Source organism: Schistocerca serialis, chromosome 3, assembly GCF_023864345.2.
Source record: "Schistocerca serialis cubense isolate TAMUIC-IGC-003099 chromosome 3, iqSchSeri2.2, whole genome shotgun sequence".
Taxonomy (NCBI): domain Eukaryota; kingdom Metazoa; phylum Arthropoda; class Insecta; order Orthoptera; family Acrididae; genus Schistocerca; species Schistocerca serialis.
In genome coordinates, this window is record NC_064640.1 from 611,773,088 (window position 1) to 611,911,904 (window position 138,817).

The 138,817-nt window shown below is 37.7% G+C and overlaps 2 protein-coding genes and 1 pseudogene across 2 annotated transcripts in view; 2 read left to right on the forward strand and 1 right to left on the reverse strand.

Moving 5' to 3' along the window:
* LOC126471041 (uncharacterized) overlaps positions 1 to 200 on the reverse strand; it is a 1,074-nt gene extending 874 nt beyond the window's left edge. Inside the window, exon 1 of the mRNA XM_050099108.1 lies at positions 1 to 200. This exon is cut by the window's left edge and continues 465 nt beyond it. Coding sequence (XP_049955065.1) covers positions 1 to 200 — 200 coding nt within the window.
* A 2,577-nt stretch (positions 201 to 2,777) lies between these two features.
* Positions 2,778 to 2,895, forward strand: LOC126471940 (5S ribosomal RNA; annotated as a pseudogene).
* Positions 2,896 to 45,926: 43,031 nt separating this feature from the next.
* LOC126470492 (voltage-dependent P/Q-type calcium channel subunit alpha-1A-like) lies at positions 45,927 to 118,176 on the forward strand. Its single transcript, XM_050098365.1, has 3 exons — positions 45,927 to 46,008; positions 94,119 to 94,202; positions 117,940 to 118,176. The coding sequence occupies exons 1-3, from the start codon at positions 45,940 to 45,942 to the stop codon at positions 118,081 to 118,083; spliced, it is 297 nt and encodes a 98-aa protein (XP_049954322.1). The 5' UTR covers positions 45,927 to 45,939; the 3' UTR covers positions 118,084 to 118,176.
* Positions 118,177 to 138,817: the final 20,641 nt, after the last annotated feature.

Here is a 138,817-nt window from a genome sequence, read left to right on the forward strand (position 1 = left end):
AGTTGCTGTGGAACATGATCATCTGCCAGAATCTGTAACAATTTGTTTCTGTCAACTTTATCAAAAACTTGTTTGAAGTTACCAAAGACAATATTTGTTTTTAGATTGAATTCTCTATATTTTTCTATTAGCAATTTCATTGAAAAATATCCATCACAACATGATCTTCCTTTCTGAAGGCCATTTTTCTCTTTGTCCATGGTGAATTCATAGTGTCTGTAGAATTTATTTTTGATGATCTTGGCAAAAATTTTATATGCAAGTTCAATAAGCTTATTCCTCAGTAATTATCACAATTTTTCAGGTATGTTTTTTTCGAAGACATGAATGACAATTAATTTAGTACATATTTCAGAGATAACTTTTTCTTACAATGAAATGAACACCCATAGCTGCTTACAGGCGTTGACATACGTCAACGGGGACAGATGAAAATGTGTGCCCCGACCCGGACTCGAACCCAGGATCTCCTGCTTAGATAGCAGACGCTCTATCCATCTGAGCCACCGAGGACACAGAGGATAGCGCAACTGCAGGGATTTATCTATGTCAACGCCTGTAAGCAGCTATGGGTGTTCATTTCATTGTAATTTCATTCTAACGAGCTGCATGGTCACCGATGGTATCTGTTCTTTCAGACATGTCCGAAAGGACAGATACCATCTTAGTATATATATATTTATGGCTCACCAGCCACTTGACCATCTTCTTCTTCTGTGTGAATGCACTAACAGTGCCCGAACTCTTACGGGAATTGGCAACGCACTGCAAGTAATGAGTATAATGCGCAGGGGCACTACGAATGTAGAGCGGGACAATACGTTGAGAATGTGGGTTTTGCGGAAGGCGTGCTAGAGCTCTAGATTGACTGAATCTTCTCCTGGGCCCTTATTATTTTTTATCTTATTTAATACTTCTTTAAGGTCACACTTAGAAATGGTTTCCCTTGAATAGTTCCTTGAGTGTTGAATTTTAAGAGGCTCTGATGTTCATTGCAGTGTTTAGTTTACATTGGTGACATGCTTTGATAACAGATGTTAATATCACTAAGTTATCACAGAAGCTGTGATTATTTTGAAAACTGTTTTGTTGAAGAGAAGTTACATTGTCAGTTAATGGTTTGATTTGCTTTAGTAACATTCTTTCTTGCAGTTTATAGACTAGACTAAATAGTAATATAGATCTGTAATGAGAGGTTTCTTTGCCATCTTTGCTGGGGGTTTTGGCAGTTACCTTTGCAGCCCTAGATTTTGTTGGTAGTTTTCCAGTAATAAGAATCACATGTACGTCTGTAACAATAAGCACATAATTGTTGGGCCTACATTTTTCAGGAACTATGGATGCATTTCATCAAAATAAGTCACTTTTTTTAAACACACATTCTGCATCTGAACAGGCACGACAACACTTCCTAACTGCATGGTCAGCATGGGTACTTCACGGGCCTACAGTGGCTTGATAATAGCCGGGGAACAGAATCCCACGAGAGGGAAATGAACTGCCATTCATCACACCACCTAGAAATTTTGTCTAAGTCATCATGTATCATCCAACAGTCACTCATCTTTGACACTTTCTCATACACCACAGCATCATCAACAAACAAATGCAGATTGCTGCCCACCCCGTCTGCCAGATGATTTATGTATTCAGAAAATATAGTGGTCCAATCAAACTTTCCAGGGGCACTCTTGATGATACCCACAAGCAGGTCTGTCCATACCATATGTCGCATGTACCCTCCAGGGCTGGTTTCCATACTATCCCACTTTGCTAACCATGCCAGATACTCTGCCTCTATCATGATGTTTGCTGGTAGAGGGACTAAAACACACTTGCCAAAGCTTCCTCCAGCTCATCAACTGTGACCTCACATGAGAGTGCTGGACAGAGAACTATCTGAGAGTGTTTGAGTCATAACTGTGTCCTTACAAGTCTAGTGCGGTTATTGTTCATATCTGCTTTAGATTTCTGCACACAACTTTGTTTGAAGTGATATTTTGTTGGAATTTCTCAGTCTTAGAATCTGCTGGCATTTCTCAGGCATATAATTTGCACCCAGTTCCTTCATTAGTTGCCAAGCTTTGCGACTGAAGTGGATGAAATTGAGGCTCTCTGTATCTGCTTGACATTTCTTTCTTCTGTGGCCATTCAGAGCTTGAAGAAGTCCACCTAGTGTTTTATTTGAATGTGATATTCTTCATGTAGCTCATTACATTGATAATATCATCCTGGGATATATCATTTTGTGTGTTCTCTGGGTATCACCCTTTTTGATACCCCTTTGACAGCATTGGTAAATGTATCATCATTCTTAATTCGAACAGGAATGAATTCAACAACCTCATCAAGTTTATCAGTGTGTTGTTACCAGTTTTTAAAATTTTTTTTTAAATTTTTAATTCCAGTGAGCTTTACAAGTTGATCTTAGGATTGTGGTAGTGCGAGGAAAGTGCATACCACTATTTTTCCATATCACTCACATTCTCCATTCCTGTTGAATATAAGCATCAGGAAGGAAGAACCAGTGACTAATAACTGGCTGTAACAATTTTTACGGATTTGTAATAGAATGATAATGTAGGGTTAGTCCTATGTAAAGCAGGTGGCAGGCATGAGTTCATTTTTAGGATACTGGGAACATACATTCAGTCTAAGAAGGGCATTTCTTACAAAACACTGTACACCTCATCATAGAATACTGTGCAGTTGTATGGACCATATTGTATATCTAGATTACTTTAATTTTTAATATGAGCTGTTTTAGTATCACATAAGGCAACGGCCTTGTCGCAGTGGATACACCAGTTCCCATGAGATCACCGAAGTTAAGCGCTGTCGGGCATGGTCGGCACTTGGATGGGTGACCATCCAGGCCGCCATGTGCTGTTGCCATTTTTCGGGGTTCATTCAGCCTTGTGATGCCAGTTGAGGAGCTACTCAACTGAATAGTAGCGGCTTCAGTCAAGAATACCATCATAACGATCGGGAGAGCGGTGTGCTGACCCCACGCCCCTCGTATCTGCATCCTCCACTGAGGATGACACGGCGGTCAGATGGTCCTGGTAGGCCACTCGGGGCCTGAAGACGGAGTGCTTTGGTATCGCATAAATCAAGTAGAAAAAAATAAAATGACCTACCAACTTATAATTTACACTGTACAATGTTCTTCTTATAATATAACTGAAATTAAATGCACCAGAGTATTGTGTAATGTTCTAGTTATAAGAGGAACCTGTCCAGCTTATCGGCAAAATTTTACTTACTGCATCACAGGATAGTAAAGTACTTTGGTAGTATCCACATTATTCATATAGCCCATAGGGCAATTAACAGCAGGTATCATGGTGTGGATTTGTCATGTATAGATGGAAAATTACATTTGACAACTAAATTAATAATTGCTTTGAGAATACTATTCATGGAAATCCTTGATTAAAACTTGAAGTTTATAAGGTGTAACAACATTTAAAAACCTCACAAAAAATGTGGTTTCAGTGTCACACAGTGTCTGCATCCAGGGTGTTGCTACAAGCCTGCCTCCATGATGGCACACTCCGTCTCAGTGGCTGCTTGTTCAGTGTCGTGTTGTGAGCCAACCGGTCATATGATAATTGCCACAAGGGGCAGAAAGCGATGCCCAAGGGTTCCCACATTGATTTTAGATGCAGCACACATGTTCCCACTGTCCCACCACACATGCTCTCTCCTCTTATTGTCTTAGACACCCATAAACAACAACATCTTAGATTTACTACTAATAAAGAAGGAAAACATGAATTTAGCATTCATAGGAGAACTTCATGGACTGATATAGTTATTGATGAATGCACCTTCGATGATACAAGTGAACGTACTCCAATGCAATGCTGTATAGGTTATTAAGATTACCACTATACCAGCATGAAGCTGAAAGAGAACTGAACATTTTACAGCAAGTGGCAGTGCTTGAATGTATATAAAGATAGGAATGTAATGACAGTTTAAAATAAGATAAAAAACTAGAACCAAACCAAATAAGTGACAATCATGTGACTGTCAGAAATAACAACAAATAATATATAGCTATGACCTACAATGGAAAGATTTCTAACAAAGTCAAGCGAAATTTTCAAAGAAACAACACGCTAAAATTCAGGCTGCATCACAAAGTCTGCAATATCAGGCATAAGTTTTGGGACTGAGCCATGCTTAAGGTGAAGTGCAATGAATGTAGTAAACAGGACACAGGACAGAAGGGGAGGGGCTTGAAAAATTAACTCATGATGTACACATACCTGCCAAAGAAAACCATATTTTGGGCACACACGAAAACTTATCACTCTGTCATAATCATTGATCATAATTTGGACACCTTACAGGGATTCTGTAAAATCTTCAAACTTGAAATTCAGAGTCACAAAAATCAAGATTGAGTGAATTCAATGCCCATTTTTACCTTTCTGAAGAGTTACTAAGTTGGCGATTGTTGCTTATGGATGACCAAGGTGATAGAGGAGATTGTGTGTGGTGGGACAGTGGGAACATGAGTGCTACACCAAAATTCAGTGTGGGAGCCATTGGGCAGGCCTATCTGCCCATGGTAGCACTTAGCAGACAATTGTTTGGTTCATGGCACAACGGTGAAGGAGTGGCTAGGAGATGGAGTATGCCATGATGGAGACAGGTAAACAACAATACTGTTCATACAGACACCTCACATTCACATTACATGTTTTGTGATGTTTTTATAATGCTGTTATGCCTTATAAACTGCATGTTTTTTGAGTGAGAATTTCTAGGAATAATATTCTAAAAAGTTATTAATTTAGTTTTCAAATATAATTTTCATTTATATGTCACAAATATACCACACACCACCTGCCGTGCTTGCCCTGTGGGCTATTTGAACAATGTGGGTGCTAACAAAGCTCTTTATTGTCCTGTGATGTACCAAGTACATTTTGCTAATAAGTTGGACTGGTTCCACTTGCAACCAATACACTTAGGTATGTTCTTGTGCATTTGATTTCAGATATGGTATAACAGCAATACTGTAAATCACAGATTAGATGTTGGTTGGTGATTTTATTTTTATCTACAGACCTCAGGATGGTTCACGTAAAACCAAAATGGTTCATTTTAAAAATAAAAGCAATCTTGAGGGACAATGAAATCTGTTGTACAGGAAGTGATTGCAGATTTTTCTGAAGACAAAATGTAGATATTTGCTGAGCCCCTCCTACATGTCACTGCTTAGGTACTAAAAAATCACCACTATACTAATCATAGCAAGCATTGAAGCATTTACACAATTACTCTTCCTATATTCTATACAAGAAGGGAATAGGAAGGAACCCTAATATATAACACCTAAAATGAATTACTTCATTAAGCCCTTGTTATTCAAAATAAACAGACTGAAAAGATCCAATATCATTTGACTACACAATCGGTGATGAGTCACAACTGTAACTAAGAGTACCAAGCACTATCCCTTCCATTACTGCAAAATGTTAAGGGTCATAGACTGTCAAAAATATTTGAAAACTAGTGAGGTCTGAAATATAATTCATATAAGGACATCACCTAAAAAACCTTATTTGACTAATTTTCAAATATTGTTGACAGTCTATGGCACACAACATTTTGCAGTAATGGAAGGAATACAGAAAATTCAAAGAAAAGCTGGGTTATTTGTGATGAATTTGTTTAGTCAGCATGGGTGCCATAGAAATGTCAAAAAATCACTACAACAAAGGTGTTGTGCACCACAAAGACTCAAACTCTTGAAATCTTGAATGTTCACATTCCAGTATGAGTTAAGAAGCATACAACTGCCTTCAGCATATATTTCACATTATAAGTACAATGGTAAAATCAGTCAAGTCAAGAGGGGTACCAGCTATTATTCTTCCAGAATTTCATCTGTGAATAAAATAATGAGGCAAAAGAATTGATCCTCACACACAACGGGCCATTTTTCATAGTCATTATGATGATTGGTACAGTACCAATGTGAATGTACATACATGTTTCTATTGTTAGGAAGTTTAGCAAGTGACCTTTGCACCTGGAACATATGTTTCAAGGGTTTCCAAAATATACATTCCTCAACATTTTTAATATTGTTTATAGTTAAGTAGACATGATACAGGCTTAAATTTTCCAAGTTATAGACATTTGAAAAACCTAACCAAACAATCCTGGTAACATGAATTCTCTAAAAACAAGGAACTACTAATACATTCTTCTCTCATTATATAGCAAAATCAGTACAAAAACAGTGGCAACAGCTCAGAACACTTTTAGTATTGTTTTTGTTTACGTACAGCAAGTATTGTGTCCTTGACAAACTTGATACAGTCTTTAAAGTTAAACTTAATTCTTCTTTCAGAACTGATCATGAGTGGGAAATGTGGGAGCAGTTATAGAGTAGTGAGGAGGGAGGTTTGTTGCCAGTGATGTACAAAATATTTTTTTCATTGGTGGGAGGGGGGATGTAGTGGGGAGAACATTGCAAAAGCAAAAGAGGCTGCCTCCTGGACCTACAGAGTATGCAGTAGTTCATTATCATTGGGAAGCAGGAAAGGAAAATCTATGCCCTTTAGACACGATTTAAAAAAGCAAGGAAGGAAATGATCAGGATCAGTGGAGATAGAAGGGAGGAGGCTGGTTGGGATTAGGCTGTTTATAGGAAAATAGGAAGAAAGAGAACATGATCTTATAGTTTTATTATCATCACTAAAACCAATGCCAGAGATAAGTGGAGAAGAGCCTCAGGCAGTAGTAGGAGCAGGAAATGTGCAGCATACTTCAACACTTCAACTGATTTCATGAAGCCTAGGAATGTGCAAAGTGTTAGGAAGAAGAAAGTGCTTCTGCTAGGTAGTAACCATGGGGAAGGTGTAAGCCCTCACTTACAGTGTACTAGGCCATCAGAGGGCTAAGTCAGATTATAGAGGACTTAGGATTTTTTCAGAAGGGGACCCTGTAATGATAGTGGGTGGGGTGGGAAACAATTTGGATGGATATGAGGCATATGACATAGGTGGTATCCAGGACAAGATAGCTCCCCTGTGTCACGGCACCAAAGTACTCTTCGTCTTGCTGTTCCACCAACATGACTGGCCATGCCTTATTGGAGCTGTCATGCAGATTAATGTTGGATTAGAGATGGCACTGACAACAACCAACTGTGTGTATGTTTCTCTGGTGTCTGTCAGGACTATCAATAGAAGGGGTTTCACTAGGCATGGACTACACCTAAACAGGACTAGGAAGGGAAGATTGGTACAGTTGATTCATACAAGTATAGGGGCTGGATCTCAGGTCACAAATGGTCAAATACCTGTTGTCACAGATAGGAGATGTAGGTCCTTTTTTAGGTTCAGACAATAGGTCCTACATAAAGAGTATATCCAGAAGTTTAAAAAACTCTGAAACAATTGCTCACAAGATAAATTTTAACACAGCAAATTACACACATACTATATGTCATACAGAAAACAAGACCATTGGAAAAAGCAACATCCTTCATCAAAACATGCAACAATAAAAAATAAAATACAGTAATTTGAAGCTGATCTCCAATCTTAAACTGCACTGTAATCTGTGTCACTGAGCACTGGTATAGACACACAAAAGTCCTGTTTGTAGCATCATCACTGTATGACAGGACACACTCTTACTGTAGGACTACTTCAAAGGGTGGGAGATAATGCTTTTATATCAGAAAAGGAACAGAGTTCAAATAAAGACATCACCATAGTACAGTGAATAAAGACAAACACTTTGAAATATTAGCTATAGAATTAAGAGGGATTGATAACACCAATGAATTAATCAGCTTGTGTGTGTATTGATCTCATAGTGGTAGTGCAGACACTTTTTCAATAAATTAATCAAAGTTCTAGATAAAATCTTAAGTACAGAAGTCAAAATCGTTTTGTTTGGAGACACATACATCAACAAAAATATCATAAATGAAACTAGTTGCAGGCTCATAAAGATCATTCAGAGGTTTAGCATGTCAGTTTATTGCAACAATGGTTCCTACAATGACTGCATCAATAATTGATCCATGGCCACAAATATGCAAAGGGAAAAGTGTGATGTAGCTATAAGAGATATTGGACTATCAGACCATTTCTTCCAAATAATAATATTAAAATTGAGTATGAAAAAAACTCTCTAAACTGCAAGCTTACAAAAGACATCTATCAGAAATCAAAATAAAAGATTTTTCAAAAGAACTAACAATCCAAATCTGAGATTATGTGTATAGAGAAATTAGTGCAAATGTAGAAATTCTTTACATTATCAACATTATGATCAATGTCTCACAAAAACAAATTCATAACAGCAGGTACTGAGAAGTCCTCCTGAATGCTTAAGAATCCCACTTTCGTGAAAAAGAGTTGTAATGAGCCAGAGTTCTTGAATTTATATCATAGGTAAAAAATATTGATAGGAAGGTGCTGATAGCTGTAAAAAGCTCATTTAATGACAAAATAATACAATGTACAAAGAATAAAAGCAAAGCAGTCTGAGACGTCATGGAAAAAGAACCAAGAAGAGACAAACAGAGGCATAATAACATGCTGATAAGGGAGAGGGGTATAGTCATGAATGATATACACCATCTAGCGAACTATTTGAATGGGTATTTTTCAGATATTGCAGAGAAGTTACAGCAAAAATTCCCAAAAACAAGTGTTGTTGTTGTTGTTGTTGTTGTTGTTGTGGTCTTCAGTCCTGAGACTGGTTTGATGCAGCTCTCCATGCTACTCTGTCCTGTGCAAGCTTCTGCATAATTATTTAAAACAAGTGTAACAACTTTAAATAATTATGCACTAAGTACAATGATGTTGCTACCAACCACACAGAATGAAGTCAGTAATACTGTAAAAAAAGTAAAAAATAAAAAGTCAGGATGTTTAGATGAAGTACCAGTGTGTGTACTGAAACAATGCATAGAGAGTATGCAAGCTCCCTTTATAAACATAATAAACAAATCCTTCACATCAGGGAAATTTCTAGAGTACTTAAAACAGACAAGAGTTGTACATTTGCTAAATATAGGTAATAAAGAAGATGTAGAAAATTACTGGCCCATATCCCTGCTGTCCCCATTCACAAAAATAATAGAATCTATTATGAAAGAAAGATTAATGAGTTACTTGAATAAATACAACCTTTTAAGTGAATCACAGTTTGGTTTCTGAAGTGGTAGAAGTTCGGAATCAGCCATAACAGAATTCACAAAAGTGATAATTGATGCTCTTGACAAAGATGAGTGTGTCACAGACATATTTTTAGATCTTTCTAATGCTTCTGATACTGCTGACTATAAGATTCTACTAAACAAAACAGAGGCTTTGGTTAATAGGAGGAGTGGCTAAAGACTGGTTCTGATCATACCTAGCAGATAGGGTACAAAGAGCAGAGATAACACATACCTCTAATGAGTATGAAGTTTTAGTAAAACACTTATCAGAGCCAAAAATGCGTTAATATAGGAGTTCCTCAGGGTAGCATTTTAGGACCAATACTGTCCCTGATATACATCAATAACCTTCCCAATACAGAAAATATTCTCTTTGTTGATGACAGTAATATTATTGTCACTGAGAAAACAAGATAACTCTTTGCAGAGAAAGCAAATGAAACCTTCAAGGAAATTGACAATTGATCAATATGAAATAAAGTAACATGGAACATAAAGAAAGCAAATGCAATGAATTACAGTTTGAAGAGGGAAAATGACACTATTAAATTAAATGTAGATGGCATCTCTGTAAACAGAGGAAATAATGCAAAATTTCTGGCAGTGAATATTTATTCTCAGTTGAAGTGGTGTGAATGCAGAAAGGTACTTGCAAACAGAATGTCATCAGCATGTTATGCCATTAGAGTCTGGTCATCGGTGTGTAATGGCCAGTGTTTCTTAGTTACAGACTATCCATATGTACACTCAATTCCTAGCTATGGCATTCTTTTCTGGGGATCATATGAACAAAATATGAATACAAACTACAGGAAAGGTTCATAAGAATAATAACAAAAAATAGTAGTCGAGCTCATTATAAAGATCTGTTCGAAACAATGCGGATAGTAACTACACTGTCTGAACACAGTTACCACACAGTTGTATACATCAAAAATAACATTAGTAATTACTGCAGAAACAGCTCTGTCTATGGTTTTGGAACAATATGTAGACTGAACTTACAGTTACCAAGAAAGAATAAACATAAAACTCAAAGCAACATTTTCTACCAAGGAATGAAACTGTACAATAAATTACCAAAGGAGATTAAAAATTGCTAAAACAATCTTATTTAAAATGGCACTTAAAAATACATGTAACACAAACATTCTGTACATTGAAGGATCATTTATATAACACATTGTGGGGTTTGGTAAAAAATGTAACACAAATAAAAACAATAATAATAAAACATTTAACAATCCACATAATACTTTCATACTAAATTTTTTCCTTCTTTTTTTCCTTTTCTGGTAAAACGTACACCCAAATCTATGCAATGTATAATAATAACACCTTATCCTCTTAGCTCAGCATCTCACTCATAATGGAGAGATGTTGACTCTGTTTTCCAGGCTACCAGCTGGGAAGTTGAGGTGCACAAAATGGTCCTGAATCAGTTGATAGTATGTGTAATGTTATGAAACAATGAGTGTGGAGTGACTATGAGTGAGAAATGAACGAACAGTGTAGTATTAGTCTTTTACATTATTAAATAACTCATTTGTAAAACAGTGTTCTACACTAGGGGTAAACTGAATGATGTAGCACTGTTTTTAAACAGTGGGGGCTCCAGTCTTCATTCAACCATCCTGATTTAGATTTTCTGTGGTTTATCTAAATTATTTCAGGCAAATGCTGGGCTGGTTCCTACTATAAGGCCACAGCAGACTACCTGTCCCATCCTTGTCATTCTAAACCCATAAGACTGTAACTGTGAATTACTTTATTTTTGTTGTTTTTAAATTGTATTACCAAGACATATCCAGTGTCCTTGTAAAAGAGATCTATGTATAAGTAAAAGTACTACTACTACACTACTATTGCTTCAGTAATAAAGCATTTGCTTAATTTGGCACTACACAGTTTTCTGGACTTAGTGGTTACTACTGAGGACAGTTGAAATTCAAAGTTACTGAGATTGACACTGATAATCAGTGATTCCCAACAGGACAACACCTCCAATTTGTTGCTGCAAAATATGTTGCACAGTGGCATTCCACACAAATCATTTAACAAATACACAGCCTTTGCTCTAGTGCATGTGCAAGTGAAAGTATGTATCAGAAAGAACTTGTTGCCAATCTTCATGAGATTAAGTGTGTTCTTGTGCTTATTATTATCTAAGACACTTCTAGTTCGATGGAATGGGAATATTCCCAAAAGGAATGCGTTCAGGAAGCTTTCTGTACAGCAAACATAGTCATGAAAGCATTCCAGTGGTATCACTCCTCAGTTTTGTCACATAAGACAATTCACTGTTGAATTATACTCAGTCACATCATTCCCCTCCTCCTTCCACATGTACATACAACCATGACATACTGACCTGCAGCATCATCAATGAAAAAGAATGAAAGTCATCTGGCACATAGGATAACTGATTATTCATACTCAAGCTCTTTAACCTGCTTATGTGGCAAAGTAGGATATAGTGTAGTGGATATAGGGTGTAGTGACTTCAGAGAGTTTACACTGCATTTATTACTATTTAGTGCTTTAAGAACACCCTAGATGTAAGCCAAATATGACTAGTCAGAAGACAGCATGGAACTGAGGCATGTGCACTGATTTTATATTTCCATTAATTTGCATGTCCCATCCTATTAAGCATGTCCTGTAAATATCATTTTATCTGTATGATTTGTGTGTGGTACTTAAGTTGTCAGAAAACATATAATTAAGCCACTACCTTGTCAGAGAATTAAACATTTTGTGTGACTTATGCCAACTATTTGGACAACCAACAGATACTAAAATATGGGTTGCAATATGGGTTGTTTTCTTTAACAAAAACCTGTGTAATTCTTTAAGTAATTTTGGTGTCTTGTAAAAACAATGAATGCTTTCCAGCTGACTTATAAACTTCCAAAGTTCTTTGTGGAAACCTGTATTAGCTACTATTATACAGCCATTGTTACACCACCTTAGCGAAAACAAGCATTTTTATAGAGGTCAGTAAAGGCAACGACTAAAAGTGCTGTATTATGAAAAGACAAAAAGAAGGATCCAATAAACATTACATTTTACTTACTGAAAGAGTGGTTTGAAATTCGAGCTCTGTACCACATTGCGGAAATGAAATTTTAGGTTGTGATGTTATAAGGTAATTTTTTTGGTTTACTTGCAGTGTTAAATGTAAATGATAGGTCAAGATTTCACTGTCTTTCTCCATTGTCATTATCAAGAGCTGAATGTTTGTAATTCATACTATTGTGATATATTCTATGTAACATGTAGACAAATTACATCATGATGATATCATGCGAAGGGTAATGAACTTAGGTATTACGACCAGAGATTATGGTAATACTGGCAGTGGAGGGGTACTTGAATATAAATCATGTGATCAGCTTGGCTGCTCAGTATATCCCAAGTTGATACACATTAACTTATATAAATGTGTTACATGAAAAAATAGGTTGCAAATAGAGAATGAGACATTAAGTTAGCTCTCTGAGAAATGACAGCATGTAACAAAGGGGAATTCCAGGATGAAATAACACAACGAATATTAGGATAGCTTGTTGCTCACCACTTAAAGGAGATGGTAAACAGTAGACAGACACATCACACACACACACACACACACACACACACACACACACACAGTGTTCCTACATGCAAAATGCACATACAGATGACCACTGTCCTCTCTGGACACACTGGTGGGTAGCAGTCTCAGTTGATATGGATATTGGGAGTACAGAAGAAATGTGTGGGCAGAGGGGAAGAGTTGGTAGGATTAGGGTGAGAGGGAAGATGCTGTGCATGGACACAGCAGGGACAGGCTGGTGGGATTCTAGGTGCAGCATGAGGAGATCTGTGCTGGGGGCTAAAGGGAGAGGAGAGAAACAGAGAAGGGAATGTACTGATTTACTGATTAGCTGGGGGAGGGGAGGGGGGGGGGATAGAAGGCATGCATGAGACTAGAGTTGGAGCAGGGAAGAGGTTAGAGGGGATAGAGGTCAAATAGTTATTCAACCTATCTTATGACCAACATGAAAGATATGCTACACCTAGTAAAAGACAGTTTTGGTCTCAGGATTGCTAGAATTTATAATATTTCTTGTGAGTGTGGAAGCTATTGTATCAGTTGATCCACACATTGATTTTCAGGATCTTGTGCAGTACTCTGATACTAAACTCAATATCAAAATCATGATAAATTATTGGTTAATAGCACAGCCTCACAAACATATATAGAATTTTTTTAATGAAACAAGTATCTTCTCCCACATATCAGCTCATTGGGATTCTCCTATGAAGGAAGCTGTTGTGATGATCATATTGTGCAACAACTGTAACCATGGCAGTGACTACATCCTTCTTGGTGCATGGATGTGGGTGCCTGATGATGAGAAGCTACACAGGAATACACTGAATTTCTTACTATCCTATGATATTAATAGTAATATTAGCATTCCCTCATTGAAAAACATAAACTCTGTTTGCAGGCCCCAGTGGGCCCATAAGTACTGACCAACTGCTGTGTCATCCTCTGCCAATGGCATCACTGGATGTGGTACAGAAGGGCACGGGGTCAGCACACGGCTCTCCAGGCCGTTGTCAGTTTTCATGATCTGGAGACAATACTACCCATTCAAGTAGCTCCTCAGTTGTCATCACAAGACTGAGTGCACCTTCTTTCAGCCTTATCACCAAGGAAAAATCCCTGGGAGTACTGGGAATCGACCCAGGTCCTATGCATTGCAGTCAGCCGTGCTGACCACTTGGCAGTGGAGGTGGACATTCTCTCACTGTAGACATTGGTAAGGCCGCTGGTAACATTTGTAAATTTATTGATGCTTAATGTTATCTCAAGGTGATAATTTGTCCAACTGCTCCATATAAAATACCATGTCATCAGTTATGACAGTTAAAATAAAGATTCATGTGTGGATTGCTGCATAGTATGAGAAGTCATTTCAGATTGCACAATACCAACAACAAATATTAGAACCAGTGCACACTCATTGTCTGAGATAGGACCATCAAGAACTATTTGCTGGAAGCTGGTCCCTGAACAAAAGTGTTTCCCACCAGGTCTTCTCTTACTCCTCATCACATTGCTGCAATCCTCCAGTATTGTAGTGAAAGATATAACTGCTGAGATGGCTGGAGCAGTTTGTGCTTCATCATCAGTAGCCAGTGTAACCATAGAAGCAGCCAGGCATCAATAAGTATCAGTGTGCATAACACATAGATGTACATGACCTTGGGCATCATAGGAACCATAGCCTGCAATAACTATACATATCTTGCATTTGTTGAAAGAGTATAGAACAATTCATCTAGCAACCCATTACATTCATACAATCAAGGCTTTCACAACTGCATGTCTTAGCTGCTGGTGAATAGTCCAGGTTGTATGGTCGCAGTCCACAAAACTTTTTCGATCCTGACTTTTCACCCAAAGCTGCCTTGGAAATCCTCAGAGATGCTCTCAGTTCTACTGAACTGAATGATTCAAAGATAAAATTTATGTACTGAAGTGACATTTGTCAAATATGAGACTTATCTAATGATTCTAGAGAGCTACTGTCCATATGCCATGGATTCTACTTTTGTGTTAAAATTATCCCTATGTTTATGTGTTTTATGGGTTCTTTATCTATCCATGGATAATAATTCTTCATTGAGGATAAAATTTTGATTTCAGAAAACTTCATTTCTTGATTTCCTGACTAAAGAGCATGCTCTGTTACAGCTGATTTTTCTACTCTACACAGTTGGCAATGAATTTTGTGTTCCTTCAGATGTGTATTTACATTTCTCATTGTATTTCCAGTGTAGACCTTACCACATGTACATGGAATGTGTTATACCTCACATGGTTGGTTGGTTGGTTTGGGGAAGGAGACCAGACAGCGTGGTCATCGGTCTCATCGGATTAGGGAAGGATGGGGAAGGAAGTCGGTCGTGCCCTTTCAGAGGAACCATCCCAGCATTGGCCTGGAGTGATTTAGGGAAATTACGGAAAACCTAAATGAGGATGGCCGGACACAGGATTGAACCGTCGTCCTCCCGAATGCGAGTCCAGTGTCTAACCACTGCGCCACCTCGCTCGGTATACCTCACATGCTGACAGAAGGGTGTTTATCTTTTGCAGATCTGAGGGCTTGATATATTTTCCTTGTTGGTTTGTCCATCTTTCATAACTGTGCTGTAGGTGGGATGTTAAACCTTAATCTTCCTTCTTTCCTTTGTTGGTCTAAATAACTGTCTGATTTTCCATTTTTATGTTCTCTCCATCAGTGCTCTCAAGTGGAGTCTGATGTTATGTTTGCCTAAAATCTTCATGATCATATGAGTTAATTTTTTAACATAATTTAGAGAAACTGTGTTTTTCTATCATGTGTTTTATCCTTACCCTTTGTCCTAGTTTTATATGGTATTAGGACTATATTTACTTATTTTCCTGAATAGCCATTTTTGTTGGAAACCTGCTTCATATGTTAGAATTCATCATGCATGTGTTCTGATGTGGAAATTCTTTTGGCTTTCTTGACAAGACTGTTGATGATATTCATCTTTTATTGTGGATGATGATTGGAGTCATTAAAATGTCTATCAGTACACATGACTTCCTGAAAAACTGTATTTTCTAACCTTCCATTGATTTGCCTCATGACCAAAATATCCAAAAAGGATATTCAGTTGTCATTTTCCATTTCCGTGCCACAATGGATTTTTGGATTTATGTATCAAAAGAAATCTACAAAATGTTTTTTAACATATGAACAAATCACACATGTAGCATCCACCAATAAAAATAAACTATTTCAGAACCCTGTCGGTTACCCATTGTGACACCATCAATGAATGTGATATATAAGGCAGGCTGTTGAGGAAATTGACAGTTCAGGAAATCGAAGTAAAGAGAATCCTACAACCAAATGACAATAGATCAAAGAACAAGGATATGACACAATGATGGGACAACACAGTTTCTCTTTCTTTTATTAAAAAAATTAACTCATCTGAAAAGGAAGATTTTACAAAACCATAACATGTGATGGATTTTGTGAGGAGGGATGAACAAAGGAACAACACATCATCTGATAAGCAGCCTCAGCAATGTTGGATGCTAGGATAATATGGAGACTGTCAAAGTGCTGGGCTTCATAATTGACAGAAAATTATCAGTGAATGAAAATAGTGTATTTTGCACTATTTTGACCACATTAATTATAACCTGTTGTTATGGGACACACTACAGGTTGCAAGGATGTGTTAATGCTATAAAAGTAAAATCTGTCAGGATCATCACATCAAGCAAAACACTGGAGCATTGCAGGCCTGTAGTAACCAGGTTAAGAGTAGTTACCGTGCCAAGGGGTATTCAGCCTGAGGCAAGAATTACGACACCTGCAACAAGAGAAATAAAATGGTCACTCTAGAAATGTTCAGGACACTGCCCTGAGAAATTCAATGTCTTCTGCCAGCATTATTCAGAAGCAAAATTGCACAGGACTTGAAACAGCACCCCTTATACACTGTTGGAGGCTTTTTCAATAGTGAATCAAGTGATTGGACAAAATGATATTATTTTTCATCTGTTTTATGTATCCTTGTTATAGACAATTTTTTATATTGTATATGATAAATTGTTGTAAATAACTTTCTTAATATGTAATATGTATAAATAAGTAAGAGCAATTTTGGTACAGTTTGTCCAATCATAACTAGTAAAAAAAAAACAGATCTAGTAATAAAACTATAGTAAGTGCTCTGTAGTCAGGAATTCATGAAGTGAACTTTTCCAAAATCAAAATTTTATTGAAAATGATAAATAATTATCCACAGATACCTACAGAGGCCATCAAAATATACATACATAGGGATAGTTTTAACTGAGAAGGAGAAACCATAAAAGTTGGTGATATATGGCTCCACAGAATTAATAGATAACTTTTATCTTTGCCAAACAACAGTTCAGTAGTCAAGTTTTATCACTGACAAGGATTATCTCCATTAATCATGTGTAAACTTCTACGATGCTGCTTTCTTAAACTATTTACATGTCTCTGTCTGACACCTGACCCATCAGTCAGCAAGACTGCAACCAGAAGTACCTGTCAAGATGTCCAGCGTGGTTCAGGCTAGAACATCACAAACGAAAAAGCTTCACGGACCATGACCCTTCAACCTGGAAAATTCCATCAGCTGCTAACCCATTATGTTGCTATTACTATGTCAATTGGTTATGCTGTTCTGCAGCACAGTGCCCAGACACATACTTCTAACACTGTCAAACATATTCATGAAAATGTTTACCTACTTCCATGAGAGGTGCATACAGAGGACTTGTGTAGATATGTAGGTACACTGTTCAATTATCCATGCATTGTGATAATATATGAAAGAATGAGGGAAAAGCTGACATCTGACACCTGTATGACTGTCTCAGTGTGTATTTTTGGAACTAAATTGTATCTAGAGGAGGTTTTACAAGACATTTAAATTGTTTGTACAATCCGTATAATATGGGAATAAAACTAAGTTTGTGTGGGACAACTGCTTCAGGGTGTTCATTATTCATTTTCCTCTACTGTTCACTGTAGTATGTATAACATATTATTAAAAATAGTCCTACAGAACACCTATTTGACAGACAAATCTCAGCTACTGATGAATCTATTGACAGTAGTAGTTTAATGTAAAACATATGTGAAAATATTATTGTTAGTTTTGTACAATTCTTAATAAATGTGTGATAACTAATTTGCAACTTTTGACAAATCTGATTCATTCACTTCATCATGCTTGCATGTAAATTTCTGAAAAGTTATTATAGTAATTGTTTCTAATAACTAAAAAAGAACACACACACACACACACACACACACACACACGCACACATGGAGGTCAATTCTTGTGTGTATAGTTTAATGTGCAGCACCCTGTATAATGAGTGAGGGAACTCAACGAGTCTCAGATCAAATATCTGTGCTAGATTTACAGCCACTGGTCTTCTATGCTGGTCAATTTGAGTATAGTTTTTAAAGAATTTTCTGACTTTAAGCAAAATATGGGCTATCCCTTCCAAGCTGCTCCTCTGTTTTAATTAAAAAATACTTGCAGTAATTTAGCTGTCTGAAATTCTCAGACTTTGGACTTGCTGGTCCTGTCAGCCAATGATGACAAACTTTCACCAGAGGTACGCAAACCAGATCATTAAAGTTCCTGAATTGTGAGCCTACTGATGCAAGTCCTATCTATCTCTTCTACAATGGTGGCTGGTTATCATGTGCTAATGTGCTGCAGCACACTGTAAATATTGCACTAGAATTATGTCATTTCTCTTTGAACACAAGGTGGAATTTCTCTAATTTATGCCATTTCTCTTCGAATGCATGCTGCTATGCAAATAAAATGGACAAAAACATGTTTTGTGGCACTCTCTCCACAATAACTAGAAACCCATGTAGAGTGCTGAATTGCTGGTTAGCTGTGCTACAATCAACTCAGGGAAGGGACATAGTTGTCTGTTTATGATTGTGGATGCTCTGTTGTGACTACATCCCTTTTGGCACTGTAAGTGCTCTGTTGCTTACAGCACCATGTCAGTATTTTTCTTTGAGAGTGTTTGTAACATATTGTGTAAGTGCAGAGCATGAGAGATTCTTGAGGAACAATTGATGTAATTGCACCATGGCAGAGTGGTCATGCACAGTGATTGTAGTTCAATTCTTGCTGCTACCATAGGTTTCTTTTTTAAACAATCATGGTATTAAATGATCAGTTATAAAATTTAAATATATTTAAACAGTTCCATTTATATACATAAAATTAATATATTCAATTTAGTTACAATTATTGTCCTTGTTAGTCAAAATGCTATTGACTGTGGCATAAAATCAAGTATCTGAGAAAATTTAGTGTAGATGAATTGCTAAAGAGGCCGTTTCCCAGCAGATCATTGAAGGGGAAAATGAGATTTAAAGAGTTAGATAGATCTACTCCAAATGTAAATCTAATAACAGTAGGGTGTGGGAATTTGGCTCAAGCTATGTGAGAAGAAGCAGGTAGATGCCACTTTCAAGTTCTTAGAATATTTCACCTGGTGTGCCATAGTAAAAGCTAGGAAAGGGTCAAATGCTCTGTACAGATTGGTGCATAGGGTGTGAGGGATTTTCGAGCAGAAGTTTATGCATTCACTGAGTAGCGCAGTGTTCAAGTGCACCAAAGGCAGTTTGTTGGCTCTGTTTTGACTCCTGTTGCTATCATAACTTTTTTTTCATTTTCTTTTGTTCCTCACACTGTTAAAAGATTAATTATAAAATTTAAATATATTTAAACTAGTCAGTTTGTTTATTTGAAATTAATATATTCAGTTTACTTATGAATACTATGCTTGTAAGTCAAAAGGCTATAGCACACCACATTGTAGTGCATTGTTAAAATTTTGCACATGCTGCCACCTCTCTTCTCTCTCCTATAATTCTGTTTGTAGTCCCCACCAAAATACTAGCAGTAAAATGATGAGGTTAGATGAAGTTAACACTGATTTAATGACCACTCAATTTAATATATTTTAATCATAAGTAATATGTCCCTACATATCTGTTACTGCTTGTTCCAAGACAGCCATCGACTAAACACTGCTTGGTTTTAGTTTACCTTGCTGTTCAGTATTTTATGGTCATTCTTGAATTAAATGCCATTTCCTGACTAATGAAGAACAAACAGTTCTGCAAATTATGGAGTTTTTCTGAGCTATTAAAAATCCTTTGCATGTGCAATTCACACTGCATGGCTACTCAGACTGACTCACTCTGCCATCTAAGATCTGCAGTCACCAAAACCATCCCTGTCCATGTAATGGGACTTCCCAGTCAGTGATGCTACCTCACTGGGCCGAAAATGCATAAGGGTAGATTCAGTCCATCAGGGACAGCATTGATATCTGTACCTTTACACTCACACACAAACAGTTACACTACATATACACTAGGAAAGACTTACATCATTCACAGTCAGATGACACACGCTATTTTTCTCCCTTAAGAAAATTGATGTTCACAGCAACAAGAAATGCATCCAGCTACAGAACTACAATTAAAAAAATAATTTACAAATCAGGGATGAGTGATTGCCCATCATTAGCTGACCATACCAGAGATGAGACAAACACTGCAGGAAGTGAAGAACATGAATGATGGAGCATTGCTCTCAATTAAACTCAGTAATCTGACTATATAACATCTACACATTTCCTAGTTCATTAGTGAAAGAAGGAAGTTTATGGTTTACAATCATTGATGACTTAGTTCATTGGTGGTTATTTGATTTTGTTTCAACTTGAGATTAATCTGTTTTTCAGATGATAAATTTTTCTTTATTTTGACAATTAAAATAGGTATTTCCTATCATAACAAAAATAGTTGTTGTGTAAAATTCTGATTTTTTTTTATAAAAATAAGTGTTTCAAATACTCAGAAAATATACCAAATCTAAATCTCTAAATGATGAATGTGTTAAGTAGTAAACAAAGTGCCTGGTAGTAATGTCCTGTGATGGATCAGAACAATTTAGAGACCCATCACTATAATGAATTAGTTTGCCTCAAGTGTAATACCCACTTTATTCACACATGATTCCAGAAAACTTTCAGACTGAGTAGCCCCTCCAGAGTTTTGCTAAAAGATGAGCCAGGCCATACTCAATGAGTACATAGAAGTTTGTGCATTTAAAACAAGTTTTCTCAGCTAGTGCCTGTTATACGAAAAACACAGTTACAATTAAATAAGCTGAAGATAATGATTTCAGCTGAACAGTCAAAGCTAGGCAAACTTTAAATTCCTATCTATAGCTGGTTACATTCAGTGCAAATTTTCTGAAATGTTTACTGGGTAGACTTTGACTATTAAATTTAATATGCTGAAAGTAATGTAATGTCATTAATTTGTTAAGGTAATAAACTGTAAAGTAGAAAAAGCATAGCAATAAGACTTTCAGCATATGGCACTGAAAAGTGCAGTGCTATTAATAATGAAATCTAAGTTTTTACTACTGTACATATAATATGAATGAACTTTATTCTAACAAGCACTGTAGATCAGTAAGTGTGAACTAAGACAGTGGGGTAAAAGGAAAACAGAAATCAAATGTTGAACTCTTTTTTTCATCAAATCACATTTTTACAGCCAGTGCTCAATATTCCTACCTCCATCAGTGCTACAAAGCATAGCGACCATAGCATAACACAGTAGCAGCATAGCCAGACAAAACTGCAATGATGGACACATCCAAACATGTTCACTTACCAGACAAACTTCCACATGCGAGTCACTGTTTGCTTGTCATTTCAGGGCTTTAACTCCATGATGGTGCATTTCCAACCTACAGTTTTCTAGAAAGTTTTGCTTATTTCCACATTCCCTATCCTGCTCTGCTCTGATTGTCAGGTTGTTTTCCCCATTTTTGTATTTGTCTGTGGGTCGTTTTCAGTAATATGATTATTGTGTATATTAACATCTTGTTTTCATTTGTGACTCATCCATGTGTCAGTATCTGGATGTAAATACTAGCATGCTTTATGTAAGTGGATGTTCCATCATTAAACCGGAACCTAAATTATTAGAATGAGTTGCCTCTATAAATAATGTGTCCTAGGCACGCATTGAGCATTAAAATTCTGAATTCTGTGATGTATAGAAGGTGTCATTGCTATTGATAGTAGGACAACTAAGTAAATATGTTTCCATACATACTATCATAGTAAGCCTCAGATTTACTGCATTAGTGCAGTTTCGAACTTCTTGTATTTTGTTGTGTAGCTAATGTTCATGATCAGAGATGAGAAAGGGAAGTATCTGATAATTCGGTTTGGATCAGTTGCATAAAGGCTAAATTTTTGGATGGACACTCTTGATTGCATAGTCATTTTCTTCTGATTGTGCATCAGTATTCACACATCAGATAAATATCCATTGTTTAATGTGCAATTCTACTTACAGTGAGATGCCAAGCTGTGCAACCTACCAATTTCAGTGTGCTTTGGTGTACTACCTCGTACCACTTGTGAATAACTCTGGTGAAAGAGTTTGGGTCACTATGCGTTTTAATGCAATAAAGGTCAAAAGAGATCACATTGGGTCCATTATGGACTACATGGGAGTTTTAGAACTCTAAAAATTAAGGAAATTTTGTTTATACATATATGGCTCACAACGTAGTACAGTGGTCAAAATAAATGTTGCATGTAACTGAAACTTTAATACTGAACATTGTGATCCAGAAATACATTGTGTCAGTACATTGGTTTGTTTGTAATGTAATTCTAGTGGATGCAGTCCATATCTCTACTGTGATGAGGCAGAATGTGCAGTCTGTGGCAGCCATGTCTCTTGTAAACATTGCAGTACTTGTGTTGTGTGTCATTATGAGAATTTTGTTGCTTCAGGGTGGTTTGGACAATGATCATGTGTGATCAGAGGCTCTGTATAGTCACTCTAATGGTCTAATGGAGCAGGAATGTGGACATCACAGCATATGTCTCTGTGAGCGAAAACGGCTTCTCTAGAATCTGGAGCAAATTACCTGCAACAGGATCAGTTGAGGATTGTCATACAAGTGGCTACAGAAGAAAATAAACAGGCATACGGGACCAATATCTGCATATAATACCAAGCAGAACCTCGCAACACAATGCTACACATCTATGGTGGCAGTTACAGACAGCCAGAAGACCTCTCAAAGCCTCTCCTCTTAATGGAATTTGGAGAGGGGCTTTTGTCATATGGGCTCAAAACCACTCTTTGTGTACTAGGCACAACACTCTTTTGTGATTGTGATAAGACCCTTATGATTCTCCACCCTGACAGTACTGATATTCATGTGTGGAGGCAACCCTTGCAGTGTAACTGGATCATAGACTGCCACCCTTATCAAGATGGTTCAGTCATGTTTTGGGGTGGAATAATGTATAGCTGCAGGACCCCATTTGTGCTAATATATGTGAGGATGACTGGTGTGAAGTGTCATGATGACATCCTTGCATGCATTGTGGCTCCATTTGGTGAACATATTGGAGCGGGATTCACACTGATGGTCAATAATGCACACGCCATAATCACAATCTTGTGAACACCTTCCAAGTGGAGCACAAAATCAGCCAGATGGAATGGCTTCCATTTTTTCAAGATCTCAGCTGCATTGAGGACACATGAGCCATGCAAAAAATGTTTGGTTTGCGCAGTCGTCCTCCCCAACCAGAGACCTTACAGGGCATCATAGAGGCTGCTGTGAAGGAATGGGATAATATCACACAGGCTTTTTTGAACAATTTTGTAAGGAGTATGGCTAACTGAATTCAGAAGTGTTTCCAATTATGAAAGGGGCAATTGGCTCATAAACAATGTATTAGGCAAGATGACAGCGAGAAGAAACTGTTGTGATTGCAGTAGACTCTTTTGTAATTCTTTTTCCCCCAAGTGAAAATGCATTAATCTTCATTTTCTTATGATTGTGCCTGACAGAGCAATATCAGAATTGTTTCCTATGTCCAGTATTGACAATAAACCATTAGGCAACATTTACTTTGACCACTGTATTTTCTGAGAAACTAAAAATTTGCAGTTTCAGTTGACTGCAAATATGCTGGAGGAGGAAAGCCTTTGCTAACTCAGACAGTGACAAAAGGTATGGGGCTTGGAGGCAGCTTTGTGCATGTGAGACAGGACTGTGAAAGCTGTCACAAAAGTTGTACATTTTTATTTTACATAATATAAACTTTACTGTGAACAATGAAAAAAGTAACCAACACATGTGACTATGAAAACTAGTGATTTTTGATTGTTGGTGCAGACAGTATAGTTTTTCTCATAAAAGATATCATCGTTACATTGGGGATGACAAGATAAAAATAATCCAGGGGTATTTTGCAATTATTGTTGGAATATCCTTCTCTCTCTTTTTCAAAGATTCATTTATTTGCTTCCAGTCATGGTAACCCTCCACACTGCATTACATGACCGTATGCTATTCATTGTAGGCACTGTAAAAGCAGTGAAATTCTCAGCACGTAGCGTCTCGGATGAAAATCATTTTCCTGCATGCATACGTTTCCCACTGAATATGTTTAGGGAAGCTAACTTGTTTTACATTTATGACACACTGTACCTTGGATGCTACAACTGTGAGGTGTTCTTATTCAGGCACTTGACTTGGGTGTGGCAATTTTTCCTGAACTTAGGTACTCAAGGTACTCCCATGCCTGAGGTCTGAACTACATTTAAGATGGATTATTCCATATATTGGATAACTATGATTTGACCATGATCATGTGAGCTGTTATCACACTACTTACTTGACTGTTGTGCTGGTGAGACTTCAATCACATGACATGCCCAACTATTCCATCTGGAATTAAGACTGTATTGTTGATTCTCAAACAAGTGAGCTTAATGCTGTAACAATATATAGCCAAGAAATATGTTGTCATAAATTTAGATCAATTTTGCTTCCAACCATATACCAGGTATAAAATATTTGCATGCAGGAAAATAGCTTTCATCCATTGCAGCTGAAGCAGAGGGTTTTTCTGTTTTTGCTGCTTTTACGATGAATATTACATAATGCACCACCGGAGCCTATCTTGACAGGAAGAAAACAAATGACTCTGTTATAAACAGAAATATAGAACAAAACTACAACCTTACAGAGGATCAAAACTTCATCATAATAGTTGTAGTCACATATGTTGATTACTTTCTTTGCTTCATTACAGTAAAGTTAATTTTATCTAAAATATCAGAATATCCATTTTGTGACAGCTTCCATTATTTTGCCAAAGAGTAAGAAAATACTGTAATGAGGATGTGAGTTTAATCCACGCTCACAGAAGTTGACCTTGATCTGAATGAAGGTCTCACACTGCTTGAGCATAACCTCAGTTACAAGTCTACAGTCATTTGAAATCACAAATTCTTCAATTTCTCTGGAACTATTAGGTTGAGAGGCTAAGTATAAATAAATTTTCTTTAACTTTGTGCATTCTTATGATTTCATATAGTCTGTGTTGAATCCTGTGCTGTGTCCTTTGGCCTTGATTTTTTCTTTTATCAAAAACAGAAGCTAGGTAGGTGTTTCTAATTTAGTTGAAGAAGATCAACAAAACCTAAATTTTTTGATGGGAGGGGACACTCCATCTTCAATGTTGTGCAGGCTTTGAGCATTTCACACTATATGAGGGTGTAAATTCAGAAAAAAACAGCCACCACCAGAGTTGTTTGCTGTGGACAACAATATGTCAGTGACAGGGGTTTCCAATAACTATGCTGGATTGTAGTAACAGATACTTGTACCAAATTGTAGCTAATCACTTGTCCATTCAGTGCTGGACAAGAGGACTAGTGAGCAGCCAAACCACCCAGAACCACCAATTCAGTATGTGGTACAGAAGATAATCCTTCTGATCTCTATGAGTTGTTGGTGAAATCTGTACATTAGGTGTCTTAATTAAGTCTATGCCAGAACATGTCATTACCATTATCAGGTCAAAAATGGGTGCTAATCACTGCTGATGATCAATGCTGATGATCATATTTGGAGCATGAATAAGGAGAATGACAGAACTGTGATGCAGAGATTATGTAACAAGGAAATCATATTACTCATCTGTATCACAAAGTAGTTTTATGGTTTGTTAATATGGAAAAGATTGCAGCATATGTGCTTCCCTCTGAAACTGTGTCACATCCTGAAACATGAAGTTTGTGTTTTTCTATAGAGTGCTGTGCATTATTGTTGTATCTCCTCAATGGTAGCAGTAGACATTTTGGTAGCTCCATCGGATTGTATTTCTATTTCAATCTGGGACTGTGAAACAACCTTCTGTTAAGTGACATGAGATCACTGTGTATGTCAGGGCTTCACAACATACGTGCTCGCGGAGCAAGCTGTGAGCAGCAAGGCGCGAGCATGGAGCAGCGCGAGCACGCTACCCCCACTACCAGACCAGAGTGGAGAGTGGGGAGAGTCACGTGGGGCACACAACAGCTGCTGCCAGTCAATGTAAATCCACGGCCACCTGTAGGGATATCACTCACAAATTATTACTGTGACAAATGAAACAAATAAAGGAGAATGTACACGTGCCACATAATTTTATTAGCTTAGTGTATGCCTCTACATTCGTATTAATTTGTGAACAGTTACACAATAAAAGGTGTCACTGAAGTGTGGGATTCTTGGTTATCTTGTACTTTTTGCCCTTTACAATTGCGTCTATGTTCGGAGTAATTGTTCTTGTGCATTGTAGGCGCAGCGTGGAGTTTAAATTTCGATCAGACAATGCGTTTCTCAGGCGCGTCTTGTTACATTTCATTGCAGAGAACAGTTGTTCACAAACATACGTGGAACTGAACATTGATATTATTGTAGCTGCCAGTTTGTGCAAACGAGGAAATCTATCCTGAGGGAAGTGTCTGTAGAATTCCAAAATGTTTTTCTTGTTCTGAAATTTGTCTCTGTATTCTCTGTCACACTGCAGGTCAATAATTTCTAGTTGCAGCTCAGGACGAATCTCTTCAATATTCGCTGAATATGGAGAGGAGAACAGATCAAAATCACTGTCTAGAGCTGTCAGATCTTGAAAGCGTTGATCAAATTTTTCCTTAAGGGGAACTAAACTATGTGAATAACGTTCACAGTCTTTGTGAACATCTTGCATGGATGATAATTTAGGAAAATGAGCTAGATTTCCTGTTTCCAGCTGATTCACCCAAAGTGTCAATTTCATTTTAAAAGCTCTTATTCGATCTATGAAATGAGTAATTAGCAGATCTTTACCTTGTAGTGAAATGTTCAAAGCATTCAGATGGCTAGTTAAATCTGCTAAGAATGCGAGATCACATTCCATGAAGGCTCTTTCAATTCAGGAACACACATGTTGATTATTTCCATGAACATATTTATCTCATCTAATAGGCAAAAAAATCAATTTAATAATTCGCTACAACTAAGCCAGCGGACCTCGCTGTAATAAGACAGGCTACCATACTGGCTTTCTACATCCTCAAGAAAGCTTTTAAATTGCCTGTGTTGTAACCCATGCTTCCTTATATAATTGGTTGTACGAACAACACTCATCACATTTTTGAGAGTGATACTCTTTGCACATAAGTTTTTCTGGTAGATCACACAGTGAACGGTCAGTTTTTGCATCTTCTCCTTCAACAGCACAACGAAACCTGATTTTTTCCCTGTCATCGCTGGTGCACCGTCTATAGACACTGAAACTAAAGAATTCCATGACAATCCTATATTTTCAACACTTTCTTCAACACTACTTAAAATATCACCTCCGGTTGTAGTGTTCTTCATGGCTACTACATCGAGGAGCTCCTCCCTCACCTGAAGATCTCTGTTAACACCTCTAATAAATATGGCAAGCTGTGCTGTTCCAGTGATATCAACACTTTCGTCCAGAGCTAGAGAATACGACATAAAATCTTTACAGATATTTGCAAGCTGGCTCTGGACATCGTCTGCCATGTCCTGCATGCGACGCATAATGGTCATGTTAGATAATGGCACAATCCGAAACTGTTCAACTTGAGAGGGACACAAATGTTCCGCTGCAACTACCAAACATTCTTTTATTAAACTGCCATCAGTGAAGGGGCACAGGGATTTTGCTAAAAGCAAAGGAATTTTGTAACTCACTCTGAGAGCTGCCTCAGTTGATTTTTCTTCGTCATCCAGATCTTCTTCGGATAGCTTCCTTTTAAGTTTAATAACTTCCTGTGCACGATCTGGTCCATCACATTTTCCACTTCTGTAGTCTTTCACGTGGTACGACATATAATGTCGCTGCAAAATAAATTTCCTAAAAGAATTTAGTGTTTTGTGACATACTAAACATTTTGCAACAACATCTTTTTCTGTAAACGATACAATTCCTCCCAATGGGGGTTGAACTGCGAAAGAATGGTTGGGGTTACACAATGGTGACTTGACATGATTCTTAACCAGCGAAGTGACTGTTAGATCTGATCGTAGTACTTGAAACGTTACACAGTTGGCGCGAATTCAATAGGCACGCTGCGGCCCTATTCAAACGTGCGCACGCATTTCCCCTCCCTCCCTATTCCGTGGCCTTGCACCTGCTCGCGAGCATGTGCCTGAGCAGATGCGGGTACTCGCACTCAAAACCGGCCATTTGTTAAACCCTGGTGTATGTGTATTTGAATCTTTTAGCCTGGTTGTCATATCAGTATCTCCATCAGGTTACCTTCCATTCAGAGGCTGTTGCATGCAGCGAACATTATTTTGATTTGTAAATAATAGATTTCAGCTATCAGTCATCCTTTGGAATTTTTATTGGCAGATCTAGATTTCAGCTAGAAACTAGCCATTCTCAATGCACTATCCTTTTTTTGGTCAATGCATGTAATGCCTGTTGGTCTGGCTTTGTACACAGTTCACTGAGTACTATTCAATGAACTGTGTACAAAGCCAGACCAACAGGCATTACATGCATTGACCAAAAAAAAGGACAGTGCATTGAGAATGGCTAGTTTCTAGCTGAAATCTAGATCTGCCAATAAAAATTCCAAAGGACGACTGATAGCTGAAATCTATTATTTAAAAATATCAGTATCTGTTTGGTTAGGCAAATTGTCAGCTTTGTTCACAAAACCATATCAGTAATGTTTTTTACTAGAAATTTGTCTAAGTTATGCTCCATATGATGCTTTGATTTTTATTCTTATGAAGTAAGGAAAGCTGAGTCACAATTTATCATGCAAATTTTATTTGTGTCACATAGTTTACTCTACAGATAACTTATACCTCATTTCTCCATCATCAGTAATGGATAAAAATGATGTATGTCACATGTCATTTGAAGCATATTTAAGAAATAAAATGAATTGCTCACCCTTTCAATAATGTCATTGGCTAAATATTAACTGGGAACTATGTTGTGAAATTAGGTATTTATTCTGTTAGTAATTTCACATATGAGACAACAGATCATTAACTTAATTACAGACAATGACACAAAATCATTAGAATATCATAGATCTTGTGTACGTGATTTCAGTAATTAGAACTAGGTGTATCTCTTTCAGTCATGACAACACTCAAAGCTATGGTAAAATGTTGTCAACAAAAAATAGCTGGTTCTGTAATATATTGGCAACAGTTATGTGTAGCATGTTTCCTTCTTAGTAACTGGTAGAGCATTGGGTGACAAACATGAATGTTGATATTCCTCCTCAGCAGAGAAAAACTTTCTTTCATAGTCTCACTGAAGCTGGTACAACATTAAAAGTTGTATTAACTAATTCAGTTCATTAACATATAAATGAGTGTAGCAGGAAGGTACATTTATTGCACAGAAATGTCTTTACTTTCATGATAATTATGGTTGTTATGGGTTTTCAAAGAGTGCAAACCTAAAATTATAACAGTTTCATAAATTTTGCCACATGTACAGTTACTTATGAAAGAGGTGAAAGGAGTGCAAGAATGTGCTTAAAGTAGGCAGAGGAAGGCAACAGTTTTTTATCAGTTTTGAGTAAACCCTTCATTTGAAACATTTATGCTACAAATGTTGCTACTAAAAACATTCCTCTGTTATATTATCAAGAAATCAAATATGCTTTGAACATAAATACAACTTCTATATTCTTAATTTGAAAGACTTGCCTGCACTCCAATTAAGACTACTCATTATTTGATGTTGTCATGTCATGCCAACGGTGTTACCCTGTGGTTGTAAGCCTTGCCTTGGCTAAGACTTGGACAACAGTGAATGGGCTATCCGTTATGGCAGGATGTGTTTTTGCACATTGTGACCACCAACAGTTGATTGGGTTGCTGGTAGTTACTGCAAGCAAAGTGATGCTTTGTTGTGGCACATTTCTGGTGGTGGAAAGTTCATGTGTGATATTGCGAGCTATGATGGGAGGGATGAAGTTCCAAGGTGTCACGTGTCAACTAGCGTGCTGAACTAATCACACTATACTTGGATTGAGGAAACAGCCAAATGCCAGTCGCCTTAGCCCATGGAATATGCCAAACACTTCTACACCTGAGGTTTTCTAAAGAATGATACAGGGTTGCTAGATACTCAACTTCTTCTCCTCCTTTTTATTTAGAGACAACAAACTGGAAACCTTTTGGGTCTCAAAGACCATAGTCAAAACAAGGACACTGGAGTAGATGATATTTTGTCAGATTTATGAAGATCCTTGAGAGAGCCAGCCTTCACCAAACTGTTCCACATACTATGAAAAATACATTAAACAGGCAAAGTACCCTCAGGCTTCAAGAAGAATGTAATAATCCCAGTTACAAAGAAGCAGGTGCTGAAAGGTGTGAATATTACAGAATCATCAGTTTAATTTCTCATGGCTGTAAAATACTGATGTAAATTATTTATAGAAAAATGGAAAAACGTGTAGAAGGTGACCTTCAAGAAACATCGGTTTGAGTTCAAGACAAATGTAGGAACACGTGAGACAATACTAATCCTACCACTATTCTTAGAATTTAGGTTGAAGAAAGGCAAACCTATGTTTATAGTATTTATAGATTTACCTTTTTTATAAGCCATGGATAAATATATTCTGGGTAAATGGGTTTAGGATGGAGAGACCCACTGTGGTTCAATAATATAATTTTGAAAATGCTGAGAGAGCTTGTCACTGTCTCGGTTCAAAAACAAATGCACTCATGTCAACAGGCAAAATTTTAGTAGAAATTCGTACGTCAGTAAGAAGATCAATGCGCAAAGCATACATCAACTTTCAACGTCATACCTTAGCGAAAGATCTTACCGAGAACATCAGAAAATTCTGGTCCTATATAAAATCGCTAAGCAGATTGAGTGCTTCTATCCAATCACTCGCCATCCAGTCTGGTGCAGCAACAGAAGACAGGCAACTCAAAGAACTGAAAACAAATAAGTCACTACATCCAGATGGAATCCAAATTTGATTTTGCAGAGAGTATGGCATTGGTCCCTTCCTTGGCTTGCGTTTATCACAAAACTCTTGCCCATTACAAAGTGTAAAGTCCCAAGTGACTGGAAAAGTGCAGGTGACTCCCATATAATAAGAAGGGTAAAAGAATGGACTCACATGTCACAGACCAATATTTTTAACATCAGTTTGCTACAGATTTCCTGAACATATTCTGAGTTTGAATATACTAAATTGCCTCGAGACAGAAAAGCTTCTGTCCACAAATCAGCAAGGATATTGAAAGCATCACTCGTGAGGAACTCAGCTTGCCCTTTTCTCACATGATATTCTGAGAACCAATGATGGAGGGCAACAGGTAAATTCCATATTCCTAGACTTCCCAAAATTGTTTGACATGGTGCCTCACTGCAGACTGTTAACAAATGTCCAAGCATATGGATTAGGTTCCCATATAAGTGAGTAGCTCGAAGAATTCTGAAATAATATAACTCGATACAGTGTCCATGGTAGAGAGACATGGGTATAATCAGGGGTGCCCCAAGGAAGTGTGATAGTACTACCCTTATTATCTGTATATATAAACACTCTGATGGACAGGATGAGCAGAAATTTGTGGCTGTTTGCTGATGACACAGTGGTGTGCCACAAGGTGTCTTCATTAAGTGACTGTAGAAGATGCAAGATGACTTGAACAAATGGCTGATTTATCTATATGTAGAAAAATGTAAGTTAAAGCAGATGATTAGAAAAAACAGTCATGTAAAATTTGAATACAGCTTTAGTAGTGTGCTGGTAGACACAGTCATGTTGATTAAATACCTAGGCATAATGTTACAAAGTGATATGATATGGAACAAAAATGTAAGGGCAGTAGTATGGAAGGCAAATGGTCAGCTTCGGTTTATTAGGAGAATTTTAGGACAGTGTAACTTATCTGTAATGTAGATCATGTATGGAAAACTAATGTGAAACATTGTTGAGTACTGCTTCAGTGTGTGGGATCCCCACCAGGTGAGATTAAAGGAAGACTTTTGAAGCAGTTCAGAGGAATGTTGCTAGATATCTTACCAGTAGGTTTGATCAGTAGGCAAGTATTACAGAGATGCTTCATGAAATCAAATGGGAAACCCTGAAGGAAAAAAGAGGTTCTTTTTGCAAGGCACTATTGAGAAAATTTAGAAAATTGGCATTTGAGGCTGACTGCAGAACAATTCTGCTGACACTGACCTTTTTTTGTGTGTGTGTAAAGACCATGAAGACAAGTATGGAGGCTTATAGACAGTTGTTTTACCCTTGCTTCATTTGCAAGTGGAATGGGAAAGGAAGTTACTAGTAGTAGTACAAGGTACCCTCTGCTCTATGGCATGTGGTTGTTTATGGAGTTTGTTTGTTGAGGTAGATTACGGAAAATATCTGACAATGTTGACTGGAATACAATCTTAAATGCTTTGAAGTTATCAGGAATAAAATACAAGGTTCCACAGCTTGTACAAAAGCCATACCATACTTTTAAGTGTCAAAGGACATGAAATTGTTGCCATTTTTTCTCAAATGCAAATCCAAATTAAGAGAATTGAGTTTATCTCTCTCTCTCTCTCTCTCTGTCTGTATGTTTGTATTTTGGTATGTATCTCCAGAATCAAAAACTTCATTTCTTCATTGAGCATTATTTGCACATTCATATCCAAGCAGATATATTAAATCTGAGACAACATCAAATTCATCTTCACAAATATTCTGATTGTTTTTCATACCATAAATACATTTCTTGTAAGTTATGTAGAAATTATCCACACATTTAGCGAAGCATAGTACATAATTTACCAGTTATGTGGCAATTTCTGTATGACAGTTTCATCCTGGCAGTGAAGTTTCATGCACAATTTTTGAATAATTGTGGTCTGCCAACCTTATTGTAGTCCATATTTGGATTCCAAGAGATTTCAGTTGTTCAAAAGTTAGTGTGCCATGGAAGAAATGCAAATCCACCCTGAGAATGCAGTTAAAGATATTAAAATGAAGATAATGGTGATTATTATGAAGAGTTATTATCTGTATCACATTCAAAAGGAAAAGAGATGGTAGGTTTAAGTATGGGGGATGTTCAATGCTGTGAAGTGAGAATACACAAGATGTTTTCTTTGCACCAAGTGGCTAGGTAGTTTCCAGAGAATAGTAAATTGATCTCTGTGTTTGGCCTAGAGCACAATATTCACATGTTTATAGAGGTATTATATGTAATTCTGTTTTGTTCTTCTTCTGAGAACTGGAAAATGTATGGCTGATTTTTCAAATCATATGCAGTTTACTGGTGAAAAACTGAAATCCTGTTAACTGCCTTTTGTCTCATTTTCAAATGTCTTGTTAACTTCAGTTAATTTCTGTACAAGGTTTTTAGTAAGTCAATGGTTAAATGTAGTCATATTATAAAACATTTGTGTTCATGTGTCTTTAAGATGCAGTAAGTATCATAACTTGAATTTGTGCATAGATTATCATCCTGCCCTTTTTGGAACAAATGTACTATCAGCAGGTGCATATGATGGGTTTTGCTTAATGTTGCCTGTCGCATCAATAAAAGCTAAGGCGTATGCAGCCACGTTGTTTATTAGGCTTCTCACAATAGTCCAAGAAAAATCTCTCTTTCCATCTCTGTCAGTGTTCATGAAATGAATATATGTACAGGACTGGCAGAGTTATAATTCCATGATACTTGAACAACAAGCTGTGCAAATTTCACAGAGCAACACTGAAACTCATTCTGAACATGCTTTTCTGGAGCAGATAAGCACATAAGTGCTCAAAACCACAATACCATTATAGATACTGCAACTAAAGTAAGCAAGCTAAATATTATTTTGTGTTAAAAGTGTCATAAATGTATGGATAACTTTAATAGTGAAGAAAGCAACATTTATTTTCTGCACTTGTTCCTGAATATTATACTTACAAGAAACTCAACAGTATTATGAACAGGATATGTTGATTCTCATTGTAAAGATGACATAGTGAGTTGCTGACAGGCACAACAAAACAACTGTTAGACATTGAGCTTTTGGGCAAAGCCTTCTTCAGAAAAGAAAACACAGACACATTCACACAGCAGCTAGAGATAGCAGTCATGTGTGCATGAAGTGTGTGCCTGCTTATGTGAATATATGTGTGTTTTTCTTTTTCTGAAGAAGGCTTTGGCTGAAAGCTAAATGTGTAACAGTCTTTTCACTTGGGTGAGTAGCAATCTGTCCCTTTCATAATGTTGTTAATATTTCAATCTGGACTTTCCATCATTTGATACACACAAGAAAAGTTTTCATTTCTGAGAAATTAAAATATTCCATTTCAGTGATTATTTTATCAGTCCATTACAATACAGTTTTGTTTTAACAAGAGTTTTGTGTCAATGGAAATATGTTCTCTATGAGCCATAAACATGTCACCCACTAATGTAAGCCTACTTGAGATGATGTTTGGCAGAAATGACAACCCACTCTCCCCTCCTCTCTTTCATCTGTAAGGAATTCATCATACAGAAATCATATAGGGTAAATGTGTCTATAGGAAATTTTTCCCCTATGTTAATGTTTCTCTGAGATACAAATCATTTCAGTGTCAAGGTATGTTATCAGCACATCTACTTTGCTTCTAACTCACCTCATATTTTCATGAAATGTGGCTCACTAATCCTTCTGACCTACAGTTCTCATTTACAGGACTAATTTATGTCATTAATGGAATTCAAGCAAGGAAACCTTCCAACTGGCTTCACAAAAAAAGATTTATCTCTTTTACATGTTATCATGGTAATCTGGCCACGAGTCAATGCAGGCCCATCCATCATGCTATCATTTACACACTTAACCAATCAGCCCATCTCAGTTGTTTTCATGTATATGCCATCTGTAAGTCAGTCTACAAATTCCTTCATTTAGCACAACTAAAATGTTTACCTTGTTACCAGTTACCAATGCCCTATAAAGTCTCATGTAAGCTCAACTTACAGCACTGTCAGGATGTAGTTGTTTATGACGGTTCTTAGATCATCCGACTGTTGTTGCCTGACTCTCTTTAGTACAGGATTTGCACAATGCTCTTTCATCTTCTGTTGCCTCAGTGAACTTTGTTTCTACAAATGCTGAAGGCTCTTTTCTAATATTGTCTAGTTAAACCAGTGGTTAAAATTTAAACTAAAACAATCGTAGCAGCCAGTCAGCCATCTGTCAGTTCTCACACTTCCACTCTCTCCCATTGTAGTCTTTTTACTTCCTGTCTAGCTTTCTTTAACTCTGGCTCAGATTTTTCTGTCGTGTATCACATTGCTTGTGCTACATATCCTAAAGCTGTAGGAAAGTGCCACACTAGATTCTTTCCTAGCCTCCTTACTATGCTCTCTATAGTGATATCACTTAATGCAAACAGCACATTGTACCCTGCTTCTCAAAACCACTGACCATGTTAAAATTACAGCAACAACAAAGGGTAGCTATTGGTTGCTCAACAGGCAATGCTTCAGCGGCAACATGGATATTTGGATGACAACAGCAGGATAGGCATATTCCAGTGTGGACACATGTGTTGGCATGCGGCTCCTGACAGAGGTTGCTGGATTGACTGATGGGAGTGCACATAATGACTGACAGTCTGTGTGTGTGTGCCAATGCTCTTGGTTCATGGTCCGACAGGTTGCATAGCTGTTTCTCCCACTACTGATAAGTAAATCTTCGCTAATTGTCATTGAATTTGGTACATTTATGTCTGCATGTTTTCTTCTTTGACTGGCTCACGTAGGAGGCTTCAGTCACTGTTCAGCAGTGTGTTCACCACACCTGAAGATCTCAGTTAATTGCACAGATGAAATATTGTGGAAAATTTCACACCACCACCTGATGTCTTGCTCACTAACCATTTCTGCAACTAGTCCATCAGGAAAGTCTTAAGCAAAATAGCAACAAATATCTCCTCACGGCAGTACTACCTTGCAGATGTCCAGTTATCTGCAAATGCTAATATTTACCACATTTAACTACCAATATAAATAGCAAAGTTATCTTTATACATTCTTCAAAACACCTTCATATGTTCACTTTTTTTTGTTTTTTGTTTTTCTGTTGTTCATATACTTATTTGTGTTTTTGAACTTATTTTTGATTTGATCTCTGTATTTTTTATATCTTCAGTTTCTTGCAGATTTTTATCAGTTACATCCAGGTCTTTTTCTATTGCAAGAGGCAGGTGTAATTGCTTTTTAATTTTTCAAAATATTTTATCTTTTTCCTTGTGAGGCTGCTGGGACTAATACTGAGACATTCCAGTACTGTTTAATGTTTTCCCTGTAATATCACCTGTACCTTTTTCTATGTATTTTTGTACTTATGTGTTGTTCCATAATTTATTATTATTGTCTAATTTCTTCCTCATAATCTTCTTTTCTTTCTTCCTGATTTATTTATTTCCTAACATAGATTCCAGGAGTTGAAGTATTACTTCTCATGTATGCATGCAATCTTCATGAATTTCTGTCTTTAAATATTGATTTTCTTTTCTTTTGAAGAGTGAAGCTTTTGGTTGCATACACTTTTTGTTAAGCAGAATATCAACTCTTATTTATGCAGGTGTCTGTTTGATAAGGTAAGGAAGTGTGGAGATGAAGGAAGGGGAAAGGGGCAGACGGGTGGGGGGGGACAAGTCTTGACTACAGTAAATGGTACAAATGGGTGTAGGCATTTCAGTAGTTTTGCATAGATGAAGGGACCCGCACATGATTGACTAGCATGGACAGCTGCATCAAATCAGTATTGGAACTGAAGACCATAACAATACATCCATACTCTGTCTGCTATGTCTTCTTTTCACCTACAGTGAACCAAGTGATTTCTATTAAACATTAAAAATTTGCCTTTTTTTGACATTTCTTTGCACTGAACTTAATTCTGGTAATGAGCTGTTATTTGTAGTCAGTTTTCTTCTTCTTTTTTGGAAGGTCTCTTGTAGTACTGCTTCTTCTGCTGTCTTAATTCAGTATTTCATAATGTTTTTTTTTTTCTTTTTTTCAATCTTTGCACTTCCTGCAAGAGCTGCTATTACTTTGTAAGATGCTCAAGATGGGGCAGCAACTATTGTAATTCATGGCTTGAACACAGGTGCTCAGGAGCAAAGAAATTTCTTCATACTCTTAGCAGAATGGAAACTGGCAAAGTGTGATAATGAATGAAATTTGATGAAACTGCATGCATGAGAAGTACATATGTAATAAATACATTATTTCATTATAATAATAATTTGATCTTTGAATTTTCTTGGTCTTTTGTTTAGAAACATCATCATATCAGACAATGGTCACACAACTGATTTGTTGAACATGTGCCTAGAAGCAAAACTTGTGTCTGCTATAATCATATTTAATTTATGAAGGCAGCTATGTGTCTAGAATGAAAAAAATTATTTGCAACTGTAACTTCAGAATACAAAACTGTGTGCAACATGTATATTATCGAAGTAGCAGCTGTTTATACAGATTACTTGCATTTTGTCTCATAAGCCATGATTGCCTTCATAAAATACTTGTACCTCTTATTGTAACGAATTAATAAAATGCCATTGAAATTATTTGGAATGATACAGCAGCACTTCCCTGATACTACTAAGCCTACCCTGCTAAAATATCTTTCACTTATGGTGCTGCTGGTGGGAATACATGGGACTTTCTTTTCCCAGTTTGGAGAGTTTTGGGAAGGCTCAGGCATTGGCCTTCCAGCAAGACAAAATGTTCTGGAAGTTATTACCTGGGACATCCATTTTCAAATACCTCTCAGGTTCATCTTTACACCTAAAAGTTGATGAATACCAACTCCAGAACTTCTTTGCAGGAGAGGGGATGGGAAGTTCCTTCTTTTCTTACAAAACTATGCTCTCTAACTTATGATGAATAGTTTGATTTATATTTTCTTTCTTTTCTCACTCAGAATAAAAGTTCCCTGAAACAGTGATGAATAATTGTATCCATATAATCAAAATCCTGTAGCTTGTTAGCAATTTTTTCTTTTAGGAAGGCTTCTGCATGTCCGTTCAGCAAACTAAATACTGCACTGACATCTTCACTTCATCCTGAATTTAGTAGATTAAAAGTCCATGGCTCTTCAAAAGGCTGGGTTGGTGTAATTTCACCCACCAGGTCATTTGTGGTTTCTGTACTAGATTGCAGGAATTTAGTCACGCCATCCGTTACAGCAGTCTGATAAAAAGACATCATTTCCTGTTTGTTTTTCTCCAACAACAAATTCTTAAAATTGTTTCTTTGCAAATAGAATTAGCTTAACATCATGTAGATACTTTCTCATCTGGTTTCATCATCTTGATGTAACATTATTTTTTAACCTTGCCACCAAACCACAGTGTTTCTTTTATCCTACAGTTCTGTGCAATGTCGGGATGGATTTATAAATCTTAGACAATTCTTCACTAAGGAATTTTTCATCTAAAGTGTGCCTTAAAGCTGTGTTTATGTAATGTACTACACATTACAAATGTCACTTTGCTTAGATCCAGAGGACATAAGTCTGTCTCAGATATATTCTCGTATAACTCTGGAAGAATATTTTCACTTGTTTTTGTAATGTTTGAAAACTTTGTTGTGAGGAACACATTGTTTCTTTGTTATCACATGTTTTTGCAATCTACTGTACTACTGGATGTAACATTAAGATAAAGTATTTTGCTATGATTCTGAGTTCAAATACTGGTTATCGCAATGCACTAGTTCTGGTCAATGGTTTCCTTCACTGTAGGCAAGATTTTGCTTCTCACTTCATGGGGGATACATTGTATATATCAAGAAACAGTTATTGGAAAGGGTAAAATCTCTTGAGCACCCACTGTGCCTCGCTTGACACCAATACTAATTATTTCTTGTGAAAGACTAATAACAAACATTTCTACACTGCCAATATTGGTGTGGGATAGATCCATTGCACACATTAGCTCTCACTTTTCCTAATTGTCTCTTTATTGCCCTTCAGAACATTTGTGGATCTCGAATAAATGATATTTTTGCACTTATTTTTCATCGCTTTTTTGTGTTGCTTCCATTGTATACGTGTAACACTACACCACTGTCTTTTCCAGTGAGCATGATCCACAGGACCACAAGCAACCATCTCAGCCATTATCTGGAGTTAAAAATAGCAATAATTAACAATTGTTGTGCCAAATACAACTCCTATTTTTTTCTCTTACCTCTTTAAAATAATGAAGTAATTTTTTTGAAATTGTAGGACAAGAAAAAAGGAAAGCAGAAAAGTATTACGATAATTAGTTCCACAATGATCCCAAGTTGAAACTTAGTTGACAGTTTCTTCACCAAAAAATGAATGTTATTCGTATTTTTTGATTAAACCCAATGAACACTTGTTCTAATTCCATTCTCGAAACTCATTTTGTGTGTGTGCGTGTGTGTGTGTGTGTGTGTGTGTGTGTGTACACCATGCACAATTAAAAATATGTGAGGATATACCATACCCTAGCACAGCTACTACCACAGTCTGAAATGGGTCACCTTATACCTAAATTAAATTCACTCTGTTTAAATAATTTCACTTAATTTCAATCATTCATGAAAAGATCAGACATAAATATTAATAAGACAAAATATTGGTTTATAATTTCATGATATACTCCAGAAAGAAATATTATTAATCGCAACTACTGTCAAAATCAGCATCCTCTAATTATTTCTCTTCACATTACTTTTTCTTCTAATTCTATATCTGTTACATATGTTCCACTGGAAACTAAGAGAAGCAAAAAAGCTATTGAAATGAAGGAAACTTTTGCCATTGGCATAAATAAATAAGGTCTTCTTCAGGTGCCATTTCTGCTTCCCTTTTCCTTCTTAATATTATTAAAACCTATTTTTCTTCTTTCACATGCTTTTCACTTACCACTGATTGCTTATATTGATGCCATAGTTTCTTGTGGCATCTCGTTGTAAAATCATCTACTTGTCAGAAAATTTGACCCATTTCTTTATTATTGTACTTCCTGAAATATTAGGTCCCAGTGGCATTACAGATACTGCTAATATTACTTGTGACACAGCAAAGCTACAGGGTTTAGACAAAAATATGGGAACACTATGAGAAATGCATGCTTGAACTTAAATACAGATACTAGCCAAACTTGTATGTTGCGCTGTTGCATTTTCCACAAATGGCACCTGTGTAGTGACCTCAATATCTTGTAAGTGTCAGTCATGGTCAGAACAATGTTCTGTGTAGTTGTGAATGCATCATGTCAGAGCTAAGTGAATTCAAATGTGGGCAAATTGTTAGTGTTCGTATGGTGGGTGCTTCCATAACCAAGGGAGTCAATTGTGTTAAGTCTTTCAGGGGACACTGTATCAAAGGTTTATAGTGCACACAGGAAAAGCAGGAAAACATCATCCACAAAGTCACTGTGGATTAAAGTGTCTGTTGAGCGATCATGACAGACAGTGTTGGCAGAGGATTGTGGCAAAAAATAAGAGTATGACAGCTGTAAAAGTCACTAACAACTCAATGTCACACTCACAAATCCTGTCAGCATCAAAACAACATGAAGGACTCCATAAGCAGGGAATTGCAGGGTGAGCTGGAATTGCAAAACCACTTATCACTGATGCAAATTTCATCTGTGATGCAAATTTGGTGCTGAAGCCATAAAACTGGTACTTAGTAGCAATTGAAAAAAGTAATTTGGTCAGATGAGCCTAGTTTCACATTGTTTCCAGCTTTTGGCCAAGTTTAATTCTGAAGAGGGGGATATGGCTGGACTTCAGTGATGATTTGGGCAGCCATATCGTGGTATTCCATGGGTGACAGGGTTATTTTGCAAGACTGTATTAGAACCAAGGATTATGTGAAAATTTTGGCTGATCAGGTCCATCCCATGGCACAATGTTTGTTATCTAGTGGTGATGCTGTCTTCCAAGATGATAGGGCTGGTATTCACATCATTCAGGACTGATCGTGAGGATGAATTATCGCACCTCCCCTGGCCTCCACAGTCACCAGATCTCAATATTACTTAGCCTTTGTGGCCTACTTTAGAGAGCAGTGTGCATGATGACTTTCCACCTCCATCACTGTTACCTGCACTTGCCACTGTTTTGCTGGAATAATGGTGTAAGATTTCCTTGAAAACCATAGAGGGCCTGTATTTATTTACCTCATGATGACTGGAAGCTGTTTTGAATGACAACAGTTTTCCTGGCCATATTAGGTGTGGTATGTGTTGTGTTCTTGGTATTTCCATATTTTTGTCTACCGCCTCAATTTGCTTCAATGATTTTGTAGTTCAAACATTTTCCAATTACATTTTTTCCATATTCTGAGATTCGGCAGTTATAAATTTCCTGTCCAAATTAAAAATTTCCATTTCCTTGTAATACTGCATTGCTTGTTGTTAAATTCAATTTTTTTTCTTCCAACACTGTGTCCCTTTGTGACAAAGTAATTCTAATTTTCTTGTGCTGTTTTCAGCAATAACGTTTTGTTTTTTACATAACTTTACTATAATGATATCCCCTAGTCATATACACACAGTGTTCTGATTTCGTATTGATACTTTAACATAGATTACAAAAATACGGCATTACAGCATTACAACTAGTTTATTTTGTTTTACAATAAATTATCTGTAACCATACCAAACAGTATTTCTAGACATATAATCATGTAGTAATAATAATCATAATTTGAGTCTGTGGCTTAACATTCTTCAACAACTGATATTCTGCACATCATTTTTCTCACTAATGTGAAACTCTCTCTTTCATTCTATAATATGTTAATACATACAACTGTGAAACTAATATTACAACAGTGCTGAAATTAATGTTGGATATGGTTTCATATTCCATTAGATATTAAGACAAACTTTCTGATTTATTACATCCAATGAGAGAAATGAACTAATTTGTTCCATACTAGATAAAAAATGGGATTCTGATACCGATAAGGGAATGTCTTGAAACATTGGTTCAGAGCCAAGTTTTTTAACCACTCTATCTTCCAGTTGTGTCCACACTTCTCTGGAAGTTATCTAACCAATCTTAATACTGAAATATTTGGATGGATGGCTCATACAGCTGTTTTCACAGATATTTACAAGTATGCTACACAAAAGTAATGACCACAGTCGTAGTTTCAAATTCTGACATCTCTGTAGCTCGTCTGTATACAGTCAGCTTATAAAAGAAAGAAGTAATATTAGGAATTCATGATGTCATTAGAGCTGGATCAGCAAACAATTATCATACTGATTTTGAGAAGAAATCGCTTTACTTACTATAATGTAGTTCCTGTTTAGTATGTATTTCATAATGTTACCAAATACAGCTGTTTATCAAGCTTCATGCCAGTACTATTGTAAGATCTAAATTTCAAAATGAGTGTATGAAGAGCATGTCATTTAGGGCATAAGATTTCATGCAACAGAAGATTTTTCAGAGTACAGTGACAGAATTGAAAATGAGTTCTGCTGTGGAAGACTTTGCATTTTCATAATGGATGAAACTTTGATTACAGTGAAAGATCACATGAGGTAAGATCATTAATTGTCAAATTGTCAATGTGAATCATAAAATTAATAAGCTGAAATGGAAGCTTTGAACCGCACATAAAATTTTGCATAGAAATTGAGCTTGGGGAATATATGTAAGTGGGTGGTGCCCAGCAGAGGGTGGAAGAAATGTATGTTAGTTCTTTGAAAGTAATCACAGGTGACTGCTTTTCCCTTTGGGATGCCAAAACTAGTAACAGATGATTGATTATTCTGGGAGTGAATATGGAACCTAGCAGAATCAAACATATGCTCAGTTGTGACTATTCACAACACATTAATACTACAAGAACACATTATTAATCAGCATATTTGCAATGAAGATCATAAAATACACATAAAGCTACTTATTTGTGGGCAGTATTTCCTCTTCTGCCTCTACCTAAAAGTTTGAATTTATGTTATCTTTCCTTTCTGCACACTGACACATCACTTCAAAGTCTGGTTTCAGCTTAATGGACAACACTGGGGAAGCCATATGGATCCTCTCAAAGTAATATCATTTTAAGTTTTCGCAGGACTCAAGAAATTTGAGTGATGTGCCCAGTAATTTGACACCTCATGAGCACACTGTGTTGTAAAATAACATTCACAAATAATGTGCTGAAGAACTTACTTTTATATTTTAAAAAAATAGTTTCATAATTTTTCTGTCATTCCTGTATGTCTCCCAGTGTCATATGCAAAAATTGTCTCGTAGGAGGACGTGTTAATCAGTATGAAATAACAAATAAAATTTTATCTGCACTACAGCTGGCAGTTTGTCTGAAGGAAAAACTGAAATGCCGTAAATGAATACCTAAAAAAGTGCATTTTAAATTAGGTTAGTTGTGTTAGGGACATTGTGAAAGCAGTTCCAATTCTTTGCTTTCAGTGGTGATGGTTTTATCTTCTGTTATGAACAGAGTAAGAAAGTAACAGCATATCAGAATTAGATACTGGTTCATTTAATGTACTGATTTCTTTGCTTTGCTTGTGTTTCCATTTGTGTGTTTTATACAGTTTATTTCCATCAGCATTCCCTGTACTAAACAAAGGGAACTTACTCATTCTTTATGTTTGTTGCCAATTTTATGTGTCTTTAATTTTGGCTTCAGATACCAGATACTGAAGAAGTTTAATGGTTAGAGCACTGAAATCATAGCAAAAGTGGCGTTTATATTTCCATCTTACAATCCTAATTTATGTTTTTCATTATTTCACATAATCACTTCAGGAGAATACCAAAATAGAACAAGGCTACAGTTTATTTCAACTCTGCCTTATAAAACTGGACTGATACCCCTTTTTATTTTTGAATGTTAGTGGAACACAAGTACAGTTATTTGTGGCTAAGAATAAAAGTCATAAGCCATGCAAATTATAGCCTCTGCATCCTGTAAAGCATATAATTCTTTTATATACAACTGTGCTTATTGATATCTTCAAAGTAAACATGCCATAATTCCTTTCACTGCTCCCACCAAAGTATACAAAATTTTGACAGCACACAAAGTTACTGATTGGTCTGACATTTTACTTCATTTACTGGAATATAATATTTTTCTTTAGCCTGCACCTTATAATTTCCATTTATGAAGACTGTGAGAGCCTCGTCAAATATTGGTCTTTGTAAAAAATTCTGTTGTTCATTACTTATAAAGTCAATAGCTGTCTCATTGAATAGCTCATTACACTTTTTAATTATCATTGGACAATGATAGTTCATAGGAATATGTAAATGTACTGTACTTATAATTAAGTGTAACACTTTCTACATTTTGTCAAAGAGTTAACTGCTAACACAAAAGTCCTACAGGTAGCATACTGTTAATGAAATTTTTCACTATTTGCTATATGTATAATCCAGTAAACAACTCACAGAGTGCATTCTTACCATTTACAAATACAAGGGTGCGTGAATTCATGTAATATTCAAGATTTATTACTGTACGAATTGCCCTGCTACCAGAAAACATCTGGGAATTTATGAGTGTTAAAAAGCACAGTGTGCTTTTTTTTACCGTTTTCAGTGCTACAAAACAAGTTAATGTTTACCTCATCATTTAGATTCTGGTGTAGATATGTAAATTGTTTAGAATATACTCATACATTTTGTATAGCAAATATGGATAGTTTATCACATATACCAGCTTTAATCTTGTTTGTGCATGTGTTCCTTTCCCAAACCAATCTGCATATGCATGCATGTTGAATAACATGTGGCTTCACTGATTCATCACTCAGAGTAGCTCTCTCTGTTATTGTGTGCACGTGCACACGTGCATGCATTATTTGGCACATAGGTGCATAATGCACATCCAAGCTCATGCGCGCTTGCGCGCCCACATACACACACACACACACACACACACACACACACACACACACACATGTACACACACAGGAAGGTACACATTATTTCTTGGTGGAGGGTGAAGGAACTGTATCACTCTTTCTGCTGGTCACAGCTGATTCAATCAAAATTTTGTAATATATTTAATGTTTCATGTTCTGCAGCTAAGATTGCTTCTTTTTTATCACAACATAAGCAGAACTCTTCTCTTTATTTGTAAAAATTCTCTTCCCAAAAGTATGTAATACTCAAGTCTGATGTTCTTTGTAAAGTGTACAAAAAGATAATTCATTTTTGGTATTTAACCACAGACAATGCTATGTATGAAAAAATCCAGAAAATCAATTACAATTTACATGCCGCTCTTGAAACATATATTTTCACTATGTGCTGTTTGTGTCACAGGTAGTTTAAATGAATTTATTTAACATGGAAATTTTTGCAGTTTGATAGGATATTCATTTTATATATTTGATAATGTTGTTGATATTTTGCCAGTGCCACATAAGGTTGAATTAATTATCACAGTGCAAAAAATGGTATAAAATTATCATCATGTTATTAGTAATTACACAACATGTGGTTCACAGTTAAGCTTCTTACAAAAAAAGTGTTTTGTTCACATGGCTTCATTTCTCTCTTCTGTGTGCTTAGCCTAAAATGTGTCTTAATGCCAGTGGTGCCTAGCAGAATGATTTCTTTTTGTGACTGTGATTGTGATTCTTATTTATTTGGTTTTATTTGTGTTTTCTTGGTTTCTTCACTATTTGTTCTAGTATGACAACCAAAGCACATTATACAAGAATACTCTCCACTACATGAACATCGGATTCACCAGCATGTTTACCATTGAGTGTATTCTCAAGATTGTCGCTTATGGAGTTCGGGTAAGGAAATCCCTAACATAAAACAGAAAAGAAATATAGAAAATGGGTACAGCAAAACAGGAATTGGTTTGCAATATTTTGTGACAACTGCTCTTTACTTACTCTTAGGGCTGAGTTACAAATATTATAGATATGAAACATAAATGCTGGGTAAATCTTGGTTTATTCCTCTATGTAGTCAGTATACAATATATCAATTGAATAGCTCCTCAGTTGTTTTTTTGTTGGATTCTGAACATCAAGTATTTTACATTCTGAGCACTGAGATAATTTTTATTTCTGGCATTGGAATATTTTAACATTGAACACATTACATGTTTTTTTCCGCTGGGAAAAATGTAGCAATACAAAGTAGTTGGTCATGTTGTTGCATTTGGAAACAACATGGATGCCCTGTTGCTTCTTTGTGGATAAATACAAGGTATTAAACATTGGTGTGAGATATAATATGGCCTATAACAACATTTGTCATAAAATGGGTGACTTTTTTAAGCTGTAAACAGAATTATGATTTTAGATTTAAATATGTTGCAAACGTTCCTGTTTTGTTAACCACCTCATTGTTATTTGCAATTTTCTTCCACAAATCCAAATTTATGACTGTAGTATGAAGAATGACTAACAAAGGAGATTTACTCTTATTGATGGACATTGTGTTTAGTGTGAACACATTGGAGCCATGGTTTAACATCAGTATGAACTGTTAAAAAAAATTATGCCAGTGGTTATCAGATTGACTTCACCATTATCTTAAATCTGAGATAATGAGCTTCAAATGTTTTAATTAATTTTCTCATCCTGTAGCTATGGCTCCATTGTCAGGTATTATTTTTAACACCGTAAAATGTGGAAATATTTCTGATGTGCAAGTTAGTTTATAGAAATTACATTGTATGATCTATTAGAAGAGCCTCCTGACATTCACCACGCAGATGTGCAGACAGCAACCATTATAAATCATTTGTCACTGTCTTACATCTACATCATTTATTCTGTAAGAATGCTGAATTAATTAAACATAGTTCCAAAATTTATAAACATAGAGGACATGGTTCATGTTGAAAAATAACAACAGCTGTTTTCCATACTTTTACATTACCCTGCATGCTGTATGATTCATTGTGTGAGAATGGTTGGAATCCAGAAATTGATGTTGCATGGCATGCTGGATATGTGCATTAAGTGTAAAATTTGCATGCGTAATTATGGGTGCACGTATGAGTTTAGCTTGATGTGTGTCACGGGCAAAGCTGCATGGGATGAGCATGCTACTGCAATTTATGCATGTGCATGCATTGAAGATGTATGTATGTTCGCATTGCTGCATCGAAGTGTTTTGTGTACTGTGAGGGATTTAGTGCACTGTGATATTGCATATGCAGGTGAAGCTTAATGGAATTTTGATTGTAATGAATGGCAAGTTAATGAAGAAGTCTGAACAGTGCTTCATCCAGCTTGTAACTATTTCATTGCCAGCTGTTATTCAAGTAGTTACATTTACGTTGCAATTCTTTTTTTAATTTTTTGTTCACTTTTTTCAAAATTTTTGTTTAGGTATGCAAATTACTTTATTTTGAGGGTGGAAACCTATCATAAAATGCATATATATGCAGTCATTGATGAAGGTCCATTACATTTTGGGAAAAAAATGTAGCTATACATCTTTCTGAGTTGGAAAAATTGTATTAAACGTAGACAGATTTGTTTCACAACTCGATAAAAATGCACCTGATATGAGAATGTTCTACAAACAAACAAAAAATCTTTTATTACTTACAATATTATCACAAAATAGTTTATTTAGGTTTCTAGTAGTTGGCTTTCAAAAATTGGCTGCATTCAGTGAAAATTATCTGGACTGTCTTGGGTGTAGCCAACCTAAGTGGATATCAGTTTATGCTTGCCTGCAGTTGTACTGTTAGGAGATACTTTCCAAGAAAACATTTATATTAGCTGTAGGAGGGCTTCTTTTATCTTCCATAGGCTCACTCTGAATATTGTTTCTGTAACTTTTGTAGATAATTGTTATAAACATATTCATCAGAAAACAATGAGCAGAAATATTTATCTAGTGCAGAAAGTGTTGCCTCTTAATAAGCTTTTGGCTATGCTCCACTTTAGTGACTGGCTATTCATTAAAATTATATTAAATACCAATGTTCAAAAAGTGAGTGTCAAATCTATCATTTTTTCCATTAGTGTTTTATGTCCATTGTGACAACATTTAAAGCCATGACCTATATATTGTAGTAAAACCTTTGATACTACATATTTTATTGTTTATTAATATTTCCAAATGTAATGTTTCAGCTGTATTCTTTTTAAGAAACCTTTTCCATATTGCAGTTTAATTAAACCAAATACAATGGAGAAATAAGAGAAGGCCTTCAAAAGTAAATAAATAAATAAAAATAAAAAGTGTGCAGCCTAGAATTTCTGAATGAATGTGGTGTCATCATACTAGGAATTGTGTTTGTGTAATTGCAGAGAATTCAAGTATTGTTTTAGTCTTTAACTTCATTCCCATTTGAAATGAAATACTTTAAGTAAATAACTTTAGCAATGCCCACAAATTTACTGTAATTAATTCTGAAAGTTTTGCATGCCATACTACAAACTATGGAAAAATTTCTGAGACATGTGTGGCATTGATCCAGCACTCGGCATGCTATGTAACTACTAGTGTTCATTACTGCTATGTGTGTACTGGAAACAATTAGAGTAAACTACATTATCCAGATCACCACTTAAATGTGCTGGTGAATTTTTATTTCATAACTGAGTATCCCTAATTTAATTAGGGTAGAATTTGATCCCTTTAACTGAAATAATACGGTTCTCTGCAATCTGTTGTGCTGGTCCATTGCTAACTTATATGTTTTATTTCTTCAGTACCATGATGCTCCAGCATTGTTCGAGGATATACTTCATATCATGAATGCGCTGTTCACCATGTTCTTCCTGATTGAATGTATCATGAAAATGATTGCATTTGGATGCAAGGTGATACCTCTAGGACATTGTGTTACATTCTTTCTTGAACACTGACTGACTGAAACTTTAATTTCATACTTTGCATTTAGCTGTTTGGCACTGTGTGCACTGTTTCAAGATTTCATGCCATATAATACTTCCCAATTTATACAGGGAGGTATATTTACCATTTTGCATTGTGTGGATGTCCTATAATTGGTTGGAAATATGTATTTCTCCTACAATTTTTTGATTGGTGCAGTGTTTGGATTCATAGAGACATGCTGTACTGTTCAAATAAGTAGATAAATGAGTTTTGAGGCAGTTAAATAGAGAAATTCCTACTTCATTCTGTCTGTTTCACTTTTCAATCTGCGATATGCCTGTCTCAGTTCAAGTATGTACATTGGAAATAGGGATAGATAATTTCATAGATAGTGCATATGTGCCATACAGGTGAATGTGATATTTTTAAATTTATTGCTACCAATTGTTACAGGGTTAATAATTTTGAAAATTTAAAGTTATTAAAAAATTTTGAAGATACATAAAATGATGATTGTATTATGCCAATAAGAATTATAAAATGTGAACATTAATGGTTTCACTGCAAACATAAAAGAAAGAATCTGTTGCAGGTTATAAGAATACATCAATATTTTGTGTAAGCTAGGTCATGGTTATTTGTTTCATTTAACCCATTTTGTTACTCAACTTTTTATGGTGTCTTCATGTGATACAAGGTTGCAAGGAGCACTTACCCCCTCCAGTTATGATATAAAACAAGTCGATAGAATAGTATAAAGCAACAACTAGTACAAATAGGTAAAAGAGGGAAAATAATGCATAAATAATTGAAAAATCAAGAACTAATAGGTGTAACATGACAGCTATAAAGCATAAAATGTAGAAACAAGTAAGGAAGCAGATATTTTTATTCTGCAAATTCATGACAAAATTCATTTGATACTATATGTTGATGATGAGGTAACATGATAAAAATGGTTTACGCAATGCCAAATAATTTACAGAACTGTCCTAGCATTACTTTATCAGTTTCAAAGCTCATTGTGAATACATCTAGGTCACACATTGTTTCTGGTATGTATGTGAAAACCAAAATGTACTTACAAAGATAAATCACAAAGAAAATTTATATATTGGCGAAGAGTTCTCAGGCTTCCAGCCGGGTGGCGATGTCTTCAGACTGCTACGTTTCGACGAGTGACATACTCGTCATCTTCTGGCAAACATGACGAGTATGTCACTCGTCGAAACGTTGCAGTTTGAAGACACCACCTCCCGGCTGGAAGCCCGAGAACTCTTTGCCAGCTGTATACGCTGGGAAAGCATAAATTTAAATTTATATATTGTTCCAATGTGATACAAAGCTCTTAGCTTAACAGCTGGGTAAACTTTCTAATCATCTTCTGGCCTCTTCACTAGAATATGATAACAGCGACATCAGTCAAAATGTCATGTGTAACATGAGACTTTATATCAGTTCAACTCAATGGGAAAAAGAATGAGACATGTATGGTACTGATCTCTTTACATGTTTTACTTCCCTATTCACTTTTGGTGATAGATGCTACATAATTCGGAGATCACAAATCGAAAGTCAATGAGGACAATCATGGATACAGAAAGCTGTATGATAATTTAATTTTTGTCATTGAGAATCAAGTACAGTCCCATCTTTTTTCTTGTTACCTCTCAGCTATACAGGGTTATTCAAAATAATGGACCCATTTTCAAAACTTCGTATTTCTTCAAGTACAAAACCAAAATGAACAAGCTTTATATGAATGGAGAGAGAAAGTTTCAAAATTTTTTCGTTATGTTTGATATCAATGTAATAAATTTAATAATTTGTAATTAATTAGTTTTTAATAATTATTTAGTCATAACCGGTAGGGATTGTACAGCAAATGTCATCTCAGAACTTTCCATACAGTTGGTTGGGGTATTCCAAGTTGTTGACTGGCTCTATTGGTAGACTTACTGGGCTGTGCACAAAACTTCCTTGAATCTGTTGGACATCATCCTCTGACACACTTGGTCAGTCTGTGCTTTTTCCCTTTCACACACTTCCATGTTGTCTAAATTGCTTAAGCCAATGGCTAATGCTCTTGTGAGTTAGTGGTTGAATACCAAATTTGGTACAAAAAGCCTGCTGCACTGTAATTTCCAATCACTTTTCACAAACTCAAGAATGCAGAAAACCTTGTGCTTCACAGTCGCCATCTCACTCACAACTGACAGTGAAACGGGATGGCCCTATTGTCACAGGAACTCTATCGGTCGCTTCTTAAACCATCACTACCCGCCCACTGCTGTCCACCAAAAACTTTGAAACTTCCTCTTTTCATTGGTATAAAGCTTTTTCAGTGTGGATTTGTAGCTAAATACATGTGAATTTTTGAAAATGGATCCATCATTTAGACTAAACCTGTATAATCACTGTAAATGGTTATTCATCAGTATGCATTTTCATAATGTAGGAACACATTTGTATTAATTTTACAACAATCATAGTGAATTCTTTAAATGACATTTTCACCAAATCCAACTAAAAAACTTTATTTCCATGGTTGGCCACTTTCAGCACTATGCCTTAATTATATGGACATCCCAGTAAGAATAAGAAAAGAGAAAACTAAAAAAATGAAGAGAGTCCACATAGGAGTCGTTGAGACTGTAAATTATCCAACATGCCATACAGGAACAAAGTAAATTCATACAAACAGAGCAAGGAAAGTTCTGGCAGAATAGAAATGATTTAGCTGTAGAGGACACCACTTATTCTGAATAGCAGAAATGTTGAGTTTAACAGGCATACAAGAAAGAGAATGAAAACTTGCTATATTTTGGAAAAAAACACACACACACACGCCTGTGTAAATTGTGCCAGCTAGACACACAATCCGGGACTGCACTGACAAGGGCCTTCACAGGCAGGCACTACTTACCAAACCTAGTTTGCAAACAGATTTCCCATCCCATAACCTCATACAACCCCAATCCTCCCACCGCTCCCTACAAATAGCTGCAAAGGAGCACCACCCTCATCACCCAATATCGCCTTGAACTGGAGCAACTGAACCATATCCTTCATAGGGCTCTGATTACCTATCATCATGTGCAGAAATGAGGGACATCCTACCCACTCTTAAAGTGGTATTCCATTGCCCAACCAACCCACACATCCTGCTCGATCCCTATGCCACTCCCATTCTCATCCCATTGTCACAAGGGTCATATTTCTGTGGAAGACCTGTATACAAGAACTGCCTGATTCACCCACCCAGCACTTCTTACTCCTGTCCTATCCCATCAGAGGCAGGACCTCCTGTGAAAGCAGCCATGTAATATACCAACTCTGCTGCAATCACTACACAACTTTTTATGTGAGCATGACGAACAACCAGCTGCCCACCAGAATGAATGGCTCCTGCCAAACTGTTGCCAGCAACGAAGTTGACAAGCCAGTGGCACAATATGCAACTGAGCACAACTTGCTCAAGTTCAGTGGCTGCTTCACTACCTGTGCCATCTAGATTCTTCCCTCCAGTACCAGCCTCTCTGAATTATGTACAACGAAGTTATTCTTGCAACATATCCTTTGCTCCTGCACTCCTCCTGGCCTCAATCCCTGCTAACCCTATGTCCTCCCCCCCCCCACCCTCTAACCAATAGTTTCCCCTTTCTGTACCCTGTCACCCCTTCCAAACCATGCCTCCACATCATCTTCATTGTGCGCTATGCCTTACTGGCCTTGTTACCTGTGTATTGCATGTTTAACCTGTTCACCTGCCGCTGCTCCTTCCACATTCCTAACCAGCATACCTGCTTCCTCTCTGAGAGTCACTAGCTACCGATCTCCAATCCCTCTTCCTACTTCCCACCACTTCCTTCCTCTACCTATCCCACTGAACACAAACATATCTCATCCTAATCCACCTGCCAAACTGCAAACCCAGCATTAAGTGTGTAGCTGCCACAATGTAAAGGCACGTGTGTGTGTGTGTGTGTGTGTGTGTGTGTGTGTGTGTTCATAAAGGATTTCTTTCATAAGCTAGCATGTTTTCAGTCCTTTTGTGTGCGCCTGTCAATGACTCAACACTTCTGCTATTCAGTGAGTGGTCTCCTTTACTTCATTTTATTTAAAATTCTTACAGCTTTCATTTCAAAACCATACCTGTACATGCCATTTACTCACAATGTCCCTCCTAGGGCGATGAACGTTAAAGTTTTCTGTCTGAAGTGAATGATAATATTTTGTTTAAAATTTATTAATTACCATCATCTTGAGTGAAAAATTATGGTTAACTCACATTTTCTGTGACAGTTAAGTGCAATTTGTATAAATTCTGCTTTGTTTCTGTATTGTTTGGTGGAAAATTGTTAGTCCTGTATACTCTTACATCTAGTCCCTTTATTTTCTGTGTTCTTGTTTTCTTATCAAGCTACAGTATCCACATAATAATACCTTAGTACTGAAATGTTTGAATCTTGGAAATAAAGACACTCAGCCATATTTAGCAAACATTTTATCATTTAAAGAACTCCTTTGTTACAGTTTTCTGAAATGATTTTTAAAAGTTTTCTTCCATTCACCATGTACCATCTTAGCATGCCCCTCATTTCTTGTTACAATGCTCTTTTATTCTTTTCAGTTGTTTAAAACTATTTGTTTATTGCATCCAGAGAATGTCTGCAGTCAAATACAAATTGTGAGATAAAACTGTTGTGAGTCACCAATCATCTATGTACTCTTGATTTGAATTTCTGTCAAAGTCATGCTTTATCTTATTTAGTGGGCTTTACAGAACTTGATTTGTTATACAGCCATCATCACGTACAAGTTGAAGACAGTGCTAAGTATAGTTTCCAGTTGAAACAAAGATGCTCCTCTTTGGAGGATGTGAGCAATTAATCCTTTCAATGCTAGAGATGTGCTTGCCACAGGCCACGCCGAGAGCAGTGTCTTTGTGGCCTGTGCCTGGACCCTTCATTGTGGAATGGTTGCCTGCATGCTGAGTAACTTGCACTGGCCTGCTGGTGCTGTTCTGAATATATTTCAGATGTGTCTTGTGGGCTGAACAATTTAATCTGCACATCCACTCTTTCCAGTTTGTCAGTGCTGTTGGTACATGCTAACCTAATAAGCCATTCACCAACAATTCACAAGGGAAATTAAGAGCTTGCTGGAAACATTTTTGATTCATCTGAGTACATTTTGAGTACATGAATAAAATTAATTGTTCTGTGGCAAACTTCAAAGCCAAAATCAATCTTTTTGATTACAAAATTTGTCCTTTGCATGGGAATAATTTGATCACACCATAAATAGATGAATTTGTATAATATCTCTTTAACCAACACTATGTAGTGTGTGTATTTACTTGAGTCATGGAATAGATATTGCTGCATATAAAGACTAAGGTCTGTCTGTTGCCAGCATACTACTTTTTCAAGAGAGAGAGAGAGAGAGAGAGAGAGAGAGAGAGAGAGAGATGCTTCAATCCTGGAATCTTTTAGCATTTGAATACTTTTTACATCATGCAGTTTCTCAATCCTTTTTACATTCCTAAACAACATTCATGGAAAAAAAATCATGAACACAAATATAATTGTCTAAGTTATATGAGGATAATTTTAAATATTGTAAGAAGATGAACATGTACAATTTTTGTTTTCCTTGCACAATGTATGCAGTGTAATTACATCATGAACAAAATAGGTATGGCATTATGTGAACAGTAAGTTTGTTTCTTGCCAGCATATTTCTTGATTTTGTGAGATGCTCTGAAGTGAGGAAATTTAACTGTTTGAATACTTTTTATGATACGAAGTATGTACTTTCAATCCTTATTTACATTCTTAGTCAATTTTCATGGCCCACAAATCATGATACCGGAACATACTCATTTGTGTCGTGTTGGAATAATTTCATCACACTGAAAAATGATGAATATGTGCAGTTTTTGTTTAATTGGCAAAATGAATCCTGTGTTTTTATGTTACACACAGTATAGATACTGTAAATCACCAAGTCTGTTTGTCACCAGTGCACTTCACCTTGTCAAAAAAAAAAAAAGCTTCTAACTCAAGAACTTTAAGCATTTGAATACTTGTTTCAACATGCAGTACGTATTTTCAATCCTAGATAAATTTCGCTGTCAAAAATTAGCATAAGCACATGAAGATGAATAAGCTTTGTTTTAATGGTGCAATGTATGCTTTGTAATTACATTACACACAGAATAGATACTGTAGCTTCTGAAACACCAAGTCTGTTCATTTGGCAGCAAACTGCTTCATCTGAAAAGATGAATACTTTTTACATCTATTGAATCTATTCTTTTTGATGCAAGCCATGGACTGGCACTGCAAAAGTTTAAAAATAGATTTTACATTTTTCTTGTTTTTTGCAATTCTTTTGTTTTTAAATAATTTACTCAGGAGTATCAAATAATTCCAACCACCAGTTTCAGTTCCTGAAGATATGTAAGAGTTCTTTGTGTGTTAAGTCATGAAACACAGTGCAGTACACATTGGTACATCTGATGCACTGATCCTTCTGAGCTCACTAGAATGTCACAGTGCACCCATACTCAAATTGTAATCTACAGTGCATTGGGGTTTCTTTATCTTTTCACTGGTTTTTCAGTAAATCCATGTGTTGTGTTACTTGTGATAAACATCCACACTTTTCCTTTATCGTGCCACCCGATAGCAAGCATCTTCTCAGTTGACTTAAACTCAAGTTCTCTTCCTTTCAGTTTATTCTGCAGTTCTGATGTGTTGCACCTATTCTTATGAACAGCGATGTTTATGGTTCTTCTGTGGCTGTGAAGCCAGAGGAACAGATCTGGGATGGAATACCAGTTGTTAACATGCAGTATATGTCCCTGTTCCACATATAGTTTGATAAATTATGCCAGTACATCACTACTTTTCCCTAAATTGTGGAACACAATTTCTGTTGTTGTACCTGTATATACAAAGAAATTCAACATGCAGCTATGCATTCTGACAGTCATGCAGAACAGATGTCTTTATTCCAAATCTACTTTGCTTGGATGGAATAAATTGTTTAAAAGATAACGGACATTAGAACAGTAAGAGACTGTCGACAAAGCAAAGCTTCTTATGTGGACTAAATCCACTGTTAAAACACTGTACATATTTTATTGACAATGTTCCTAATTTTAAACAAACTGTCACCTCCATTTCTGTACTCACAGAGTTGGCACTAAAGTGCAGCATTTTCAAAAGTAAAATAAAATGGATGGGGGACATAATTTTGCCAAAAAACTGGTGTGTTTAAAAGTATATATTTGGACCAATAATCACTTACTTTCAATATTTTAACTTCAGCTCTTAGAAAACAAATAGCAACAAACAATAAAGTTCCTCAAATCTATTATACTTCCACTTTAACAGTCGTGATTGTACTAATTCTGGAGTATTTGCTCTGATGTGCACATAAAATTGATTTATTTCATCTGCTATAAACTTCAACATGCCTTCTGACAGAAATATCATAAAAAATTACAGAATGGTTGAGTAATTAGCCAGTTCACATTCGTATCTTGAAGCCACATCATCAAACTTATGCTTAAATGGCTGGAAATAGTTTGTTTCCAATCAAATGTGTCACTAAGTCATGCTCTAGTCAGAAGCATTTTGCTATCACTTTTGGATTCTTTGGATTCTGAAAAGCCACTGCCTGTACCTCTTGTAAAATCATCAAACTGGTGTGCTGTACCACCTGATGAACAGGGCTAAGGACTATTACTCCATAATTCCACTATAGAATTATTACTGTTACCAACATCAGAGAATGCATCCTCACTGTTGCTCCAGTAAGTATCTCTAGGATCTCTCTGTCTCTGCGACCACAGTGATGTGACAGTTCTCTCATAGAACAGATGAATGCAAAGTTACAATTGCTGAAAACATGCAAAGCAAACTTAAACTCTACGAAGAGGAATCACAGCAGCAAATGTAGAAACACACACTTGAAATATGTACTCGGAACTCTAAACACCTGCTGGAAGAAAGGTGCAGGAATACAGCTCTGCATGTTTACACATCAGACGTGTGCAGGTACCTATGACTCAGTGCACTTTAACTCATCCACAGCAGTGAGAGGACCAATAGCTTGGGACACTTCCACAGATCAATAGCACTTACAGAAAACCCAGAGGCTGTGCCTAATAATGTTCACAGCACTTGTGGAGCAGCAGAGCAAGACAAGTGAGCAGGGACACAGCAGCCAAAGGGTTAATTAGGTGATTTCTCTGGGATAATGTCTAGAGCATTGTGTAGAGCTAATAAAGATATCCTCAGACTACCAACAGACTGACAAACAACAAATGATTCTTCTTGATTATGATCTGTTTAGTGCCTGTGTACAGCTTGGGACAAAATAGTACCCCACAGAATATGAAATAAAAGAAAAAAACCACAAATATTGTGTGTCATGAACAAAAGCTGTAATTTGAGAAGACCCATGTCTAATCAAAGCCATATTTCACAAAAATATGACCATATCATTGCTACTGTGCTAGTAGAAGTGCATTGACTTTGCTGTACACACTTTGGTGGACACGTTATATCTCTGTTTGTGCCGAGCAGCTAATACAGTCTCACTCTAGGGCTAAACACATTCACTCCTTGTACAATGTGAGAGTTAATGTTGTGCGTATATTTACATGTAGTAAATAAAGTTAATTTGTGCTCAGCATTTCTACATGGGTTCAATTTGTTGTGGTCAATGTACCCAACTAGAATTAAATGCTGCCTTACAGCAAAGTAAATGTAAACCCATAGGTCTTTTATAATGGCTGAGCACATTAAATGCTTCCTTTCTAAACTGGAATATTAGCGAAACTAGTTTAAGATAAAAAGGTAGGACTTGAAATTTGATGTGTTAACAAGCATGAATGTCCATTTTAGATACATTCTTTGTCATTGCTCACCTGTTGTGCTAGTTTGCCATTTCTATCTCCATTAGGCAGAATGGAATTTTTTTTTTTTTTTTTTTTTTTTTAGGTACTCAGACAAGCAGATATTAGTCTCACAGTTAGGATTTTTTTACATTATCAGTTCACAGAAGACTACCTACGGAGAAAAGAAGTCTAACCATGATTGACAGTATAATGGATAATGGCTAAGCATTGGATACAAAAGCCAGATAGCACTTTTTAGGCACTTGTACTGACAAACAATTTGGCCGTTTCCTTATAGATTTATGCTTCATGTTAGACAAAAGTATATATTGTTTGTCTACTAATTAAAGATGGCATTTGTATGTGCAACACTAAATAAACAGTACCCATTAACAATATTACACCACAGTGGACTTGGCAAACAAGTAGTGAACATGGAATGAGAGTAAAGAACCGAGCCTGAACCATGTATGTAAGAGTCATATGAACCTATATAGCTAACTGGTGAAGAGTAGGAACAACTGTAAACATTTGATAAATTGAGTGTTCTCCTGCTGCCCTTCATAATTAACATGTACAGTTAAATGTACTCATAAAGAATTAAATACAATGCAAACACTACTTTCTTTTGTGAGACATAAATTTCATCATTTAATCAGCATATCAGCACTTCAACTCTCAATACTATATTCTTTCCAATTATACTACTAATATTACAAGAAAGTAACATCATTTTGATGAAAAGACACAGTACTGCAGCTTCCAACCATCATCACAGTCAGTGTGAAGAGTAGATGTTTGTGACCCATCAGACAGTCCACATTACTTTCTGTAGTAGCAGATAGGCTAACATTGACTTACCATAACAAGATGTCCCTTTGCTGGCACATGTTTGACATGCAAACTAATCATGTGGATATCATTTCTCAATATTTGAAAACAATCAGAAATGGGCCGAAGCTGCTGTGAGCACCGCTTTGCAGAGGTTTAGCACTAGAAACGTGTCTAACCAAATTCTTCAGGCCTGATAAGCTAGACTACTGCAGATAGGGTTGTTCGAAGCCCTATTATGGCATAGGTACAAATGCTCCTGGGATGTCAGTCAGTTAAAGCATATTGGAGTTAGTGGACTAAGTGAACTCAGGGAGTGTATTTACAGCTAAAGTAATTTATACTACAGGATATTAAAGCATTACTTTAATACAAAATTGATGATTTAGTTGAAAAGTTACTCTTCAGTAGGGAGAGAAGGAAGACAGGGGTTAATATCCCATCGATATCGAGGTAATTAGAGATGAAACACAAGCTCAGGTTGTGTCAAGGATAGGGAGGAAATCGGCCATGCCCTTTCAAAGGAACCATCCTGGGATTTGTCTGGAGTGATTTACAGAAATCATGGAAAACTTAAATCTGGATGGCCGGACATGGGTTTGAACCGTTGTCCTCTCACATGCAAGTCCAGTGTGCTAACCACTGTGCCACTTTGCTGGGTCTTCAGTAAGGAACTTTGGGTTCAATACCAGAAACAGCAGAGCAGACATGCTGGTGGAATTTCCTGAAAAGAACACTGTGTTCATTGCAAACATATTTTTCAAGAAAATTTCAGGAAAAAAATTGACACTAACAGAACCAAAGGGAACTATGAATGAGATTGACTGTGTGCTTTCAAAGCAATGAACCAAACATGCAGGATTTGTTGATCTTAAACGAACTGAGAATTTCCAGTGACCACAGGTGAGAAAGGTGGAAAATAAAACTGAACACTAAGTTAGAAATAAATAACCTCATTAAGTAAAAATCCTGTTTCATTGATTCAAAAAATTTAGAAGTCAAAGAGGAAGAATACTAATTAAAATTCACAAACAGGTTTAAGGAGAATGAAGGAACAGTAGGTCTAAATATGAAAAATTATGTTGTAACATAGTATACTGGAAAACTCTAGAGATGTTGCAGGAGTGAGGAGCAAAAAGCAAAACGGAGATTTCAGAAGACATGCAGTAATTGATGAAGAAGAGAAAAGAATTAAAAGTAAGAGATAACAGAAGTCAGACAGAGCTAAACGAATGAAACAAAACTATTCAATAATGTGTACAAGATGTAAGAACATATAATGAGAAGACTATCAGGGTGACAACCAAGAAAAACTAAAATGACAAGAAAATACAATCATTTATTCTTTGTAGACACTTTATCACATTAGTCAGGATGTCAGATGGCTCTGTTATGACAAACTAGGAGACCATTCTAAAGGTGTTTGAGGAGTTATTCAAAAAATTGTTTAGTGCGCCCTGGGAAATTAACACACAAACTGTACAGCACTCTGAAAGTACCACCAGAAGAAGCAGAGAAATTGATTAGGTGCATTGAAAGAGGAATATTATTTGTAAATGACATAGTTATTGCAGAAATGATGAAAGCAGAGAGAAAGATGATGAACACAAGCCCTACACAGTTATTCACAGACTGTTTACATACAGTGGTGATATCAGAGTATTAGAACAATGCTGGAATATTCCCTAGAAATGGTACAAGGAAGATGTGAAGAGCTATAAGCTCATTAGTCTTTTGTCAGTAGTATAAAAGAGTTTTACAAAAAATACTTACAAATTGTGTAGAAAAAACTTTGGGTATTCACCACAGAAAATAACAAGCTGGTGTTAGAAGTGGTTTAACACAATGGACCAGCTAGAGGTAACAACAAAGTTATAGAAAGAAGCAGTTAGCTAGCACTTTGTATGAGTTTTAAAGACTATAACATGACATTTCACTCAGTCACAATTAAATCTGTGCTGATAGCACTTGAGAAACAAGGAATAAAATCTATCAGTGTCAGTATGCTGAAGATATTTACAATAAGAGTATTTCTTCCATTCAGTTACACCAAGAGAGTGAACAGTTCAGAACTGGGACAGAAGTTAGGCAATCACACTCAATTCAAATAAAATTATTTTCTGCAGCTGAGGATGAGGTCTTCAGATAATTAAATAAGAATGTAGAAGGAATGATGTGCATAAATTGGTCCTATTTGAGCCACCTATGATTTGTGGTTTATCTGGATGTACAGAAACCTCAGTAAAGGATGGAGGAACTGAACAAAGCAAAAATATAAAAGATTAATAATAATAACAACTTTTTGTGCCTAAGTGACTGGATGCAAGTTTTCCAGTTGGAAACCACTTAGGCGACTTGTATGTCCCTAATTTTCCGCAACAGGGACATACAGTTTAATGTCGAATCTGAATCACATGTTGTTCCTAGTAACTCCTCACATTATGCAGATGATTGATGTAAAGATTAATGATGAAGTTGTAGAAGAACTGATATATATGTATGCTTAGGATAGCTGATAACAAGAAGCAGATGGACACTTAAAGAAGTAAACAGGAGAGAAAAATGATGAGTTCATTTGGGAAACTAAATGCTGTATTCAGGAGTAAATTCTAAATATACCTGCAACATAAAGTCTTCAACTATTGTGTACTGCAAGTACTAATTTATGAAAATGGACTTTAAGTGCTCAAACAGTTCAAAAATGGAGAGCCAGCCATGAGAAATGAGAGGATGCATATTGTGTGCAGCAAGAAAGTACAGACACAAATAAGTGAATAAGAGGAAAGAAAGCAACTGAGGATGTGGCAGTGACTCTTACTAAAATGAAACAGTGATGGGCTGGGCATATAGTGAGGTGAAATGATGGGAGGTGGCCTAAGGAAATTCTGAGTTGGATTAATCATAACTGAAACAGACGTAGAGGATGATCTGACATCAGAAGCGAGATAAACATAGATGTGAAAAGCTGACAATCACTCTGTATGAAGAAATGTTGAGGAGGCCAGTAACCAGCAACATGTGTCGTATGGCTAATGATGATAATGAATGAGTTGATGATGATAATGATTCTGATGACTGCTGGGATAGTTTAATGATTCTGAATAACTATTCGATAATGTAACTTCTACATCATCTCAAACTGGTGCAGTAATATAATGCACATAAATTCTTCTTAAGTGGAAATCAGAAATTTATTGAAAATACATCAGATATACAATTGTCATATTGGAAAATTTGGGTTTTCTGGTGGTAATCCATATTATACTTGCACAGTATTTCAATCGTGTAACTCGCAACCTTCGTCAGGTGCTCCCTGAGGCTGAATCCAATGTGGAACAGGTCCAGTATTTATGCCTATGGGGGCCAGACACTCCATCATCAGTCCATGTTGTGCCAGGCATCTGGTCTGAGATATGCACCAGTCAGTAGGAGCAACCATGTTCTTTTCTAGCCATAGCTGTTCTGACTCCTGTATGCGTGCTTTTTGGTTGTTGTTAGTTAATAATTTTGTCATCTGACATTCTGTTCCATCTCCAAGTTGTACTGGGCATTCAATATTTTGATTGACATCATTTAAGCTTCCCAATGAACTCTGGTGTTCAGTTACTGTAGCCGGCTATGTCAGATGCTCCATCTGAGGTCTGCACCCACTAGAGGTGACTGCTGGCCACAGGTGTTCAAATTGTCATTTATTCTCAAAAATGATCATCCTCAAGTGCTTGATTTGCTATATGAAGTACCACCATCTGTTAGCCCGCCATCTGTTGGTTGTGTTGGATTATTTGTTCTGTCACCATTTCCAAAGTTATTTCCCCTGGAGATTGAATGTTGTCTCCATTGTGTCTATAGGATATTAAGCGCCAGATTTCAGGCAGACACATGCTGATATCTTGTGTCACAAGTTTTTAAGATATTGTGTGACGTTTCTTTTGATGGATTCTTTAATAGCCCTATCCCAGTATATGGGTATCTCTGTCAGAATCTTGACATCATCATAATTCATCGAATGATTTAGGTCCAAACAATCTTCCATTATAGCTGCTTGGGAGCCTGTTTGAGTCTGGTGTGCCATTGGTGCTCCTTACACATGCTGCAACAGTCTTGGTGGTTTGGCCAGTATATGACATACAACAGTGACATAGTATGTGGTACATGACCGGTTTCTGGAGGATCAGATCATCCTTTAAACTCTAACAGACCCTTAATCTTAGTTGGTGGGCAGAAAACGCTCTTCACATTATATTTGTGAAAAATTCTGGTGATTTTGGCAGATATTGGTCTGGTATGTGGTGAAAAAGCAACCTTCTTTGGTTCTTCTTGTACTTTTACTGACCCCTCTGTTGGAGAAGTAGTGTGCAGTGCCTTCTGAATATCTGTGGAAGACTATCCATTTCTGAAAAACACAGACTGCAGATGTACTATCTTGTCATCAAGTTGTCTGGATCCAAAAGAATTTATGCCCAATGAACGAGAGTTTTGAGTACACCATTCTTCTGCAATGGATCGTGGCAGCTACTAGCTTGCATGTACAGATTGGTGTAAATTGGTTTTCAGTAAATACTATGGCCAAAAGTGGCATTTGACTTCCTCTGGACAAGAACATCTCAGAATGGCAGTTGTCCATTCTCCTCTATTTCCACCATGAACTTTGTGTTATGGTGATGTGAGTTCAGGTGTCCTATGAAAACAAGGAGATTTTCTCTACCATTGGGTCAAATCACAAAGGTTTCATCCACATATCTGAAGAAACATTTATGCAAGTGCCTCATTTTTGAATCTCTCCATAAAGTGGTTTGCTAGCACCTGTGAGAGCAGATTGCCCATTGCTACCTGCTCCATTTGGCCATAGGATTGACCCCCATATACAAAGTATGTTGAAGTTAAAATGTGACTGCACTAGTCCAGGAGAGCCATGTTGAACATTTCTCCAATCAATTCTAGTGATTCATTCAGTGGTACCTGGATGAATAAGGAAATCATGTCAAAGCTAACCATAATTTCAGAATCAGTGTTGTCTACCTGTTCAGGTTATGTAGAAAATCCTGCAAGTTGCAAATGTGGCATGTACATTTGTTTACATATGGCAATAGCATCTTCTTCAGGTCCTGAATGGTGGGATAGGTGGTCATGCCAATTTTGCTAACTATTGTTTCCTGCAGAAGGGCCCTGTTTCTTCTGTCCACCTTGTCGGTGGGGTCTCTTTCTATTAGTCTGTATGCTGTATCATCTGGGTCCAACTGAATGAATCACTGTGAAAATATCGATGCACGAAGCATACAATAACTACCACCATCACACACACCTTAGCAAAAGATCTGACGTAGAACCTAAGGAAATTCTGGTCTTTTGTAAAATTGTTAAGTGGGTCTAAGGCATCCATTCAGTCCCTTGTTGAACAGTCTATTGTGGCAGTTGAAGATAGCAAAATGAAAGCCACAGTTTTAAATTTCATATTCAGAAAATCATTCACACCAGAGAATTGTACAAACATACTGTCAGTTGACCATGGGACAGTCTCCCATATGGAGGACATAGTAATAAGCATCAATGGTGAAGAGTACAACTGAAAAATTTGAAAGCAAATAAATCACCATGTCCAGGTGGAATCCCAGTTTGATTTTCCAAAGAGTACTTGGCCCCTTACCTAGCTTGCATTTATTGCAAATCTCTCACCCAGAATAAAGTCCCAAGCAACTGGAAAAGATGCAGGTGACTCCAGTAAATAAGAAGGGTAAAAGAATGGATCCACAAAATTACAGACCAATATCCCTATTTTCTGTTTGCTGCTGAATCCTTGAATGTATTCTCAGTTCAAATATGATGAAGTTTCTTGAGACTGAGAAGCTTATGCTCAGGAATCAACATGGTTTTAGAAGGCAACACTCTTGCAAAACTCAGTTTGCCTTTTCCTACATGATATAATATGAACTACGGATGAAGGGCAACATGCAGATTCCATATTTCTAGATTTATGGAAAGCATTTGACACAGAGCCCCATTGTAAGCTATTAAAAAAGGTATGGGTGTATGGAATAATTTCACAGATAGGTGATTGCCTTGAAGACCTGTTAAGTAATAGGACCCAGTATGTTGTCCTCGACATTGAGTGTTCATTGGAGACGAAGTTTTTGTCAGGAGTGACCCAGGGAAGTGTGATAGAACCACTGTTGTTCTCGATGTACATAAATGATGTGGCAGACAGGGTGGCTAAAATCTATGGTTGTTTGCTGATGATGCATGGTGTATGATAGGGTGAAGTTGATAAACAAAATTTCCAATTGGTGTAATGAATGGCAGCTAGCATTAAATGTGGAAAAATGAGAGAATTTTTGGAAAGAGTGGTTCACCTGCAAAGGAGACCACATACAGGATGCTGGTTCGACCTATTCTTGAGTACTGCTTGAGTGTTTGGGATCCATATCAGGTTGGGGTGAAGGAAGAAATTGAAGCAATTCAGAGGCAGGCCACTAGATTTGTTACCAGTAGGATTGAACAGCACATAAGTGTTACAGAGATGCTTCCAGAACTCAAATGGAAATCCCTGGAGGGAAGGCGTGGTTCTTTTGAGAAACACTGTTGAGAAAATTTAGAGAAACAGCATTTGAAGCTAACTGCTGAACAATTCTACTGCCACCAACATACATGGTGCATAAGGACCACGAAGATAAGATACAAGAAATTAGGGCTCAATATGGAGGCATATAGATAGCCATTTTTCCCTTGTTCTATTTGCGAGTGGAACAGGAAAGGAAATGACTAGTAGTGGTACAGGGTACCCACCACCACGCAACCATATGGTGGCTTGCGGAGTATTGATGTAGATGTAGGTGCAGACTTGATTGGAAAAAAGTTTGACGGGGAGCTCCTGAACTTGTTCAGGCAGATCTTAACTTCAACATACTCCCTATATGTGGATCAATTCTACAACCAAACAGAGGGGGGTGGCAGTGGGCAGCCCACTCTCACCAATGGTGCCAAACTTCTTTATGGAGAGATCTGAAGATGAGGCACTTGCACGGGCCCTGGATTAACTGAAATGTTTCCTCAGATACATGGATGACACCTTTGTTATTGGGCCCCACAATAGGGAAAAGCTCCTGGTTTACCTGGAATAACTGAACTCATGCCACCCTAACATAAAATTCACAATAGAAGAATGGACAACTCCCATTCATAGATGTTCTTGTCCAGAGGAAGGCAGATGCCACTTTTGGTTATAGTATTTATCAAAAACCAATTCACACTGATCTGTACTTGCAAGTCAGTAGCTGCCAACATCCAGTGCAGAAGAACGGTGCACTCAAAACTCTGGTTCATCGGGCATCAACTCTTTTGGATCCAGACAACTTGAGGACAAAGATAAAAGCAACTGCAGTTTGTGTTCTACAGAAACAAATATTCTTCCAGAGATATTCAGAAGGCACTGTGCCTTACTTCTCCACCAGATGGGTCAGTAGAAGTAGACGAAGCAGCAAAAAAGGTTCTATTTTGCCATATGCCAGACCAATATCTGACAAAATCAGCAGAATTCTTCCCAAATATAACATCAAGAGTGATTTCTACCCATCAACCAAGATTAAGGCTCTATTAGGGAGTGTATTGGATGATCTGGACCTACAGAAACTGGCCATTCACCACATACCATGTCATTGTGGTACATATGTATCTACATGGCTACTCTGAAAATGACATTTAAGAGCCTGGCAGAGGGGTTGTCAAACCACTTTCACAATAATTCTCTATTATTTCACTCTTGAACAGAACACAGAGAAAACAAACACCTACATCTTTCCATGCAAGCTCTGATTTCCCTTATTTTATTATGATGATTGTTTCTCCCTAGATATTTTTTCATTCGGAAGAGAAAGTTGGTGATTGAAATTTCAAGAGAAGATCCCACCACAATGAGAAACATGTTTGTTTTAATTATGTCCACCTCAAATCCTGTATAATGTCCGTGACACTCTCTCCCTTATTTCTTGATAATGCAGAAGTTGCAGCCCTTCTTTGAACTTTCTTGATATAGTCATTAATCATATCTGGTAAGGATCCCACACCACACAGCAGTACTCCAAAAGAGGATAGACAAGCGTAGTGTAGGTAGCCTCTTTAGTAGATCTGTTGCATCTTTGAAGTGTTCTGCCAATAAAGTGCAGTCTTTAGTTTGCCTTCCCTATAACATTTTGTGTGTGGTGTTTCCAGTTTACATTGTTTGTAATTGTAATTCCTAGGTATTTAGTTGAATTCATGGCCTTTAGATTTGATTGATAAAACGTGTAACCAAAGTTTAATGGATTCTTTTGGACAATCATGTGGGTGACCTCACACATTTCATTATTTAGGGTCAATTGCCAATTTTTGCACCATACAGATATCTTTTCTAAATCGTTTTGCAATTTGTTTTGATCTTTTGATGACTTTTCTAGATAATAAATGGTAACATCATCTGCAAACAAGCTAAGATGGCTGCTCACATAGTCTCCTAAATCATTTATACAGATAAGGAACAGCAGAGTTATGGCATATATCGGTCAGACCCCCAGGACTCTTGACATCAGGTGTAAGGAGCACCTACGACACATCAGATATAGGCGGACCTCCAAGTTAGCTACAGCAGAACATTGTTCGGAACTAAATCATTCAGTGAGTTACGAGATGTCAAGATTCTGACACAGACGCCCAGATACTGGGATAGCATTTTTAAAGAATCTGTCAAAATAAAGGTCACACAGAATTGTAGCTGCTGTGACATGGGATATCAGCTTAGCTCAAACTGGAATCTGACACTCAGTCTCCTAAAGATACAATTGAGGAAACATCCAAAGTCTGGGGAACTAATTTTGGAAATGACAGCAAATAACCCAGCACAGCCAACAAAGGGCACACAGAGGGTGGTGCTTCATACATCAAATCAAGTACGTGAGGATGGTAATTTAGAAAACAAACAGCAATTTGAACTCTAGTGGCCAGAAAATAATCTGACAGCCACTCCTGGCAGGTACAGATCTTTGATGGAGCACCTGATGCAGACAGTTATGGTAATAGAACACCATAGTCCATGGGAAGGCTTAAATGATGGCAATCAGAAGATTGAATGCCCAGTACAACTGGGAGGTGGAACAGAACATCAGATGACAAAATTATTAACTGACAACAGCCAAAAAGTATGCACAAAGCAGTTGCAACAGCTATGGCTAGAAGATATTACAGTTCCTGCTACTGACCAGTGCATATCTCGGACAGAGTGCATGGTGCAGTGCGGCCTGATGATGGAGCACCCAGCCTCACATAGGTATAAATACTGTACCCATTCCACACTGGATTCAGACTCAGGGGCAAGTTACACAATCGAAATATAGTGATATAGTGCAAGTATGACATGGATTACTGGCAGAAAACCCAATTTTGCAAGATGACAATGCCTCACTGGGAAAGCCTGGCTGGCTCTGAGCACTATGGGACTCAACTGCTGAGGTCATTAGTCCCCTAGAACTTAGAACTAGTTAAACCTAACTAACCTAAGGACATCACAAACATCCATGCCCGAGGCAGGATTCGAACCTGCGACCGTAGCGGTCTTGCGGTTCCAGACTGCAGCGCCTTTAACCGCACGGCCACTTCGGCCGGCGGGAAAGCCTGAAGAGCTATAGATATACAGTTATTAAAACATCAAATTGTTAGCTTAGCAATATCTGTCAGCGTAATAATAACAGTTGACAAATTAGTGCTGGTGCTGAACTGAAGTGAAAATTCTCTCTGAGAGGCACTTTCCACGTAGATTGTCAAGATGAGAGAAAAATTTCCTTTGTGGAATTTTCTCTTTCATTGTTCCAATTTTATTACATTTGACTACTCAATAATATCATCTTCATTCTGATCTTGAATTTATTGGTCTGCTGTTAAATTCATTACCTAGATTACACACATCTTTTTATCTTAAACATGACAATCATTACAGGTTTTAGCCATATATTGCCCATATTTAGATTCTATGTGTCATAGGTGGCATTTGGTGAACAAGGCATGAAGTATAGAATGTGATGATGGCCAGTATGTGGCTGAAACTGGTATTGATTGTTATCACATTATTAACATAATTGTGTCTAAAATAAATATCTCGAACAGTCTTCTCGATGGAATGAATATCATTTTCCATTATCTTGACTTATAGTACTTGCTGTTTTACCCTTAGGAAAATTTTTCCTCACAAATTACAAAAGAAATAAAATGCAACAAACTATTACATATTTTTTCTGGCACTTTCCAGAGTTTGATAACTGCAGCTACACAAGTTGAGACAAGTGCTGGAAATTTATGTACATTATAACCAATGTGTACATACATTATCAATAAATGTGTAAGAAAAAAGTCTTTTTGCCAGTTATAACCGCAAGACTCTAATTATGAACAGATTTTTTTTATTCTCTAGCCACCAGGATAGTGATAGGTTGATAAGTATAACTAAGCAATGTGCTGTTTAGATCACACAATAAGAATAGCAGTAGAAAGGAAATGTATGTCCTACCTGATCAAGTCGTTGATTTTGAAATTCTCAGTAATAGCAGCTGGTAATAACTGTTGGAAGTATCACAGTGGTTTTCCCCAGCTCAGTTTGTACTGGAAGTCACTTTAATTGTGGTAAAACAAAAGGGAATATATTATTGCAGAATCAACAGAAAAGGAGTTAAAACTAAAGTTTTGCAATTCTCTATAGACCTACTGTAACTAAAGTACAGTTATTTATTTTTACCCAGTCTGTCAGTTTCTTCCCATTTTTCAGTATCAACCCCTTTGTAACTTACGTTTTAATAATGGCCCTAGACTGATGTAATTCTTTGTTTTCCATTTTTCTGTGGTACTGGTACTCAAGTATATTCTCTCAACTGTCTCACGGGGAAACTTCTGCTAATGGTTTTTGGAGAAAACTCCTTCATCAGAAAGCACAGTAAATGTTCCTTCATATGAGAATTTAAACCACTATGATTCATGATTGTGTAAAGAGAACTTTATTGTTCTGATCTGGAAAAATAATATGCAGTGCTATTCCCAATGTGAGTCAAGAAGAATGCATAACTTCCTGACGAAGTATGACTTTAAAAGCAGAATTCGTAGTTATGTGTAACAGAATTGTCAGTCAGTCACCCCAGAAGATATTGTGTAATCATATGGTATAGCAAACAACAGTTTCTTTGAAGGAAAAGTTATAGCTGTGTCTTACTGAGATGGAGGACAGTGAATTGTTGTAAGATTCATAATGTGGTGCCACAGAGCATTGCTTGCACCTGTTTAACAAAATATGACATTATGCAAATAATGGTCATGAGGAAAGATCTTCATTGATCTTCAAGATTAACTGCAGAGCTGCAGACAGATATATCAAAAGTTAAAAACTGTGATGACTGTTTAATCTATGAGATCTAATTTGTCTTCAACAAGAAGGTTTCATGACACACACAACCTTCTGTCTTTCAAATAAGACTGACACAAATGGAAGCCCAAGGAATGGAGGCCATGCATGTGGGAGGTACCTAATAACTGTGGGCAGTAGATAGTTTGGAGATGGGGCAAGGGAGCACTGACTAGATATGTTCTGTGCACTCTTTATAAGCATGAACAATATCATCCTTAATAAGCCATTTTTACCTTTGAAGGTTTGATTTATAAACCAATTTAGCACACAGCCCACCACAGTATATGACACGATTCTCTGTTCACCTCTGTAAGTTCCATTTTTTTTCACCCAAAATACCAAAGCACTCATATGGTTGCTATTTGCTTGTGATTCTGTCTCTAAATTGATGAGAACCTATCCCCATTCATCAAGGGGGAAAAACCTAACAGGAATATTTTCATACCAGTTGGTAGGTTCATAACAATGTCATTCTATATTAAAACACCAATCCTCAATTGTGCTGAAAAGCTCCTCATTTATAAGATAGGTAACTGAAAATGCTGTATACATTATGATAACTGATAAGCAGTCCCTGTTTAGATATGTTGATGGTATTACCAAGCTTTCATCTGGCTCTCAGAATCTAATGTTCCACAGCGCATACTTCAGCCACCTGTCACATAACAACAGCCATCTGAAATGAAACACTTCTAATGTTCTTCATACCATTCTGGCATTGGGTACCTCATTGACATCCTCCACTATGGTTTCACCTATATTTTGTTGTATTCTCAAATGAGAATATAATACCTTTCCAAGACTATCTCTGCACTCTTCAAAGAACACCCCTTCCCCCTTCCTTTCCACCAACCTGCACATTTTTTTAATTTATCCTTTCACGTCTCTTGTTCTCAACAGCATGCTCCTGGTCAAATTCCAATTCTATCTTAAACAACCAGTTACTGTGTACTAACTCCAGTTATTTTTTGACATTTTATAACCTGTAAGGGCTAGAGTAATACATACAAATGGCCACATCAGCTATCATATTTGATGAAAACACTGTGCAGCATTCTGTACAGACATGAAAATGAGCAGTTGACACCTGTATGGCCACCAGCTGTCTTACAACTCAAGTCATTGTGGTCTTTTCCATGGACCCCCTTTCTCACTTCCTACCAACTAAACTGTTGTGATCATTCTTTCAAATTGTGCTATGGTTATGAAGGTCCAGTGATTTAAATTCTACTAGTCACTGAGTTTTCTTTATTTTTTTTCTCTTATGTATCCCTTTCACCATTATCTTCTTCCTTTCCTATTTCTGTTTCAAACCTCTTTATACCACATCATCAGTGACATCAATATATCTCATCATTAATTGGCTTTATATTTGACTGTCACAGATTAATTATTTCTTTTATTCCCATTGGCCCTTGTTGTGCTATCTTTAGGGCCCCATTTCTTCCTGGCTCATTGTTTTTTATCAAGTTCCTTCCCACCCCCACCCTATTCTTGTGTCTGTAAGTCTGTGTATGTCTTCATCCAGCACTGGGAGCTGCATTCAGTATGTCTATGCATTTGTCTCACTTTTCCTCCCTCTGTAATTCCATCCAATCTATGATTTAAACAATCATCAGCAAACATTCAGTTCAACTTTCAACCATGTCTGCAATTCATTTATGGCGCTCTCTTTTCTCATAATAACTGTTCATTTTCAAGCTTGCTATAACACTGTGATAAATAAAGTAACTGTTAATTTAAAGTTAGCCAACAAGCTGTTCCCTTCAGTATTTAGGATTTGGAGTTTAGAATATCACCACTGCATTTTATGCAGTTGTTATGGGATCAAATGTGTGTGTTTCTTTTCTTTAAAAATCTTTATTAACTTTATCATATTTTACTATGGATTGTAGAGGTGTGAAAGTTGCCATTCTTGATCTCTCTCATAATATTAGATTCTGTTGTGCATAAAATTTCTGTCATGTGTAAACTATTATGATTCAGCATGTTACCAAGCTGTGATATGTAAATGGTAGAGACAGGCCACATGCTATATAATTTCTTCTCGTGCTTTAAATGTAGAAATACATCATGATGTGTCTGACGTGTTTTTATTTTAGAAAGAGAAGTTACTGAATTCAGTTATTTCATGGCAGTGAGGGAGCCCTATATAACACGTATTCTGTACATCCCTTTCAAATCTTTGAGTACTTGTTTATGATTCTTTTTATATCTGAATCTACTCTCGAGTGTATTTGTGTGACTATAACTAAAGAATTCCAATTTCAACATTTATCAACTTAAATTGATTAAAGTAAATATTTCAACATTAATAAAGTTGCAGTCCAAATTATTACTTCTCACTTGAAGTAAGCAGATACTTTTTGAGGTCTTGACTTTTGTCTGTAAAAATTGCATGTGTTTCTCTCTCCTTCTTTTTGTGTTTGTTGTATGGCACCTAAGTGTGAACAGTTCTGGATTTTGCAGATGAGTGTTACTGTTATTATGATTATTTGTGTCAAAGTTCCTGTTTCTTCAGTTGCAACAACTATCAGCACCACTTGCAAACCAGACAGTTTTCTTCATCATTGTATTTTCAGTGTACGAAATGATGATCATCATGAAGCACGGGGTTTAACAAAGATTTCTTCACTATGAAGTTTGAAATTAAAACCATATGAAATGGAAATTTAAATCTGAATTCTTGCCTGATGCTGGATATCCTCATCCCTACTGAGTTATCAAGGCACCATTCCTAACTTGCTTTAGAGAAAGTAAAAGGGAGATGCTGCCAGATGAAAGATATCAAGTTAGTTGTGAATCATGTCTGGATAGCTCAGTTCACAGTGCTTTCCCAACTTTTATATGATCCTTCTTTGTTTCAGTATGATAGAAATGACTTCTTACCAATTACTAGCAGGTTTGTAGGTAATGACAAAATCCAACAGAAAAAGTATCTTTGAGATTGAGGCATTCGTTTTTCCAGTAATTCAAAAGACACTGTTTAGGTATGAAAAGTTTAGGTATGGAAAAGTCATCTAGCCACCATAGTCTTTGTTTGCTGTTTCACACCATTTTCTTTCCCAATGTCATCCTGTTAACAATATTATTAAGTTCTTCAAAGTAACACATTATGTAGCTTCAGCATACCCAATAAATAGTCAGTCAATAAATTTCTACTGTTCTGCCAAGACAAGGTGCTACTTTCTTAGGCCAGATAGTTGCTTTCTAGAAAACAAGTACTCACTGTGACTTAGGATGTAACCTCTGCTGAAAGACATCCTCCAGATTTGCGAGTTAACAGAAACAAAATAAATGATTCTAGCTGTCTTCCATGTTTATGAGGAAATGCTTGCCTCATTGTTATCAGTGTTCCATAGGATTTCACAAATTTCTCATAATATGTAGCAAATTCATGCTACATCCTCCCTTATCCCCCCTTTTCTACTAACAGTGCATATATGCATATATTTATTTTTATTTGTAAAATCGTGTGTGTGTGTGTGTGTGTGTGTGTGTGTGTGTGTGTGTGTGCGGAGAGAGAGAGAGAGAGAGAGAGAGAGAGAGAGAGAGATGGGGGGAATTGCATTCTATCTTTCACTTATCAAGAATAAATATCATGCTTTTTTCTGGCTCTGGAGATGGGAAGTCATCGTCACATTTGTAAATACAAATAAATCGATTTCATATCTACTTCATAATACAGGAGTTTTACAAATATGTTTTCCATAAAATATTATTTTAACATGAATGCATGCTCACACGACAATACCCATTAATAAAATACTTTTGGGTTTCAAGCTGCATCAAGTAGTTGATTGTCCATGAGCATTGGCAGAGATCTCCTCTGCCATTGTCAAGTGGTTGACTGTCGTGTGAATGCCGTTGATGTGCTCATATAGCCATGCTACCACCAGTGACATACTTGGTGTCCAGTTCTGCACCATAAATAGTAATGTTTTGGTGGCGTGACCAGCGCATCCTCTTTAACTCCCCAGTCACAGGGTCCCAGGCCTCACTCAGCTGCAGTCATCATCTTTATTGAGGGTGTTGTCTGATATTTTGATCTGTATTGCTTAATTTATTACACTATCCCAGAAGCTGTTCATCTTTTTAATAATAGAAGTATCATCAAATGATATTTGTTGTTTGTTTTCCAGTGCATGCTCCCCTACAACTGATTTTTCAGGATAGTGTAGGTGGAAACACCTTTCATGTTCTATACAGCACTTTTTAATAGTGCGGACAGTTTGATTAACATAAAACTGCCCACACCCACATGGTATTTTGTATAGTCCAGGTGTTCTGAGGCCTATATCATCTTTCTCAGGCTTCATTAGTTGCCAGATCTTTGCTGGGGGCCTAAAGACGGTGTTGATTTTATGTTTCTTCAGGAGTTAGCTTATCTTCCATGTTATAGGACCACAAAACAGTGAAAACACAATCTTCTTCATGTCTTCATCAGAGGCCTCCTGCTTTCACAGCTTAGATGATATTGTCCTTGAAAACTTTACATAAGTAGCCAAGTTCCCTCAATAGGTTTTCAGCATCTGAGACGATTTCAGCTTGATGTACCGAGATCATCAGAACAGACTGTTACTTTGTTGGGTGGTGGTAGCGGGTGGCATGTAGATATCAATCCATGTCAATGGGCTTGCTGTAAACACTGTGACCAAGACATCCATTGTATTTACATCAGACAAGAGTGTCCAGGAATGGCCAGGAACTGTCCTTGTCTACTGGCTTCATGAACTTTATGTGGTTGTGGGTGTTGTTGATGTGTTCCAGAAACTCTTCCAGCTTTTGATAGCCCGGAGACCATATGATGAAGGTATTGTCAACATAGCAATAAAAAGAACTGGGCTTTGCAGGAACCATGTCCAAGGTAATGTGCTCAAAATGCTCCACAAAGAGGTTGGGGTTACAACTGGAGCTAAAGGGCTTCCCATCATCATGATGTCCATCTGGTTGAAATATTCTACACCATGTAAAAAAATACAATGATCAGGATATGTTTAAATATATCCACAATGGTGTCATCAAAGAGCCAGGACAGCAGGTCTATAGTGTCTGTGATGAGCACACATGTGAATAGGGGAACAACATCAAAACTAACCATAATATCCCCTTCACTAAGGTGTAGATTTTTAATTCAGTCAATTAAGTCCACTGTATTTTTTTATACGGTGTGCTCAATGTCCAACGTGTGTTGAGATGAGGCTGGTCCAGTTCTTTGCAAGCCTATAGGTCGGAGATGTGATGGCGCTCACTATAGGCATTAAAGGTGTATCGTTCTTATGCATCTTTGGCACACCATAGAAAGTGGGTCGTCTGGGTGCATGAGGGAGGAGGTTTTTAATAACACTCTCTTCCAGGGATGACCATTTAAGACTCATCAAAGTCTTCCTCACTATTCTGGATGTTGAGTCCCAAGGCAGTTTTTTATATGTATCTTCCTCCAGCATCCATTGCATTTTCGCATCAGAGTCAGCTTGTTCCAGTATGGTGGCAGCATTGTCCTTGTCAGCGGGCATGATGATGGTGAGACAATCATTGTAGAGAATACAGAGGCCATTGTGTTCAGCTCTAGTCATGTTTGGTGCTGGCAGCTCGGATTTTAAAAGAATGCAGCTTGTTTCTCTACGCAGTTCAACTGGGAAACTTATGAACTGCTTGTTCAATACCACTTAATATATAAGTGAAAGGGATACTAACATCATCAAGGCAGAGTGCCAAGGAGAAGCAGAAAGGAAAATTCAGTCGGCTTTCACTACAACAACATGGGGCAGAATGAAAAACTGTGGTACGTACCATGATCAACATGACAGCAAGAAACGCTGACGCAGGTGCCATCTGAGCAGTCAAGAAGGGGCCTAACTTTGCTGCTTCACTATGAAGTGTCCCTCTTTCTGACATATTAAGTGGTATTTAACAAGCAGTTCATAAGATTCACAGAGAAACTGAAGAAGGAATTCACAGAGAAACTAGCTGCATTTTTTAAAAATCCAAGCCACCAGGACCAAATATGACTAGAGCTGAACATGATGTCCTCTGTGCTTCCCGCAGTGACCTTCTCACTGAGGTTCTGCCATCTGAGAAGGGAAATGCTGTTGTCCTAATGGAACGAGCCAGCTATGACACAAAAATCTGGTGGATTCTGGAGGATGATACGTACCAAAAACTGCGTCGGGACCCAACATTCGGAACAGTGAGGGAGACTTTGGAACTCCTCAAATGGTCATCACTGGAAGAGAGTGTTATTACACACCTCCTCCCTCAGTCACCCCGACCACCAACATTCTATGGTCCACCAAAGATGCATAAGGATACACCTTTAACATCTGTAGTGAACACCACTGGATCGCCGACCTATAGACTTGCAAAGCGTTTGACCAGCCTCCTCTCGATGCATGTTGAACATTGAGCGCACCATACAAAAAAATGCAGTGGACTTCACTGATCAAATTAAATGTCTATGCCTTGGTGAAGGGGATATTATGGTGTTTTGATGTGGTTTTCCTATTCCAGTAGGTGCCCGTTACAGACACTGTAGACTTGCTGTTCCAGCTCTGTGATAACACCATTGTGGATTTGTTTAAACATACCCTGACATCATCATATTTTTTACATGGTGGAGAATATTTTAACCAGATAGACAGCATCGCGATGGGAAGCCCATTAGCTACGGTTGTACCCCCACCTCTTTATGGAGCATTTCGAGCACATTGCCTTAGACATGTCTCCTGTAAAGCCTAGTTCTTTTTATCACTATGCCAATGATTCTTTTGTGATGTGGCCTCATGGACATGAAAAACTGGAAGAGTTCCTGGAACATTACAACAACATCCACAACCACGTAAAGTTCATGATGGAAGTAGGGAAGTATGGTTCCTTGTTGTTCCTGGACGTCCTTCTGTCATAAACCCAATGGGTGTCTCGGTCACAGCATTAACTGAAAGCCCATCAACACAAATCGGTATCTACATGCCACCAGTTACCACTGCCCAGCAAAGAAATGGTCTCTTCCGAGGACCTTGGTACATCGAGCTGAAATCATCGCAGGCACCAGAAACCTTCTGGGAGACCTGAGCCAATTATATTAAGTTTCCAAGAGAAGCAGTTACAGCAACAGACACAACTAATAAAGCCTGTGAAAGACAATACAGTCATCAGAACTCCTGGAACATACAAAATACTGTGTGGGTGTAGGCAGTTTTATGTCAGTCAAAGTGTCTGCATTATTGAACAGTGCCTCATAGAATGTGAAAGGTGTTTTGCCTATGTGATCCCAAAAAATCAGCTGTCGTGGAACATACACTGAAAAGCAGACACCAAATTGCATTTGACGATATTTCTGTTATTAAATGGACCAAAGGTTTCAGAGATAGCATAATAAATTAAGTAACAGAGATTAAAAATCTGACAACACCCTCAGTAAAGATGGTGGATTGTAGCTGAGTGCAGCCTGGGATCCTGTGGTTGAGGAGTTGAAGCAGGTGTTGAAGTGGCTGTGACAGTTGTGCCACCAAAACATTGCCATATATGGTGCGGGACTGGGCTCCCATGACATCACTGGCGACGGCTTGGCTATGTAAGCAAGACAGCGGCATTCACACGAGTCATCCACTTGACAATGGCAGAGGAGATCTCTGTCGAAAGCTCGTGGGTAGGTAACAACTTGATGTGGCTTGAAACCTGAGAATATTCTTTTGTTATTTTAACAGTCCTGTTGTTTAAACAAAGCTTGTAAGTGTAATTTGTTAGCCATTAGTATTTTGGTATAAGTCTCAGTTTTTGTATCTTGTTTCATCCTGAACTACCAGTTCCCTTTCATCTTGTGTTGAAACTTAAATACAAACGCATTCAATTAAATTTTTCAGTTAAATTTTTAATCTGTACTAAAATTTTAGCAAAACTGTGACTTGCTACAGCATTATACAATCATATGTTACTTTCTCTTACTTAAATAACATTCAGCCTATTCTCTAGATTTAGAAAACTCTCTTCCTGTTCTGATTCAGTAGCATAAGTCTTGTCTGAAATACATAAGTGTGTAATAAGTGCTTCCATTTCATTTTACCCTAAAAATTAGCTATTCTTGCCAACCCCCACACTTTCCTGCTTCCCTTTTTGTGAAGTATCAATCTATTTTGAAACCTATAATTCTGCTGTAGCATAGTACAAAGGAGAGCTTCACTTCTGCAATTTTTTTTTCTCCACTGTACCAGTGCAATAAATATAAAATACTTTTTAAAATTAAGATGTAGTCTATTTCTTTAATCATGCTGTACTCATATACCTGCAGTCCTTATATGGTTCTCTTCAACAATATTCTTCAGTGTCCACAAAGCACTTACTGAGATGTAGTATTTGTTCACTGCTGCAGTTCATGGTATATGTCTTGCTCTGAGATATTCATGCTGTCATGATGAGCAACATTACTTACAGTATAACTGACACAGTGGCAATGCTGTATAAATTCGTTAAAGTGCATCACAGTCCCAAAATTTGGCTTTGTTGAATGACAGATTGCTCTCAAATTTTTGCTTATTCATGTTAAAGTCAGTTATGTAATAAATCTACATTGTGTATTTCAGACTAGCTGTCTTCAACCCAATAGCAAACACAAATTTCATTGTCATAATGACCCACGTTACCACATTGCAAAGGTGCTGTGTTCCTGTCACATATTTCTGTTATTTCATTAAACATTTGTAATGCCAAATATAGCTAAACCATCTCTACAAATGACAACAAAGCTGCGAACTGGATGAAAATTATTTGCATAATCTAGAAGAAGTTATCAGACTTATTAGTGATAATTTCAAGTTGTTAATAGAAACACACCACAGCTGGTAGAGTTTTTTTCCCCAAAATAACCACTGCTATTGATTCACACATTTTACATTTATCAGTAGGCCATGACAGACTTTTATATTGCTGTTTCTATTCTCTTGATTCTTAATGCACAGCTGACCTAGGGGACTGTGTTCTCACCAGTATATTTCAGATTTTCTATTCACAGCTCTACATGCTTGAGAATCAAAGTGGATTTTTAATTCAGCCTGCAGATGACAAAATGTATCATTATGTGACACCAATGCCAAAATCATCTCATAGCTGGTGATGGAATATGTATCACAAAATGAGAATTGCATGAATTACCTACAGAACATTACCAAATTCATTTAAAAAGGTTTGCTTACATTAAAGCAGCAACTGTTACAAAATTTCAGGAAAGAGATATTGATATGGGTTGAAATAATAAACTATAGGGGTGAGGGAGATGGATATAATTTTAATGTGTATATTTCTGCCTGATTCACTATGACAGTGCATTGGGTAGTAAGTGTCATGAAAGCATCTGAAATATATAAATTTCCTTAACCATGGACTTTGAATAAAAGACATTTTGGTACATGCATATTTCTTCTGCTCAGTTGTTGCTGGACAAGAAACTTGATTTATATTCCTGAAAATGTGTTTGTGCAGTTAATTTAAGTACAAACCAAGTATACAGCAACATGTCTAAAAACAATGGAGTAGATTGCAAAATCATGTTTCAGCCCAAGAAACACAATGGAACTAGCATAACTGAGTTGATACCATAACAATCCAAATCCTTATTTGTAATCAGTCACCTGCTAAACTGTTTAGACATGCTGTTGTTTACTTGCTAGTATGTTGCAGAATTAATTATGCAGAGATGTGTAACTATTAGGCAAAAACAAAGAAAGAAAGAAAGAAAGAAAAAGAAAGGTGTGTGTACGAAAATGTCTTATTCAATGAGATAGTACAGGAAATTTATATGTTTTGAATTCTTTTATGAAGAAGGAAGGAAGGAAGATCAGCGTTTAATGTCCCGTTGACATCAATGTCGTTGGAAGTGGAGTACCAACTCAGATTAAGGAAGGATGCGGAAGGAAATCAGCCATGTCCTTTCAAAGGAGCCTTCCTGGAATTTGCTTTAAGCAATTTAGGGAAATAAAGGAAAACATAAATAAGGGACGTCAGATGGGGATTTGAACTACCGTTGTCCTGAATGTGAGTCCAGCGTACTTACCACTACATCACTTGGTTGCTTCTGTTGTACTTATAAAAGCAAGACATTTTCCAGGAAAAAATATGAAAGTATATGCATTATGACTATCTATACCCACACAATAATTTATTATTCTTACATATATTGCCGAGCGGGATAACCGTGCGCTCTGGGGCGCTTTGCCACGGTTCGCACAGCTCCACCCGTCGGAGGTTTGAGTCCTCCCTCAGATGTAGATATGCAGGTGTGTGTGTGTGTGTGTGTGTGTGTGTGTGTGTGTGTGTGTGTGTTTCGTCCTCAGCATAAGTGTAAGTTAGGTTAAGTAGTGTGTAAGCCTATGGACCAATGACCTCAGTAGTTTGGTCTCATAGAATTTATCACAAATTTCTAATTTCTTACATATATTATTATTAAATGTAAATTGAAGGTGGAGAGAGGAAGAAAGAAAAGGAAAAGGAGGGGGATCACTGCTGTCAGTTGCATTGGGACTGTATGTGGAATAACAAGTGAAAACGTGTACTGGACCAAGGTTCAAACCTGGGATCTCCTGCTTACTAGGCATATGTGTTAACCACTGAGCCATCCAGGACACAGTGAACCCCTGAGCAATTTGGGACACAGTGTTATTGCAACTACATGGACTATCTTGGCACACCTCACAGCCGATTCATATCCCCATCAGTCCCTGTTCATTTCCTCCATGTTTGCTCTCAGAGATTCCCGTAGGATGTCGGATGTATTTGTGCATCCACACTGAAGAAGGTGGATCCATTGCCCAGCTAGGCCGATCAGGTTATATGAATGCGTGGTGTCTGTTCTTTTGGACATTCATATAATTATTATGATTATCCTATAATTATTGCAGAAACTAAATTTAAACTTCAGTTTTAATAGATAGTTTTACTTGCCCATATGAAATATGAAAGAAAGGTGATGATATATTCACATCTGCAACATCCATCTCAGTAGGTATGTAACTGCACTAAGTGAAAGGCCAGCACTTGGTTTGAAATGTGTGAAACTTTATACACACATAGATATTTGTCTGGGGTGTAGCCAAGTATGGAAGTGAAACACAGACAACAAACAGTTCAGATAAAAAGAGAATAGAAGCTTTCAAAATGTGGTGCTACAGAAGAATGCTGATGATTAAATGGAGAGACAAGATATTAGTGGCACAACTTGACCAAAAGAAGGGACGGAATGATAGGACACATTCTGATGCATCAAGGTATCACCAGCTTAGTATTGGAGGGAAGTGGGGGGGGGGGGGGGGGGGAGGGGGTTAAAATCATAGAGGGATGCCAAGAGATGGATACAGTGAGCAGATTCAGAAAGATACAGGTTGGAGTTGTTGTTTGGAGATTAAGAGGTTTGCACTGGCTGTAGGAGCATGGACAGCTGCATCAAACCATAAAGACAACAACATATGTTAAAGATCTAAATCACAATGTATTACAGTTAGATTTGAGTCATAATGATTGAGAATCAAAATCATAAGATTGTTAATTGCAGTCTCCTCTTGTGAGAAGTATATGAAACATTTGAAAGATCTCCCTACCCATGTTCAAAATTGTCTGTATGAGGCAAAAATTGAGAGGTATTCAACTGGCCATGAGATAATGCAAACTGTGGAACAATAACATAACATATGTTTCATCTAAATGATGGAACCATTTTAATCACTGTAGGCTATCAGTTTGATTCCTTTAATACACCATGCATATAAATTGCATTACTGGCCAGTTTCAGCCTTAGGTCATTTTCAGATGTGTGGCATTGGTGGTGTGTCGAAGCACAACTTTCACAACATGTCATAATTGCTACGTTTATGTATGGGTACAGAAAAGTGCACAGTATGCTGTTGAACAAATTTGCAAGGACTAGTAACCTAGCTGTCAGTAAGGATTTTGCCTACATGACCTGTTGGGAAAATTGTGCTTGTAAGCTGACTGGTGTGTGCAAGACTATATTTGTAACATTCAACATGTAAGATTATATTTGTAACATTCAACATGTGTATGTATGTATGGACACATGCCTGTCCACACATAACATGAGACATGTGGAAATTATGTAACTTACATTTGATATCAGTAGTCATTGTTCTGGAGATGAGTAACTCTACAGAGGACATAACAATGACTAAGGACTACAGATACAGTATGCAGTGCAGTTACACAAAACAGATCAGGACTGAGAAGATGACTGAAATGCCTATGAGACATAATTATGTTTGCATCACCAGCTATTTAATAATGATTTTTTTGTGAACACATTCACCTTGAAGCCACACTGCCACAATTATGACCGATAAAATGTGAGAAAATAACTAATACAGAAAACTGATGTACTGAACATTTCCTTTTCAATATTAATGCTGGTGTTGACAGGTAACTATTTGATCTTAGACATTTCTTGGTATTTTCTCAAGTACATCAGATAATTGAAATGAAGTTAACAGCTATTGTCTCAAGAACAAAATTCTCAGTGACTTGGGAATGATAACACAGTTTGCATATGGAATTACAGTTTAAGTAGAGAAACTCAAGCAGTGTTCTGGTTGGTCAGTATATGCATGTTGTATACAACTGGAATTAGAAGAATAGACTCATAATGAGTTCCAAAAATAAAACTCAACCAGGTAAAGATAACCAAGGAAATTGACAATCATTCATAGAAAAGTGAAAGTTTTCTGAAACCAATGTGTTCTTGATTTTGGTAAACAGAAGATGGAACATGGAGAAGAATAGACACGCTGTCTTAACTATTTGAAAAATTCTTTTTTTCTCTATAAATTTTCATGATACTCTCCGTTTAGAGAAATCCACAATTCCAAAAGTTAGAACTTCTTTTGTCTTTGTGAAAGTGACATTCAGTTTGCTACAACATTTAGTTCTGTTAAACTTTTTGTTCATAGTTTTCTGATCTTCTGTGTAATACTATTACATTAGTAAAGGATATTGAAATCAAAATGTGAAGGGGTCACATATAAGTTATCGTGGCAATGTATTACTTTCTGGAAGGACATTTTTCATGCACATGATTTTCATGCTTTATTACTTTATGATTGTATGTATACAAAAAGTTAAAGCCTGTCCTATAAACATATTATCAGTGTAATATTAATACAGACATTAATACACCGGGTGAACATTAATCAAACCAACAGCCTGCAGGGAATGGAGGAGAAAAGGTCCCATGAACATGTGTCTGGAAATGAACGGTGTGTGTGCAATGACAACAAATTGTTCCAGAACACAGTGCAGAGCTGCATTGCATCCAAGTCACAACTGATGTTTAGAGTGGCCCATATGGGACTGCAGGTGATAGGGATAGTAGGTTGCCATGCAAGATACACATAAACATACTTTGGCTTACACCACATTGCAGGTCATTTGTCTGGAGCTTGTACTAGGGTTTGTTTCAATATCCTGTAGACCCTGGACCTCCAAATCTGGTGTACGCCCAATCTGCTGCCTCCCTCATGTTTGTCTGTCTGAAAGGACTCATGATCACACAAATGCTGAAAAAGGGCTTGAAATGTTGCTTGATGTGGTTGGTATCAGTTTGTTAGTTGGTTGCGTGTTCCATTGATTAATCACACGGTACGGTAGCTGTTATGATGTGGAATGTGTCAAGTGCACAAGAAATGCACATATGAAACAAGATTTTTTAATAGTATTTCACAGGAGGTTTTTAGGTGAAGTTTAATCTGACTAAATTTTTTTTTCAAAACAAACTCTTCCACGTACTGCCTGGCTTTTTCTTTTGAACTGTTCTCACCAATTTTTTCTCCTACACTTAAGAAATGATTGTTAAATACATTAGCTACTTGTGTACTGTTGGTTATGATGGTCTCGTTCTCCTTAATACTACCTACCCCAGTGGTTACTTTTCCTGTCTCCTTTCTAACAACATTCCATATTGATTTTATTTTATTGCCAGAGTTGTTAATTGCTTCTCTAACATACATATTTCTTGATTTCCTTACAACTTTTCTCAGTATATTACAATAATTTTTATAGTGTAAAACTACTTCTGGATCTTTACTAGTTCTTGCTGTCTCATAAAGTTTCCTCTTTGTTTCTGAAGACACTTTAATACCTGTAGTAATCCAAGGTTTCTTTGAAAAGTGTGTGGTGTTACATTTAATAATTTTCTTTGGGAAACAATGTTCAAAGAGGGATGTAAATTTATCATTAGCATTTGGCTCATTATATACATCTCCCCAATTAATATATCTAAAGCTTTCTTTGAAGTACTCTATAGATATCGGGTTGAGCGACCTTACACTTTTACTTAATGGTTTTCGAACTGTACACCCTGTTAGGTTTTGTAAGTTAATCAGTTGTGCATCATGGTCTGACAATCCATTTACCACAGGGAAAGCATGTGTTTGTGTTTCATCCTCTTTCTGTGCAAATACATTATCTACTAGTGTGCTACTGTCTTGAGCTATATGTGTAGGGAAATTGATCACTGATTCTAAGTTATATGTTGTTAATAACACTTCTAGTTCACTTTTCCTCTCAGAATTATTTGGGAAGTTTACATTGAAATCACCACAGAATAATAACTTCTTCTTTTTGTCTGGCAGACAGCATAATATGGAGTCAAACTTTTTTAAGAATAGCTCCCAGTCTCCTAATGGGGACCCGTACACTATTGCTAATATCAATACTACATGATCTAGCTGAAGTTCACATGCACAAACCTCAAAGTGCTGATCAACACAAAATTTGCTTACTTCTACAGTTTTGGATTTATACCCATGTTTTATGAAAATGGCAACTCCTCCTTTATCCATCCTAGATCTACAAGTGTAAGATGCTAAATTATACCCACTTATACTGACACTATCCATGCCCACAGTTACATGGTGTTCAGGCAGACAGAGCACATCAATCTCATTCTTATTTTTGAGGTCATCTAAACACACTAATAGTTCATCTACTTTATTTTTTATTCCCCTGATATTTTGATGAAGTAAGTTGATACTGCCCTTAGCTTTACACCTATTTACTGTACATGTGAGGGTACTTGTTTTTGTATAGCCCTGCTGCCTCTCGACCATTTCCAACTGTTTTACCATATGTAAACACCATCTCAGCTTGTTTCTGACATAAATATCAGACTATTCTGTTGCTTACAGTACACCACCCAAGGAACACGTGGCACGTGGTCAGAGGAACTGTCATTCGTCAGTGCCATCTACCATAGCAATGACACATTTCAGGACACATGTTCATAGAAACGTTTTTCCTCCATTTCCAGTCAAGAATCCATCCTTGCAGTTTGTCAGTTTCATTAATGTTCACCGTGTTTATTAATTCCATGAAAATTTACTTATAACAAAACTTTTTTTCATTATGTAGTACCGGTAAAGTTGTTTAACAGAAAACAGCATTATACCTTTAAAACACATACTAAATTTTCTAAATTCAAGCTAGTTAGATAATGAAAGCATAATTTTTTCTTCATTTTATTTCCTGTTATGTAAATCACACAAAAGTTCACTTTGGGTACAACACCAGAGCTCTCATCATCTGGAAAGAGAATTGAGCTTTCATCATCTGGCAAGAGAATTGTGTTATTTAAAAGCAGTTGGCTGGCAATAAATACATAATCATGCTAAGCTGACTTACAGGTAACTGCTATATTGGAAAGATCAACCATGAAGTACAGAAGTTTAAATGGCACATGACCATGATGATGTCAAATCTTGTACTCACCATGTGAGAAAAAAATCACCCACAGGATGGGAAAGTGATATTTTGAAACATTTTGACCATGTCATTAAATCCTGAGACATGGAGCACACCATTTCAGCAGTTAATGGGAAATATTTTGCACCACGTGTTTCTCATTGTGAATGTGAAATGTCCTTAACTCAATTTTTAATTAGTGTGCATGGAATAAAAAAAAATTGCAGTTTAAGAACATAACCCAGCTTCAGGTTTAAAGTTATTGTTACTGTTATTCTGCCTCGTCTCTCAATGTATATTAATATATTAGAGCAAAGTGAAGAAAACACACACGCACGCGCGCATGCACCCACCCACCCACACACACACACACACACCACACCACACCACACCACACCACACACACACACACACACACACACACACACACACAGAGAGAGAGAGAGAGAGAGAGAGAGAGAGAGGGGGGGGGGGGGGGGGACTTTTCTTTTATTGATAAATTCAGTATCTACTGACCTTCATATTGATAAGATATTAAAATTTTCACATTCCTTCCATCAGTAAACTAAAAATGAGACACATGTATTCACTGTTACTGTAGTCAGACAATTGGATTAATAATTTTAAGAGAAAAATGAGGTTAAATAAGTACTACAACAGAAAAAAAAATAAAATAATTTCATTTGCATGAAAAAAGTGTTTCTCAGTTTACAGGTGTTTGGACAATCACAACAGGAATGATGAACATCCTTGTACAAAAAGAAAATAGGTAGTGACACTAGAAGCAAGAAGATTTTAAGATTTTATTACCTAGAGTGAAAAAAAAACTGGAGGGGGGAGTGTAAAAGCATTAGCCTCTCCTATCATTGTCATGGACATTGTTAGTAAAGTGTGCTCCGTGCATGGTTGAGGGGGATTAGTGATTCAGGGTAATAATTTTCATGAACTGGGAAATGTTTATGACAAATCAATTACCATGTAACAGAACCATATATTATATTTAGTTTCAGTGTAATGAAGACGCTCATCAGTTCAAAGGAGACCAGTAAGGGTTACTATGTTCTTTTCTCAGAAAAATATTTCAATGTTGTAGTCCAGGAATTTTTAAGGCATATTCAGCATTTATCTAATTTACAACCTGATGTAAAAAGAGTAACAGCTTACAAGAGAGAGAGTCTGATGCATGGTTAGTCTGATGTATGGTAAGAGGTTTCCTGATATTTGTTTGACTGGGAAACTATGTCAAGTCACACCAGACTAATATGCTTTCAAATAACTGCACATCTAGTTGAAAACAGTTGATGAGACATTTACTTCAATGGCAGTTGTCTACATTGATAAAATGTATCAAAGGGGGGCAAAAACCATTCCATGCTATGAATCCAGGAATCATTTTCCCACATAAGAAGCATTTTCATTTAATATGTTCTTAGGAATGAGAATAAGTTTGACCTACATGTTGCAGATTCCTCTCAATAATATTTGCAATGGTGGCTACAGACTTGTAAATGGATAGATAGTAGTTAGTCATTCAGTGTTGAACATGACTGCTTTTCATTCTAATACTATTTATACTGAAATTCTTTTATTTGTCAATCACTTCTTATATCATTTTCTGTTGTTGGGTTATGGGAGATAAACAACTGATATTATTTCCTCTTTCTACTTTTTTAATTAGTACTAGTGTCTATGTTATTGCTGATAATCTAATTGAATGATTGGAGGTTTTTCGTCTCACTATATGTTTAACAAGATTTTTGGAGAACAGTTTAAATTTCCTTGGAAGTTTTCACCCCAATTACCAATTGAGAATGATTTGATTCAGTGGTAACTTAACTGCTCAATGAGAATCAGGATTTTGTTATTCATTTACAGTTTAATCACTGATGTAATTTAAAGGAGACTTGTGCGAAACAAGTATTATAATATGATGATTTGTAGGATACTGTTGTAATTTACAGGACGGTCTGATGATTTAGTCTTTCTTAAAGATGAGTAACACATCTACAGAAAAATATAAATAACGAATATAGAAATTTATCAACATTTACGTACCTTTTATTCAATGATAATACTATGAAAGCTTCAAAATTTTGCTAATGTGTAACAGCATTTTTTAATAACGATATAGTGTAACATTTCCTTCTGAAATAGTAACACCTACTGTAGACATTTGTTTCTTTCTTTGAATGTGTTATGGATTTTCATGAGCATGTACTGTGGAATCTTGGAATAAAATTTTAATCTAAGAGAAGAAAATATGAAATTTTTCTTCTTCATAGTTTTATATGCATGTTGAGGATGTTTTCCTGTGAATAATACTGGACTGCCATGTTTGAAGCTAAACACAAATTTAAAGATACTGAATAGTAAAGTATTTAGTCTAATAAATGATGGTTGGCAGAAATTTCTAGGGTTTATGTTACACATATCTCTAATAAGTGTATTTTTGTAATGATAATACCCTATTACAAACAAAAGAAAAAAAAAAAAAAAACAAATCCCCCTCTTACAACAGACTCAGAGTATCTGTGCTAATCTTCCTTGAGTATGTGTCAGTAGCACAAGACACTAATGTCATTAGAAATGCGAGGTTGTTCAATTGGTTTGCTTGGTAGAGTATGTGTGAAGACCTTGACAGATTTACTTTTCAAAAGGAGAGCTGCTGACTGTGTGTGTGTGTGTGTGTGTGTGTGTGTGTGTGTGTGTGTGTGTGGGCGCACGAGCGCGCGTGTGCGTGCACGTGCACGCAAGGCGCTTGCATGCACACATGTGGTGGGAGGTCTACCTTGCGCATCTGTTTTTTAAATTTTGTAAGAAATTTGATTTTGGTTTTTAATATTTGAGGTGTTTTAGGTGAATGTTGGTCATGGTTAATTTTGTTTCATTTACATCAGACTTCTGTTCCAAGCTGTTGAGGGTGTCTATAACATGCAGTAAAACTGATTGGTAATTTATAATTGTAAATCATCTGCATAAAATAAAGCAGTATACAGCCTAATATCAATCTTGTGGGACTTCCTAAGGAATTCTTATTTTTTGTGATAAATAATTTCCTTTACATGATGTTTCTGCTACCTTTTACTCTTCTCTGCTAAATACCAATATAAACTATGTCAAAAATTGCCACTAATATGGTATCTGTATGATGTATAGATGAGCACAGAGGGGTTCATGCTAATTAATGGTTTTGTAAGGTCATATAAGCTTCCTATTTCCTTTTGGGACATGTCCTAAAATAAACTATATTTTTCTATATTTTAATTGCTGAACCATGTTATACTTAAGTCTTTCTAGTTGCTGAAATGATTTACTGCAGTAATATTTTAAAAACTTTTGAAAAAGTTTGGGAGAAAAAAAATGAGATGGTAGTTTAGTTAAACCTTAACCTTATATACTGATCTTTCTTCAGTCAATGAAGAAAAAGAGTTCATTTATTTATACTCCTAGTAATGATTGCCCATAGTTTACTTATATGAGTGGCATTGTTATACCATTTTCTTAAGGGCAAGGCACGTGATAAAGAAATAATTCATTTGTACCTAATTATTCAGTTCTTAAGTTTGAACTAGATGTTTTAGTAACATACACAGCATATCACTGAACATAGTATAGTACAATGACCTTACTGTAAATGAAAGAGCAACACTTGTAAGTGACCATATATTCAATAAATGGAAAGCCACTCCGGTTGCTTCTTTTTAGAACTTTATTAAGTTCAAATGACCACTTTTGGCCTTTACATTATGCCATTATCATGTGTATCTGAAGTATATGTTCATACATAATATGATGGGCATATAAATATTTTTGTTTCCTTATAATAGGAGATAAGAGGCATTGCTTAGATATGGAAAGTACAAGTGCAGAAATAATGCACAACTTATATTATGCTGTAGAGAAGCAATATCAAATGATAGAAACAGTACAAGGTGAGTGGATTTTAAAAAGTTTCACACCCAATGACATCATCAGAAAAATGGGAATGTCATAATTATAAAAATTGCACAATCTGATACTTTAAAACTGTTAACATGGTCCAACTTAAAGAGAGTTACTTGATTTGTTTCAGAATTACATTACATGTTTTAGATAGAATAAAACAGAAAAAGTCAAGTAGATTTTAAAAATTTTTGTGCCCAATGCTGTCATTAGAAAATGGATATTTCATAAATATAAATACATAGAATCTGAAAAACTGTTAACATGCGTTACCTTCTGTTTTTCAGAATTACATTTGGATGTTTTTCAAATAAAATCTGAAGTTTATTATTTGAATTAATAAGGTGTGAAACAGTTGCAATAAATGAGGCGTCCAAATCAAGAGTAGAGGTACGACCTCTGATGAGTAAAATTTGAACCACGCATACCTGTCAAGGTGTAGAATGGCTCGGGCACTTGTGAACTTAATAAAGTTCTAAAAAAAGCAACTGGAATGCCTTTTCATTAATTGAACACAGTTGTGGGATCAGAATCACCCAGATGTGGAGAAACTAATAATATAAACAATAGTCAAGACAGTATACGGCAGTCTGAAGACAATCTAGGGCATTTAGTGATTCTTTTATTTCATGGCTCACATGGAACACACATTTGCATGTAGGAACCACACACACACACACACACACACACACACACACACACACACACGCACGTGCACACACACACACACACACACACACACACACACACACACACACACACACACACACGCGTGCGCACACTGTTCTTTTCGACTTAACAATTACTAAAACAAACAAAATGGGATAGTATGTGGCTTAAATAGCCATATTGAGGGTGTGAAAAGACATCTTCATTGTGAATGTATTGATTCATATTTGTTTTTAATTTATACATGGTGAACATTAATAAAACTGATAAACTGCAGGGATGGACTCGTGACTGGAAATGGAGGAAAAAAGGTCCTATGAACATGTGTCTGGAAATGGACGGTGTGCGTGCAAAGGCAACAAATTGTCCTGGAACACAGTACAGAGCTGCATCACGTCCACATTACAACAGATGTTCACAGTGGTCTCCATGGGATGCAATGCATGTGTTCACACGTTGCATCATCAGTTGCTGATGACAGAAATCCAATAATTGTGATGGTCTGGTGCAAAAACCATCAACAAAATCCTTCCCATAGTGGAATATCCACCGCTGATAAGCCCTGCACTCATTGCAGGTGACAGGGAGATTAGTGGTTATCCTGGGATACACATAATTGCACTTTTGGTTTACACCATGTTGGCAAGCCACTTGCCTGGAGCGTGTATTAGGTTTCATTTCAATATCGTGCAGAACCTGGTCCTCCAAATCTGACGTACGCTCAGTCCACTGCCTCCCTCCATGTTTGTCTCTCTGAAAGGACCCATAATCACACAAACGCCCAGAAAGGGCTGGAAATGTTGTGTGATATGGTTGCTTTTTTAAGGTACTTGTTTTGGTATAGCTGTGCTTTGATATAGCTGTGTTGCCTCTCAACTGTTTCCATCTGCCTGGCCATACACAAACACCATCTTGACCAGTACAGTGCATTAATCATCCAGCCTGTAACACACAAGGAACACATGGCACGTGGTCAGAAGAGCTTTCATTCATCAGCACCATCTACCGTGGCAGACACTTGCTCATAAGACCTTTTTTCCTCAAATTCCAGTCGGTAATCCATCGCTGCAGTTTGTTAGTTTTATTAATATTTTTTGCAGTAATTTTTCAAATCCTCTTGCCTGCAAAGTCACTTATGGTAAGAATTCATTGAAGAATGTTTAGATTGCATCATTAGCAAATTAGAGTCCTTTCATACTCCAGTAACCCTACGTTCAGCAATATGTGAATGATACGAGACCAGTTCGACATCATTACTTTCTTCAAATAAGTTTACACCGAAGTTGTACTCTAGTGTATCAAGGTGTATAGTAACTTCATGTGTCAGTAGGTGGCATAGAACATGGTGCAGCATGATGCTCAACTGGTTACAGAATGTAGATTATTCTTCAGACTGTCCATGAAGATGACGCATTTGCAATGCCTGTTATGTTCACCATGTAAAGTATGAGCTACATAGTTAATATGTTGAAGTGCAGAAGGGGATGATTTCTTTCAAGCATATCAAACAAGTGTCAGTCTGTGAAACAACTGGCCATGTTTATATTGCCACATCACATCATGCAGGTTTATCAGCAGCGGCAGACATTTCAGTCTGCAAGGAACAAGGAAGTCACTTAAGAGTTGTAGTCAAAATATGAAAATTCATAAACCATGACTGTCAGTGTCCCAAACACATTATTAGAAGGTACAAATTGATGCTTTTTTAAAGTGCTCAACAAATGTGTGCAGGTGGCATCGAGAGTGTTGCCAAAATGTGGGTTTTAGGGGCCCTTGGACCCTTTGCCATTTTATTTTCATGCATATGTCAATGTAACAAGTTCAATGGAGCTGCAGCACCATGCTGTTCATAGAGGAGGATTAAATCCTTCGGGAAAGGGGGGCGGGGGTGTCTGCAGTGTCAAAGGAATGGTTTTGGTGGCGCCCTGAATGCCACCTCATGAGATCTTTCTGTGTCCATGCCAAGCAGTGGTGTGTCTGAAATGGTTTTCCTCAGTCACCCAATGAAAACGGTGTGATTTAAACACTGGGAATTGGTTTCTGACTTCCATCGCAGAAACATAAATAGAATGGATGAGATGAGGGTGAGGGGGATGGGGGGTGACAACCTTCCCATCATGTGACACATCCATGGTGGCATTGGGGCATAATTGGGGTGAAATTTGGTGCCATGCAACCCACCTTACATCTCACATGAACAGATGAGCTCTGGCCTTTTTTAGGATATGTTGACACCTTGCTGTTTGAAGCAGCGTTGAGCCATGAAGTGACGTCGCAGGGTCCCATGCTTTTTACATTATTACAGAGGAAGGTTGTAAGCACCTTTGAGGCAAATTTCACTCTTCTGCAGTGCAATGGTCACACTGATAGGGTTTCAAAAAGTGGCCCTATAATTCTTTGAGTAGTTTATTGGGCAGATTATGAATATTTCCACATATGCGGCTGTAATGCGTAAATGCTAAAATTGTTTGAACCTACAACGTTCCTATTCTCTTAGTTTCCTACCCATATATACTGTTTAAAATGTAGCTTGTTTTAATTTTATCACTGTTAAGTTTTGAGGGCATGCTTAAATATTGTGACTAGGTACATCAATTACTTATATTTGCTGCCTGATTGAAATTGTCACTATTTTTGTAGTTTCATGATTTGATTTTAACTCACCAAATATTTTTTATCTCTCTATGAAAATATTATAGAACAAGTCTTTCAATTTACCAGATTTTCTAAATAATTTCATTGGAGTGCATCAGTAGCTGCTAGTTTTATTTTTATTGTGGGTAAAAGTGTCAGCAGCAGAAACTTCATATTGTGTATATGGAATGAGTGCTGATAAAAAAAAAATTTTATCTTAATTCATACAGTTTTATGTACCAAAATGATGTTAAAAATGTTAATTTCACTTTTAAACTGAAGTCTTCATTTCCTCAGTGACAGGAGAAAAAATATATATATAAAGCTGGTCATGTATGTCGATTAATTTAATTCACTATATTTTTTGTGGTTTATATTTTTTGTAATGTATCGAAAATACAGTTTGAGTAACCAATGACTTATCTGCAGTATCATACTGTGGTATTATTCATTCCATACAATTTGGATAGCTAGTGATATACTCTTGAGTGTTTCATACATTCCTATGAGTAGTAGCAGTTTTTGATTCTGGTTTGTAATGGTTGCTCTAGCACTAATCTGCATTGTTATGGGCAAGAAACAAATGTTAATTTATGTCAAGCCTCGAGGCTCTTCTTATTCTGATCACAAGGAATATTGACTGAGTGATGGGCATCAGAAACATTTATATATTTTCTCAAATTTTTGGATACAGAAACAGAATGTGAAGGAATAAATAAATGTCTTTTCTGTGTAGCACAATATTTTTAACAGAGACAAAACTGGAAAATGATGCTGTCATCTGTTGACATATTTAAATACTGATGAGCAAATTTAAGAAATTTTTGAAATGTCAGTACATTTAGCACTGTCCATCATTCAGTCTCATTTCTTTATCAGCATGATACTAACTGGTTTAGGCATAGTCTTGTAATTAAATATATGAAATAAACTTCTTATGTATGCGTTGGTTACAGAATTTCTTCAAAGATCCTTGGAATACATTTGACTTCATCACTGTTATTGGCAGCATTGTAGATGTTTTAGTTATTGAATTTGGGGTGAGTATTAAAATGACTACCTTCCTACTAATTTTAGAATAAATAGAGGATTTGAAGGTTTATTTATAACAAAGCATCCACACTTCAAAATGTTATACACATAGTACAATTTAAGAAACTGTTACATGTATTTTACACATACTGTAATAACAGCAGTGATAAAAGGGCAAAAGTCTGACAATCTACTAGAAAGCATGACTTTTCTGCTTCCTTATAAATCATTAATGATGAACGGCTACAATTCTATGATATTTTAAAGAACCAAACACGGTTAAAGAGCCATGGTTTGTCTATAAGAATAGAGTTGAGTTCCAATAATGGGCTGAGATTTCTGGAGGAGGTAGAACTCTAAATCTTTCATTTTCTTTCTCTTTTTATGTTTATGTGTCTAACAATTGAGAAATATACATTAGATGAATAAAATGGCTATAATTAAGTGCCTTTGAAGGCCTTTTTGACTAGTCATGTATAATGATTAGATGTTTTGCCTATGGGGGAAACCTAGAGTTCCACATGTCTTGTCATTATTCTGAATTATACAGTAAATTATGTTCTCCTTTTATACACAGAATAGCTATTGTTAATTTTCTGTTTGTTTATTAGTGCAAGGTACTGTATATACATACTCTTTTACCATTAATGACTTGACAACAGATCTTCTTCTCTCTCTCTTTTTTTTCTCATAATGGTTTTTCCTCATGTTGTAGTTCATATCTGTGGTCGTTTTGTTCTCTCTGTTTTGTAATAAAGCAAACATTTCTATGGGCATTTTGGGGCAGTCTGTTCTTGCATTAAACCATCATGTGAGGTCTTTAAAGACAGATTCTGCTTGGTTGTACATTTGGCATTTGATTTTAGACTCTCCCAGTTTCGTAAGCCACATGGTTTGGTCCTTCCCACTATGAAGCAAAATACCATCATGATGAAAATTGGAAGAAGTTGTCAGGAATTGGTTGTGCATTATACTCTGCGTACCATCATGTGTCCTCCTCCATATTTCAGTAACTGAACACTACACTGTGGTAGATGTACTTACAAGAGATTCACCATGTCTGTTGCATACTTCAGTCATCTTATTTTGTTCATTTGTCAGGTTATGTGGGATTATGTGTGACCATGTAAGCCATAGCTACATGGCCATGGAGTAAGTCTCTACATAGTTTATAAAATGTAGATTAGAAGAATTACAAAGGAAATAAATCAGAGATCTATAAAAAATAATAAAATGTGAGAGACTGCATGAACAAATAACACATTACTAAGCAAAGTTCTCAACTACTGTGAGGAACTCTTGTACATAACGGAAAGAGTATACCACAACAAAACTTCTCAGGTTACTTTTCAAGACTGGGGGTTTATCATTCTTTGTTTTTAATTCTTCTGGAAGCTTATGGAAGATGCAATCTAACAACAGTTCTGCTGGATGGCAGAAAATGAAACCTGCTGAATAGTGCACACCTTTCTGTATAGTGCTTAAGGAAGTGTTATCCAAGTGTAAATCATTTTTCTGTGTAGTGTTCTGTGAATGAATTTTGGAGTTCCTTCTGAATGAATCAGTAATGTCAACAATAACTCCCACAATGGAATATATGTACAGGGACTGGAATGTTAGAATTCCGAGACACCTGAAAGTAGGCCTATGCAAATTTAAAAAATCGACGTCACAAATCTGCCTGACCATCCTTTTCTAGGCTAAGAAAATTCTTGGCAAGTGTACAGACACTAAAGGAAATAATACAATGAAAGTAAACAAAGTTAACAAACCTCAGTTTTTCAGTGTCAGGTACAGCAGTGATTATTGGTAGTGAAGATAGGAGCATTTAGTTTTTGCACAAGCTCTTGAATGTCAGAAAGCTTTCCATTTATCCTCAGACTTAAGAATTTATAATGATTAACTTCACTAACTGTTATACCACCTTGGCTCAAAAAAAAAAAAGTGCTTTTACAAGAGTTTTGTGTCAGAAATCATATACGATGCGTTAATATGTGACCTGAAAGCCAAATGATGTTGTTACCAACTACCTTATTAGCTAGATCTTTCACATTACATTCCATGTCACTCATAATAACACTTATGTCATCTGCAAAGAGAAGTTGTTTTGAATTGGTTTTCGTATTTAGTAATCGAGTGTTGATATAAATACAAAGAAAAGCACACTCAGAACAGAGCCATGTGGCACCGTGCAACCTTGCATGATGCCTCAGACTGAAATCTCATTTCTTTTTATTGACATTGGAGGATAACATTTTCCTTTCTCCCTGATCCCTTAATGTTCCATCTTGTGCAAAAGTATTGCATGGTCCATACTATCAAATGCTGTATAATCATGGGATAACTACCTGTTAATCTCTAGTCTTGAAATAGTATCGGAAATTTCTTGTGCCTCTGTGGAATAACACCCATCTGTAGCATAAACTTGGGACAAGCTATCCTGTGATTTCATGATTCATTACAGAGGTTGTCTAGACAATATACACTCCTGGAAATGGAAAAAAGAACACATTGACACCGGTGTGTCAGACCCACCATACTTGCTCCGGACACTGCGAGAGGGCTGTACAAGCAATGATCACACGCACGGCACAGCGGACACACCAGGAACCGCGGTGTTGGCCGTCGAATGGCGCTAGCTGCACAGCATTTGTGCACCGCCGCCGTCAGTGTCAGCCAGTTTGCCGTGGCATATGGAGCTCCATCGCAGTCTTTAACACTGGTAGCATGCCGCGACAGCGTGGACGTGAACCGTATGTGCAGTTGACGGACTTTGAGTGAGGGCATATAGTGGGCATGCGGGAGGCCGGGTGGACGTACCGCCGAATTGCTCAACACGTGGAGCATGAGGTCTCCACAGTACATCGATGTTGTCGCCAGTGGTCGGCGGAAGGTGCACGTGCCCGTCGACCTGGGACCGGACCGCAGCGACGCACGGATGCACGCCAAGACCGTAGGATCCTACGCAGTGCCGTAGGGGACCGCACCGCCACTTCCCAGCAAATTAGGGACACTGTTGCTCCTGGGGTATCGGCGAGGACCATTCGCAACCGTCTCCATGAAGCTGGGCTACAGTCCCGCACACCGTTAGGCCGTCTTCCGCTCACGCCCCAACATCGTGCAGCCCGCCTCCAGTGGTGTCGCGACAGGCGTGAATGGAGGGACGAATGGAGACGTGTCATCTTCAGCGATGAGAGTCGCTTCTGCCTTGGTGCCAATGATGGTCGTATGCGTGTTTGGCGCCGTGCAGGTGAGCGCCACAATCAGGACTGCATATGACCGAGGCACACAGGGCCAACACCCGGCATCATGGTGTGGGGAGCGATCTCCTACACTGGCCGTACACCACTGGTGATCGTCGAGGGGACACTGAATAGTGCACGGTACATCCAAACCGTCATCGAACCCATCGTTCTACCATTCCTAGACCAGCAAGGGAACTTGCTGTTCCAACAGGACAATGCACGTCCGCATGTATCCCGTGCCACCCAACGTGCTCTAGAAGGTGTAAGTCAACTACCCTGGCCATTAAGATCTCCAGATCTGTCCCCCATTGAGCATGTTTGGGACTGGATGAAGCGTCGTCTCACGCGGTCTGCACGTCCAGCACGAACGCTGGTCCAGCTGAGGCGCCAGGTGGAAATGGCATGGCAAGCCGTTCCACAGGACTACATCCAGCATCTCTACGATCGTCTCCATGGGAGAATAGCAGCCTGCATTGCTGCAAAAGGTGGATATACACTGTACTAGTGCCGACATTGTGCATGTGCCTGTGGTTCTGTCAGTGTGATCATGTGACGTATCTGACCCCAGGAATGTGTCAATAAAGTTTCCCCTTCCTGGGACAATGAATTCACAGTGTTCTTATTTCAATTTCCAGGAGTGTATTTGACGAACAGTCAGAATTTGCTACAGAATTGGACAGTAATGATGAGATTTTTCAGAACTATTCTTCAGAGTGAAAAGAGATAATAAAGTGAGATGTAGGCTCAACTATTTGAAAGGAAACATTGACTAAGAATTTATAACTAGATTTCGTCTGTCAAAGGAATCTGTACTCAGTCTTTTTAATCTTGTAAATGGGAAACTGGATCATATGAGTGAAAGTGAGTTTCATCTACATCTACATTTATACTCCACAAGCCACCCAACGGTGTGTGGCGGAGGGCACTTTACATGCCACTGTCATTACCTTCCTTTCCGGTTCCAGTTGCGTATGGTTCGTGGGAAGAACGACTGCCGGAAAGCCTCCGTGCCCGCTCGAATCTCTCTACTTTTACATTCGTGATCTCCTCGGGAGGTATAAGTAGGGGGAAGCAAGATATTTGATACCTCATCCAGAAACGCACCCTCTCGAAACCTGGACAGCAAGCTACACCACGATGCAGAGCACCTCTCTTGCAGAGTCTGCCACTGGAGTTTGCTAAACATCTCCGTAACACTATCACGCTTACCAAATAACCCTGTGACAAAACACGCCGCTCTTCTTTGGATCTTCTCTATCTCTTCTGTCAACCCGACCTGGTATGGATGCCACACTGATGAGCAATACTCAAGTATAGATTGAACGAGTGTTTTGTAAGCCACCTCCTTTGTTGATGGACTACATTTTTTAAGGACTCTCCCAATGAATCTCAACCTGGTACCCGCCTTACCAACAATTAATTTTATATGATCATTCCGCTTCAAATAATTCTGCACACATACTCCCAGATATTTTACAGAAGTAACTGCTACCAGTGTTTGTTCAGCTATCATATAATCATACAATAAAGGATCCTTCTTTCTATGTATTCGTAATATGTTTTATTTGTCTATGTTAAGGGTCAGTTTCCACTCCCTGCACCAAGTGCCTATCCGCTGCAGATCTTCCTGCATTTTGCTACAATGTTCTAATGCTGCAACTTCTCTGTATACTACAGCATCATCCGCGAAAAGCCACATGGAGCTTCCGACACTATCTACTAGGTCATTTATATATATTGTGAAAAGCAATGGTACCATAACACTCCCCTGTGGCACGCCAGAGGTTACTTTAATGTCTGTAGACGTCTCTCCATTGAGAACACCATGCTGTGTTCTGTTTGCTAAAAATTCTTCAATCCAGCCACACAGCTGGTCTGATATTCCGTAGGCTCTTACTTTGTTTATCACACGACAGTGCAGAACTGTATTAAATGCCTTCCGGAAGTCAAGGAAAATAGCATCTACCTGGGAGCCTGTATCTAATATTTTCTGGGTCTCATGAACAAATAAAGTGAGTTGGGTCTCACACGATCTCTGTTACCGGAATCCATGTTGATTCCTACAGATTAGATTCTGGGTTTCCAGAAACGACATGATATGTGAGCAAAAAACATGTTCTAAAATTCTACAACAGACCAACGTGAGAGATATAGGTCTATAGTTTTGCGCAACTGCTCGACGACCCTTCTTGAAGACTGGGACTACCTGTGCTCTTTTCCGATCATTTGGAACCTTCCGTTCCTCTAGAGACTTGCGGTACTCGGCCGTTAGAAGGGGGGCAAGTTCTTTCGCGTACTCTGTGTAGAATCGAATTGGTATCCCGCCAGGTCCAGTGGACTTTCCTCTGTTGAGTGATTCCAGTTGCTTTTCTATTCCTTGGACACTTATTTTGATGTCAGCCATTTTTTTGTTTGTGCGAGGATTTAGAGAAGGAACTGCAGTGCAGTCTTCCTCTGTGAAACAGCTTTGGAAAAAGGTGTTTAGTATTTCAGCTTTACACGTTTCATCCTCTGTTTCAATGAAATTATCATCCCAGAGTGTCTGGATATGCTGTTTCGATCCACTTACTGAAAGACCAGAACTTCCTAGGATTTTCTGTCAAGTCAGTACGTAGAATTTTACTTTCGAATTCAATGAACGCTTCATGCATAGCCCTCCTTACGCTAACTTTGACATCATTCAGCGTCTGTTTGTCTGAAAGGTTTTGGCTGCGTTTAAATTTGCAGTGAAGCTCTCTTTGCTTTCGTAGTAGTTTCCTAACTTTGTTGTTGAACCACGGTGGGTTTTTCCCGTCCCTCACATTTTTACTCGGTATGTACCTGTCTAAATTTTACGATTGCCTTGAACTTTTTCCATAAACACTCAACGTTGTCAGTGTCGGAACAGAAATTTTCATTTTTCCCTGATAAGTAGTCTGAAATCTGCCTCCTATTACTCTTGCTAAACAGATAAACCTTCCTCCCTTTTTTTTATATTCCTATTTACTTCCATATTCAGGGATGCTGCAACGGCCTTATGATCACTGATTCCCTGTTCTGCGCTTACAGAGTCGAAAAAATCAGGTCTGTTTGTTATCAGTAGGTCCAAGATGTTATCTCCACAAGTTGGTTCCCTGTTTAATTGCTCGAGGTAATTTTCGGATCGTGCACTCAGTATAATGTCACTCGATGCTCTGTCCCTACCACCCGTCCTAAACATCTGAGTGCCCCAGTCTATATCTGATAAATTGAAATCTCCACCTAAGACTATAACAGGCTGAGAAAATTTTTGTGAAATGTATTCCAGATTTTCTCTCAGTTGGTAAAAGGAACCAATTATTAACCTAGCTCAGTTGTTGAGTGTATCCTCCACCCATAATAATTCACAGGAACTATCCACTTCTACTTCACTAAAGGATAAACTACTACTAACAGCGACAATCATGCCACCACCGGTTGCATGCAATCTATTCTTTCTAAACACCGTCTGTGCCTTTGTAAAAATTTCGGCAGAATTTATCTCTGGCTTCAGCCAGCTTTCCGTACCTGCCCTGGTGTCACATAGGATAGTTTTACTATGTACTGTATCTGCAGTACAAGGCACTAGCTGGGACACACTTTATAGTTTTATTTAGTAAATAAACTGATCATGTGTCCAGTAATGCTGAAAGAGCCACAAATTAATCTGCAGCTAAATATTTTCATGTACTTGTGTTTCGCAAAAACAGTGGAAAACAGGCATAAAATAGTGAAAACTTCCCCTCTCAGGACTTACAGCTGGGTGGAACATGCAAACTTTTTTCTTTTCTGTGCTTTGATGCTAGAGGCGATTTCTAATGTTCTCACAGTGGTTGTACTTGTATAGCAAACAATATTATTCCACCCTCTCCCTTAAGAGATAATGTTTTCTGTAATCAATGCAACTGTGTCTTTGTGTTATTGAGTCTAAGTATTAGAATGATGGGCTCATTAATGATAGAAAGAAGCAAAACTCTCTCTCACCTAGCATCATGTTCATTACTTTTGCATAGGTTTTTGTGAACCAAATAGATAATATTTTAGTGCCGTTCTGAATGTGTCTCTCAACTTTGGTCAGAGTCAATGTGATGGTGGTGTTACCTATAACATCTATGACTGATATTGACTTAAACAGACTTCAGTTGTCACACAGGTTGTCTCATGTCATTTTTCTTTCAAAGAGTCTATTTCATCAGTGATGCAGTTGTTGCTTCTGACTCACATATACTTTTCTTGAGCAGATTACTTCTGTCTGTTGGAGAATTTCATTGGTATCGACAAAAGGAAAGCCAATAGGACTATTTTTAGGATCTCACAATCCACTTTTTTCCTTGGCCCTGCCTACATGATGTGTCCAAACATACAGGAGGAACCTAGTAGAGCACAAAGAGTTTCTTCAGAATGTCTTCATTTCCACCATGATGGTGTCATAAATTATACCCTATAAAAATGAATTCCTCAGGTGGTGAAACCATCATCTAATCTGCAGTACATACAATCCTATCCTTTCTTCCAGGAGTGCTAGTTTTGCAAGGTTTGCAGGAGAGCTTCTGTGACATTTGGAAGGTAGGAGATGATATACTGGCAGATGTGAAGCTGTGAGGACAGGGCGTGAGTCGTGCTTGGGTAGGTCAGCTGGTAGAGCACTTGCCCGCAAAAGGCAAAGGACCCGAGTTTGAGTCTCAGTCTGGCACACAGTTTTAATCTGCCAGGAAGTTTCTAATTGTAATAGATTATTTGGAAATCTTGTGTGCTGTCCTATAGCTTGCACGAAATAAGTACCAGAATGTTGACAACATTCACATTTCAGACATTTTTCAATGGCTATGAAATGGATGACATCATTCAGTGTAAATATTTAAAATATTTATAAATACATTTTGGCGGACACTGCCTGTGGATTATGTGGCAACAGTTACTACACTCAATAGCATGACTCTGGGTTGATTCCTTTCAGTACAAATATCTGTGCACTCTGTAGAGAGTGAATAGGTTTTTCTTTGAAAATTCAAACTCCCCTGCACATCCTTCAAATATTAGGACTTTACAGTCTTTTGATATGACAACTCCTTTGAATAAAACACCAAATTATATAAATAGACACTCTTCCCATCTGGAATGAACTCCCTGCATAGAAATCGCTTAATATGTATCCTCCAAAACAAGCTTTACATAAATGATGCTTTGAGATACACAGAAGTTAAAATTCAGATGTATTAGAAGTTCATCTATTGTATCACAAATTCCTCTAATAGTTTGGTAAAATAAGCTTACTGAGCATTCTGATCTGCACTTCCCACTTATTGAACTAACAAGGAACCTCCCTCATACAGGTATACCTCTGATCTGACTTCATCCTTAAAAAGGCCTAGCCCTTCTACATATTATCACAGGAATTTGATGTATACTTTCACTTAAAAGCTGAACCAACCATCCCTTTCCAATGCTATTCAGGTGTAGACTATTTCTAGTATAACTCAACGTATCGCTGAAACATGTATCTTGTCAGCACTCATCAGTACCACCCGAAGTCCTATAGTAACTCACCTCATAACACTGTCGATACAGGTTGATTTAATGCTAAAACAGTTGTACAAAGTGAACATTAATTTTCTGAGTTGGAATAGCAATTCTGTCCAAATTACCACTTATACCATATGCCAATCCCCACCAAGACTATTCCCAGGCCCATATCCTCAAACTATCACTATCTGATCCTCTTTCATTCAGTCTCTAGACAGAGCTTCTAAGTCTTCTGTCACCTTACTGAGTCCTGGTGACTTAGTACTCGTTATTTAATGTCCACTGCAACTGTTGGTCTACATATGTATGTACTGAAAATGTTGGTTGCATTCCTCTGTTAACTTCACCTAAGCACTGGTTTGTTGGCTGAAGAATTTGATGTAGGAAGTAAGATAAAAAGAAATGTGAGCACTGTCCTCTGTATGTAGTGTATTGACAAAGGTTTCTATCCTGGAGTGCCACCTTTGCCAATCAATCAATGCCATAGCAAAGTAGCAGCTACAGCTCCTTTGTTCAACAGGGGTGAGGTGTGCTGGTGACAGCTGTATATATCAGGTGCACTGCTGCCACATAAATTATGTCAGTGATAGATTAGTGTTTGGTAATCTAAGTTTTGCTGTGATACTACTGTGATGAAAACTTGTATTTACAGTTCTCATCTGAGGGAAAAGCTTTCTAATTGCCAGTTACTGAAGAAGGATGCAACAATAGGAGTTGGAGAGCTGGTCGTACCCTCTCAGCCACCTCATTTGTTGCTGTGAAGTGTATTAGTGTGCAGATTAAGATCATTCTTGAAATTGGATAGACTGTACCACAAACCAAGCTAAAATATTATAAATATGACATCAATTAATGTAATTTGGCTTGAGATCATCAAATGAAAATACTGTAGAAAGGCCACAATGTATAGGTGACTAAAAGGATTGGCAGCAGTATGTATTCTTGTAAGTAACTCAAAACACAACTTAAAAACAAATTTTTCAAACTTTGTTGGTAACCCTCCCAACTTCCATTCTAGAAAGTTAAATGAATTAATACAACAAAAGGTACTTTTTCTAAGTGTTTGTCAGTAACAAATAATGTTTTACTAGCATCATACAAGTTTGCATGTATAGTTACAAAGTATAAAATGCTCCCTATCACTACAGAACAACTATCAGTTAAATCTACCAGTTAATCCACATTTAAAGAATATCACAATTTGAGAGTCATTGTGGAAACTACTTTCAAATTTGTGTTTGTATAATATTACCATCAGTTTCCATACAGTCTTAATGCAGAATTAATTGAATAACTAAAGGAAATGAATTTAGGTTGCAGCTTGATGAGCCCAAGGACATTTATAGAGGTGCATACTGAAATTTGTCACATATGGTTCTTAGATATTTCCATTGTGGAGGGCATCTCTATTGTAAAAGTATTACTACAAGTTAAAAAAAACCACCTCAGGACCATTTCAGTATACTGAATACATTTATGTTTGAAAATAACTGTGAAAGGATAAAGTGCGTTTATGTTTGTACTGACATGGGTTATTCACTGTCCAACTGTTATGGATGATTGCAGACCATTATTTGAAACAAAACTCCAGATTCACTTTGGAATAATGGCAATGTTCACAAAGAAGCGCTCAAATTGGAGTAGTTAAATACTCCACTGTATGTAATCTTAAAATGTTTGTTGATTACAGAAAATTATGTAAAAACTCAGCCAGTGCAAGTAGGGTTGTTCAAAAATTTGTGTGAAAATATGTGAGCTGAATACATATCTTTGTTTTATTACTGCTGCTCATTCTGACTGTTATGAAGCAATGTATTGCTTCATATGTTTCAACCATGACAAAAAAAATGCACATTTCTCTTCAAGAAGGAAAGGCACGAGCGTGCTGAAAAAATTTATAGATGGTTCCCCCCCCCCTCATTTACATATTAGTGTTGCAGATTTAAGTTTTTTGAAAAATGGAGAGAAGAGGAAAAAATGATAAATAATGGAGATTTAGGGTAGTATGGATGATTATTTTCCCTTGTTCTACCAATTTGTAGTCACCAGTGAAGTTAATTTATCTTGGAATTTACATTCTGCTCCTGAAGATCACTTAACACAGCATGTAAAAAACAGCAGCAGGAGACAATGGTGTGTGTGAGTTGTATTCGTGTGAATGTTTGTGTGTGTTCTCTACTTCAGAGGAAGGCCTTTTGGCTGAAAGCTTGTTGTGCCTGTCAGCGACTCAACATCTCCACTACATGGTGAGTAGAAATCTATCCTTTTCATAAGATTGCCATCATTCTACCTTGGATTTTCCATTGTTTGGAAAAAAAAGATCCAAAAATTTATATGTATTCAAGACCACTTTAGAGCCAAAGCTCTACCTGACAGTACTTATTTACAAAAGAAAACTTATTGAGTGGTTTATCACAGTGCCAAAGCCAAAATTTGGCATTATGGAACCTCGTGATTGTTGCATATCAGTAAAAGATAAAAATCTACTGCTTAGTAGTAAAGCTACTAGAGAACATTACTTCCATTAGCAACATCCTATTAGTGTGATGCTGGTTTTTTCAGTCACTATAATAAAGTACAAATATCATCACAAAATTAACAGGAAATAAGGTTAGCTGTATACATTTAGATTCTGAGATTTGAGGAGTTGTGAAGAGAACAAGCAACTCAGGCACCCATGTATTATATTAATGATAAATGTACTCAGTCATTCATAATTTTAAAAGATTTATTATTATATTTCTAAACTAATGTATCTGTGTCAGCTGAGCTTTTCAACTGCATTAGATAAACCAATGTTTTTACTGTCAGTAAATTCTGACATGTTAAGGGCCTAGGGAACCAAAGAAGTGTGGGAACCACTGCTCTAGAATCCTTCCAGTGACATATTTCTTATTGTTTAAAATGTTGGAAAGAACTGACTTCATGATCCTTTTCAATGTACCACACATTTTCCATTGAATAAGATGTAAACACCTATGCAGAATAGTACAACTACTGACATCACTCCTGACACCAGTTCAGAGTCTGTACCTGTATTTTCTAACTTAGCTAGCCAATTTGACTTCATCATATGCTAAACACGCCAACAGTAAATGCCTGTGAATGTTTTTGCCCTCTGTGGTTGAAAGTAAGTCTTTATATCTCCCTTGTATTTTCACTTCCCACTACTTTACGTACTACTGAATGGAAAGAACTTGCCCAAAATATCATAACAGGATGAGCAAAACAACTGACACTAATTCTTCATCTTTCAGATAATCTGAGCTCTTGTTGTAGACTATTCCAACCACTGTATCAAATAATTACGTCTGCTGAGTGTTCAGGGTGATATTCTGGCTTATGATGTGCTTTAGTGATCTACAGATCAATGAGAGAGAGAGAGATTCCTTGTACAGTGGCATACATTAAGATTTTCATATAAACAGATCTGAGGAAAATATGAACATTTGTTCGTGTGACAGTGGCCACCTTTTTCTATGCTAAAATGTGACCATTTACGACAAATTCAGAAAATAAATATGGTGGCAGACAGAAAATTTCCTTTTACTATCACCATATTAATGAAAATGACTTAATCATCAAATGTATCTTCTGTCAGTGCCACATTATTTCTCATTATTTTTTTTTTTTTTTTTTTTTTTTTTTTCATGTAGTCATCAAATGATGACTTACGCACATGTACTATTTGTTCACAAGGTTACTGCATATCATAGCTGTGTACATAGGTTTAATTCAAATAAAATTTTAACTACAAAGATACTATATATCTTTTATATAAATATATAGTGTTTTGAGAAATTAAAGATTATGTAGTAAGGTAATACGTGGTCCACTCACATTAATGTGGCCACCGCTTATGTTCAACATCAAAGTGCAATAGCCTCCACAGATGGCATATGGCAGCACTAGCAGTGAAAGCCATATAAATGGTGTCCGGGAGGAACATGGAAAACAGTTCAGTCATTGTCGTAATGTGAAAACATAATTATTTATCTGACATCCTTAAGGTGCATGATTATTGTCTTTCAAGCCAGATCATTGTCTTTCAAGCCAAGGGTGGAAGCATTTCTAGGAGGGCTATGTTTGTAAACTGGTCATGTGCTTTCATGGTTAAAGTATGCTGTGCATGGCAAAATGATGCTATCCAAAACCACTGCCAAGACAGCTGTGGTGCACCACAGGACACAGATGACAGGGGTGAACGACAGCTGTGAAGACATGTACAGGTGAATAGATGTGCAGCTGTTGAGCAACTGACCGCCCAGGTGAACCGAGGAGCTACCAACAGTGTTTCCTCAATGACTGTTCTGCGAACGTTGCTGTGTATGAGCCTGGTTTATGCACCTGTGCCGACTGCTGCTCATTGACAACAAAGGCTGCAATTTGCACACCAATAGCACAACTGGACATCCACTGAGTGGTAACAAGTAGTCTTTGTAGATGAATCGTGGTTTATGCTCCTTTGGATAGATGGTCGTTGACGCATAAGATGTGAAACGTATGAAAGCAAAGATTCCAGGCCAGAGGTGAGAGCATTATGTTCTGAGGAATGTTTTCATGTTATTCCATGGATGAGCTTGTCATTCTGGAAGGCACATTTTATCAACAGAAGTATGCATCTATCCTTGGGGACCATGTCCACCCCTATGTGCAGTTAGTTTTTCCTCAGCACTACCAACAAGACAATGCAACATGTCACACATATCTCAGTGTACCTGCACGGTTCAAACAGCACCAAGATGAGCCTACCCTACTCCTGCAACCACCAAACTCCTCGGATTTAAACCCAATTGAGAATCTGTGGGCCAGCCTTGATTGGGCTGTTCAGCCAGGCATACTCAGCCGAGACACCTAGCAAAGTTGGCCAGGACATTGGAGCCGGCATGGCTCCACCTCCATGGCAGTGCTTTCCAGAATGTCATTGACACTCTTCCTGTGTGTCTCATAGCAGTCCACACTGCAAAATATGGTTATTCAGGCTTTTTGACAGGTGGTAACATTAATGTGACTGGACAGCGCACTTTCTACACTTAGTTGCGAATTTTTATGTGTGCAGCTGACTTACAATTTCTTTCCTTCAACTCCTTCATTCTACATCTATATTTATACTCCGCAAGCCACCCAATGGTGTGTGGCAGAGGGCACTTTACGTACTACTGTCATCACCTCCCTTTCTGGTTCCAGTTGTGTATGGTTCGTGGGAAGAACGACTGCTGGAAAGCCTCCTAGTGCGCTGGAATCTCTATAATTTTACTTTTGTGATCTCCTCGGGAGGTATAAGTAGGGGAAGCAACACACCCTCTCGAAACCTGGACAGCAAGCTACACCGCGATGCAGAGCACCTCTCTGCATCTACTTTCATAGCTTCTTTCACTGCTTTGAAAAATTTACACACACACACACACACACACACACACACACACACACAGGATCACTACAGGTCTCCATGTACCTCAGACTATGTATCAGCTTAACAGCTCGCTTTTATAGCACCAGTGTTCTGTTCAAGTGGACACAAGCAGCACAATAACTGTCTCATAGTATACCATTTTCAGCAATTTATTACATTCTATTTTGGACAGCTGGCTTAGCAAGTATAATGCATTGCTTGCTTTTCCACGCACAAAGTTTCCATGGTTTACTCATTGACAATTTCCATCTCAGTGCAGGCCAAGTAATTTGCAGTCTTCAGTGTCTATGTACAAAATTTTGCAAATATTTTCTGTACTCTGTGGAATGCCTGCTTTGAAATCCAGTAACTGTGGTTCTGTACTATTGGTTTTTAGGCATTGGTTACTTAAATGTTTAGTCAGCTTTATGTTTCATGTGCTGAACAATATGTTATCTCCTTCCAATCGCCACCATAGAAGAGCAGAGAAGTGTTGTCAGCTGAAGTAATTATCTGGGAATTAGAATGTTGTATAATGTCATTTGCATATATGAGAAAAATAAATGGTCCTAGTATTGAACCCTGTGGCTTACCCTGCATTACTGTTTCAGTCGTAGACCTAATGTTGAGTTTTTCCACGCTGTTATGATAGATGCTTACATATGTGTCACCTGTCACATATGTGGATGTATCAGGGGTCCTATATCACTACAACTGTACATGCCCCACAACACTGCAGAACCTCCACCAGCTTCCAGCTTGAACAGTCCCCTGCTAACTTGCAGGGTCCACGGATTCATGAGGCTGTCTCCATAACTGTACACATCCTCTGCTCGATACAATTTGAAGCAAGACTCTTCTGACCAGGCAACGTGTTTCCAGTCATCAACAGTCCAATGTCGATATTGACAAACCCAGGCGAGGCATAAAGCTTTGTGTCGAGCATTCACCGAGAATACATGAGTGGGCCTTTGGCTCTGAAAGCCCATATCGATGATGTTTCATTGAATGGTTCACAATCCGACACTTGTTGATGGCCCAGTATTGAAATCTGCAGCAATTTGTGGAAAGGTTGCACTTCTGTCATGTTGAATGATTCTCGTAAGTCGTCGTTGGTCCTGTTTGTGCAGGATCTTTTTCCAGATGCAGCGATGTCAGAGATTTGATGTTTTGCCAGATTCCTGATATTCATGGTACACTGGTTGTACGGGAAAATCCCCAATTCATCGCTACCTTGATGCAGTGTCACATCGCTCGTGGGCTGATTATAACACGACATTCAAACTAACTTAAATCTTGATAACCTGTCATTGTAGCAGCAGTAGCCAATTTAACAACTGCGCCAGGTACTTGTCTTATGTAGGTGCTGCTGAATCCAGCGCTGTATTTTGCCTGTTTACATATATCTGTATTTGAATACACATGCCTATACGTTTCTTTGGTGCTTCAGTGTAGTTAATTACAGAATTTGTGCAAAAATTCTGTGACACTTGTTATGGTGTCGCAATCTTTTGTAAGTCCATGTGGTGTTTCTTCAAGAAAATTGTTTCTAGTGGAAATGACACTAAATTGTGCCAGAATAAATGACTCAAGGATTTTACTAAATTTGACCATTGATGATATTGGTCTATAGTTAGATGTTTCTTCCTTTGATCCTTTGTTATGTAGTGGTTTGACAATGATTCTTTTCAGAGCACTGAAAAATATGCCTTCTGTGATGCTAAAATTAGTGAGATACAGTATGTATTTGGTTTAACCATAAAATTTGTGCTTTTTTTAAATTACTGTGCTGGAAAGATCATCTACCTGAAATGCTTAGTAGATATGTGACTGCAGCTGTGGTGCCAGTTGGCTAGAGAAAATGCTTGTTGACAATGTTACAAAAAGTTTTTTCGCCTTGGGTCAAATGACATTTATATCGTATTTTTTGCTTCCCCTATTGTATTTGTATGGCTGGGAGAATGGCGTGCTGACCACATACCCCTCTGTATCCACATCCAGTGATGCCTGTGGGCTGAGGATGACATAAGGCCAATCAGTACCATTGGGCCTTCATGGCCTGTTCAGGTGGAATTTAGTTTTTTCTATTATATTTATACATGTTATATGATATTTGACAGTGAAGGTCCAAGAGGCACATCTTATATTTTCTGAGTGTGATAATAATATTTCACATTTACAGTAACATATTCAAAATTTATGTAGCTTTCACTGTTTTCTGAATATTCTTGAATCCTAAAGTAACTTTAACACTAATTAAGAATGCAAGTTGTATGCCCATTCTGTGAGATGTTATTTTGCTTATGACTCTCACATGCTGTTGCACATTATTTTGTATCAATTTTATTTAATAAATAAATGATTACTTAAAGTTTTTACACTTTTTACATGCAAATTATTGCAGTGTCATTGTTTGTACATACTTAATCTGATACCTTTCATTGTTATCTTTTAGTGAAAACCTGATTGACAGCTGTAAAAAGGTGCATTCATTAGTTAAATTTTACTGTGCACTTACTAATAAATTTGAAATATGCATTTGATCTTTCAGAGTTTACTTATACCACACTGTCAGATGACTCCACTGTAAAAGTTCTTTAAAATGGTGCATACAGGTTTGCTGTAACATATGTGGTTGTGTGGAAATCAGTGTATGACAGGTCACACAGCAGAGAAAATCTGCACAATTTAATGCCAGTTTCTGCAATCATAACCACCAGTTACGTGACAACTTTCAAACATGTGACATGCATGAGATGACAGATCTTGTGTGTGCTTCTCCTTGTCTCTTTAATTATTCTGTCTGCTCTCTGAACTCACTCAGCCCTGTTCATTTTTGGATTTGGGTCATACTGGCAATCATATAGCCTTGCTCAATGTAGCTTTTGGTCACAGTTTGGTGTTGGTGCTTCATTCATGTGTACAGATCTTTGGTGGTTAAGCTCACATAAGTGGATATTCAGAAGTTGCAACTTACTTAGTATATGACATGGCTTCATTCATAGGTAACCCTGCCTCCGAGAGAGAATAGGAAATATGTGGTATGAAACTACAACTGATTTTGCTGACAAGGGAACTGCCTGTTGCACATCCAAAACTGAACACAGATCAAACATGAAAACAGGAAGAAGGTGTACTGAACGGTGGAGGGGGGGGGGGGGGGGGGAGGGGGGACAGTGAAAAACAGTGAAGAGTCCAAGCTTAACAAGTGCAATAATGAGGGAAACTGAATAGCAGTGGGGCTGTGGTTAGTGGTTAGTAAAGCAGGTTCAAAACTCCCATGTGCCATTTATTTTTTTTCCACAACATTATGAACTGTCTGTTCAGTCACTGAAATGTCTGTTCTCTTTCTGTAGTCTTGGCAGTAGTCATACTATACATTGGTTATAGAATGTAAGTCATGTGGTAAGAATATGTTACTGTTGCAAATAAACATGATGAGTAGTGAGAGCAGACTAGATACCATATAGATGTCTCAAGGAATTAAAACAAAATAAATGGGTGTGAACTATGTTGCAACAAAGGAGTTCAAGTCAGAACTTCCAAAATGGAATGCAACTCCAAAAACATTAAAAACGTGTTTTGACAGAGCACAGAGAAACTGTGACTGTGAAACTTGCATTCATTTGTTGCAGCTTATGTGACAAACTATTATGTTTTCATTATTTCCATGGGAGTTATTTCAATCACGTTCATACGAACACCTACATCAGACTAGGAGGCATATCTCAGTCACTCACCAGGATCACAAATTAGGTGTGTCAGTAAGAGATTCATATCATATGACACACGTACTGTTGCTAATGCTATGTATGACACACCAGATGTGTTTTCCAGTGGAGGATTCAGTTGACTTGTCACCTTGTCATCAAACTATTGCAGTTCCCATTTGAAAGCCACTTCCTTTTGCCTGCTAATAGAATAGTTGTGCACAATCAACTGCCATTATAGGTCCCTCCCTTACACCTCACTGTTGCGAACGGACATTACATCATGACAGACACAAATCTGAATACACCAAAGAACAAAAAAAAAATAGGAGAGAAAAATGGCACAAGGGAGATTTGAACATGGCTCATCCACTTGGTAGTCTAACATCGTGACCACTTAACCACACCATCGATCTGGCAGGGTCCTCTGTATTGCACTTCCTGACCATGGACCATTGCACTGTATCTATTTTGCTTTTTTATTTTTTTCACAGTTCAGTACACCTTATTCCTATTCGCATGCTTGAACTGTGTTCAGTTTTAGACGGGCTGTCCACTGGGCCCTCTGACCACTAAATCTGAGGGGCATGTGTGACAAGTTTCCCTTGTGAGTAGTATTATAAAATGGGACTTACAGTTCTGGGGGGAGGTGGGAGGGGATATAGGCATGATATTTCTCATTTTGGGACATAATAGAAGTTGAAGTTTCTGTCATTCCATCTAAGCTGCAACACTGGGACCATGTAGTTGTGTGCAAGAGAGAAAGCTCATAAGCTGAAATAGCATGTTCCAGTTCTTATTTGTGTTCATTGCCTCTGCTACATTGTACATGAGTATCTCTACTCATTCTATTGTCTGTTTTCCACTTACGATTTTCCAGTATCATGTTATTAAATATTTGTTCTTTATCTCTAAGAACTGATTCATCTCACACATGATGAATGCTACGAAATAGCTATTTGATAGTTAGATTTATAACATTTGATGTCAAACACACATGAACTATTAGTAATTGTATGTAGCATGAGAATCTAAAAGTGTTAATGAATTACGGTTCTTTAAAATATCATATACTTGAAACAAGGCATTGTAATACCTTGAAGACAATCACAGAGAGAAGTTCTGTGTTTTTATAATGAAACATTTGTTAAAAGAGAAGTAACTTTCATCAACAATTCATATAACTTGCTTTGTTATAATTAAGCCTGTTTAAAATATACTTTTCACTCAATTTATAAAATATGTTTTAATAAGCTCACCGGACAAAATATTAGTCACCCTCTTGAAAAAGTGCTGTCCACAGAGTAGGACTGGTACCAGGTGGTCATATAACTCTCCCCCTCTGTCATCTTGACAGTGATGTGATGTGTACATGCCAGACAGTTGTATGAAATCAGTGCAGTAATATGGGGTGACGCGGAGATGTCTTAGAATGGCAGAATGGAGCCAACACGTTTGGACAAATGAATGACCTACTGTTACTTAAGTTGGATTCTTTGTTGGTGTACCATTGTCAATTGTCCAATGAATCTACAAGGAATCATGTAACTCTTGCAGTCATGTGGTATGACATATGAACACTAGTTGTAAAAGACCTCAAGTGACAAGGACAGCAACTTGAGACAAGTGTCACATGATGTCTATGACAGTTGGTTTTAAAGCCAACAGGAAGTGGTACAGACAGTGAATCAAGTTGATCTCAGTCACTTTGTGGGTGAACATTGCGTGTAAAAGAAATTCAGAGGTGGGTACCTCACAGAAGTTCACTGCTTACAGGATCACATAAAGCTGTACATTTTCATTGGGCCAAATAACACAAACTAGACAGTAGCTGACTGGAAGGCATGTAGTGTGGTCTGAGGAATCATATTTTCAAAGGTTGCAAGGCATCAGTTGCACCAACAGCCCACTGGGGCATTTAATCCATAGAATGCAGAGGGTTTAGTTCGGGCCAGAGGTGGTTCTGTGATGTTCTGGGGGTAGTTTATGTTTAATGACATAGTCCCGATCACTAAGGTCAGGTGCTGCTCCTTCCTCTACCTCTTAATTACGAGTATGTTTTGGTCATTCCTGTCTTCCTAAATGACAATAGCCATGTCTATAAGGCAGCACAAACAGTTGCTTGTTTGACTAACAGTGAGGTACCCTATCACACCTCGACTTGCCTCCTTAATCACCCAATCATTGTCCCACAGAAAATGTCTGGGGCTATTCAAAACAGTGGTTGAAATGTAACAATGAACATCCTCAAGTTTTATTTCTCTATGGAAGCTAATTATCAATGAGTGCCTTCAGCTGCATATGGCAGACCCGAAGAAACTTGTGGACTTTCTCCTGTGTGGAACTGAGGCCATTATCAATGTTACAGCCAGTGTTAAATGGTATTAAAGAGAGGTTCCTTTGGGGTAACTAACTTTTTGTCCAGTGTGCTTACTAGTAGTATTTACACAGCCCTCACTATTATTGCTTCTGCAATAAGAAGCTGATTTGCATCTTTTGCTTTGCGTGTTTCAGACACATAATTCAGTTCAGCTTTGTGTTCTTTTTTCTATTTTCTGTTTCCTTTGCTGTTCAGTATTGAATGTATAACACTTTTTATCATTTACAAATTAATTTCACAGAAATAAGCTTTATTTGCATTTTATGAAAATTTTGAGAAAGTGTGAAATTCAGCTGAACAGAGCAATGTATTTTATCTGAAGCCTTATAATTTTTTTCTATGCTTGTATTGTATTTTGAATCTCACATTCATTTTCTAGCATTGAGTACTAAAATATTTTTCACAATAATGCTGTTGATCTTTTTAAAATATTTAAAACTGTCATTTATTCGTGTTGGTTTTAGAGAACATTGCAACGAGTCTCCTCACTGCAATTAAATTGCTGAATGGGAATTCAGATATGAGTGAAATTTTTTAATGTTTTTGTGGGTATTTAAAAAATGAAACACAGTACATTGTGAAACCAAATATTTCTTCCCTTGTTTAGATCTCAGCCTAACCTCTTATGTTTGTTCTTATCTTCTAGACTTTTTGCCCATCATCAGAGATATTATTACTGTAAATGTTGTCCTATTACTTTTGATATAAGAACCCTGATTAGTTGCTTCAGTGATACTCATTGTTCTGTTCCTGCTGTGCAGTGGTAGCAACTGTAGTATCTTTCTTTCATTCCACAGATATGAAGAACTTTGTATTTTGATTTGTAGTTAGCATTACTTTTCATTTAATGGCATGTGTTATTTATCTCTTTCACTCTTTGAAAGTTTTCTTCTTCTTCCATTCCACAGTCTTGATCTAATGTACAGTTTAATGATAATATAAATAGGAAACTAGTGACTTTCTTTTTTTTAATGAAATGATAGTGTACGGCAAGACAGTGAAATATACACTTTAAAGGGGAAAAAAGGACACACCACAAAATAATTATCTGAATTGTATGGAAATTTGCAGATCTTGTGTACTTGTACAGACAAACAAATGATTACAGTTCCAGAAAAATTGGATGATCTATTCATAAGAAAATTTAACAAACTCAGCAAGTCAGTAATGTGTTGGTCCAACTGTGACCCTAATGCGAGCAGTTACCGGGCTTGGCATTAATTGATAGAGTTGTTGGTTGTCATCCCTCGATATCATGCCAAATTCTGTCCAGTTGGTGAATTAGATTGTCAAAATCCCAAGATGGTTGGTGGGCCCTGTCCATAATTCTCCAAATTTTCTCAATTGGGGAGAGATCTGTTGAGCTTGCTGGCCAAGGTATGGTTTAGTAAGCATGAAGGCAAGCAGGAGAAACTCGCTGTGTGCGGGCGGGCACTATCTTGCTGAAATTTACACACAGGGTGGTTTACCAACAAAATGAGGCATGGAATATTGTTGCCATACTGTTGTGCTGTGAGGGTGTTGTGGATGACATCTAAAGGGGTCCTTTTATGAAAAGAAGTGGCACCCCAGACCATCACTCCTGGCTGTCGGGCCATATGGTGGGCAACAGTCAGGTTGGTATTCGACTACTGTCCAGGGCATCTCCAGACATGTCTTTGCTTGTCATCAGGGCTCAGTTTGAAATGGGACTCATCGCTCAAGACAATTCTATTCCAGTCATGAGATTCTAGGCTGAAGATATAACTGGAGATGCCTTGGAAAACAGCGGGATACCACCCTGACGGTCATCCACCATATGACCCGACAACCAGGAGTGATAGTTTTGGGATAATGCTCTGTTTTATTGCCCTTCATGATAAACCATCCTGGGTTTAGATTTCAGTAAGATAATGCCTGTTTGCATGTGGTGAGAGTTTCTATTGCTTGTCTTTATGCTTGTCAAACCCTACCCTGGAAAGCAAGTTCACCATATCTCTCCCCAGTTGAGAAAGTTAGGAGCGTTATGGGCATGGCCTACAAGCCAGTTAGACAGAATTTGACATGATATCATTCGTGAGGACATCCAACAACTAATACTCAATGACAAGCCAATTAACTGCTTGCATAAGGGCCAGAAGTAGACCAATGCATTACTGACTTGCTCAATTTGTGAAGCTCTTTGTCTTGAATAAATCTTCCAATTTATTTCTGAAACTATAACCATTTGTTTGTCTGTAGACGTACATCACCCCTCATTTGGATAATTCCTTCATGCTCTGCCATTTTTTCTTGTCTTAGAGTGTATTACATAAAGATCCTTTCTTCATTAGTATTCTGTACAAAAATGGGAATAAAAAATTTTGTGTATTTAAAAACACACCAGCATCATTTATTTGATGGGTATAATTTTATACTCAGTGCTGAGTTAGTCTAGTGTTGAGTGGCTTTGAATAAAAAGCTCTAAGATATACTTGGTTACTTGGCATAATGATATTAACCTGTTTAGAAGGCTTTAGAAGGAGTTTCAACCAATGGACTGAAAACCTGAGAAAAATTTCCAATATTCTCGGATGAGAAGTAATGTTTTCCTTGTTGCAGTTCTAAAATTAGTCTTAAGAAATGTTTTCTTGCGTATTTTTTGTATTAAATATGCAATAAATGGGCAGTATAACTCTACTGCAAGAGAGGCAAAAATATGCAGAGTAAAATTCCTTTTTTCCCACAATGTGTAAAACAAGTATATTGGGATCAGTTATGTTTCCATCAAATAATAATATTCAGTGCTACTCTACCAGGTCCTGTGACGTTTATTTAGTTCCTCCACTTTTTTTCCAAATATTTACCATTAAAAATATAACATGTTAGTCTGAGCCTTCTCTGTAGAGGACAGAAGTCAAGACGAAATGTAATTCACGTAGCAGAATCTTGCATGCAACATTTAACAGTTTTTGCTCTTTTGTTTATTTTAGTTTATATTTGGGCCCTGCATTACAATTTTCTTCCCAATAGACTGTTCTTGGGCACTATCATCTCCATCATAGCACTTTCGCTTTCCTTTTTACTGATATTTCGTAGTTCTTGGTAGGCTTCCACATAAGTGGCTTACAATTGCTGTCTGTCCAGTCTGCAGCAAGAAGATCATTTCTATTTTATTACTGGATGCATATTATCCCTGCAGCTACAACTCAGATGTGTATTAAGCTGAAATAGTTGAGCCATTTTTTCCAACTGAAAGATTAATTTAATTAATTTTTTAATTTTAAAATTAATATAAAGCATCAATCAACAGCTAGTTGGAATAACATGATAGTGATTTATGTTCATGTAGTTATTGGGAAGTATGGCATCAGTTAATGAAATTGAAATAAAGATCATCATTCTGTAAATTCGTTAGTACTCCACTATCACTGAGACGCAAGTGTAAGCGGCTTTGTGTGGTTTCAATGTCGTGTTTCATTTTATATAATTAGTAACACAGTTTAATTTGTCCAGAAATTGCTCTATGGTGATGCACAGGAGAAATTCATCAACGTGGGATTCTTGAGGCTGTTCCGAGCCGCGCGCCTCATTAAGCTGTTGAGACAGGGCTACACCATCAGGATATTATTGTGGACTTTTGTGCAATCTTTTAAGGTAAATAACTGGTTTTTTGGTGACTAATAAGAGAAATATTTCCAGACATGAGCAATACTTCAGGTTTTACATAAGCTGTCACATGGGTATGTGACAATGCTCACAGTTATCCTGCATTAATCACTTCGGTAATGCATGGAAAATTAATTGCAGAAGCTTCTGTTGAGTAATATGTTGGTACTGTGAACAAAAAAGTAAAATGCATACACTTGGAAATATTTCTCTTGTGACAGCAAAACTGTTGGCATAAATGAATTGAGAAACTCAATTATTTATGCAACAGCTTCCAAAATGATATATAACATCAACAGAAGTTTATCAGGGCACCAAGAAACTGAAGAGAATTCTTGAAGGTATTCAGCTTGTTTCTATCTCCAATTGATTGGGAAGAAATTGTTAGTTAAATTCTTTTTAAATGGAGGAGTAGAAAGAATTACTGATTCACTGTATAATAAGTCAAACCCACAAATTCTGTAGCACTTTAGTCTTCTAACTGTATCCAACCAGATGATTTGTTAGCAACTCATACAAGTATCAGAACTGTCAGCTACTGGTATATTCTTACTATGTAAAGTAATGGAACCCTGATGAAACTGTTGGCCTTGCTAGTAAGGCCTATCTGCAAACATCACACATTAAAATTCACAAATATCTCCAGAGAATCAGTGTACTATTTCTTCTTTGAAAGCTGCAAAAGTATAAATTTTTTGTTTCCATTGTATTTCATTCCAAATTCTTAATATCTTTGGTAACTCAAAAATTTTCCCATGTTTCATTTTCAGTTCAGAAACTCCCTGGATAATCTCATGTTTTCATAGCCTTTTTCTTGATGTACGAACAACATCCTTGAAATTGTTCTTTCCATGCCATACATTTTGTGCTAGTACATTGCAAGATAAATTTATCAGTTGGATGGTCTCATCATTAAACTCTGTTGTTAGCATTTACTTTCTTGGGTTTCTGTCTGAGTGAATCATATTTTTTCTAAACACGCTGTCACTCATAAGCAGTTTGCAAGAAAATTTGAAAATAATGAAGTAATATTAATCCATTTACATTTAAATATGCCTAATGTATGTTTTCAGAGTTTACTGTTGATTTGTAAATATCTATTTTGGAAGCTGTTACAGTGTTTTATGTTTGGATTTCATCAAACAGATTGTATAAAACAGCAAGAACAATGTTTATCCAATGAATTACTTTGAAGGAAAGAATCAAAAAAGTGGAAAAGTAAAATGAAGTGTAATTTGGAATGACTTTGGTAAGAATATGAATATATCCATTGCTTCCAAAGAAATACTTATCTTTTCACAGAAAAAGCTTTAGAGAATGTCTTAGTGCAGTTTTGCTTCTAGTTTATTGAAAGTATCATGTTGGAAGATTGCTTCTGCATTTGAGGAAGTACAATATTTTACTGAACTCAAGATATATTATGACACCATACTGGTAACTTAAAGGCAAACAATTAACGGACAAGTATTCCTGTATCTGTATCAAAGTTCAGAATCACGATGGCATGCTATGAATAACTTGTAGACATAACGGACTTACTGCCAATTAGCAGATCAATAGCTTTGCTCTCAGCTGTTAAGTTCAAATAGTTTTTACAATATTTGAAAAAAGCTTCCGTGCACTGCTGCAGCTTGAACGTCGCACATTTTTTAAGTTGGTTGTAAGATATTTAGTACCTCAGTGCCAGTAGCGTGTACTTTGACAAAGAAATATTTCGTTTTCCCTTAAAGATGAATTTTGTCAATTGGAATGAGATAACTGATTAAAAGCAAGTTTTTCTTAATATCAAAGCTACAGCCATTCTTACAGAACTTGGTTTACAACTGCTTTGCATTGCACTCTGTTATTAAAATGTCACTCTGCTATGAGCTTTTCTTGAATTAGTAAATTGCTTTTCATTTAATGAATGGAAATACACCACTGTACTAATTCTGGTATGTAAGATACTCTTCTTACAAGGGAACCTCCCCATCGCACTCCCCCTCAGATTTAGTTACAAGTTGCCACAGTGGATAGGCCTTGAAAAACTGAACACAGATCAATTGAGAAAACAGGAAGAAGTTATGTGGAACTGTGAAAAAATAAGCAAAATATACAAACTGAGTAGTCCATGGGTCACATAGACAACATCATGGACTATGTGAGCTCAGGAGCGCCGTGGTCCCGTGGTAGGGTGAGCAGCTGCGGAATGAGAGATCCTTGGTTCAAGTCTTCCTTCGAGTGAAAATTTTACTTTCTTTATTTTTGCATAGTTATTATCTGTCTGTTCGTTCATTGACGTCTCTGTTCACTGTAATAAGTTTAGTGTCTGTGTTCTGCGAGCGCACCACAAAACCGTGCGATTAGTAGACGAAAGGACGTGCCTCTCCAATGGGAACCGAAAACATTTGATCGCAAGGTCATAGGTCAACCGATTCCTCCACAGGAAAACACATCTGATATATTCTATATGAAACTGGTGACGGCATGTGCGTCACATGACAGGAATATGTTGTCGACTCATCTAGCTTGTACACTTGGCGAATGGGTGAAAAGATTCTTCTATCATGCCCGATTTAGATTTTCTTGTGGATGTGATAATCACTCCAACAAAAGTGATGAAAACATAAGAGTTTGTCACATACATTGGAAATAAAAAATTAAAATTTTCTCTCGATGGGAGATTTGAACCCAGGACCTATCATTCCACACCTGCTCACGTTACCACGAGACCACAGCGCTCTTGCGCTTCCAGTCTCCTAGATGTTGCCCATCTTCCCACGAACTACTCAGTTTGTATATTTTGCTTATTTTTTCACAGTTCCACACAACTTCTTCCTGTTTTCTCAATTGATCTGTGTTCAGTTTTTCAAGGCCTATCCACTGTGCCAACTTATAACTAAATCTGAGGGGGGTGCGATGGGGAGGTTCCCTTGTTAGTAACCAGATTGTGGAAAAATCTTTCAAGACTCTGCATAACTAAAATAATGTGCAACCAACCTATCTCCTGTCCATAAAGTACATCTCCATTTACAACAAAAAATCTGTTATATGATATTTATCACTGGCTGTGCACTTCTGTGTATGCTGCAATTTCTCTAACCACACGTCTCCTTGTACTAAATATGTAAATTCTCTATGAAGAGAGAGGTCGTCACTGGACACAGTTCTCTCTCATTGTGGAGTGTCCCATTTGAGTGTTTTGAACTCCTTTAAAGACTTTTCCTTTTGGGGAATAAATTCCCTTCATTGGTGATGCAGTGTTTGTGTATAATGACAAGATTTGTAGCGAAAATATGGTGTGACCTTATTGAAGGTATCATCTAACATTCAGCTGCTTAGTTAAAGAAACCACAGGAAATGGAAACTAGGATATTTGGAGAGAGTTGTGACCCCTGCTCTTCTCGAACATAAGTCCAATGTCTTAACCATCAAGTCATACTGCTTGTTAAACATGAGGTAATGTAAAAATAAGTAGTAATACAGTTCACAACTTTCACTTCTTTTTAAACAATCACAGTTCCAAGGCAGGTACATTTAAAGTTACCACATATCTGTAACACTAAACTGCTACCACAAGCCTGTCTCCTCTTTGTTGTTCATATCTTATGTTAAGTTTTCTCCTTGGAAACATTGTGGGAATTTGCTCCTTACTGAACACAACATACAGACACAGTAGTATTACAAGGAAAGCAGGTTAAAAGGGGACGGTAATTTATGGAAAAATTTCATGAGAGACTGTCCGGATTTGAATAGTTCCTTTATTGGAACATTAACAAGACAGAATCAGTTGCACAAACTCGGCCCAGTTGATATACAAGTACACACGATGAGTGCCCACCATCCGTGAGGAAGATCTGTTAACATAGTTTCTTTAGATGACATGAAAGAACATATTCTTGCAGCACAGCAAATGTGACTAATTTAATATACGGATTGAAGAACTACGCCATATACAAATAACTAACACAGGTAACCTGAGTGTATCTAATTGATAAGGCAAATAGCTATACAATTTATGAATTAATAATGTAGTGACTAATCTAGTACAATAACCAAAGCAACTGCAAGACATAATATTGAACTTCTAATCTGTAGATGAAACTAATTTAACAACGTTTGGATTTAATCTCTTTAACGGCCAAACGCACGGTGCCACAGCAGGCTATCCAGTTCATGAAGAGGTTGGATCACACTGCACTTGCTATATTGTAATGGACTATGTGAAGTGGATAATCCACAATAAGATAGGCCATGATGAGGTGGTGCTGAATCATTCGTATCCCAAAATGCCATGTCGGTCCTATGCCAACTAGTTATCCATAGGCATCAAGAGAAGTTTGCAACAGTGTCTGCTTAGTAGGCACACAAAAGTGACTAACATTTGATGGCTTCACAGGTTGTCCACCTACGAACTAGCACAAGGGCAAGCCATTAAGTTCTGATAAATTAATTACTTAAACATATAGGAAACAGTTAATCAATGCACTCGTCATGTGGACAGCTCAGCATCTGTGTTGGAAGTGTTGGGAGTTGGAGGACTTCCTTTAGCATGCCTTTTGGATAAAACCCAGGTGCTGCAGCAAAGAGGCACATGCCAGAGAAAACTCTTGTCCTAGTAGCTTACAGCTTGAGATGTGTTTATGCTTGATGACATGTCGTCTGCCTGTAATGCATAATGTAGGTTGATGGATGTAGTGAATGAACCCAGGGTAGCAGTGCAGTGTTGGTGGGGCCAGGTCCGTTGGTGATGGCGAAGGTGGCAGTGTGGTAATCAGCAGCCACTGGGATGTCACACTGTGAGCCAAGCGTGGTAGCAACACCCTACTGTAATGCCAGCTGCGATGGGGGGGCAGTGATGCACTACAATCAGTGGATGTGCGGTGATGCAGTGGTGGGGTCTGACAGTGGATACGGCAGTGTGCTGGTGCTTGGAAAAGCATCGCATGGCAGGTGGTGCACAGTCCACCCTGCACATTTGACATAATGCACACTGGTCTCTGCTGGCACCATGGGTACCTGCCACTTCTGCATAATGCTGATAGACCAGGTGACACATTGTGGAGGAGGAGGGGGGGGGGGGGGGGGAGCATGTGCTGGTGTCGAGGGGTTGGTGACACGTGTCTCCTTGAAGATGTCGCATTGGTGCCTTGTAACTCAGGCGGGAGCCAGTACGGGTCCAGTGGCTGGGGCAAAGTGGCAAGTTGTCATGGGTGGCTCTTCTGGGACAGATGGTGGTGGAAACAGCATGGCAGAAGCCACCCTTGGGTCCCAGGTACTGTCTGCCAGAATGGCAGTGTCAGCTGGGGGTACTGTTTTCACTGCTCAGTGCCACGTTGATTTTGATGGTTGGTGGTGCACACAGGCTGGGAAGGTTGACCAGCTATGCTAGCTTCAGTCAATTGATGGACACTGGTGTCAGTGTCACAGACACATACAAAAAAGGTTTTTTCCCCACACTTGAGCATGAAGTGTGGGCCTGAATACTGTGGGTGGAGTGGTGGCTGGCTGGCATCCACCCAGAGCATGACATTCTTGCACACCGGAGGTCCCAATGCACAAAGGACTTGTGCCCACCATGCTGCTGTGGCACCACCAGGTGCAGGTGTGCCATGCAGTCATGCAGCTGTTGTACAAAGGCTGGTGTGCAGGTGGTGGCTGTCAGGGGCTGTGGGTTAATGAAGTTGCCTGAGACTGTGAGCAGCTGCCCATACACTACCTCAGCAGCAGAAGCACCCAAGTCAGTTTTGTGGGCAACCTGCAAGCCAAGGAAAACTAGCAGCGGGGCAGAAGACCAACTTGTGGGTTGACAGGTAAGGGCAGGTTTTAGGATCCCGTGGAATCTCTGCATCACGCCACTGGTGACAGGGTGGTAACTAGTTGTAAAATGGATAAGTGTCCTGTAAGTTTTTGTGAGTGTCTTAAACAGACAAGATGAGAACTGGCATCTTCACTCCATCATCATGTGGAAGCCTTCGGCTACTGTATATGCCATTATATCGGTCAGCAGCACGGTTTCCAGCCACAGAGTGAATCCGTTGAGAGTGACGAATGGTGGCAGTTTGATGATAGAAAGGGGCCCTACAGGGTCCATGTGTACATAGGAAAAATAATGATCTCCCAGGGAAAAATATCAGATAGGGGTGAGCATATGATGGCCTACCTTAGTGCACTGGCACAGGAGGCAAGTGAAGGCCCAAATGGAGCAGTCTCCCTCGACAGCAGTCCAGACAAAACACTCCTGCATTAGTGTTGCAGATGCATGGGCAGCTGGGTGGGTTAGGCCACGGAGGTGTTCGAAAGCTGCCTTGTGGAAATTGGGAGGAAGATAGGAGCGGAGTTGCCTGGGTGGTTGGAACTCTCAAGATACTTGCACCAAACATACCGTGTAGCGATGCGCTACAGTGCATATGTGCTCACCAACAATCTGCCCTAGCAGACCATCATGCATTACAGGGAATGATGTGTCAACTGGTAAAAACTGCATTGTGGGCTGTAAGCACCATAGGACAAGAGTTTTCTCTGTCATGCACCTCCTTGCTGTGGCACTTGGTTTTTATGTGAAAAGGCCACAAGAAGGTCTACCAACTCCTGACACTTCTTGTGCCGACACCGAGCTGTCCACACAACGAGCACAATGATTAAATGTTTCTTATGAGTTCAAGTTAGTCACTTATCAGAACTTAACCACTTACCGTAGCACTATGAGAGAGGCGCATGATCTGTGAAGACATCAGAGATGAGTCATTTTTTTGGTCCTATTAGGCAAACACTATTGCAGGCTTCCCTCTACACCTATGGGGGCTAGTTGGCATAGGACACCATGTTTTGGGGCATGAATGATTCAGCACTGCCTCACTGTGGCCTTTCTGACTTAGGAGTATCTGCTTCATGGAGTCCATTACAATATAGTGAGTGCAGTGTGATCCACCCTCTTTGTGAACTAGATAAACATCTGCAGCATCAGAGATGAAATTCAAATGTTGTTAGATTAATTTTGGCTACAGACCAAGACAAAATCCAAATGTTGTTGGATTAGTTTTGCTAACAGACCACAAGTTCATTATTGTGTGTTGAAGTTGCTTTGGGCATTTCAGTAGATCAGTCACTACATTCTCAACTCATTAATTGTATATACTTTTGCCTTGTTCATTTTGTTAGATCAGATACATTCATATTATCCTGTAAGTCCAGTTATTGGTGTATTGTGTAGTTCTTTAACCCCTGTATTAAATTAGTGACATTTGCTGAATCACAAGAATATTAAAGACATCCTTTCATATCATCTAGACACACTATGTTAATGGATCTTTCCAACAAACTGTGGGGCACTCATGGCATGTACCTAGAGTTGTAAAACTACTGTAGACTATCATAAGTAAGCATAGACTACAGTAGTTTTCCTAGTAGCCTTGGTCAGTTAAGACCGCATTACCTATATGTTTAGTGTGTTGCATACCTATTGGGTGTTTACCTCTTTTAGATCCCTTTATTTACATGTTCAATCAGTGTCTTACTAGATTCCCCCAGAAACCGGAAGTGGTGCCCCGTCTAGAAATATAATGGGCTGCATAACCTATGGAGCAGTTCTGTTCTACATTGTTATCCTCCTGTCTGTTATTTAAAAATAAACAGTATTTGTAGCATAATTGAAATTTTCAGATGTTGTTCAAAAATTGTTGACTTGCAACATGAAACAGAGAAATGATGCAGGTAAAAAACAATAGATTTATGATATACTGCTAGAAAACACAATTCCCTTAAAAAAACTGCAAAACAAACACATATCAAACATCGCCTCAATACTTCATAGAGCTTATATAAAACATATTTCCATTATTCATAAACATCTTTCACACTTACTTATAATGCCAGAAAACTTCCCTTGCATAATTAAGAAGAATTTTGTATAGGGTACAAAATAACAACAATAATTATATAGATTTTTTTATGTTTGTGCATTTAAACTGTACTTGCATCAAAACTAATTGCTTTTGTTACATAAAAGTGCAGAAGTTACATGCTCAACTAACTTTTATTATTTATAAAAGGCAATTTATATTTTGTAAGGATATGAAATACACAATGGACTAACACTGAAAAATGTGTGTTTCTAATTACGTGTGAAACACGCTAACAAAGAAACAAGAAACAAAGAGAAAGTGTTGGCTTCAAGTTTATCTCTCAGACATTCATTTATACTTCTTTCTGTATCACTGCTACCAATACTACCAGTAAGCATATAATTTATGTGCTGTACCGAAACTACTGAGCAATATTTTAGGTATAGTGCTAGTCTGTCTGTACCTCTGTATCTACTGACCTGAGTTTCCTTTGTTCATAGACATTTTTGTAAATTTGTGCAACTAATTGTGCCTTGTGAATGTCCCAATAAAGGAACTATTGAAATCCGGATATTGATTCCTGAGATGTTTCCATAAGTTACCATTCCCTTTTACCTTGCTTCCCTAGTAACACTACTGTATCTGCATGCCTTGTTCAGTGAGAAACAAAATTCTCAAACTGGTGACCCCGATGTGATCATCACTGAATACGAAATGGAACTTTGCCCATAAAATTTTCCTGTGCTTACCTTTTACTTATTGTGCATGGTCTCCTTTGAAATAATCTCCTTCACTATTGATACACTGCTCCCAATGCCATTTTCACTTCCAGAAGCAAGTTGGTATGCATCTTGCTGGATCGTTCGATGTTCCGTCTGCGAATTTTCTTTCATCTCATCTATCATTGCAAATCTTTGTCCTTTCAATGGGGTTTTCCACTTTGGAAATAAAAGAAAGTCTGCAGGGGCCACATAATTCACTTAAGGAACATCTCATTCTCATTTGTGCAATCCAAAAGCTGTTCACAGATTGTGAGGTGAAGGTCTTTCTGGTCTTGACTCGCGAGCGGAACTCGGGGACAGCATGATGCATTCAGAGATGCTGTGTCAGGATTTCATGGCATGATCCAACTGAAATGTTACATTCTTCTACAATCTCTTGGACTGTTAGTCTTTCATTGGTATGCACAATTTCGTTGACATTCCTGATATGAGTATCGTCGGTAGTCGTTGAAGGGCATCCTGAACGAGGGCCATCTTTAACTTCTGTCTTTTTAAACTATGTGAACAATTCCTAACACTGAGTACAGCTTAAGCACTCATCACAATAAGATTCCTACATCATTTGGTGTGTCTCCGTAAAAATTTTCTTGAGTTTCCCACAAAATTTAATGTAGATGTGTTGCTCCTCTAACCCTCTAACTCTGCCATCTCGAAATTCATGACATGATGTTCTACTCAATACAACACTGAACAATAACTAACAGACATACAACACTGAAACTTCTGACATTTACACATTAAACACAGGCATGTGCAGGGATGCCAGCTGCATTTTGCTCAAGCACACTGTTGGTGCAAAATTACAAATGTTCCTGAATTTTTTTAACAGACCTCGTACAGTAGTACTACTAGGCGAGCAGGGTAAAAGGGAATGATAATTTACAGAAACATGTCATGAAAGAGGGTCCATATTTGAACAGTTCCTTTATTGGAACATAAACGAGCCACAATCAGTTCCACAAAATTACCAAAATGTCTATGAACAAAGGAACCTCGAGCCAGTTGGTATACAGGTATATGCCATGAGTACCAACCATCCGTCAAAAGATCACTTAACATAGTATCTTAAGACAAGATGTAAGCACAGTGTTAATATTCTTGTGGTACAGCAAATATGAATAATTTAATACAAGGATTGAAGAACTTCACAATACACAAATAACTGGACTTTCAGAGGTAATGTGAGTGTATCTAATGAACAAGACAAAAATTATACAATTTACGAATTGAGAACCTAGTGACTAATTTAGTACAATAACCAAAGCAATTGCAAGGCAAAATAATGACCTTGTGGCCTATAGGCAAAACTAATGTAACAACATTTGGATTTCGCAATGGCCGCACACATTGCACTGCAGTGGGGTATCTAGTTCACAAATGAGTCACACCATACTGCACTCACTGCATTTTAACAGACTCCACGAAGTAGATACTCCACAGTCAGAAAGGCCACAGTGAGATGATGTCGAGTCATACATGCTCTGAAATGTCATGTCAGTCCTATGCTAACTAGTTCTCTATAGGCATTAAGGGAAGCCTGCAATATTGTTTACTTAATAGGCACACAAAACCGATTCACATTTGATGTCTTCACATATCGTCTACCTAGCATCTAGCAATAAGGCAACCCATTACATTCTGATAAATTAATAACTTGAACATGTAGGAAACATTTAATCAATCTGCTCGTCATGTGGACAGCTTGGCATCGGTATTGGATGTATTGAGAGGTGGAGGGCTTCCTGTAGCATGCTTTTTGGGTAAAACGCAGGAACTGTGGCAAAGAGGCATGTGGTAGAGAAAAGTTTTGTCCTAAGATGCTTACAGCTCACAATGCAGTTTTTGCCAGGTGGCATGTTGTCTGCCATAACATGACTGTCTGCTAGGGCAGATGGGTGGCAGGCACAAATGGTTATAGTGTGTACCACAACATAAATCCGCAGTTTTCCCATCTCTGCTGAACAATTATTCCACATTCCCAGTTCCATGTATACATATTTCATATCACACAGTACGCCTCTTCATGATCGATTCTCAGAGTCAGAGTCAAAGGGTGGTAATTATTTTCTGGTTAGTAAATTCTTTTTTGAGACATGTCACTTCTGTGTGAGAATAACATATATTTTCATATGAGTCAAGTAGGTAAAATTGTGCAATATGTGCTTGACATACAAGAGATTCAAACTGTTGTTCATTTGGATGTGTCTTAACCAATTAGTGGCCCATTGTTCAAATTTTTTGCAGACGGCTGATTGACCAAATTTCTTCTCCCACCATATAAGCAGTTCATTCCGTCATTCATTCATCATCTTCCATAGATCCCATAAAAGAGGAGAACCTTCAGAGATGTGGAACAGGTCAAGGTATACAGTAACAGAAGACAAGGAACTGTAGAAACTTATTGTGTATACAACTTCATAATGCTTGAGTATACCATATTCGTGAACAGCTTGAATGATTCAAAACAGTTACCAAGCAGCCTTACACAACTGCTGACTGATTTGCTTAGAAAGATCAGCGAGTCCAACCATGTGTCATTAGAAAGCACAATTCAGATGTAAGGGCTCACCGATAACCAGACACTGCTTTAGTGGCAACAAGAATCCATCAACTCCAGAATGAAATTTTCACTCTGCAGCAGAGTGTGCACTGATATGATGCTTCCTGGCAAATTAAAACTGTGTGCTGGACTGAGGCTTGAACTCAGGACCTTTACTTTTGGTGGGCAACTGCTCCATCGACTGAGCTACCCAAGCATGATTCACAGCTTTACAGCCAGTCAAAGGTCCCGAGTTCAAGTCTCGGTTCAGCAATAGTTTTAATCTGCCAGGAAGTTTGAATTTATCAACTCATTTGTTTTGTACTTTAATTCACCTTATATAATGATGTATTTGATAGTGTGTGACATCTGATCAGACCAATTTTTTTCTGTTGTTGGAGTTCCATTGATGAATGAGTCCACAAAAAGGAGGTCACATTTATTTATCAACCATTGATCATGTACATAATATGGCTTTTGTCAGGTATATACACACAACTTGTAAATACATTTATATACCTCCATAAGTGACGAATGTATATATTACCTTGTCACATCATAACCATAATCAAGTAGCAGACAAGGCTACTCTGAGAGACAAAAAAGACATGCTCACCAGATATGCAAGAAAAAGAAAGAAAACAGTCCAGAAGAAGAAACTGAGCACCTAGCTTCCATATGCAGGGCTTCCCACAACCAAAATTGCCAGGATAATGCACAAACACTACATAAGTACCATTTTCCACCCAACAGTTAAAACTGATAATATGCTTGGGCCAGTCGAAGAGCAACTAAGGCTATGGGCACCTCACATCTACAGCATCAGTCACAAGTGTGACTTATTGTACATTGACCAGATGCAACTATGAATCTTGCAGAGCTGTTCAGAACATGTAAGAAGCGACTGCTCAGCCAAACTGACAAGTGTGCTGTGGCAGAGCACAGCATCAAAGGATGACACATTTATTTTTGAACAAAGGTACTGTGTCACTAACAGGTTCTAGTATTCAGTCATCAAAGAGGCAGCAGAAGTGTGAGTATATGACGACCTTATTGACCAGGACAGCAGTTTCCAAAAGAGCTCTGCATGGGATGTGACATTAGCAAAATATGCCAGGAATGCTCTGATGTGGAAGTGATGGAGAAAGTGGGCAGAATAGACCGGTAACACCAGGACTCAGTGCATGCCTCCGGCTCGACTCGTTGCCCCATCCCATCACATCACCCCCCCCCCCCAACCACCACACACACACACACACACACACACACACACACACACACACTCTTTGAAGGCGCACACACACACAACTGGTTCACCCGTTGAACCCTCTACAAAGAAGTATGCAGTGGCTATAAAGGATATGAAAACACTTCATCTGAAGATATGAGTAGTAAACTCACTGAAATGTTGTGGCAACATTATGTTATGACTGAGCTGATACCTCAAGAAGATTTAATCAATGAAATTTCCTGAGAAGACCTGCATTTCCATATAATTTATTTTATTGTTTCTATTGCAAAGATATCACAAAGTTTGGAAAGATTGAAAGAAAAGAAAGCAATAAACTACTATACCTCACCGGAAATGTTAATATTTCTTTTGGGAATATTATAGGCATAAAACAATGGTTAACAATTCAAAAAAGTCTTTCCTAGCAGGTCATTAACCCCCAAGTGGGCGCACCTATGTATAAAGTGAGCCAGCCACAAATAAAGTTGTTCTGTACCATTTCATTGTTGTTTCACAAATGCAAGCCCATACCTATTGCTTCATTATTGCTTCAGGTAGAACAGTGATAAATTGTGTTGCCGTATGTCCAAGTGAGCAGCAGTAATATAAAATACACAGCAAGCTATGAGAGAAAAAAATTTACGACCTGTGCAAGAAAATGACCCAGATTGTATGCTAGCAGCAAAATCCCATAATGAAGCAGCTGTCTATGAAATAATTAGTATAATCAAGTAAGCAGTTGACTGGATCTGATGCAACCATGCTGTTTAATGCTTCAAGTGGGTGATTAGTGAGGGGTAACACCTGTCTGTGGCAACAGGTGATGTAATGAAAGCTCATATCATTATTACAGTGCTATAGCTCATATTCTGTAAGTTTATTTTGTCGTTGTTCAATTAAACTAAAATTAAACTGTAATTTTGCTCATACATATTTTCTTTGGTAACATAAAGACAACTATTCTTTACATGTGTACAAATTACACTGTGCACATGCTCATGTTATGAAAAATGGCAAGCCTGCTTGAGGGCTATGACTCTGTAGATGACAAGCATTCTGGATGCTCAGGACATCAACAATCAAAGACAACATCAGAAAAATGAAGAAAACATTGTTTGGTGTATACTAAGTCAGATATATTGAATATAAAATTTGTGGCACCAAAATTTGTTTTGAAGTTATTGAATATCTGACAAAAGTTATGTTGGTGAAAATTGTTCATTAATTGCTGAAAGAGGGTAGCGGTGTTCCATACTTCTCATCAGCTTTAATCTAGTGGGAAGATTCTGCTGCTTGTGTTTCTCAATTTCAAATATTGTGCACCATGAGTCTTTGCCTCCCAGTAGTATTATCAGTAAGATGTACTTCTTGCAAATATTATGCCACTTTTGTGAGAAAATCTGAAGACAACATTTAGATTTGTATTGAAACAATTTGTGGCAGTTGCACAACAACTTACCCCCCCTCCCCCCCCCCCCCCAAAACAGCAAATCTATTATTATGCTGCAGCTCCCATATTCATTAAGACATGGCTGCTTGTGACTTCTTCTGATTCCTAAAGCTTAAATGAATCTCATAAAGATAATGGTTTTCCTACATTGAAGAGATAAAGATGGAATCAAAGAGGGAGATAACTGCCATATTAATATTTACAGTCCAGAACTGTTTCAAAGATTGTAAAAGGGCTAAAATGCTGATATAAATGTTGCATCTAACAGAGAACATTTTTATAGTTAGAATATTAATACTGATAGATGTTTACTTGGAATGGAAATGAAGTCCCATGCTTCTTGACAGAGCATTGGGGAATGATAAGGAGACCTGCACTGCCATACTAGGCAAGGTCCTAATGGAGGTGGTTTGCCGTTGCCTTCCTCTGAACATAATGGGGATAAATGATGATGATGATGATGATGATGATGATGTGATGATGACAACACACAAACACCCAGTCATCTAAGGGCAGGTGAAAATCCCTGGCCCCACCAGGAATCGAACCCGGGACCCCGTGCTCAGGAAGCGAGAACGCTACCGTGAGACCACGAGATTTATTTCAGAAAAATGAAATTCCATGCATTTTTTACCAGACTCAACACAAATAATTTATTATACTGGGTGTCACATATGTTATACAATAAATAATTATGTTGCAGCTGGAGTTTAAAGTCTTAGTGCGCAAATCTACGGAGTCACAGACTAAGTTGCCTAAGAATCACTAAAGTCAAACAAAAAAGATATTTTAAAACAGAAAAAAATACTGCAGGCTGTGGGTTCTGTCAACCATGATGATGGCTATTCATTTTAACTGTCTCTGGCAGACTCTGGAATGAACTGTACGTGACCTCTTAACCCAGACATAATTTATTTTGATGTAGCATAAAATATGTAGCTGACGGCACCCTGTTCCCTCAGTAGCAGCTGGAATGTCTCTCCCATCATGTACAATAAATCCCTTGGGATACACATTGAATAATACTTTTCTCCTTCCCATAATTTCTGGCAAATTCCGTAAAGACTGCCATGATGCACAATACTATAGCCAACCCAGAGCAGAGGTGGAAGTGTGGCTACGATCTCAGAATGGCAGTGGTGGACGGTTGAGGTGAGGTAGCAGCCCAGTGAAAGCCTGTCAAAATTATTGCTTTATTTTGTACTGTTACGCTATGTGATAAAAAGTATGGTTCAAATGGCTCTAAGCACTATGCGACGTAACTTCTGAGGTCATCAGTCGCCTAGAACTTAGAACTAATTAAACCTAACTAACCTAAGGACATCACACACATCCATTCCCGAGGCAGGATTCGAACCTGCGACCGTAGCGGTCACGTGGTTCCAGACTGAAGCGCCTTTAACCGCACGGCCACACCGGCCGGCGATAAAAAGTATCCAGACACCTCTAAAAACATACGTTTTTCATATTAGGTGCATTTTGCTGCCACCTACTGCCAGGTACTCCATATAAGTGACATCAGTAGTCATTACACATTGTGAGAGAGCAGAATGGACTTTGAATGTGGTCAGGTGATTGGGTGTCACTTGTGTCATACATCTGTACATGAGATTTCCACACTCCTAAATATACCTAGGTCCACTGTTTCCAATGTGATAGTCAAGTGGAAATGTGAAGGGATTCTTACAGTACAAAAGAGTACAGGCCGATCTCCTCTGTTGACTGACAAAGACCGCCAACCACTGAAGAGAGTCGTAATGTGTAATAGGCAGAAATCTATCCAGACCATCGCAACAAGGATTCCAGACTGCATCAGGAAACACTACAGGTACTATGAAAGTTAGGTGAGAGGTGAGAAAACTTGGATTTCATGGCTGAGCAGGTACTCATAAGCCACACATCATGCTGATAAATGCCAGACGATACCTCGCTTGGTGTAAGGAGCGTAAACATTGAACGAATGAACAGTGGAAAGATGTTGTGTGGAGTGACGAATCACAATACACAATGTGGCAATCTGATGGCAGGGTGTGGGTATGGCAAATGCCCGGTGAACATCATCTGCCAGCATGTGTAGTGCCAAGAGTAAAATTCAGAGGCGGTGGTGTTATGGTGTGGTCATATTTTTCATGGAGGGGACTTGCACCCCTTGTTGTTTTGCATGGCACTATCACAGCACAGGCCTACATTGATATTTTAAGCATCTTCTTACTTCCCACTGTTGAAGAGCAGTTCAGAGATGGTGACTGTATCTTTCAACACAATCGAGCACCTGTTCATAATGCACAGTCTGTCGCGGAATGGTTACACGACAATAACATCCCTGTAATGGACTGGTCTGCACAGAGTCCTGACCTGAATCCTATAGAACACCTTTGGGATGTCTTGGAATGCTGACTTCGTGCCAAGCCTCACCGACCGACATCTATACCTTTGCTCAGTGCAGCACTCCATGAAGAATGGGCTGCTATTCCCCAAGAAACCTTCCAGCACCTGGTTCAACATATGCCTGTGAGAGTGGAAGCTGTCATCAAGGCTAAGGGTGGGGGCCAACAGCATATTGAATTCCTGCATTACCGATGGAGGGCGCCACGAACTTTTATGTCATTTTCAGCCAGGTGTCTGGATACTTTTGATCACACAGTGTACATTAGCACTGCGTTGATGTGGTGAGTTGCCTTGCCCATGCCCCCACTCCATGGGAAGAGGGGAAGTGGTTGGCAGGGCGACAGCTAGTGATGGGCCACCTGGATGACACACATGCGTGACCGGCTTTGCTGACACCTGCACTCAGCGTCTGGCTCACGACTCTCTAGTGTGACCCACAAACACCTAGCATGAGCAGTGCAAGAAGACAGACAAGAATCTTGCAGCAGAAGCCAATTCTGCAGTGAGTGACTGCATCCAGGTAGGCACTGCATGCAGCGTGGAGGCATGTCCACTGCGGTGATGGAAGATGGCTGCCATGCACAGGCTGCAGTCTACTGCCCCCAGGGCAAGAGTCTGATTACTGCTGGAGTGATCCAGGAAGGCCCGCATTGTTGCAGCATTAAGTCTGGAGGGCACACTTAGTGCAGAAAGCTGGCGCTACTACTACAGCCAATCTTGTGACTGCTGCTAGAGGCTCCATGTGGTCTTCTTGTCTGGCATAGCCCCTGCATACTAGTGGAACTTCCGGGTTGTTACAAAATTGGCAGCTATTATAAAAGGTAGCAGTGCATTTGTCATGCTAATGTGCCACTTCTAGTCACATACTCAGCATCACCACTGAAACCCACTGGCGGAGAAATCTCCTTCTCACACTGCAAGAACCATCCATTACTGCTGCGCTAGTAGGTTTCAACGAGCAGGCCTGGCCCATCTTTCACTAATGCAACAACTTGGTTGCTGTACCTGAAATGATAACACCCCAAATTTACCTTACATTTATTATGCCCGTTAATCATGTACACTTGGAAATTCTCTTTGCAAACACTCATGGCTTGTTCCATGTCCTCATATACTCTTAAACTCCAGGAAATACAGTTCAATAATCACACTATAATATTCCACTACCACTCACTATGTCTATTGTCACCATGGAATCTCTCCTTGTGTTGCTCAGTCTCACAGCACCTCTCCAAGGCTCCATACCATGCTCAGTATCTTAAATGCTAGGAAACATATATCACTACTAGCTACGTGCCCATGTTTATGCACACACAACTTTTAAGTCTCCATTGGATACTTACAAACTAAATAAATTACACTGGAAAACTCTTTCTCTCATAATATATGATCCTTAACATATCACCTTAACAATACATGGTCTGGCTCCATTGAACACTAATGCTGGCATCTCTTGTGTACCTGGTGTTTTTTTTTATTTTTTTTTATTTTTATTTTTTTTTTTTACCCCTTAGTTTTAGAATAACTTCCAGAAATTTGTCCCTGCAACCACATTCCCCTCATCCTCAGACATGAACCACATATGGTACTACCATTTACAGTACACTGACAGGTAGTCCCACTTATCTCTCTAACTGTAACAGTCACCAGAGTCTGAGTTCCCCTCGTAAGCTTGGCTTTCTGATACTCCTGGTCAACCAAAGCAATTTCCTGGTGCCTAGTGGTACAATACCATGCCCAAGTGTATTTGTACAGGGTTTTACTGGTTTGTCCAATATGACCAATGCACCTCATGACAGCTCTACATTGACAAGTTTCCCATCACTGAAGTTTAATTTATGCTGCAGCTGTGCTGTAAACAGCTCACAGTGCATGTCAGCAGCTGGATCTTCAAAGCTGTGACATCATGCTTGCGCTACTATAACATTTTGAACTTCAAGTGTGCCCTCCTCGACAGATTCAGCCTTGTCGGCTTGATCACTAATTTTGTGAACTCATTTCCTCTTTCTTTTCCTCCATTCACCATGATTGTGAAGAGATGTATGTGCCTGTATCGTTTCTTCCAAGCATCTGCAGCACAACTGTCAACAACTTCTTGTGCATTTCCCATAGTATCTACAATAACATTTTCGTCCACATTTCCACACTGCATAATGCAAAGCTCATTGGCTCTCTGGCCTCAAAACAACACCCATTATCCCTCAGTGGGGTAGATACTACTGCACTTGTTGCTATCCCCACACTTGCACACTTTGGTACAGCCCACGCTCATTCCTGCTAACCCACAGTCCACAATGCCACTTGATATCAGAGCTGGTATTCTCAAGTTACTCTTTTTGATGTGCACAATGTTAATGTTCTTAGGAATTTGTACAATGTAACCACTCCCTGAAATTATCTTAATTTTCCCACTTAAGAACTGTCCACACAGTTGTTAAGTTCTGTCCTGATCTTCACAGGAGCGATAGGTTTAACTACACCAGTGGTAGTCATACATCTTATAGGAACACATAAACTAGACACAAACCTGTTCCTCTCCCTTTCAGCCTCCTTCTTCTCACTCATCTCTGCTTCCCATTTTTCCTTTTATTCCATTCTCTCCATAATCTTCTTATTACTCGTGTCCTAAAGCCCATTCTTAATCAACCAGTCATTGAGTCTTCTCTGCATATCCTCTGCAAATGCTGGAATTGGGTGATAAGTTATTTTCTTTTCTCTGGCCCTAAATGACTTCCAGTCTCTCAGACAACTCTGTGTTGTCTGCTTGTAACCTCTCTACTGTGGCTTCTAGAATTTTTAACACCTCCTTTGTGGTAGCCGCTCACAGTACTGAAAATGACATGCTTACTTTCTATCAAACACAAATTAAAAAGATAGTTAAACCTGCCACTATCCAACACTTAGCACTATTTTACATGCTTACACACTGAGCCATACTCCTTGCCCGTCCCAAACAGTGCAAACTACACACATTTCCCACAATTCTCCAACTGTGACAGAGTAAAAAATCCCTTCAATAAATACAGAAAAAAAGAACAGAAACTATGAGAAGGAGTTAAAGTTAACTCTATCATATTACCGCTTCGGCGGTACATATACTAAAATTGTAACTGCTGTTGCCTCATTGGCTGCCTCAATGTCATGAAGGTAACTGACACAACAGGGCATGTCCTGAATCCACTGCTCCAAATACCACTGATAAACTTCCACTGCAGACAATATTGTAAAAGGCAAGTGTTTAACCCTTTGACTGTTCTGGACTTGTTAATGCGCACGGCTGCTACTGTTCCCAGATATGTTTTACGTATGACTATGACCCTTCCGTCAGGTGTTCTAGATGTATATACATGCACCCACTTGCTGCTGCCTTTAACACACAAGGCATTTAGTGGACAGGTGGAGTGCCCTAGTAAGTGCATTTCCACCCTGAGGCTGTTAAAATGACATTCCTTTGTGGTTGTACAGAAAAAGAATACCTGAATATGGTAACAAGCAATTACACCTGATACTTGGTGTCACAGGGTAAAAGAAACCGAAGCTAAGCATCAGAGGCCTCTATATAAAAGTCATTGCAATAGTGTTGCTAGAGCAACTAGTTGGTAAGCTGACATAATAACGTCAGCTTACCAACTAGTTGCTCTAGCTGTAATATAGTCTAAATGTTGTAAATCAACATAAGGTCTTTGTGGAAACAAATAATTAAAGCATTTAGTTACTTAGTGATTAAATATTGTGACATAACAACAAATAGGTTTAAATTAAAGCTGAGTATCCCACATAGAATATTGTAAATATTAATGTGTCCAATACCACAATATTATTTTTTGACTAGACATAATAATGCTGTTAAATGTAAATCTTTCCATAAAAATATAGTTATGTCAACATCTCTATAGATAAAAATGATTTGGGAATTAATTATATGACAATATACGCACCACTTTGCATGCTATAATTTGCAGAAAGCCTTGTTTTGACATCTTGAACTGTTTATGAAATACAATGGGTGTTATAACCACAGGATTCTTGCTTTGCATGGAAAGAACACTGCGTGCAATTTGCGCAACCGTCCCATGGAAGTAAGAACCAATATCGTGACAACGGTGATATATATATTCCTCCGCTCTCAGCTTTACATACAATTTTGATATCTTAGCTACATTTCATTCACTGCAATCAGTGCCATAAAACAAACCATGCACAATGTGTTTTTGCCTCTGCAAAAGTCTTAAAATATAGTGCAGTGCCTTACTTCATGTATTGAAATTCGACTATTCACCCATCCACAACCAACATCAACAAAATACAGCAGGATGTTGGAGACAGCCCCAGTGTCCAGTGAAAACACAAGGGCATATGACGACTGACTTGTGACCCACCAACTGTCACAGACAGTTGCTAAATGGCCTATCCGACAGCATACCCCACAGATCACCCCATTGTGCAGTCAGTCTCATTGAACATATGAAAAAGACCGTTGAGGCAGGACTATTGGCCACCCCAAGAAGCAGAATGAGAACCATGCAGAGGACCCAA

Coding starts and splice junctions, on each gene's coding strand:
- LOC126470492 (XM_050098365.1), top strand. CDS start 45,940: ATGAACATCGGATTCACCAGCATGTTTACCATTGAGTGTATTCTCAAG. Junction 46,009..94,118: donor TTGTCGCTTATGGAGTTCGG/GTAAGGAAATCC, acceptor CGTTGGTTACAG/AATTTCTTCAAAGATCCTTG. Junction 94,203..117,939: donor TTTTAGTTATTGAATTTGGG/GTGAGTATTAAA, acceptor GGTGATGCACAG/GAGAAATTCATCAACGTGGG.